The 112,543-nt window shown below is 33.5% G+C and overlaps 3 protein-coding genes and 1 long non-coding RNA gene across 11 annotated transcripts; 3 read left to right on the forward strand and 1 right to left on the reverse strand.

Annotated features, from left to right (window-relative positions):
- Window positions 1-4,439: 4,439 nt before the first annotated feature.
- On the forward strand, window positions 4,440-16,304 carry LOC143230725 (uncharacterized). Its single transcript, XM_076464781.1, has 5 exons — window positions 4,440-4,591; window positions 4,967-5,122; window positions 7,578-7,678; window positions 9,722-9,896; window positions 13,627-16,304. The coding sequence occupies exons 2-5, from the start codon at window positions 5,011-5,013 to the stop codon at window positions 15,003-15,005; spliced, it is 1,767 nt and encodes a 588-aa protein (XP_076320896.1). The 5' UTR covers window positions 4,440-4,591; window positions 4,967-5,010; the 3' UTR covers window positions 15,006-16,304.
- An 8,346-nt stretch (window positions 16,305-24,650) lies between these two features.
- Window positions 24,651-64,839, forward strand: LOC143233687 (uncharacterized). The gene is given in 17 exon segments (XM_076470190.1): window positions 24,651-24,879; window positions 25,295-25,463; window positions 27,109-27,209; window positions 30,672-30,846; window positions 32,763-32,863; window positions 35,741-35,915; window positions 40,073-41,125; window positions 41,128-41,347; window positions 45,962-46,165; window positions 47,825-47,905; window positions 48,205-48,402; window positions 50,437-50,567; window positions 52,201-52,301; window positions 54,472-54,649; window positions 56,671-56,771; window positions 57,911-58,085; window positions 61,930-64,839. Coding segments are annotated over 16 exon segments (4,551 nt in total). The 5' UTR covers window positions 24,651-24,879; window positions 25,295-25,351; the 3' UTR covers window positions 63,375-64,839.
- Window positions 64,840-71,030: 6,191 nt separating this feature from the next.
- LOC143230913 (uncharacterized) lies at window positions 71,031-106,652 on the reverse strand. Of its 3 annotated transcripts, none has more exons than XR_013016691.1 (3): window positions 106,500-106,652; window positions 89,361-89,624; window positions 71,031-71,312 (listed from the first exon to the last, which is right to left on the reverse strand). It is a non-coding gene; the product is annotated as an uncharacterized LOC143230913 (long non-coding RNA). The 3 variants fall into 3 exon arrangements; XR_013016690.1 differs by having other exon boundaries at window positions 71,031-71,229; window positions 106,500-106,651; XR_013016689.1 differs by lacking the exon at window positions 71,031-71,312 and adding an exon at window positions 74,373-74,526 and having other exon boundaries at window positions 106,500-106,651.
- On the forward strand, window positions 71,109-98,640 carry LOC143230705 (uncharacterized). 6 transcript variants are annotated; one of them, XM_076464722.1, is made up of 7 exons: window positions 71,109-71,247; window positions 73,027-73,189; window positions 74,840-74,940; window positions 88,715-88,895; window positions 90,985-91,085; window positions 92,597-92,771; window positions 96,917-98,640. In XM_076464722.1, the coding sequence occupies exons 2-7, from the start codon at window positions 73,078-73,080 to the stop codon at window positions 98,104-98,106; spliced, it is 1,860 nt and encodes a 619-aa protein (XP_076320837.1). In that variant the 5' UTR covers window positions 71,109-71,247; window positions 73,027-73,077; the 3' UTR covers window positions 98,107-98,640. The 6 variants fall into 6 exon arrangements, with proteins under 6 accessions (XP_076320837.1, XP_076320845.1, XP_076320865.1 ...); XM_076464730.1 differs by having other exon boundaries at window positions 71,189-71,321; XM_076464750.1 differs by lacking the exon at window positions 71,109-71,247 and adding an exon at window positions 71,315-71,450.
- Window positions 106,653-112,543: the final 5,891 nt, after the last annotated feature.

Here is a 112,543-nt window from a genome sequence, read left to right on the forward strand (position 1 = left end):
GTTAGATCTTGTGAATTACTATCAAGAAATGTCAAACTTTCTCTTGAAAAATTGCTTGAAAACTTGGGAAGCAAGGACTCCTTTTAGCTGAGTTTCAAATTCATTGCTACATCTTTACTATACAAACTAATAATGTTCTAGACATTACCTCTTCTAGCACCAATCACTCTAAACTGTGAAACTGTCAAGTGGTGACCTCACAGCATAGTACAATCATTACACTATGAAATACCACTAGATGGCTGAGAAATAAGAGATCGACACTTATTTTCATTCGTCACTAATGTCTCAACCAAATAATTATCCAAGTTGTTAATAATTGAATGAATGGTAGTTCATGGCTTTGTTGACTGTTCTCTCAACTCTAGGTCTTGTGCTTCTTCATCATGAACAACCTTCTGATTTTTCATCAAGCCAGTGCACAAGATATTTGTTCCAGGCATACGGAAAGAACTTCTAGACTTCTATAACTTGTACTTCAATGAAATAATATGTTGGACCATGATATAAGGTCTTATCTTTCTTGAACTGAACTGTGAGCATGTACCAAAGCTTCAACCAGTCTTCATGTTAGGAAAACTGGTTTGTCAATTAATACACACATTGCTTACTCTACACTTTAATGGACACTGTGGAATGTCTGCTTCAGGGGAAGAAGTATATTTACATAGAGGAGGACTTCTTTGCAAAACATGTACATGTTCAGTAAATAACCTGTTTATTATTTTCTAAATTGTGTGTGGTGCATCATCATGACATACAGTAAGTGTTCATCCAAATTGATTTTGTTTGGACTGTTAAATTTATTGAATAAGATGTTGATAGTTGGCACTGTACATTCTACTCTATCATGAGACTGAGGGTGATAAGTTGAAATGTGTGTCTTTACCACAACTAATACTTTACACAGTTAAAAACAACAGGCTGTTTAAATGTATACAGGTAGCGAGATCCAGTGATCTTAGGATGCTTTTGAAGCTCCATTACTGAAAAGCCTCCTGTAGGTTGGTTCGATGTTGTACAGCTTTTATTTGCAAACATGTCACATCACTGAAATTGTCTTTTTCTCTTTCAATTACAAATAACTAAATATATAGATACTGAATTTAGCATCTTGTCATATTATTATAAATGATATCTACAATTATTATTTTATTAGTTTCAAAGTTTCAAATCCTTTCCTAGTATTTATCAATTCATTATACATACAAATTGTTTCTGTATCTTCAGGTTGTAACTGAATTATACTAAAGCTATGTAGGATAGGCTCATTAGGTGACAGAAGATTCATTCAAGTTATTTATTATAAAGTAATAAATCTCACTGATTTTAGTAGCCTGGCATGACAAGGTGGTTAGAGTACTCGACTTGCAATCTTAGGGTTATATGTTTGAATCTCCATCACACCAAATATGCTTCAGCCTTTATAATCTGAAGGTCAATCCCACCATCCATTGGTTAAAGAGTAGTCCTAGAGTTGGTAGTGACTGGTGATAACTAGGTGCCTTCCAACTGCTAAATTTGGGACAACTAGCACAGATAGCCTTCATGTAGCTTTGCATTAATTAACTGAGTCAATGTGAAATGAAGCAAGGAGATTGACACAAGATTAAATACAAAATGACAATCTTTAACAATGCAGAAAATACAAATACATTGTATTTACTTGCATGAATAAGTATGATGCACAGTTACTCTGACTGAATACCTTCATCAGAAAATTGTTAAGGATCCTATTTCAGTTTAGACTGACTAAATGTAACATTCCTTAGCAGTAGCCATATTATTGGTGTGAATATGCTTTCTAGCCACTTTGAGAAAAACCTATATAGTGGATAGCTGAAATGAAGAAAAAGTGTCATTGGCTACTATTCAGTTCTTCTCATTACATACCCATATAACAAATAAACTGTTTAATTTTGAAGTCTTAAGTTCAAGGAAGGTCCAGTTCAAACTACACTTTGATAAATGTGCATTGTTGTGTATTAGTTCAGAATAACTTCTGCTAATCTTATGGTGGATAATTTTCATTACAACATAGGTGTGGGATATGATCCTTAGATACCACCTAAATAACTGTAGAATATAACTGCTGTCCACATGCACTATTGAATGATATTGTTCAAGGGTAGAACAGGAGCTATCCACTTTATGAACAATAAATAAAGGTAACTTTTAAAGCAACAATTGCATTTCCTGGTGACTTTAGAAGTACACATTAGAGCATCTCTGAAATATTTATAAGAATCTTATAAATGATTTTCATACATTTGCCATATCTTCATCTTTCATTTCTTGGGAAGGTAGAAAATAAATCCATTAATTGACTCCATATTTATTCTTTTTAAATTGCTAATAGAAAATTTTACTGAAAAAATAATGTATCTCATATATTTCCCATCAATTCTGGGAAAGGATACTGTGGTAATTTAATATTTGCATCATCCATGAACATAATCTAACCTACAATTTTTTAAATGATCTGTTAATTGAATTGAAGACCCTTTCTTAGATTATAGATGGATTGGATGCCAATTTATCTGTTGTTATCTGGTATTTGTTTTCCATAAAATTGGTATTAAATCCAGTATTAATTTCATAAGAACTAAAACTACATTATCTTTCATCTCTCGCAAACTACTGTGATAATCCAACTTTAGCATTACCCATGAGTAGAATCAAATCTATGGTCTCCTGTATGTCAGATGAGTTCTCTTATTAAACTGACACTGCTGCATTATTCCCTTTCACAAACAATTGAAACAAGGCATCTCATCAGGCCATAATGCCAGTTTATCTGTGGTTATCCAGTGTTTGCTTTTACAAAGAGTAATACTGAATTCCCTATTCCTCTTGTAAGACACTATTTAACAATTAATATCACCATAGCCTTCATCTCTTACAAGCCAGACCCATATAAGGAAGTTTTAAGTCCTGGAAAGATTGCACAGTAAGTTGTAGTTTTCTTTGGTGGTTCAGCTTTTGAATTTTCTCTAAGCAGAAAATAATCCATTACTGTTCATATAACGAGTTATCTACTGACTGATCTGAAACGTTTCCTATTATTAATTTTTTAAAAGGACTTTTTTTTTTCAAATTACCACAATACGCAATCAACACGATTAAATATTCAATTCCATATGTGTATATTAATGACCAAAAGTTACGATATTAAAACATTTCTATTTTATAAATTCTTCGGGAAGACTTTGTATACATCATAAAGATAGTTGTACCATGACTAGTTTTCACCCAAAGCTACACGAGGCCTATTTGCGTTAGCCATCCATAATTTTGGAGTTAGACTTTACCCCTTACCGCAAACTCTTGGGCTACTCCTCTACCAACGAATAGTGGAATTAACAATCACAATATAACGCCCCAGAGCTGAAATGGCGAAAATGTTTGGTTTGACGGGGATTCGAACCCCTAAACCTTCAATTTATGCGTTGACGCCCTAACTATCTGACCATGCCGAGCCGGTGATGTGTAAATATAAAGGATGGAAAGCTGGTTATGTTTGAGCAAATAATGCTTTACGATAGCGACTACTACGTGTAGTAAACAGACCGTTTCTCTTACGCTTCCAGTATACTACCTTTTTCTCCCACCAAATTTGCGTAGGGACAAAAAATGTTTTTCTGTTGTTTTTTTTAATCTGTGTATTTGGAATATGTTTCTGATTTAAAAAAAAAAGGAACTTAGCCTTCTTTCCTTAATTTTTTCTTGAATAAATTACTCAATATGATTATATAGTATACGTCCAACATGTTTTGTAATTACAAGTGGGCCCGGCATGGTCAAGTGTGTTAAGGCGATCGACTGGTAATCCGAGAGTCGCGGGTTTGAATCCTGGTCGCACCAAACATGCTCGTCCTCCCGTGCGGGCGTTATAATGTGACAGTCAATCCCACTATTAGTTGGTAAAAGAGTAGCCCAAGAGTTGGCGGTGGGTGGTGATGACTAGCTGCCTTCCCTCTTGTCTTACACTGCTAACAACACTTGCAATTTTTTGTTTAAATACACAAAATTCATTATCGTTGTTTTTACGCAACAAAGACTGTCGATAATGCATTGTTGGCAAAATTATTTGGGTTTCGATGCAATGGGTACATTTAGCTCAATGAAGCACTAAAGTTCACCAAGTAGCTGGAAGATTTGGGTCTGCTGAATGTCACCATACTTTGTTATTTAATTGAGCGCAAGAAAATGCTACTACCGAAGCGAGCGCTTTTTAAGGGTTTTCCATTTATACAATGCAGTACAATAAAGTGACGCGTGTATGTAATACCGACGTGAAAAATAAACAAAATAAGTAAATAAAACTAATAGCAACACACACACATATAATATATATGTACTTAAACACGTTCCTATCTTACTATGTTATTTATGCTTGTGCTCCTGTCTTCAAATTATGTATTCAGCCAGTCGACACAGGAAATCATGTTTTGAGATCCTATCACAAAAAGAAGCATATTTTTTTTTGTTCGTAATAAGTTTTTTTTTAACGACAGTTTAACAACATGAAAAGAGCATGTTGATATTGATATGAAATTTGAGGAACTGCGAAAGAATGAATAATTTTCTTGTAATGTATTCTTGAAAATAGTTATATATATTTATTTATATGTGTGTGTGTATTTATTTTCCACCATTGACCGTTCAGGAGATACAAAGCGTTAAACAGTTTGATTGACAGCAGCTGTTATATGTGTAGATAATTTGTAAGCAACCTGGGAAGTATTCAAATAAACTGTTAAATTTAATTAGCGTTTTTAAATAATATATACGTGTAGGTCGTGCATGTTGTAGTGAATGTTGAAGTTTCCTGAGTTCGATGAAACATCGATTTTTGAAAGATGTCACAAAATAACTAATGCTTAAATGAAACAGGATTAGGAAGTTTTATTATTTCAGATAATTGGTGTAGAAAGAAAATTATGTCTTTTGTCTTTCATGATAGAACTAATTGGAAGCCTCAGGTGAGATATAGTTTGACAAGGTAACATGGAAGTTTTGAAAACCTCGAATGTGAAAACGGAACCTATTTCTGAGGAGGAGAATGCTTTGTTGGATGTCAAGTTTTTAAAAAATGAAGCTATGAAAACGTCATTTAGTCGTAAGTTCAAGTGTACTGAATTTAAATTGTTTATCATAAGTTTATGTTATAATATTCTATTGAGCAAAATATTTCTTGCATTTTTTTACATATTACCATTTTTATTACTGTTAATAATAAGAGTAAATAATAGTTTTTGATTTATTGTTTAACACAGATTACAGTATAATGTTGTATTAGACATTTTGTAACATGTTATTTGTCTATCATGAGAAGAATTGTTTCTGGTGAGTAATAATAAACTATTTCTTTAAGTGAAGGTTTAAACATGATTAAGTAAGTGGTAGAATGTGTTGAATTAACCAAAATGGTGAAGTAAGAATGAAATAATTTTAAAAAAAGATTTGTTTGTACATGATTTACGTAAATAGATATAGTTGTGTGTTCTTCAATCTTGACGACTGTATGTACAAACCACATCACACAATATCACAGTAAGTAGTATATCACATTACATGATAAAGTATAAAATGTGAAGACAAATGTGATTCTAATTCAAAGAATGTATTTTTGGAATATTTTAGATACAGCCAATTAAATTCTGAGAGTTATGATACTTTTAATATATGGCACACTTTAAGTATTGTTGCACTTGGTTTATTTTTCAATGAAAACTAAATCATAGAAGAGGAAATATTTTAACATGTTTTAATGAAAAGAATAAAACTACTGGACTTGACATGAACAATGTGCATATTTGAAGCAAGCCTGTTGTACAAAGCTAGATATTTTAAACATAAAGAAAATATGCAGCTAGTATTGTTTTACAATTGTTTAATAATTATGGTAGACTATTAAGTAAATAACATTGTTTGATTGGTGTTTCAATCACATTCATAATAGATTAGAAGTAGAAATAACTTTAATGGTGGTAAGTAAATATTGGTCTGGCCAGGTGGATAAAGATCTTGGGGATTTGAGGATCTTGGGTTCAAATTCCCATCACACCAAACATGCTCGCTCTTTCAGCCAGGGGAGCATTATGTGACAGTCAAACCCACTGTTTGTTGGTAAAAGAGTAGCCCAAAAGTTGGCAGTGGGTAGTGATGACTAGCTGCCTTCCCTCGAGTTTTACACCGCTAAATTAGGGATGGCTAGTAGAGATAGCCCTCATTTAACAGCACAAAATTCAGAAAACAAACAAAAACAAGTAAATATTGTTTTGAAATTTAGTGTGTAAACATACACACATACACAATATAACTTACCAAAAAAGAAAGAAACAAGAAATACAGAAATATATACAAAAAACTATATGACAGTGGTGTTAAAATTTAGCAAAATTACTCTTTTTCTGTTTGCTATTTTTACTATATTTATAAGATTATTTTGTATTTCTTGTTTTTTTTTGTAAAGGATATGGTAAAGAAAATATTGTTTATTAATTTGTACTTATTATTGAAATTGTTAGCTTACACATCCATGTATGTTAGTTATGAGTCGGGTCAAGAATACAAAGCAATAGGTGAAATTTTATATAGTTCACTGCTGTTGAATTACACTATTTGATTTGATACTTTTCTTGATTAGGAATTCTTTTTAAGTATGGTTGAATTTAATACATTTACAATTCCATCTTTGTTGATGAGAGAGAAGTTTGTACTAGTGGTTAATTTCAAGATAGAAGTTTAAAAGGCCTGGCTTAGCAGGGTGGTTAGAGAACTCAACTTACAATCTGTGGGTCATAGGTTATAATGCTCATCATTCAAAGTGTTCACCTATTTCAGCCATAGGAAAAATTTAATGTGACAGGAAATCCCACTATCCATTTAATGGTGGTAGGTGGTGCTGATTAGCTTCTCTGTCTCTAGTTTATCACTGTTAAATTAGGGATAACTGGCACATACAGCCTTCCTGTAGCTTTTTACACAATTAAAAAAAAACAAACAAATATAATTTTAATTCATGTTGTTTTAAAGAATGGTAAGTTATACTGTATGTTGATAACTTTAACCTTAAACACCTTGTTTAATTAAATAGATTGAGAACTTATGGTTTGTGGTGCAATGGAGGTTAACACTCCAGTGTATGATTTGACATGGCCATCACTTGTAGCTCAAGGATGTCCTGGTGTTAATAATCACATTTGTATTGGTTATTTGTGTACTCACCAATCTCATGTTTAGTACTTTCTGGACAGTATTCTTCATGTAACCTGTATCTTTACTTGAAACTTGAAACATTATTCACCCAGATGCCACAAATGTTTAACTTAGAATAAGTTAACCACACTTGGAGGAAGAATATGCTAAAATTATTCTTTATCATTTTTCTCTAGGTTTTATAATAATTATATGACAGTATATTTATGTTATGGTTAAGTATATACACTTGGAATTGGACTGGTTTTAAACAAAAAGGTGTCATTACACAGTGAGAATGTGTTACAGTTTTATGATACATAGAAGTCATGTTCAGATTTGTGATCATAAGAATATTTATTTTACTGATATAGTGGCAAGAGAAGCTGATTATCCAGAAGAAGGATCTTCAGTAACAGTCTCAGATTTTAAAATAAAAGAAGAAAAGTATGATGAATTACAAAAAGAAACTGAGGTAATTTGTAATTCACTTAATAGGGATAAATAGAGAGAGAATTTTTAGAGAAGATTCTTGCAATATGGTTCATAATCTTAAATAAGTAATACTTAAAATATAGCTTTGACTTTTTCTGCACTTGATCACAGAACATTTTTACAGGAATGAATATTTTTTCAAAAACTGAAATTTATTGTGTACTTTTGATGATTTTTGGTGTTTTAATGTTTATGGTTTCTAGACAATATTGTTAATTTTTATTTAATATGTATTATTGGTTTTGTAAGGTTGCTGCCCAAAATAGTTTATCCTGTCCTATTTTCCACCATTTGTAATATTATAATCAGCCTTATCTTGTTCTGAAAGTTATTTTATGTTAAGACTGAAATTATACTCTTAATGATTAGAATCTCAAGGCTAAATAAAAATAACATGTATTATTTTTATTTAGTATTCATATGTCACTTTTCTCGTCTTACATTGTCACAGTTGTCTTAACACCTTTAGAAATTTATTTCCTCATTTGTCAACTCTTATTTTGTAATGTTATAATGTTTTTTGATCCTACACTGAGAAAAAAATGGAAAATTTCAGTTAACTTTGGTTCATGAAGTCTCTGTCGTTAAATGTTTCTTTACACTTGTTACAATTCAAGTTGATCTTTTACTGATTTCCTTTATTCAGTTTGAGATGATCTTTTATTAGTTTATTATTTTTGTGACATTAATTAGTCTAGGTGATTGTTTAGATCAAGAAATTGAGTTAATTGTCAGATAATAAATATGGAGAATTTGTTTCAATAAAACTTATAAAACATTGGTTGATGCTATATTGTTATTTACTAATTTATTAAACATTTCAATAATATGTTCTCCTTCTTCATGTTTTCATCACAACTTTCTCCATTATTCTTTATTCTAACATGATATTAATGTGCTTCCATCACAACTTTCTCCATTATTTTTTATTCTAACATGATATTAATGTGCTTCCATCACAACTTTCTCCATTATTATACTATTCTGACATGATATTCTCGTTCACATTGTTTTGTTTTCAAAGTAATTTTCACATTATCTTTGGTTATATATCATAGAACATATCTGAAGGTTACCCTTTGTGTATTATTTGTCTAACATTTATATTACTAATAATGATAATAACACGTTTATTTAAAACATATCACTACTGCCATTAGAAATTACAAGTAGCCAGTTTCTCTGCATGTGTTGTTTCAATAGGATAAACATAGAAGTAACACTCAGTAAAGATTCAAGTCATCAGAATATTTTGTAACTTACTAAACAACATTATACAACACAAAAGATGGTGTTACTCGTATCTTTTCTGCTCTCACAAAAAACTTTCTTGATTCATATTCATTATTTCTATCTCCACTAATTTTTGCTTGCAACTAGCCTTGACACTTCCACATTAACACATGTTAACATGAGATGTCTCTCCTGTAAGTGATTATGCATCTACTTTCTACTAATAGGAGTGTGACAGTGGCTCTCTTGTAACTAACACAGTCTCTAATTTTACAGGTGTTAACCACTATTGATTGACAGTTTTATTCAATAGTTGTGTCTTCTCTCTGTTTTGAAACTGTTTTAATTTTTTACTTAGTTAATTTGTTGTTTATCCTTTTCCTTCTTTTTGTGGAGAGTTACAATTTATTATATTTATCTTCATTTCATCCAGGTGTGTTCTATTCTGTCCTTATCTCAGGTGTGTTCTGTTCTGGCCTTATCTTAGGTGTGTTCTATTATAGACATGGCTTCTCTGATGTTAGGAGCTCTCAGTCAAGAGTTTGTGTACCTTCCACATTATTGTGTGACTTTCACATGGCACATTTTTTGCAGTGAAAATTGAATTTTCACCAGCTACTTGCACAACTTATGTTAATATTAAAGCAGTTTTTTTAGTGGAGTTATTGTTTAGTTTAGTGAGGAAATTTACCATATATGAATTCTAAACAAATATACCAGTGATACTTATGTTTTACTTGTTGTATTTGTATTGACAGGTTAGTTATTATTCATCTTCCTGTTTTTTTAGAACACAGTTGTCAAAACTGAACCAAGTGATGATTCAACAAAGGATAATATTATTTCCAAGTTCAGTGAGAGTGATGATGAAACTGTTGATTGTTCACAACATGATGTTATGAGTTTGAAAAGTGAACCAAAAGAGGAGTTTCAACAAATTAACTCTGAATTAGAAGGTTTATCAGGTGAGTGTAACATTCAATAACCATATTCATTAACCAATACTAGCTGGGGTACCTGTACCCTGGATGGAAGTTTTGTAAATTCACAATTGCACATCATGTGATAAAAAGTTTTCTGGTATCATATAAGCAAGAATTCAGTTATAGTACGAGTGTGATTTACACTAGTATAAAAAGTGGTGTTACTCCATTCTTTGAAATAATGTTAATAATTTATGTTTTTTGTAAAATATAAAGGTAGAAAAGGAAAAGGTCATGTTAATATTATGGATGAGATTTGTACTAGAAATTTATTTATGGTGTTTTTAGTGTAAATAAAATACTGATATCTAAGTTGATTTGCTGTTTGGTTCATTCTGACTTAATTATATTCACATTAGAATACTGGCTTCGACTCCATTGGTTTGAGGGAAAAAAATACTGAATAAAAACATCCAAAATAACAGGTAAATATTCTGTTCCCCATCTATCTGTGTTTTCCACTTTAGTTTCTGACCAGGAATGGTCTGTCTTGACTTTTGCTACTTTCTGGTTTTCCCATTGTGTCAGGTTTTTTGACTCCCCTGCCCTCTTTGTTTGTCTAACTTACCTGAATTGGTCCTTGATATTCAGTGATGTCGAGAAACCCACTTGCTGAGAAATATATATGCAAAAATGGCTCATTTGGGTTGAGAAAATATTTTACGTAGAAGAGCGAACAACGTTTCAACCTTCTTCGGTCATCGTCAGGTTCCCCATGCTCTTACCCTACCTTCCTTTGAATCATTAGGTTTCTTTTTCTCATACCATCTGTTCATTAAACTGTATTTCTTCCTCATTTTATCTGTGGTCTTTGGTGTTCCAAATTCCATTTCATTACTTTATATTCTTCTTTAATTGGATTTTGCTTTTCTCCAGAAAATGGCTGTGGTAAATAGTGTGAAAGTGTATTTACTTCTGTATCTCTTTCATCCATTCTCATCTTTATTCTGGTTTGGAACCCTATCAGCTCCTGTTCACTTAGTCTATTGTTATTTAGCCTACTCTTCTTCCATTCATTTTTGAAAATTCCATCCTTTCTGTCCCCAGACTCCTTTGTATACTTGCAGTCTTTCCTCTCCAACTCTTACTGGATAGTTTATCTGTTTTGTGTATTTTTTATTTGATTAAGAAGCATATCATTGTTTCCAGGTTTCCTTTCATCAAATTTGTCACCAGACATACAAACAAACTTCCATTATTCTTTGGAGAAGGATATTCTTGCCCATCCTTCATGGGTCTAGTTTAGTACCTACTGTCTACTGTTCTAGCAAGACGTGAGCAGATTTTTATGTATTGTATTTGAAGTTAATATCCCCCAGCACTGAAAATATATATTCAAAAATTACTCATTTTTGCTCAAAATTCCCACACTTTTTCCCCACTTCTGGTGCATCTAACATTCCTGTCTGAGCTGAAAATGATGATTGAATAATTGATATAGAGAGGTATGGTAGAAACCTCAAGGTTAAAGGTGAGTGAAAACGTCTGCAGGTAAAGGACATTATTGAATCAGGAAAGCTTGACGTGAGAAGGGTGAATATTTATTGGAAATAAAGTTTTGGTGAACATGTTACTTTTTTTTGTATTAATAAAATCCCAACTTTCAAAGTCACAAATAATATTAAATTTTTTACCATTTGATGAATTGTCAAAAAAATATTGTAGTAACCCTTTCAGTGAGCTTTTTTCAGGTGTGGAGCTCACACCTGTGTATCTTATTTCAAAATTTAAGTATAATGTTTATAATTCTAACAACTTTGTCTTAGAATTATCTTAAAATTGATAGTTTGTCATTTCATAACATTTATTGTAATGGAATTTGTAAAAATATACAATTTTTAAGAAAGCACAGAGGAAGTGGCTTGATATACCATGGTTTGGTGTATTTGATATGTGGTGGAAAGAAACAACACTTAAGGTTCTAGTCATTTGAATATTTCTACTTTTATAGCTGTAGAGAAAACTAAATCAAATGTTCTCATAACATTGAATTCAATGTATTAAACATTCAGAAACTATATTCATAGTTACTCCAATTATTTATAGTAGAGACAGTTGTATAAGTTCTGTTGGAATAAAAAGGCATCCAGCCAAGCATGTCTGTGTAAATAAATAGTGGCAAAATAATTTAATGTTGGACCATCTCCTTCACAACAAACAAAAAGAAAAAATTACATCTAAGTTCACCACATAAGTAATACAAAAAGATGACAATATAAATATAAATTAAACATTGTGGGTGCAACACAAACTTTCATCCTGATACAGATGAAACTATTTTATAATGGATCACAGGTCTAAAATATCAGTTAAGTGTATAAGCAGTACCTTTAAAGAAGGTATGAAAATATTTTTAAGAAAGTAAAACATTATAGATACTAAAAGAAATTCCATGCCATTACAGACAGAACTGTAACATAGTGAGACATAATCTTAAAACCAAAATACCATAAAGATTAGGAAAAGAAAGAAAAAGAAAACTATAAAAGTTATACCAACAAATTAAAAAAATATCACAACAACAACATTTACAAATAGTTGTGTTCAAATATTGACAAATATGGGTATTCCATGAATTTAAGTTGGAATATATTTCCAACTGGCAATCTACTAAACCATCCATAGTTAGTGAAGTCATATATCTTATAAATATTAGGGGAATACAATTACAGAAATTCAATTATTTGTTTTATCCTACCAGATTCTGATTTTTTTTGTGCTTTTAAATAAATAAAGAAACAATAATCCAAGATATTTCATTACAAAAAATAACAGCACTCATTTCTAGAATCAGCTCACTTTGACTGACATGTTGTGTGTGGTAGTTATATGTTAACTGATATGTTGTGTATGGTAGTTATCTGTTAACTGAGGAGGGGAAAACTTATAATCATAAAAATACAACAAAAACTTCACCCATGTTAGTCGAGTGCTGAGCCATTATTCTTTTTACGAACTGAAATGACAGCTTTTTATTTTGGGAATCAGAAGCTATTTTTCTTCTAATACTTCTATACTTAGTTACCAACTAATGAATGGCATTCTGCACAGAGCTCTCAGGAAGTAAAGTTTGTGTTTTTTCAAGCAACTCTTTGCATCCAAACTGAAGAAACTTCAAAATGTGTGCATATTAACAGAATAGAAAATATGTAGTAATATTCTGCCTGCTACATGTTTAATATATCATTGTATAAGGCAGAGTTTTATTCCCCTTTACTTCATAAAATACAATTACTTATTACAGTGTTTTGAACGTTCTCTTTGTGTGTGTGTTAAAATTGGTCACTCAACTACAAGTTTCTCTTCATTATTAATAAGAATTTATGTTTCATCTTATCGGTACTTATTTTACACGTGTTTTACTACCTCTGTTGTACTGACAACCATTTTCATGTTTCTGCCACTGTAAGAAACCTTGACAAAAGTTGTCTCTAAGTATTGTAACCATTGCTTGTTTAAGAATGTGTTACCCAGGTCATTTTATAATCTGCAATAGACATTTTTTGAAGGATAATGACATAATAACTGTATCATTAATTCTAGATTTGGTTTGGTTTATGATGTATGTATAACTTTTCAAAGATGATTTGGATATTTTTTAAAGTTAACTGTTTGTTAAACTTTAATTAAAATTATTAGTTACTGAATTGCTATATATATATAATATTGTTAGTAATTCATTTGTTTCTTTAAATTTATCTTTTAATTCTAGATACAAAGACCTACTTGAACAACTGTTGTGGAAAGCAGTTTCCTGAGCATAGTACGATAGCAGAAAAATTTTCATTTTATAAGTCCAAAAATTACAAATCTTTGAATCCAAGTGGTGTTAATATATTTGATAAAACATTGTCAAGGATAAATAATCAAACAAAGCATAATGTTTCCCTTAATGAAGGTGAACCAAACTATAATGCTGAGTTTGATAAAGAATTGGAAAGAAACAATTATGTGAAAACACACATTGATAAGAAACAACACGGTTGTGTAGTGTGTGGAAAACAGTTTGTAACACAGGGTACTTTAAAAATACATCTGAGGATACATACTGGGGAGAAACCATACAATTGTTTAGTGTGTAATAAAGGATTTCGAAGCAGTAGTCAGGTGAAACAACATGAGAGAGTACACACTGAGGAGAAACCACATACTTGTATAGTGTGTGATAAAAAATTTAGGAGAAAAAATCATCTCAAAACACATGAAAAGGTGCACACTGGAGAGAAGCCATACAACTGTTTAGTGTGTGGTAAAGAATTTGGAAGTAATAATGAACTTAGAAGGCATGAGAGGATACACACTGGGGAGAAACCATATGGTTGTGTAGAATGTGGAAAACATTTTGTATCAAGTACTTGCTTAAAAGATCATGTGAGGATACACACTGGAGAAAAACCTTACACTTGTGTAGTGTGTAATAAAGGATTTCGAAGCGGTAATCAATTAAAAAAACATGAGAGGATACACACTGGAGAGAAACCTTACAGTTGTATAGTTTGTGACAAAAAATTTAGAAGTAAAAGTCAACTTAATGGACATGAGAAGGTTCACACTGGAGAGAAACCTTTTAATTGTCTTGTGTGTGGAAGAGAATTTGGGAGTAATTATGAACTTAAAAGACATGAAAGAATACACACTGGAGAGAAACCTTACAGTTGTTTAGAGTGTGGTAAAGAATATGGAAGAAGTAGTCAACTTAAAACCCATCAAAGGACACATACTGGAGAGAAACCATATAGTTGTTTAGTGTGTGGGAAAACATTTGCAAGAAATAATTATCTAAGGGTTCACCAAAGAAAACATACTGGAGAAAAACCATATAGTTGTGTAGAATGTGGCAAGAAATTTGGAAGTAATGATAGACTTAAAGTACATAAAAGGATACACACTGGAGAAAAACCCTACAGCTGTGTAGTGTGTCACAAAGAATTTGCAAGAAATAATGATCTTAAAATACACCATAGGATACACACTGGAGAGAGACCATACAGTTGTGTTGTTTGTGGTAAAAAATGTATTAGTAATAGCCAACTTAAAATACATCAGAGGACACATACTGGTGAGAAATCTGTACTGGTTTGTAGTGTATAACAAACAATTGTCACATTTTTAAAACCTCACCAAGCAATACACACTGTTAAAAGAAACAAAACACAGTTCTGTAGTATGTGTTAAATAATTCAGTAGAAATTGTAATATTCAAAGTTATCAAAGATTACATGCAGGAGAGAAACTGTGTAGTTGTTTAGTGTGTGGTAAAGAATAATGATAAAAGAAAACCACATACATAATGTATATGTAGGTAGTGTATGATGAAAAATCTCGAACAAATAATGATATCTCCCATTGGTACGGAGGTAAGTATATGGATTTAAGATGCTCACGTCAGAGGTTTGATTCCCCACAGTGGACTCAGCAAATAGCCCTATCTGGCTTTGGAGTAAGAAAACACAAATAATGACCAAACGTTGTTTACTCTTCTACGTAAAATATTTTCTCGACCCAAATGAGCCGTTTTTGCATATATATTTCTCAACAAGTGGGTTTTCTCAACATCACTGAGAAACCAAGTCAGTGACAAATTAGAAACTTTATTGGACCATAGAGTTATTGGCTAGAGTTTGACATAAAGTAATATCTTCAAGTGATATCGTTTATAAAGTATTGTCAGATTTTATAAAAATGTACCAAGACTGTGAATATCGTTATTACCTTTGGGGCAAATATAAGATCCTGAAAAAAGTTAAATAAGTGAAAAACATTACTAGAAGTTCAATAAAGGCAAGAAATTGGTTTGATATGTAAAGAATGAGAATAAATTCTTGCATTGGATAATATTACCCAATGAGACATACCAGTTAATGAATGGAAATTGGATAAAAAATTATGTAAAAAGACTTGAAAAAATAAACAAGTGTAAAGAAAAAATATGGATAAAAAAGTGCTTGATGTAAAAACCAAACTTAAATGGTCAAGGTATTGAATGAGATGATGAACAAATTTATTGAACAAAATTGTCAACTTTCTTATGTGAAAGTTTACATCAGGTGAAGGAGTAGGTGAGAAAGGGAAAACAGTCAAAGAGAATCTTTCATTCATTCTAAGGGGGTCAAAAGTGCCTTATTTGAAAATCAAAAATTTTAAACATTTTTCTGTGTTACAATGAAAGGAGTGAATTCGTTCTAAGTATAATGAAGTAAGAAATACAGTTTAGAGGTTATTCAAATGTTTACCTGTAGGATTTATATTGTCATTGGATGTTTGTAAAATGTTGACATAAATGATGTCTTGAGTACATAAAGCAAGTCATGTTTTAGTGATCACAGTATATTATTAAAATGCATGTGAATAGTTGTGGTATTGAGATCATACATGGATGTTATAATGTTTACATAATGGCTGGTGACGTTCCTTCTTTCTGCAACAACAAAACATACATCACTTCACATGGTTGGTTTCAGGATGTTGGTATGGGCAAAAATATACATAATGTTTTTCACGTGTGTATAACTCAAAAGTAAATATCTTTAAAAAATAAAAAGACAACTAAACCCTCACAGAAAGTTGATCTCATCCATTAATAACCATGTTCAAGTGTTTGCTACATCCTTGGTTATCCCATGGAACCTATACAGTGGTTATTTAATCATACATTTGTTCCTTGTGTCTGTGTGACTTGATTGACCCAATTAGCTGTATGGTCTTGCAAATATATTGATATATGCAACTAAATTTCTCTCATAATTTATGAATCAAGATTATTTTTGACTATCAGACTCAAATGAGCAAATAACTAATTTGAGTATGGTACAACAGTTGCAACTTTAGTGTTATCATTAGGCTTGATTATTTTCACTTTCCATGCTATTGACCATCCCAGTTGAAGTATGGCAACCCACCATTCATAGCTGTAAAACAACACACTAGGACTTCATCTTTTGTGGAACAAATAACTGTCCAAGATTATGATACTTTCTCTTTGGAGAGGAAATAGTTTATTTGATGCATGAGTTTTGTAACCATGCTACATGCCATGTATACAACAGACTTTGTGTTAAACCATGGAAAGAAACCTGTTTACCTAGGAATTGTTTTAGTGTTCTTCAGAGCTTCCCATTAAGGATATACTCTTGATTACCAAGGTCAAGCCTTGTTTTACAAATTGTACACATCATCCATGCTAGTGGTGCAACTTTCTGTGGAATACTCATTTGAGGAAATGGTATGCATCTTCTTTCACTTCATTCATAAATAATTGACATCTTTCATTCATTTGAACATTTGGTAACGTTATGAACCATTTCTTTACCACCTGTTTGCTATAACCTGACTGAACATCTCTCAATATCACTGGTACAGTCTGTTACATATCCACATAGATTTTGATCCTCGAGTGAAGAGTCAATTCCTCAATCAAAGTTGTAGAGCCATAAACTTTCTTTTTGGTCAATAATTGATTAGTATACCTCCAGACTTGGAAGGGCTCACTGCTAACATGTGGTTCCCTTACTGTGCAATTTGTTATCCAAAGTTTTACCAGCTGGTTAAGTAGCCATGTTGTTAAAGTCCAGTGGCTCCTGGGGTATTTTCAGTCAGGTTGGTGAAAGTGTAGTAGTCACATACAGACCACCCTGTTGGTGTCAAGATGGAAGTTGTGGAAGTTCAGTATTTGGTAAAGGACTTTATCTCAGAGTTACAACCCTCTTTTTATAACTATTTTACTTCAGTGTTTGACTCTTCCTTTTAGTCATTAGTGTTTTGGGTTGTGAAAATTTCCATTTATGATAACATAAAGTAGGAGTGAAGGGCAGCACGTATATCAGCAGGAAACTTGCAATAATATATGTGATCATGGGTTCATTTTTTCCACTTTTTTCCATTCTGTTGTATATTAAAGGCAAGCTAATGTTCCTTAGAATGAGAGTATAGGCCCACAGAGTAACAGGAGATTGAACAAGATATTTGAACGAAAATAAAATTCTTTAGACATATGAACTTGTGTTAATGACAAAACTGTACATACTAGAACAAGTGACAAACTTCAAATAATATTATGTTAAAACATGTAGTTGGAAAGTCTATGGTATGTTTATATATCACACTTTTCAAACTACTCTATACTTTACTCTGAGAAAGCAATCATTTACTGTACACAAGGTATTCTCATGATCTAAACAGTAAAAGTTTAGACTCTCCTGGAGTGAACATAAGTTTTAACTCAGCCATTACAACCTTAACTTGCACTTTCAAGCCATTTGGAGCTCATTTCACTTGATCTTATTTATTCCAACACTTGTATTTCAAATCAATCTTTAAACTTTCTATCAATATTCTTTTTCAATTATCAGTTTAGGATCATGCTGCGTTATTGACCAAACGTCTGAAAAGGAATTGCAAGAAATCTGGAGGTATACATTTGTTCAAATCGATGATAAGTCTCCAACACTTCAACCCATGATAGTTGTGCTCAAAGTAAATACCGAAATCTTAACAACACCAACGGGTCATGGTTCGTTTTTACAAGTACCGACTACTGAGAATGCTCAGCAATACTTATGTGCCTCCATCTTTTGACTAATCACTACAACCCTACCCATAAAAGATTTTCTTTTAACTCAATTTTTTTTCAATAAAAGACCCCAAATACCTTGGGAAGTTTCTCCACAAGCATGAGGGCATCAAAAGTCCAGCCTCGTATTACTAGTACAATGGCATAAGTTATTACCATCATCAACAAGGGTGATAGTGGAGCCACTCACAGATGAGATATCTATGACAGGGAAAAGTTGAAATTCTCAACACATTCCTAGCTAAATGTGGAGGCATCTCACATTGTAGCATCATATTCTAGTTTTAAAGCATTACGAACAGGGACGGGAAGCATGGTTGCTATGTAACCGTGAATAAGATAGTCTATTAAAACTAAGAGAGGTTTAAACATTGTTGGAAGAAGAAGTGTGTTGGCTACAAAATGAGTTGGTGAAGACTAAAATTGCACTTGTGACAACCTAACAGGTTCATTGCCAGATCACTTTTATGCACCAATATGCTTAATGAATTAGTAAAATGAACCAGAAAGAAAATCACTTAAAAATATTCCCAAGTTAAACCGCTCCTCGATACAATAAACAGTGTTTAGAAATAATTAAAAGTCAAATGATACAGACACTTAATTTAAATTTAATCGATAGACACGTTAACACAATGAGTACTTGATTTCATGCAAAGATCGAAAGATATATATGTATCGCACTGGCCAAGTATTTTGGTTTTAATATCTGACGATCTCCAAAGGGGTTTGAGAGACAATCAGAAACTTGTTTTTCTTAGCTTAACTCAATAAACTGCAGTTGATATTTTTCTTGGATAGAGAGCAGTTGGATAAGCTAACTGTTTAGATTTTCATTGACTCGGTTAAGGTTTACTATTATTGGTTAAAAGCTATTTCCTGGTTATTTGTTAAGTGGTTGATTATGATTAGAGTGAGAAGTTAACAAGTTTTTGATATTTCACTTATTTACTGTTTGAATGGATTTCCTTGTTAGGTGTTAAGTAGAGTCTAGCAATACATTGTTTTAAATATGTAAACTTAATTTTAAAATTTTGGGGAATGGTTTCTTCTCAAATCTAGAGTAAAGGAATTCAAAGTTCAAGTTGAAATTTTGGTGTTTGTAAGAGAGTGTGAGATAAAAAAAACACACTTTAGAATAGGCGTAGAAAAAATGCACGTGGCCAGTGCCCTTGGGTATTCTGACAGAAAGAATTTAGTTATACATGAAATTTAGTTTAAGCCGTAACTTATAAAATACAATAAAGTTGTATGTTTTAATGATAAGTGGTTGGAAGATACATTACATGACCAAAAGTATGTGGACACCCCTTCTAATTAGTAGGTTCAACCATTTCAGCCACACGTATTGTTAACAGCATAAAATCAAGCATGCAGCCATGCATTCTCCATAGACAAACATTGGCAGTAGAATAGGTCAAACTGAATAGCTCAGTGACTTTTAATATGGCACTGTCATGGCACCTTTCCAACAAGTCAGTTCGTCAAATTTCTGCCCTGCTAGACCTGCCCCGGTTAACTTTAAGTCTTGTTACTGTGAAGTGGAAACGTCTAGAAAGAACAACAGGTCAGCCACGAAACGGCAGGCCATACAAGCTCACAGAACGGGACCATTGAATGCTGAAACGCCTAAAAATCGTCTGTCCACAGCTGCAACACTCACTACCGAATTCTAAACTGCCTCTGGAAGCTACGTCAGCACAAGAACTGTTCATTGGGAACTTCATGAAATGGGTTTTCATGGCCCAGCAGCAGGACTCTGGAGCAGTAGAAATGCATTCTATGGAGTGATGAATCACGCTTCACTATCTGGCAGTTTGACGGACAAATCTGGGTTTCATGGATGATAGGAGAACTCTTCTTCCCTGAATGCATAGTGCCAACTGTAAAGTTTTGTGGAGGAGGAACAATGGTGTGGGGCTATTTTTCATAATTTGGGCTAGGCTCTTTAGTTCCAGTGAAAGGAATCCTTAATGCTACTGTTTACAGTGAGATTCTGGAGAATTGTGTGCTTCCAACTTTGTGGCAACACTTTGGGAAAGGCCCTTAATTATTTTAGCATGATAATGCTCTCTTGCAGAAAGCGAAGTCCATAAAGACATGGTTTGCCGAGGTTGGTGTGAAAGAACTTGACTGGTCTGCACAGAGCCCTGACCTCAATTCCATCGAACACCTTTGGTATGAATTGGAACGTCAATCGCAAGCCAGGTCTTCTCGCCCGACCTCACTAGTGTTCTTATGTTAAACAGGAGCGATGCCCTGAAGACAAATTCCAAAATCTAGTGAAAGGAGAATAGAGGCTCCTATAACACCAAAGGGGGGACCAACTCCATATTAATGCCCATGATTTTGGAATGAGATGTTCAATAAACATATATGAGTGATGGTCGGTGTCCACATACTTTTGATCATGTAGTGTATGTTAGGGGAAAACTATGGATTATCCAAATTATTGATTTGGCGAAATGGAGATATTTCTGGAAACAGATATATTTTCCCCAAGCACTTTTTGTTACGGCTATTGTGTGGAATTATTCTGTTTGTTTGTTGCGTATAATCATTTTTTAAAAATATTGTTTAGCTAGCTTAATGAAACGACTTTTGACTTTCATCATTAATACTAACTAATTTTTGGAATACAGAACTGACTCCCTCTAGCTCATATCTGAAATGAAACTATTTTTGTTGTTGTTGTTAACTTAAAACTTACCCATTGGCCAATCTATGCTCTTCTATTATGGGTACAATTTTTGCGCATCTTAGAGGTTGTATTTAAGATTTTGTGTACATTTATATATTAACAGTTTCAGTTTAGTTTCGATGATGGAACAGTCAAGTTGGACTAAGATGCCGATTGTTCTCTCTAAATGTTGTGTTATATTTTACCGAGCTACTGCGGAGCATAAGGTACAGAAAATAATTCATTATTCAGTATTATGAGCGTTTTGAAAACACTCCGAAAGTGAAAGAAAAACTTATCTTTTCATTACCACAACAGCTGAATAATAACTTTAATGGTTTTTCTTGTTGCCTTCCAGTGACAAATCAACTTAAAAATTCGTTAGTTGTAAATGTTAGCATTTTGAGCTTGCTAATAAAGGTAGCGATTTATTCGTATTCTTATAAATCAAGAGAGAGCTTTGATGAAATGGAGAAATCGCTGCCATTGTCAAAACGGGAATAGACGTCCAAATATCACTGACAGATAACTGCTAACATTTCAAACAATGCCCGAGAGATGTGCTTGTTTTAATTACACAAATAAACGTAAAACGGCCTCAGGAATCTCCTTCCATAAGTAATTATTCACATGTCGGAATTTTTCTTTCAAAATGAAGGCTTTCAAGTTCGAGCAAGTCGTCTGCTTTGCGTCTGTTAAGAGCCAAACTGTATTGTAATGCGATAATTTCTACGAGATCTACTAGGTTATACATCGCAAGCCGAATTAAGATATTGGACGTCAGAATAGAGTTTGATATGGTACTGATTTAGGCTGAGGCATTAAATATACCAGTATTTAGGAATGAATAAGCGATCAAACAGCCAAATCATGAACGGCAATGGCCACTGGTGAAAATGAGATGAAGAATAAACACGTTTTTGATCCCAATGCTGTTTTTTTCTTGTCCGATTTTAAAATTTCAAAAGAAGATTTGAGATAGGTGTAACGGAGAGATTTCGAAAAGCGTATCCTCAAAATCAGTTATAGTACAATTTCATTTTTAGGTTCCCTTCTGATGAAGCGGTTCGTCAACAATGGTTGAGGAATATAAGCCGTGAAGGATTTCAGGCATAACAGGGTGTGCAGTGAACACTTTCTGGCAAAAGATTATATGAGAGGTATAAAACAACTTGGAAAGTACTGTGAACACTTATTAATATTTTTGAAAATGAAACTCGTATTTTTATTTTTGAAAAATACAATTAATAACTTTATAACGTGTGAGGTACATAATAATAACTACTTATGTTTGTTACTGTTTATAGGACATGTATGTTTAATTTGGGTCTGTTTAAAACATGAGATAACAACAAACTACCAGTGGCCTTCTTTGTGAAAGCCTGCTGCAATCATAACACATAAAAAAAAAGTTTTAATTTATTTCCAGGAGTGCATCCAAGAGACATAAAAAATATGACATCTTGAAGTATGAACTGAAACCTCTGGCAGTGCCTACAATCTTTCCAGGTCATCCTTCACAAAAGCATGTTGTACAATCACAGAGTAGACTACCTCCAAGAAAACAAGCGACTGAAATCAATGAAACACGCCCAGCACGTTCTAAGAAAAATAAAAAAGACATGAGGTATCGAACATTCTTATTGTTCAACTGTCCCTGTGGAAGATTATCTTGAAACAACTAATGACAAGCTAAAAAAAGAACAAAACAATTTGAGAGTATGCAAACAATAGTTGTGTATAATGATTTCCTTTTATGTATGACGTCCTGAGCTCATCATATGTTTACATCTCATTCTATCAATTTACGTAAAAATTGCTAAATCATGTATGTCACTCTGATATTGTTATATGTATAATACTGTACAATAATGGGACACAAGAAAAATGATTTTGTATTTAACATATACAACTTTCACACATATAGAATGTACAATGTAGTAGTAATATTTGAAACACAATAGATGCTTAATTAGCTATGCTGTTACCTTATTAACATTCAAAATTACAAAAATAATTTGTCAGTAATATATAATTATATGTACATGTACTACATGCAACTATAATGTATATATTTTTCAATTTAGCTGTGTTGTTACATAAGTGTTTCTGTTGTTCTGAAGGTCCATACTTTCACCTGTAATTCCAAATTCTTTCCTCCTATTTGCCTATTCTGCTATGTTAATAGCAAAATTTAATACATCTTTGACATTGTATACATATGATGTAATTAATGCTAATTGGCAAACCTTTCGAATAACAATGCATAATATGACTTATTTTTCAGTAACATACATGTAGGTCTGATTATGTATTCTTCCCTGTAATCTTACGAAATGCACGAGATGTAATCAATTGAATACTGGCCCGGCATGGCCTAGCGCGTAAGGCGTGCGACTCGTAATCCGAGGGTCGCGGGTTCGCGCCCGCGTCGCGCTAAACATGCTCGCCCTCCCAGCCGTGGGGGTGTATAATGTGACGGTCAATCCCACTATTCGTTGGTAAAAGAGTAGCCCAAGAGTTGGCGGTGGGTGGTGATGACTAGCTGCCTTCCCTCTAGTCTTACACTGCTAAATTAGGGAAAGCTAGCACAGATAGCCCTCGAGTAGCTTTGTGCGAAATTTCCAAACAAACAAACAATCAATTGAATATATAACTCAAAAAAGTGATTGACGATTTTAAAAGCTAGAACTATGGAATGCTAAAGATCCCGACTGACCACAAGTTAAAATTATTCCTTGCATTGTTTTACGACGTACCAGACATGGTAGGATTCCAGTCCGGGCAAGATTACTAGAAAGTATTTCCGTGTCATAACAGCAATGGCCGAAACAGCATATTAGTCTTTATCATTTTTTATCTTTTTGTCCATTTAATATCGGCTTCTACAACATTAATGGGAATTAGCGCGTAATAAACGAAAATAGTGCTCAGTTGCACATTTGGAAGCAAACGAACCATGGAACATAAATTCGCCACTAGGCTTGTAAAAGTCTGGAGATGGGAGCTTTCAATGTGGAATTTGAACATTTTTATATTCCAGACTGCCTACAATGCGGCCCGGCATGGCCTAGCGTGTTAAGGCGTGCGACTCGTAATCTGAGGGTCGCGGGTTCGCATCCCCGTCGCACTAAACATGCTCGCCCTTTCAGTCGTGGGGGCGTTATAATGTTAATATCAATCCCACTATTCGTTGGTAAAAGAGTAGCCCAAGAGTTGGCGGTGGGTGGTGATGACTAGCTGCCTTCCCTCTTGTCTTACACTACAAAATTAGGGACGGCTAGCACAAAAAGCCCTCGAGTAGCTTTGTGCGAAATTCAAAAAACAAACAAACAAACAAGACTACAATGCTTTTCAGACACAAAAGTAGGAGAAATTTATTTGTTGAAATATATATAACCTCATTGGCTAATTTAGGTACGTTATGAAGGTTAGCAGACGTTATTCGACAATTAGGCCGGCAAATAACCGCGCAAATATACTTCATGCACGCCGTTTGCTTCATAATTGCTATAATCACAAACATGTTTAGTCACTTATATAGTTTTCTCAGGAAATTTTCACCCTCTTCGAAACTCATATGTTCTAGTGTGTTGGTTTTGTTTTGTTGACATTGTTACCGTTTTGAAACCTCCATTACGTCACAGTCTGTGATTGGTCAATGTACGATAGTGCTGTTTTTCTTTATATCTCTGAATTTACTCTTTTGAAGAATGGTGGGTAATGTTATATATAACCTATTTTGACGTTTTAATTCAGGTTGTACTAAAATTGAGAAAGTAGTGATTATCGTTGTTGAAAGTTATATGTAGTCTGTTTCGAAATTGGTTAAGATGTGTGTATAAGAACGTTTGGTAACTTCCGTAAAAGTTCCAGTTGAAAAATTTAAAATTGAAAGAGAATGAAATCAGTTGCTGATATTAACAAAGTGTTACTGTTACTAGTATTAATATTAATTGGTAATGAACACCAAAGCTCCATTTGATATCTGTCGTTTCGTATTTGAAACTTGTTATAATATTGTTACTGATATATGTAACCAATGAAATGAAAGTTTGATATTGTGTTTGTTTGGATGACTTGGTTAATAACATTTTGATAAAAAAGGTTTTACTCACTTCTTTCTATCAGTACCACCAAGGAAGAAGTGCAAGTTTCAAATAAGATCGTAATAAGACTAATAAAAATATGGAAGTTTTGAAAAACTTGAATATTAAGAGTGAACCTGTATCTTATGAGGAGGATGCATTTCTGAAAGTGAAACTTCAGCAAAGCACAAAAGAAAATTGTTCATTTGTCAGTAAGTTCAATATTTTGAAATTCTGTCTACTGTAAAACGTTTTAACATGGACCAGGTATGAATAAAAACATTGTGTGTTGATTGCACTACTTTAGCTGTACTGTTATTTTATATTAACTATAATTGGTATAATTATTAGTGTTATCCAGTGGGACATATTAAATCATTAACACAAAAATAAAACTGCTGTAATTTTTAGTTTTTTTGTTTTTTACTGTAACTTTGAAGCTGTTGTGTTATATATTATATAGCACGTGTCATTAGTCTATCTTTAGAATAATTATTATAAACGGCCATAATTAATTGTTATTTAACCCCAAAGTACATAGTTAATGAACTTGTAAAATTTGTCAAACTAACCAGTGCAGCAGACAACCAAGTAAAATATAGTTTTGAGACTTCATGATGAGTTGTATAGCTGAGTATGCTATATATACATGTAATTTTGATTTGTTTTTTTATTTTCTCACAAATATACAAGTAAACCATATTATTAAGTAGAATATTTTAAATGTAGTGAACTTTATTCTAAACGGTATGATATTGTTTTTTACAAAATAGTTGTAGCTAGTGTACTTTTAAATATAAAATAAATCATAGTATACAGTATTTATATGAAATGATGTTTGAACAGTATAAGATAACTAGAATTGACAAAAGTAACATTCAGATGTGAAACGAGCCTGTTGTACAATACTAGTTGTTCTGAACATAAAGAAAGAACTTTGTGTTGCTGGTGTTGTTTATTCTAACAATCAGTTTTTGTTCAAGTGTATTTAAATAACAACCACTATTTACAAGTTTTTTCATGTTTGGCTTAGTAGAAGTGAAATAAAAATAATCTTAAAGGAGGTAAGTAAATATTACTATAAAAACTTGTCTATGAATATACATTTCTATAATTATTGCCTAAAAAGAATACGGAAATGCAAGATACAAATGAAATACTGAAAGTGAGCCAGGAATACTATCATAATAGAGCAAAATAATTTTTATTTCATTGTGTTCAGAAAGTCTTGTGGATTGTGATTACTAGTTTTGGTTCATTTTCAAAATATGTATCTATTAAAATTTTTAGGTTAAAACTGTCACACTTATATGTGTATTTCACAACTACATCTATTGTATCAAACGAATGCATAGCTCTGATGACAATTTTGTAAAAGTAAAACATCTTTATTATAGATTATGCAATAACAAATACATGATTATGCTAGAAAAAGTATAACAAAGGAACATAACACGACACCACTTAGAGAGAAGTATACTTAGTATCATTTCAAATTGAAAACGGCTTTGACCAGAGCACCCAAGGCATTTGGAAAATGTTTGCTGTCAGTCATAAAATAGAAGATTCAAAAGTATAATTCAAGCTACAGATTAAAGAAGGGATTGTGACCTGGAACTCACAGTGTTCCAGTTCCCACTACCACTTACTGTCTGTAGTTAGTAATGATATTTAACTCTACTAAATACATAAAATTAGATATCTGACATTTACAAATGCACTAAATATCAATCAAAATATATGCCCTAACCTCAGGAATGTAAAGAAAATGTCATTTCACACTTCAGAGTCATTATAATGTAGAGAAATAAATATAATGTTCACATTTATTGAAATAAAAATATTTTACTCCTCTAGGAACTAGAGAGGCTGTTTCTCCAGAAGAATCATCTTTAGTTACAGTCTTCAGTTTTGAGATAAAAGAAGAAACGTGTGATGAAGTACTGAAGGAAAATGAAGTAATTTATATCTTTAAAAAACTAATAATTATTTTGGTAGAGCAAAATGATTAATTTTTCTCAGACAACATTTTTTGCAGTATTGATGTTTTATAGTAGTCACTGAACTTATTTTCTCCATATTTATAAGTTCTGATATTTTAATGTCTGTTTGATATCTGGAAAACAGTGTTAATTTCTATTTGATATGTTGTATTGAATTTGTAAGCACACTGTCAAAAATAATTACTTCCATTACATCTTCAACCACTTGTAATCTTATAATACGCTAAATTTTGTGCTTAAAACTGTTTAATAATCAGGGTTAAATTTTACATATTGTTTTCAAATTCTCTAGCCTTGATCACAAACAGCCGTGTGATGATATGTTTACGTTACATCCATATGTTACATTTCTGACCACCACACTACAAGAGCTGTTTTTACTCTTTTAGAAATTTGTTTCTGATTTGTTCAGCTCTGATTTTGTGTGGGACACTATTTCTTGATTCTATAGTACACTCTTATATTTTCACCTGTCTGTTTTTATTTCAAGAATTCTGAATTTATTTCTCATTTTTTAGGTGAGACAAAAAAAACTTTTTAGGCTTTCATCATTGATGAAAACCAAGAGGTTTAGTTCTTTGGGTGTTTTATGTGTGATAAATTAGACTGCCACATTATAGCTACAATACCCATACTGGTGTGACTAAAGATATATATTAAACAAATAGTTGTGTGCTTAAAATGTTTGTAAATCTATTGGTGTTGGAGTTACTTTGGTTGTTCCTACCGTGTTTCTCCGATAATAAGACCTACCCATAAAATAAGACCTAGTGTGATTTTTGGGGATAGTTTTAATATAAGCCCTACCCTTAAAATAAGCCCTAGTTAAGAGTGGCAGGAAGAGGAAAGAAATAAAAAAAATTAATTTATTAATTAGTTTAATAGTTAGTTAATTAGTTTGTTTAAGTATTAATCAGTTAGTTTAATAGTTTAATAATAGTTTATTTTAAATGGTTAGTTTAATAGTTTTACTTTGTAACTTCATTTTTTAATATATCAAAATAAGAAATCCCCCGAAAATAAGCCCTAGTGTCATATTTTGGAGTGAAAATTAATATAAGCCCTGTCTTATTTTCGGAGAAACACGGCATTTCTGTGTTGATGATTTTCAGACTATGTCAGAGTTACCATTGTTTATGTGTTTTGGTAGGTAAATGAGTCATGGTAAAATCTTTTCTGATCTGTTACTTTTCATCTTGTTACTGATAAACTGGCTTCTCTTAAAATATATTAAATGTAACAACTTTTAATATAATATTTTGCAGCTGACATAGATCACATGACTAATTAAATCCATATTTTTGCTTTGTTTAAATTTTTTATTGTTCACTTGTGCATTAGAGTGCAAATAGATGTATTTAATATATCCCCTATTTGAAAACAAAATATACAAAATTATTTAGACAAGTTTACAGATCAACATTATCACCGTGTTGTGTGTTCAGAAGCAAAAGTGAAGTAAATCATTTTAGATATTCTGTTTATCCTGCTGTGTACTGTATAAATTCTAAAGTTCTAGACTTGTGTATTCACTATTTACTACATGTTTTGCTAAGACTTCATAATTTAGGTAATGTTATCCCTTCTGTTTGAAATCTGTAAACCACAGTGGGAAATATTGAAAGTCAATATTTGTCAGAGAAAGTCGACCTGCTTTTTATTCTACATGTGCACTCAGTGTTTAGTTAATTTCTCAAAATTATAAACTGGTATTTTAATACTACTATTGAGATTTTTGTAAACATGCACTTTATTAGCTCGGGTGCTTATTTAAAAAAAAAAAAGACATCTCTTTTAGAAAATGTTCATCTCATATCTTTCTTCAGAAGACATTTTTGATTATTGGGTTCTCTTTTTTAATACTTTGTCTACAACAGTGAAGGTGACTTGATTCTGTGTGGCATGTTTCACTGTGTGAGATAATGAAAATTTAATTGGTAACATAAATAGGAGAATACAGAACAATTTACCCACACATTTCTCTCTGTTATCTGATATATTTTGATGTGAGGTCATGCTTTCCTCATCACATGATTAAGTTTCACAATTACACACAACAGCTTAGTCTGTGTTGTTGAAAGATTGGACTAATACAACAGAAAATTGAGCACGATCCATTTTTATTTTTGTTGTGATTTTTGTATTTCATTTTCAATAACATATAAATTCAGTTGTAATCAGTGTAGAAGTAAAAATCGTATTGCACATTAATAATTTTGAAGTAATATGTGTCTTAAATAGACATTAATCTTTCTTATATTAGTATTACTTGTATTGTCATTCTTAAATTATGGGTAAACTATGGCCATACATTTGACTAGAATGCATGAAAGGATTTTCAAACAGTTTTAATGTTTCATGAATATTAGTAATTGGCCCAGTACAAAGAAATATCCATGTAATAATGTTCAAACAATATTTATATAAGTTAAGAAGTGAAAAGAAACAGAAGAACAGAATCAGAGGGATACAAAGAGAAAACAGCTTAAATTCTTGACAGATTCAAGAACCTTCAGTTCAATATCATAAGAGGCATCTGTTTCAATAATGTTTTACTACTAAAATAATAATTTCAGTATTTTGTTTGATTTATTTGCCAACATCTGAAATTACAGAAGAAGGGAAAAGTTAAAGCATTATGCCATTAACATTATGGTATCTTTCTTTCTGTTAAAGACAACTTTGAATATGGCCTGCTGTAGAAAAATCTCCCCCTAAGTTTTTTTTTTCACTTAAAATTGATAAAAGAGTCATCTGACTACCAGTTACAGTAATTAATGTGTAATTTTTGTTCTTAGAAAACTGTAGTTTAATTAATTATAAAAATAAAATTATTATAAATACCAAAGAATAAAGTCCAGGAATTTTGTCTTTATAAAACTAAACATATAGAAAAGTTGTTGGTGTTATATGATATTATTATTGATAAACTATTAGAAAAATAAATTGAGAATGATTATAGTGAAGCATTGTTGTTTTGATTATATTCAAAAATAATTTGTCTTACAGTTATCATAACAATATATTTGTAAAACTTTATTAAAGAAAAGTTCTGTTGTGGAAAATACCTGGCTTTAATTTCTTGATCAGTCTGTTTCAGATGTAGAAATTAATTTTTTATTTTTTGTTATGAAGTATTATGAATGCTTTCATTCTTGTGACTTAAGTACTTTACAGGATAAATCAAAATATATATTTATATTATTAATATCCAAATAGATGTATTAAAATATATATCAGTATGTATATTATGTTCTTTCTATGTGCATTGAACGTGTTCTAATTAGTTTTGCAATATATAACAATGAGAAGTACAATTGACAAAATACTAGCTACTGTTACTTGTCATGTATCATGCTTTTCATATGGTATTTCTGCTCTCTTCTTAGCGTGATCGGTTTTTTTTTTCTGTTCTAGAACACGTATGTCAAAGTTAAAACTGAACCAAGTGGTGATTCAACAAATGATAACATTATTTCCAAGTTCAGTGAGAGTGATGATGAAACTGATTGTTCACAACATGATGTTATGAGTTTGAAAAGTGAACCAAAAGAGGAGTTTCAACAAATTAACTGTCAGTTAGGTTTATCAGGTGAGTTTAAACATTAATAATGATGTTCATTAGCCATATAACATAGCATAACATTTTGGGACAATATGGAACTTATTGGTTCATCTGACTGTTCCATCCTTTAAACTAAATTAAAATAAATAAATGAGAAAACAAATCTTAAAGTCAGTCCTTATCATTTATATACTTATAACACTTTTTCTTAAACTCATTTAAATTTACTGCCTCAATGAAATCCAAAGACAACACATTCCATGAGCCAACCACTCTATTTAAAAAAAAAAAACTTTCTGCTGAAGATAACCCCCTCGGTCTGATAATTTATGTTTGTGTTCTCTCGTCCTACTATTCTCTTTGTTAAGTATTAAAAACTGGTAATACATAAACATTATCAATTCCCTTTACAATTCTAAACCTTCATGAATCCCTAACTTTTATTTTTTCAAGAGAATACAGTTTGAGAGATTTCAACCTTACCTCATATAAAATCTTTCAATAACAAGTACCATTCTAGTAACCGTGGCATATTCAGGTTGTTAAGGGACTCTACTTGTAATCTAAGGGTCGAGGGTTGGATTTCCATTCACACCAAACAAGCTCACCCTTTCTGTCATGGGGGAATTACAATGTGACTGTCAATCCAACTATATGTTGGTAAAAGAGTAGTCCAAAAGTTAGTGTTGAGTGGTGATGACTAACTGCCTTCCCTCTAGACGTACACCGCTAAATTAGGGATGGCTAGCCCTCATGTAACTGCACAGAATTAAAAAAACAAATAAAAACAAGTAAATATTGTTTTGAAATTTAGTGTGCAAACATACACTCAATATAACTTACCAAAAAAGAAAGAAACAAGAAATATAGAAATATATACAAAAAACTACATGACAGTGGTGTTAAAACTTAGCAAAATTACTCTTTTCTGTTTGCTATTTTTACTATATTTATAAGATTATTTTGTATTTCTTGTTTTTTTTTGTAAAGGATATGGTAAAGAAAATATTGTTTATTAATTTTTACTTATTATTGAAATTGTTAGCTTACACATCCGTGTATGTTAGTTATGAGTCGGGTCAAGAATACAAAGCAATAGGTGAAATTTTAAATAGTTCACTGCTGTTGAATTACACTATTTGATTTGATACTTTTCTTGATTAGGAATTCTTTTTAAGTATGGTTGAATTTAATACATTTACAATTCCATCTTTGTTGATGAGAGAGAAGTTTGTACCAGTGGTTAATTTCAAGATAGAAGTTTAAAAGGCCTGGCTTGGCAGGGTGGTTAGAGAACTCAACTTACAATCTGTGGGTCATAGGTTACAATCCTCATCATTCAAAGTGTTCACCTATTCAGCCATAGGAAAAATTTAATGTGACAGGAAATCTCACTATCCATTTAAAAAAATAGCCCAAGAATTGGTGGTAGGTGGTGCTGATTAGCTTCTCTGTCTCTAGTTTATCACTGTTAAATTAGGGATAGCTGGCACATATAGCCTTCCTGTAGCTTTTCATAAAATTAAAAAACAAACAATCAAACATAATTTTAATTCATGTTGTTTTGAAGAATGGTAAGTTATACTGTGTGTTGATAACTTTAACCCCAAACAGCCTTGTTTAATTAAACAGATTGAGAACTTGTGTAGTAGTAAAGAAACTTGAAACATTATTCACCCAGATGCTACAAATGTTTAACTTAAGAATTAGTTAACCACACTTGGAGGAAGAATATGCAAAAATTATTCTTTATCATTTTTCTCTAGGTTTTATAATAATTATATGACAGTATATTTATGTTATGGTTAAGTATATACACTTGGAATTGGACTGGTTTTAAACAAAAAGGTGTCATTACACAGTGAGAATGTGTTACAGTTTTATGATACATAGAAGTCATGTTCAGATTTGTGATCATAAGAATATTTATTTTACTGATATAGTGGCAAGAGAAGCTGTTTCTCCAGAAGAAGGATCTTCAGTAACAGTCTCAGATTTTAAAATAAAAGAAGAAAAGTATGATGAATTACAAAAAGAAACTGAGGTAATTTGTAATTCACTTAATAGGGATAAATAGAGAGAGAATTTTTAGAGAAGATTCTTGCAATATGGTTCATAATCTTAAATAAGTAATACTTCAAAATATAGCTTTGACTTTTTCTGCACTTGATCACAGAACATTTTTACATGAATGAATATTGTTTCAAAAACTTCTCATTTCATTCAGGTGTGTTCTGTTCTGTCCTTATCTCAGGTGTGTTCTGTTCTGTCCTTATCTCAGGTGTGTTCTGTTCTGTCCTTATCTCAGGTGTGTTCTGTTCTGTCCTTATCTCAGGTGTGTTCTGTTCTGTCCTTATCTCAGGTGTGTTCTGTTCTGTTCTTATCTCAGGTGTGTTCTATTCTGTCCTTATCTCAGGTGTGTTCTGTTCTGTCCTTATCTCAGGTGTGTTCTGTTTTGTCCTTATCTCAGGTGTGTTCTGTTCTGTCCTTATCTCAGGTATGTTCTGTTCTGTCCTTATCTCAGGTGTGTTCTGTTCTGTCCTTATCTCAGGTGTGTTCTGTTCTGTCCTTATCTCAGGTGTGTTCTGTTCTGGCCTTATGTTAGGTGTGTTCTGTTCTGTCCTTATCTCAGGTGTGTTCTGTTTTGTCCTTATCTCAGGTGTGTTCTGTTCTGTCCTTATCTCAGGTGTGTTCTGTTCTGGCCTTATCTTAGGTGTGTTCTGTTCTGGCCTTATCTCAGGTGTGTTCTGTTCTGTCCTTATCTCAGGTGTGTTCTGTTCTGTCCTTATCTCAGGTGTGTTCTGTTCTGTCCTTATCTCAGGTGTGTTCTGTTCTGTCCTTATCTCAGGTGTGTTCTGTTCTGTCCTTATCTCAGGTGTGTTCTGTTCTGTTCTTATCTCAGGTGTGTTCTGTTCTGTCCTTATCTCAGGTGTGTTCTGTTCTGGCCTTATCTTAGGTGTGTTCTGTTCTGTCCTTATCTCAGGTGTGTTCTGTTCTGTCCTTATCTCAGGTGTGTTCTGTTCTGGCCTTATCTTAGGTGTGTTCTGTTCTGTCCTTATCTCAGGTGTGTTCTGTTCTGTCCTTATCTCAGGTGTGTTCTGTTCTGTCCTTATCTCAGGTGTGTTCTGTTCTGTCCTTATCTCAGGTGTGTTCTGTTCTGTCCTTATCTCAGGTGTGTTCTGTTCTGTCCTTATCTCAGGTGTGTTCTGTTCTGGCCTTATCTCAGGTGTGTTCTGTTCTGTCCTTATCTCAGGTGTGTTCTGTTCTGTTCTTATCTCAGGTGTGTTCTGTTCTGTTCTTATCTCAGGTGTGTTCTGTTCTGTTCTTATCTCAGGTGTGTTCTGTTCTGTTCTTATCTCAGGTGTGTTCTGTTCTGTTCTTATCTCAGGTGTGTTCTGTTCTGTCCTTATCTCAGGTGTGTTCTGTTCTGGCCTTATCTTAGGTGTGTTCTGTTCTGTCCTTATCTCAGGTGTGTTCTGTTCTGTCCTTATCTCAGGTGTGTTCTGTTCTGTCCTTATCTCAGGTGTGTTCTGTTCTGTCCTTATCTCAGGTGTGTTCTGTTCTGTCCTTATCTCAGGTGTGTTCTGTTCTGGCCTTATCTCAGGTGTGTTCTGTTCTGTCCTTATCTCAGGTGTGTTCTGTTCTGTTCTTATCTCAGGTGTGTTCTATTCTGTCCTTATCTCAGGTGTGTTCTGTTCTGTCCTTATCTCAGGTGTGTTCTGTTCTGTCCTTATCTCAGGTGTGTTCTGTTCTGTCCTTATCTCAGGTGTGTTCTGTTCTGTCCTTATCTTAGGTGTGTTCTGTTCTGGCCTTATCTCAGGTGTGTTCTGTTCTGTCCTTATCTCAGGTGTGTTCTGTTCTGTCCTTATCTCAGGTGTGTTCTGTTCTGTTCTTATCTCAGGTGTGTTCTGTTCTGTTCTTATCTCAGGTGTGTTCTGTTCTGTCCTTATCTCAGGTGTGTTCTGTTCTGGCCTTATCTTAGGTGTGTTCTGTTCTGTCCTTATCTCAGGTGTGTTCTGTTCTGTCCTTATCTCAGGTGTGTTCTGTTCTGTCCTTATCTCAGGTGTGTTCTGTTCTGTCCTTATCTCAGGTGTGTTCTGTTCTGGCCTTATCTTAGGTGTGTTCTGTTCTGTCCTTATCTCAGGTGTGTTCTGTTCTGTCCTTATCTCAGGTGTGTTCTGTTTTGTCCTTATCTCCTCTTTCATGTAGTTACACTCCTACTCTTCTCAGAGAAGAGTCTTTGTGTCATAATTTAGTGTTTCCTCTTTCCCCAGATATTGATGTTCATTAGAATTGTTTGGAGGTGCAACACTGTTCAGGGGTTTCTATGCCTCAACCCCAACATACTGTGAATGATCACACTTTTGCTTATTATCATTCCAACTTCCCATGTTTGGATTCACAGCTTTGGTATCACTTCTTTCTTTGTGGGAATCAAAACGTGATATTTCAGTTACCTTCTCCTGACCAGAGTTTCCCACGCTTATCTTACTCTAAACATCCCTTCTCTTATCTTTCCTTCACCTTTTGCATGAGGCTGTTCATTATTCCTCCATAGAATTTTCAAATGAAGCTTGGAATCTTCTTTTTGCTGTTGTGGCACATCTTTCCACTTTGGCCTCAGCATTATAGACATGGCTTCTCTGATGTTAGGATCTCTCAGTCAAGAGTTTGTGTACCTTCCACATTATTGTGTGACTTTCACATGGCACATTTTTTGTAGTGAAAATTGAATTTTTACCAGCTACTTGCAGAACTTGTGTTAATATTAAAGCAGTTTTTTATTGGAGTTATTGTTTAGTTTAGTGAGGAAATTTACCAGGTATGAATACTAAACAAATATACCAGTGATACTTATCACGTTTTACATGTTGCATTTGTATTGACAGGTTAGTTATTACTCATCTTTTTGTTTTTTTAGAACACAGTTGTCAAAACTGAACCAAGTGATGATTCAACAAAGGATAACATTATTTCCAAGTTCAGTGAGAGTGATGATGAAACTGTTGATTGTTCACAACATGATGTTATGAGTTTGAAAAGTGAACCAAAAGAGGAGTTTCAACAAATTAACTCTGAATTAGAAGGTTTACCAGGTGAGTGTAACCTTATCCATTAACTAATACTACCCTGGATGGAAGTTTGGAAATTTGTGATCTATGAAAGGTTATCTAAGGACATGAAAGTTTGTTTCCTTTACATATAGTTAACAACAAGAACCCAAAATGCCCATAAAAACAGCAAAACACAAAATTTGAAACTATACTTGCATGTATCTCCTCACCAATCCAAGAAACCTTTATGCCAAATTTTGTGAAGATCCATCAATTGGGGAAAATAGTGGTAAAAAAATGTCTAAGAACTGCAAAATTGAAAATCTGTGTGTATTTCTCCATGGTTTTAATGAACTGAATACCAATTTTTGTGAAGATCCACCCATGTAATAAAAAGTATTTACATGGACATACACAGTACTATTATGTTTATATAGATGGCTCTAATGCACTAAATCTGCATATCATGTATTCATGACTTCTTTTCTGCAAATGGAAAGAAATAAAGTTGTCCATGATGGGAAATGGTAGCAAAGGGAGAAAATCATAATCTCTATTGTGAATATAATGCACACAGTATAAATATTTCACAAAGTTGGGGGTAGCATATTGTGTAATAAAAGTTTTTCTAGTATCGTGTAACAATAGTTACATTATAGTATGATGGTGATAGACACTAGTATAAAAAGTGGTGTTACTCCATTGTTTGAAATAATGTTAATAATTTATGTTTTTTGTAAAATATAAAGGTAGAAAAGGAAAAGGTCATGTTAATATTATGGATGAGATTTGTACTAGAAATTTATTTATGGTGTTTTTAGTGTAAATAAAATACTGATATCTAAGTTGATTTGCTGTTTGGTTCATTCTGACTTAATTATTTTCACATTAAAATACTGGCATCGACTCCATTGGTTTGTGGGGAAAAAATACTGAATAAAAACATCCAAAATAACAGATAAATATTCTGTTCCCCATCTATCTGTGTTTTCCACTTTAGTTTCTGACCAGGAATGGTCTATCTTGACTTTTGCTACTTTCTGGTTTTTTTACTTCCCAGCCCTCCTTGTTGGTCTAACCTACCTGAATTGGTCCTTGATATTGTACCCCATGCTTTTACCTGACTTTCCTTTGAACCTTTAGGTTTCTTTTTCTCATACCATCTGTTCATTAAAGTGTGTTTCTTCCCCATTTTTATTTGTGGTCTTTGGCGTTCTGATGTATGAATCATTTATTTGTTCCAAATTCCATTTCATTACTTTATATTCTTCTTTAATTGGATTTTGTTTTTCTCCAGAAAATGGCTGTGGTAAATAGTGTGAAAGTGTATTTACTTCTGTATCTCTTCCATCCATTCTCATCTTTATTCTGGTTTGGATCCCTATCAGCTCCTGTTCACTTAGTCCATTGTTATTTAGCCTACTCTTCCATTCATTTTTGAAAATCCCATCCTTTCTTTCCCCAGACTCCTTTGTATACTTGCAGTCTTTCTTCTCCAACTCTTACTAGATAGTTTATCTGTTTTGTGTATTTTTTATTTGATTAAGAAGCATATCATTGTTTCCAGGTTTCCTTTCATCATATTTGTCACCAGACATACAAACAAACTTCTATTGTCTTTTGGAGAAGGTTCTGAGGCTGGCATAGAGATGACCCTCACACTTTTGTTCCAAACTGTCTTAATTATCTGGCTGTTTCTCTGGTTAATATTCATGCAGTAGCCACACTACACATATAGCACTTCCAAAGGCCTAGTGCATGTTTTGGTCTGGTTTCGTATCTCTCACCTATCCTTGTAACACTTTCTTTCTCTTGATTTACAGGTGAAGAGTGTATCCTAATATAGGTGAGGTGTAGTTTTCCATGAGTGTGTTTGTAAACTGTTCCAAGTTCCAGGCTGTGTTGCTCTGCACTGGTTCTCATTGGGCACTTTCTGAAAGGGGCCTATTTAGTAAAACTTTTGCACCAGTCTCTCAACCACTTCAACATTGTATTCTAGCTAGACGTGAGCAGAGTTTTATGTATTGAATTTGAAGTTAATATTCCCCAGCACTGAAAATATATATTCAAAACATACTCATTTTTGCACAAAATTCCCACTCTTCCTGCCCACTTCTGTTGCATCTTACATTCCTGTCTGATCTGAAAATGATGATTGAATAATTGATATAGAGAGGTATGGTAGAAACCTCAAGGTTAAAGGTGAGTGGAAACGTCTGCATGTAAAGGACATTATTGAATCAGGAAAGCTTGACGTGAGAAGGGTGAATATTTATTGGAAATAAAGTTTTGGGGAACATGTTAATTTTTATTTCTATTAATAAAATCCCAACTTTCAAAGTCACAAATAATATAGTAATAAATTGTACTTTTATAGCTGAAGGGAAAACTAAATCAAATGTTCCCATAACATTGAATTCAATATATTAAACATTCAGAAACTATATTCATAGTTACTCCAATTATTTATAGTAGAGACAGTTGTATAAGTTCTGTTGGAATAAAAAGGTATCCAGCCAAGCATGTCTGTGTAAATAAATAGTGGCAAAATAATTTAATGTTGGACCATCTCCTTCACAACAAACAAAAAGAAAAAATTACATCTAAGTTCACCACATAAGTAATACAAAAAGATGAAAATATAAAAATAAATTAAACTTTGTGGATGCAACAAAAACTTTCATCCTGATACAGATGAAACTATAATATAATGGATCACAGGTCTAAAATATGACAGTTACGTGCATAAGCAGGACCCGTAAAGAAGGTATGAAAATATTTGTAAGAAAGTAAAACATAATAGATGCTATAAGAAATTCCATCCCATTACAGACAGAACTGTAACATAGTGAGACATAATCTTAAAACCAAAATACCATAAAGATTAGGAAAAGAAAGAAAAAGAAAACTATAAAAGTTATATGAACAAATTAAAACAATATCAGAACAACAACATTTACAAATAGTTGTGTTCAAATATTGACAAATATGGGTATTCCATGAATTTAAGTTGGAATATATTTCCAACTGGCCATCTACTAAACCATCCATAGTTAGTGAAGTCATATATCTTATAATTATTAGGGGAATACAATTACAGAAATCCAATTATTTGTTTTATTCTACCAGATTCTGATTTTTTTCTGTACATTTAAATAAATAGAGAAACAATAATCCAAGATATTTCATTACAAAAAATAACAGCACTCATTTCTAGAATCAGCTCACTTTCACTGACATGTTGTGTGTGGTAGTTATTGGTTATCTGTTATGCTGTGTATGGTAGTTATTCTTTACTGATATGTTTTGTATGAGGAGAACTTGACTTATAATTATAAAAAGTACAAAAAAACCTCACCCAGGTTTTCACGCATAGTATTTTTCTCTATGTGAACTCTGTCTATTTGTTCTCCAGTGATGGTTGGTCGAATGCTGAGCCATTATCCCTTTTACGAACTGAAATGACAGCTTTTTATTTTGGGAATCAGAAGCTATTTTTCTTCTAATGCATCTATACTTAGTTACCAACTAATGAATGGCATTCTGCACAGAGCTCGCAGGAAGTAAAAGTTTGTGTTTTTTTCAAGCAACTTTTTGCATCTAAACTAAACCAAAGAAACTTCAGAATGTGTGCATATTAACAGAGTAGAAAATATGTAGTAATATTCTGTATGCTACATATTTAATATATCATTGTATAAGGCAGAGTTTTATTCCCCTTTACTTTATAAAATACAATTACTTATTACAGTGTTTTGAACCTTCTTTGTGTATGTGTTATAGAATTGGTCACTCAACTACAAGTTTCTCTTCATTATTAATAAGAAATTATGTTTCATCTTATCAGTACTTATTCCACACGTGTTTTACTACCTCTGTTGTACTGACAACCATTTTCATGTTTCTGCCACTGTAAGAAACCTTGACAAAAGTTGTCTTTAAGTATTGTAGCCATTGCTTGTTTAAGAATGTGTTATCCAGGTAATTGTATAATCTGCAATAGACATTTTTACAAGGATTATGACATAATAACTGTATCATTAATTCTAGATTTGGTTTGTATGTATAACTTTTCAAAGTTGATTTGGATATTTTCAAAGCTGTTAGTTAATCTTTAATTAAAATTATAAGTTACAAAATTGCTATATTTTTATTGTTATTAATTCATTTGTTTCTTTAAATTTATCTTTTAATTCTAGATACAAAGACCTACTTGAATAACTATTGTGGAAAGCAATCAGTTGTAAATAACCAAAAAAGACATAATGTTTCTCTTAATGAAGTTGAATTATACAGTAGTATTGAATGTGACAAAGAAGTGGAAAGAAATCATCACATGGAAACATATACTGGAAAGAAACAACACAATTGTGTGGTGTGTGGAAAACAATTTGTAACACAGAGCAACTTAGAAATACATTTGAGGATACACAGTGGAGAGAAACCATACAGCTGTGTAGTGTGTAATAAAGGATTTCAAAGCAAGGGTCAGTTAAAACAACATGAGAGTGTACATACTGAGGAGAAACCATACAATTGTTCAGTGTGTAATAAAAGTTTTCGAAGCAATAGTCAGTTAAAACAACATGAGAGAGTACACACTGAGGAGAAACCATACAATTGTGTAGTTTGTGATAAAAAATTTAGATGCAAGAGTGCACTTAATGAACATAATAAGGTGCATACTGGAGAGAAACCATATGAGTGTTTAGTTTGTGACAAACAATTTGTAACACAGAGCAACTTAAAAAGACATCTGAGGATACACACTGGAGAGAAACCATATAGCTGTGTAGTGTGTAATAAAGGATTTCGAAGCAATAGTCAGTTAAAACAACATGAGAGAGTACACACTGAGGAGAAACCATACACTTGTTTAGTTTGTAATAAAAAATTTAGATGTAAGAGTGCACTTAATGTACATGGGAAGGTGCATACTGGAGAGAAACCATATGGGTGTTTAGTTTGTGGCAAACAATTTGTAACACAGGCCAACTTAAAAGTACATCTGAGGATACACACTGGAGAGAATCCATACAGCTGTGTAATGTGTAATAAAGGATTTCGAAGCAAGGGTCAGTTAAAACAACATGAGAGAGTACACACTGAGGAGAAACCTTACAACTGTGTGGTGTGTAATAAAGGATTTCGAAGCAATAGCCAGTTAAAACAGCATGAGAGAGTACACACTGAGGAGAAATCATACACATGTTTGGTTTGTGATAAAAATTTAGATGTAAGAGTACGTTTAATGGACATGAGAAGAAGCATACTGGAGAGTAACCATATGAGTGTTTAGTTTGTGGTAAACAATTTGTAACACAGGGTAATTTGAAAATACATCTAAGGATACACAGTGGAGAGAGGCCATACAGTTGTGTAGTATGTGGTAAAAAATATTTAACTAATAGCCAAGTTAAAACACATCAGAGGACACATACTGGTGAGAAATGTGTACTAATTTGTGGTGTATAACAAACAATTGTCATCTTTTTAAAATCTCGCCAATGAATACACACTGCTAAAAAAACAACTGTGTGTTGTTGTTATGTGGTAAATAATTCAGAAGAAATTGTGATCTTTGATACCATGTAGTTGTTTAGTGTGTGGTAAAGAATAATGATCAAAGAAAACTGGATAACACACTAATGTATGTGTAGGTAGTGTATAGTAAAGATATTGGAATAAATAATGACATTCCTCACTGGTACAGCTGAAAGTCTATCTACTTATGACACTAAAATCAGGAATTCAGTTCCTCTCGGTGGTCTCAACAGATAGCCCTACATGGCTTTGTAGTAAGAAAACACAAATAATGACCAAATAAAACATAACATTTATACTGAGGAGTGATGCTTGTTCTTTGATGTGGTTGGAATGTGTACATAGTTACAGAGGTACACTAGCACCAGAGGGTCACTTCATTCTCTGGCTGAACTGTTGTTGAAATTTGTACCTCATAAGGTGGTTAAATAATGACTTGGCAGCTTCTAACAGGTGATCCAGGCATTATTGTGGAGCAGCTATACACTGGTGGCATCACTGTCAATTGTAGATAATACATTGAATAATCTGTTACCTGGATGTTCACTGAAGAGGTCCACAGTTGGAAGAGAAACCACCTCAGTGACAAATTAGAAACTTTATTGGACCATAGAGTTATTGTCTAGAGTTTGACATAAAGTAATATCTTCAAGTGATATATTTACAAAGTATTGTCAGATTTTATAAAAATGTTCCAAGACTGTGAATACACTTATTACCTTTGGGGCAAATAAAAGACCCTGAAAAAAGTTAAATAAGTGAAAAACATTACTAGAAGTTCATTAAAGGCAAGAAATTGGTTTGATATGACAAGAAAGAGAATAAATTCTTGCATTGGATAATATTACCCAATGAGACATACCAGTTAATGAATGGAAATTGGATAAAAAAGTATGTAAAAAGACTTGAAAAAATAAACAAGTATAAAGAAAAAATATGGATAAAAAAGTGCTTGATGTAAAAACCAAACTTAAATGGTCAAGGTATTGAATGAGATGATGAACAAATTCATTGAACAAAATTTTCAACTTTCTTATGAGAAAGTTTACATCAGGTGAAGGAGTAGGTGAGAAAGGGAAAACAGTCAAAGAGAATCTTTCATTCATTCTAAGGGGGTCAAAAGTGCCTTATTTGAAAATCAAAAATTTTAAACATTTTTCTGTGTTACAATGAAAGGAGTGAATTCGTTCTAAGTATAATGAAGTAAGAAATACAGTTTAGAGGTTATTCAAATGTTTACCTGTAGGATTTATATTGTCATTGGATGTTTGTAAAATGTTGACATAAATGATGTCTTGAGTACATAAAGCAAGTCATGTTTTAGTGATCACAGTATATTATTAAAATGCATGTGAATAGTTGTGGTATTGAGATCATACATGGATGTTATAATGTTTACATAATGGCTGGTGACGTTCCTTCTTTCTGCAACAACAAAACATACATCACTTCACATGGTTGGTTTCAGGATGTTGGTATGGGCAAAAATGTACATAATGTTTTTCACGTGTGTATAACTCAAAAGTAAATATCTTTAAAAATAAAAAGACAACTAAACCCTTACAGAATGTTGATCTCATCCTTTAATATCCATGTTCAAGTGTTTGCTACATCCTTGGTTGTCCCGTGGAACCTATACAGTGGTTATTTAATCATTCATTTGTTCCTTGTGTCTGTGTGACTTGATTGACCCAATTAGCTATATGGTCTCACAAATATATTGATATATGCAACTAAATTTCTCTCATAATTTATGAATCAAGATTATTTTTGACTACCAGTATCAAATGAGTAGATAACTAATTTGAGTGTGGTACAACAGTTGCAACTTTAGTGTTATCATTAGGTTTGATTATTTTCACTTTCCATGCTGTTGACCATCCCAGTTGAAGTATGGCAACCCACCATTCATAGCTGTAAAACAACACACTAGGATTTCATCTTTTGTGGAACAAATAACTGTCCTAGATTATGATACTTTCTCTTTGGAGAGGAAATAGTTTATTTGATGCATGAGTTTTGTAACGATGCTTCATACCATGGATACAACAGACTTTGTATTAAACCATGGAAAGAAACCTGTTTACATAGGAATTGTTTTAGTGTTCTTCAGAGCTTTCCATTAAGGATATACTCTTGATTACCAAGGTCAAGCCTTGTTTTACAAATTGTGCACATCATCCATGCTAGTGGTGCAACTTTCTGTGGAATACTCATTTGAGGAAATAGTATGCATCTTCTTTCACTTCATTCGTAAATATTTGACATCTTTCATTCATTTGAACATTTGGTAACGTTATGAACCATTACCTTACCACCTATTTGCTATAACCTGACTGAACAGCTCTCAATATCACTGGTACAGTCTGTTACATGTCCACATAGATTTTGAACCTTGAGTGAAGAGTCAATTCCTCAACCAAAGTTGTAGAGCCATAAACTTTCTTTTTGGTCAATAATTGATTAGCATACCTCCAGATTTGGAAGGGCTCACTGCTAACATGTGGTTCCCTTACAGTGCAATTTTTTATCCAAAGTCTTACCAGCTGGTTAAGTAACGACGTTGTTAAAGTCCAGTGGCTCCTGGGGTATTTTCAGTCAGGTTGGTGAAAGTGTGGTAGTCACATACAGACCACCCTGTTGGTGTCAAGATGGAAGTTGTGGAAGCTCAGTATTTGGTAAAGGACTTTTTTATCTCAGAGTAACAACCCTCTTTTTATAACTATTTTACTTTAGTGTTTGACCCTTCCTTTTAGTCATTAGTCTTTTGGGTTGTGAAATTTCCATTTATGATAACATAAGGTAGGAGAGAAGGGCAGCACTTATATCAGCAGGAAACTTGCAATAAGATACGTGGTCATGGGATCATTTTTCTACTTTTTTCCATTCTGTTGTATATTAAAGGCAAACTAATGTCTCTTAGAATGAGAGTAGAGGCCCACAGAGTAATAGGAGATTGAACAAGATATTTGAACGAAAACAAAATTCTTTAGACACATGAACTTGTGTTAATGGCAAAACTGTACATACTAGAACAAGTGAGAAACTTCAAATAATATTATGTTAAAACATGTAGTTGGAAAGTCTATGGTATGTTTATATATCACACTTTTCAAACTACTCTATACTTTACTCTAAGAAAGCAATCATTTACTGTACACAAGGAATTGCCGTGATCTAAACATATGGTGAAAGTTTTCTAGAACAACTTCTGGAGTGATCACTACAGTTTTAATTTGGCCATTATAACCTTAACCGACACTTACGACTATGTTTTTCTAGCCATTCGGATCTCATTTCACTTTATCTTATTTATTACAACACTTGTATTTCAAATCAAGCTTTAAATTTTCTATCAATATTTTTTTCAATTATCAGTTGAGGATCATGCTGCATTATTGACCAAATTTTGAAAAGGAATTACAAGAAAGCTGGAGGTATACTTTTGTTCAAATCAGTTGATGATAAGTCTCCTACACTTCAACCCATGATAGTAATGCTCTAAGAAAATACCGAAATTTTAACAACACCAACTGGTCGTGGTTCGTTTCTACAAGTACTTACTACGGAGAATGCTCAGCAACACTTATGTGCCTCCATCTTTTGACTAATCACTACAACCCTACCCGTAAAGGATTTTCTTTTAACCAAATTTTTTTCAATAAAAGACCTCAAATACCTTGGAAAGTTTCTCTACAAGCATGAAGGTATCAAAAGTCCAGCAGCTTCGTATTACTAGTACAATGGCATAAGTAATTACCATCATCAACAAGGGTGAAAATGAAGCCACTCACAGATGAGATATCTATGACAGGAAAAAGTTGAAATTCTCAACACATTCCTATCTAAGTGTGGAGGCATCTCACATCGTAGCATCATATTCTAGTTTTAAAGCATTACGAACAGGAACGGGAAGCATGGTTGCTATGTAACCATGAATAAGATAGTCTATTAAAACTAAGAGAGGTTTAAACATTGTTGGAAGAAGAAGTGTGTTGGCTACAAAATGAGTTGGTGAAGACTAAAATTGCACTTGTGACAACCTAACAGGTTCATTGCCAGATCACTATAATGCACCAATATGCTTAATGAATTAGTAAAATGAACCATACAAAAAAGCACTTAAGAAAACACACCAGTTTGAAGAAATATGTGATCTATAAGAAAAGCTTAGTGAACTACGGATTAAGCAATGTCATGAATAAAGAAGTTTAAGTAAACTTGAAATTGTATTTTATATTTGACGCATTTACGATTTGAAAGGATTACCTTGTTATGTTCTAAATAGAGTTTAGCAATACATTTTTCAAATATTTAAACATAATTTTTAAATTTTTGGGGAACGGTTTCTTCTCAAATCTCAGATAAAGGAATATTTATTCAGAAATTATTTATTTCAGAATCTTATTCTGAAACGCGTAAAAATTATTTGTCCACAATTTCAACACTCGCTACCGAATTCCAAACTGCCTCTGAAAGCAACGTCAGCACAAGTACTGTTAATTGGGAACTTCATTAAATGGTTTTTCATGGTCCTGGAGCAGTAAAAATGCATTCTCTGGAATGATGAATCACGCTTCACTGTCTGGCAGTCTGACGGACAAATCAGGGTTTCAAGGATGTCAGAAAATGCGTACTGCCAACTGTGAACATTTGTGTAGGAGGAATAATGCTTTGGGGCTGTTTTTTATGGTTTGCACCAGGCTGTTTAGTTCCAGTGAAGGGAAACCTTATTGTTACATCTTACAGTGAGATTCTAGAGAATTGTATGCTTCTAACTTTGTGGCAACAGTTTGGGTATAGCCCTTTTTTATTTCAGCATTACAATGCCCCTTGCACAAAAAAGTTCATTATGACATGGTTTGCCGAGTTTGGTGTGTAAGAACTTGACCTCAACACATCGAACACTTTTGGAAAGAATTAGAACGCCGACTGCCTTGCCAGGACCTCTCGCCCAACCTCATGAATGTCTTGTGCTGAATAGGAGTGAATCTACACAGCCAAGTTCCAAAATCTAGTGAAAGGTCTTCCCAGAAGAGTGGAGGCTCTCGTCGCAGCAAAGGAACGAACAACACCATATTAATGCCATGGTTTTTGAATGAGATGTTCCTCAACAAACTTTTCTAGGTGATGGTCAGTGTCCAGATACTTTTGGTCATGTTATGGGGTAGGTATGGATTATCCACATTATTGATCAGGTAAAATGGAGTTAAATATATTTTACCCAAGAATTTGGCGTTGGAGCTATTGTATGGATTTATTCTGTTTCTTTGTTGCATATCATCATTTTTAAAGTATTGTTTAGCCAGTTAAATAAAAGTAGTTTTGACTTTCATCAATAATACTAATTTTTGTGATACAGAATTGACTCCCTTTATCGCATATCTAAAATAAAACTTTTATTGGGGTATACAACTTTTGCGCATCCCAAGGGTTGGATTTGGGATTTTATAAACATTTATTTATTAACAGTTTCAGTTTAGTTTAGACGATGGAACAGTTGGTGTTGACTAATAGGCTCCATGTTCTCTCAAAACGTTGTGTAATTTTACCGAGCTATTGCGGAGCATAAGATACAGAAAATAATTCATTTCTCAGTATTGTGAGCGTCTTCAAAACACTCGGAAAGTAAAACGAAAACTTACTTTTTCATAATTACAACAGTTGAATAATCACTTTAATGATTTTTTTGTTGGCATGCAGTGACAAATCAACTTAAAAATAAAAATTCGTTAGTTGTAAATGTAAACACTATGAGAGTGCTAATAAGGGTAGCGAATTTATTCGTATATTTATAAATATAGAGAGAGCTTTGACGACATGGAGAAATCGCCGCCATTGTCAAAACGGTATTAGACGTCGAAATATCACTGACGGATAACTGCCAACGTTTCGAACAATGCCCGAAAGATGTGCTTGTTTTAATTTCACAAATAAACGGCCTCAGGAATCTCCTTCCATAAGTTAGTATTTACATATATGAACTTTTCTTTAAAAAAAAAAAAAAAGCTTTCAAGATCGAGCAAGTGCAAACTATCGTCTGCTTTGCGCTTGTTAAGAGAAAAACTATTGTAATGCATTAATTTGTTGTAGATCTACTAGGTTATACACCGTAGGCCTAATTAAGATATTGGACGTCAGAATAAAGTTTGATATGGCACTGATTTAGGCTGAGGTATTAAATATACCAATGTTTAGGTGTGAATAAGCGACAAAGCAGCCAAAGCATAAATGGCAGTGACCGCTGGTGAAAATTAGGCACAGACTAAACACGTTTTTGTTCCCAGTGCTGTTTTTTTTTTTCTTGTCAGATTTTAAAATTTCAAAAGAAGATTTGAAGTAGATGTAACGGAGAGATTTCGGAAAGTGTATCCTCAAAATCAGTTATAGTACAATTTCATTTTTAGGTTCCCTTCTGATGAAGCAGTTCGTCAACAATGGTTGAGGAATATAAGTCGTGAAGGATTTCAGGCATCACAGGGTGTGCAGTGAACACTTTCTAGCAAAAGATTATATGAGAGGTATAAAACAACTTGGAAAGTACTGTGAACACTTATTAATATTTTTGAAAATGAAACTCGTATTTTTAATTTTGAAAAATACAATCAATAACTTTATAACGTGTGAGGTACATAATAATAACTACCTATGTTTGTTTCTGTTTACAGGACATGTATATTTAATTTGGGTCTGTTTAAAAAAACGAGATAACAACAAACTACCAGTGGCCTTCTTTGTGAAAATTTAAAGCAATCACAACACTTAAAAAAAATTAATTTATTTCCAGGAGAACACCCAAGAGACATAAAAAATATGACATCTTGAAGTATGAACTGAAACCTCTGGCAGTGCCTACAATCTTTTCTGGTCATCCTCGACATAAGCATGTTGTACAATCACAAAGTAGACTACCTCCAAGAAAACAAGCGACTGAAATCAGGGAAACACGCCCAGCACGTTCTAAGAAAAAAAAAAAAGACATCAGGTATCGAACATTCTTATTGTTCAACGGCCGCTGTGGAAGATTATTTTGAAACAACTAATGACATGCTAAAAAAAAGTACAAAACAATTTGAGAGTATGCAAGCAAAAAGGATGTGTATAATGTATTCCTTTTATGTATGACGTCCTGAGCTCATCATATGTTTACATCTCATTTTATCAATTTACGTAAAAATTGCTAAATCATGTATGTCACTCTGATATTGTTATATATATAATACTGTACAATAATGGGACACAAGAAAAATGGTTTTGTATTTAACATATACAACTTTCACACATATAGAATGTACAATGTAGTAGTAATATTTGAAACAAAATAGAGGCTTAATTAGCTATGCTGTTACCTTATTAATATTTAAAATTACAAAAATAATTTGTCATTAATATATAATTATATGTACATGTACTACATGCAACTTTAATGTATATATTTTTCAATTTAGCTGTGTTGTTACACAAGTGTTTCTGTTGTTCTGAAGGTCCATACTTTCACCTGTAATTCCAAATTCTTTCCTCCTATTTGCCTATTCTGCTATGTTAATAGCAAAATTTAATACATCTTTGACATTGTATACATATGATGTAATTATAGCTAATTGGCAAACCTTCGAATAACAATGCATATTATGACTTATTTTTCAGTAACATACATGTAGATCTGATTATTTATTCTTCACTGTAATCTTACGAAATGCACGAGATGTAATCAATTGAATATATAACTCAAAAAAGTGATTGACAATTTTAAAAGCTAGAACTATGGTATGCCAAAGATCCCGACTGGCCACAAGTTAAAATTATTCCTTGCATTGTTTTACGACGTACCAGACATGGTAGGATTCCACTACGGGCAAGATTACCAGAAAGTATTTCCGGGTCATCAGCAATGGCCAAAACAGCATATTAGTCTTTATCATTTTTTATCTTTTTGTCCATTTAATATCGGCTTCTACAACATTAATTGGAATTAGCTCGTAATAAACGAAAATAGTGCTCAGTTGCACATTTGGAAGCAAACGAACCATGGAACATAAATTTGCCACTAGGCTTATAAAAGTCTGGAGATGGGAGCTTTCAATGTGGAATTTGAACATTTTTATATTCCAGACTGCCCACAATGTGGCCCGGCATGGTCAAGCGTGTTAAGACGTGCGACTCATAATCTGAGGGACGCGGGTTTATATTCCAGACTGCCTACAATGCTTTTCAGACACAAAAGTAGGAGAAATGTATTTGATGAAATATATATAGCCTCATTGGCTATTTTAGGTACGTTATAAAGGTTACCGGACCTATTTGACAATAAGGCCGGCAATTAACTGCGCAAATATACTTCATGCACGGAGTTTGCTTCATAATTGCTATAATCACAAACATGTTTAGTCACTTATATAGTTTTCTTATGAAATTCTCACCCTCTTCGAAACTCATATGTTCTAGAGTGTTGGTTTTGTTTTGTTGACATTGTTACTGTTTTGAAACCTCCATTACGTCACAGTCTGTGATTGGTCAATGTACGATAGTGCTGTTTTTCATTATAGCCCTGAATTTACTCTTTTGAAGAATGATGGGTAATGTTATATATTACCAATTTTGACGTTTTAATTCAGGTTGTACTAAAATTGAAAAATTACTGATTTTCGTTGTTGATAGTTATATGTAGTCTGTTTCGAAATTGGTTAAGATGTGAGTGTAAGAACGTTTGGTAACTTCCGTAAAAGTTCCAGTTGAAAAATATAAAACTGAAAGAGAATGAAATCAGTTGCTGATATTAACAAAGTGTTACTGTTACTAGTATTAATATTAATTGGTAATGAACACCAAAGCTCCATTTGAAATCTGTTGTTTTTTATTTGAAACTTGTTATAATATTGTTACTGATATATGTAACCAATGAAATGAAAGTTTGATATAGTGTTTGTTTGGATGACTTGGTTAATAACATTTTGATAAACAAGTTTTCACTCACTTCTTTCTATCAGTACCACCAAGGAAGAAGTGCAAGCTTCAAATAAGATCGTAATAAGACTAATATGGAAGTTTTGAAAAACTTGAATATTAAGAGTGAACCTGTATCTTATGAGGAGGATGCATTTCTGAAAGTGAAACTTCAGCAAAGCACAAAAGAAAATTGTTCATTTGTCAGTAAGTTCAATATTTTGAAATTTTGTCTATTGTAAAACGTTTTAACATGGACCAGGTATGAATAAAAACATTGTGTGTTGATTGAACTACTTTAGCTGTGCTGTTATTTTATATTAACTATAATTGGTATAATTATTAGTGTTATTCAGTGGGACATACCAAATCATTAACACAAAAATAAAACTGCTGTAATTTTTAGTTGTTTTGTTTTTTACTGTAACTTTGAAGCTGTTGTGTTATATATTATATAGCATGTGTCATTAGTCTATCTTTAGAATAATTATTATAAACGGCCATAATTAATTGTTATTTAACCCCAAAGTACATAGTTAATGAACTTGTAAAATTTGTGAAACTAACCAGTGCAGCACACAACCAAGTAAAATATAGTTTTGAGACTTCATGATGAGTTGTATAGCTGAGTATGCTATATATACATGTAATTTTGATTTGTTCTTTATTTTCTCACAAATATACAAGTAAACCATATTAAGTAGAGTATTTTAAATGTAGTAAACTTTATTCTAAAGGGTATGATATTGTTTTTTACAAAATAGTTGTAGCTAGTGTACTTTTAAATATAAAATAAATCATAGTATACAGTATTTATATGAAATGATTGAAGATAACTAGAATTGACAAAAGTAACATTCAGATGTGAAACGAGCCTGTTGTACAATACTAGTTGTTCTGAACATAAAGAAAGAACTTTGTGTTGCTGGTGTTGTTAATTCTAACAATCAGTTTTTGTTCAAGTGTATTTAAATAACAACCACTATTTAAGAGTTTTTTTCATGTTTGGCTTAGTAGAAGTGAAATAAAAATAATCTTAAAGGAGGTAAGTAAATATTACTATAAAAACTTGTCTATGAATATACATTTCTATAATTATTGCCTAAAAAGAATACGGAAATGCAAGATACAAATGAAATACTGAAAGTGAGCCAGGAATACTATCATAATAGAGTAAAATAATTTTTATTTCATTGTGTTCAGAAAGTCTTGCTGGATTGTGATTACTAGTGTTGGTTCATTTTCAAAATATGTATATATTAAAATTTTTAGGTTAAAACTGTCACACTTATATGTGTATTTCACAACTACATCTATTGTATCAAACGAATGCATAGCTCTGATGACAATTTTGTAAAAGTAAATCATCTTTATTATAGATTATGCAATAACAAATACATGATTGTGCAAGAAAAAGTATAACAAAAGAACATAACACTACACCACTTAGACAGAAGTATACTTAGTATCATTTCAAATTGAAAATATCTTTGACCACAGCACCCAAGGCATTTGGAAAATGTTTGCTGTCAGTCATAAAATAGAAGATTCAAAAGTTGAATTCAAGCTACAGATTAAAGAAGGGATTGTGACCTGGAACTCACAGTGTTCCAGTTCCCACTACCACTTACTGTCTGTAGATAGTAATGATATTTAACTCTACTAAATACATAAAATTAGATATCTGACATTTACAAATGCACTAAATATCAATCAAAATATATCCCCTAACCTCAGGGACATAAAGAAAATGTCATTTCACACTTCAGAGTCATTATAATGTAGAGAAATAAATATAATGTTCACATTTATTGAAATAAAAAATATTTTACTCCTCTAGGAACTAGAGAGGCTGTTTCTCCAGAAGAATCATCTTTAGTTACAGTCTTCAGTTTTGAGATAAAAGAAGAAACGTGTGATGAAGTACTGAAGGAAAATGAAGTAATTTATATCTTTAAAAACTAATAATTATTTTGGTAGAGCAAAATGATTAATTTTTCTCAGACAACATTTTTTGCAGTATTGATGTTTTATAGTAGTCACTGAACTTATTTTCTCCATATTTATAAGTTCTGGTATTTTAATGCCTGTTTGATATCTGGAAAACAGTGTTAATTTCTATTTGATATGTTGTATTGAATTTGTAAGCACACTGTCAAAAATAATTACTTCCATTACATCTTCAACCACTTGTAATCTTATAATACGCTAAATTTTGTGCTTAAAACTGTTTAATAATCAGGGTTAAATTTTACATATTGTTTTCAAATTCTCTAGCCTTGATCACAAACAGCCGTGTGATGATATGTTTACGTTACATCCATATGTTACATTTCTGACCACCACACTACAAGAGCTGTTTTTACTCTTTTAGAAATTTGTTTCTGATTTGTTCAGCTCTGATTTTGTGTGGGACACTATTTCTTGATTCTACAGTACACTCTTATATTTTCACCTGTCTGTTTTTTATTTCAAGAATTCTGAATTTTTTTCTCATTTTTCAGGTGAGAAAAAAACTTTTTAGGCTTTCATCATTGATGAAAACCAAGAGGTTTAGTTCTTTGGGTGTTTTATGTGTGATAAATTGGACTGCCACATTATAGCTACAATACCTATGTGAAAATTTAATTGGTAACATAAATAGCACAAGACAGAACAATTTACCCACACATTTCTCTCTGTTATCTGATATAGTTTGATGTGAGGTCATGCTTTTCTCATCACATGATTAAGTTTCACAATTATGCACAACAGCCTAATCTGTGTTGTTGTTGGAAAATTGTACTAATGCAACAGAAAATTGAGGATGATCCATTTTTATTTTTATTATGGTTTTGAATGTCATTTTCAGTAACATATAGATTCAGTTGTAATCAGTGTAGAGGTAAAAATCATATTACAAATTAATAATTTTTGAAGTAATATGTGTCTGAAATAGACATTAATCTTTCTTTTATTAGTATTACTTGTATTGTCATTCTTAAATTATGGGTAAACTATGGCCATACATTTGACTAGAATGCATGAAAGGATTTTCAAACAGTTTTAATGTTTTATGAATATTAGTTATTGGCCCAGTACAAAGAAATATCCATATAGTAATGTTCAGACAATATTTATATAAGTTGAGAAGTGGAAAGAAACAGAAGAACAGAATCAGAGGGATACAAAGAGAAAACAGCTTAAATTCTTGACAGTTTCAAGAACCTTCAGTTCAATATCATAAGAGGCATCTGTTTCAATAATGTTTTACTACTAAAATAATAATTTCAGTATTTTGTTTGATTTATTTGCCAACATCTGAAATTACAGAAGAAGGGAAAAGTTAAAGCATTATGCCATTAACATTATGGTATCTTTCTTTCTGTTAAAGACAACTTTGAATATGGCCTGCCGTAGAAAAATTCCCCTTAGTTTTTCTCTTCACTTAAAATTTATGAAAGAGTCATCTGATTACCAGTTACAGTAATTAATGTGTAATTTTTGTTCTTAGAAAACTGTAGTTTAATTAATTATGAAAATAAAATTATTATAAATAGCAAAAAATGAAGTCCAGGAATTTTGTTTCAGTGAAACCTAAACATATAGAAAAGTTGTTGGTGTTATATGATATTATTATTGATAAACTGTCAGAAAAATAAATTGAGAATGATTATAGTGAAGCATTGTTGTTTTTATATATTCAAAAATAATTTGTCTTACAGTTATCTTAACAATATATTTGTAAAACTTTATTAAAGAAAAGATCTGTTTTGGAAAATACCTGGCTTTATTTTCTTGATCAGTCTGTTTCAGATGTAGAAATTAATTTTTTATTTTTTGTTATGAAGTATTATGAATGCTTTCATTCTTGTGACTTAAGTACTTTACAGGATAAATCAAAATATATATTTATATTATTAATATCCAAATAGCTGTATTAAAATATATATCAGTATGTATATTATGTTCTTTCTATGTGTATTGAACGTGTTCTAATTAGTTTTGCAATATATAACAATGAGAAGTACAATTGACAAAATACTAGCTACTGTTACTTGTCGTGTATCATGCTTTTCATATAGTATTTCTGCTCTGTTCTTAGCGTGATCGGTTTTTTTTTCTGTTCTAGAACACGTATGTCAAAGTTAAAACTGAACCAAGTGGTGATTCAACAAATGATAACATTATTTCCAAGTTCAGTGAGAGTGATGATGAAACTGATTGTTCACAACATGATGTTATGAGTTTGAAAAGTGAACCAAAAGAGGAGTTTCAACAAATTAACTGTCAGTTAGAAGGTTTATCAGGTGAGTGTAAACATTAATAATGATGTTCATTAGCCATATAACATAGCATAACATTTTGGGACAATATGGAACTTATTGGTCCATCTGACTGTTCCATCCTTCAAACTAAATTAAAATAAATAAATGAGAAAACAAAATCTTAAAGTCAGTCCTTATCATTTATATACTTATAACACTTTTTCTTAAACTCATTTAAATTTACTGCCTCAATGAAATCCAAAGACAACACATTCCATGAGCCAACCACTCTATTTAAAAAAAAAAAAACTTTCTGCTGAAGGTAACCCCCTCGCTTTGATAATTTATATTTGTGTTCTCTAGTCCAACTATTCTCATTGTTAAATATTAAAAAAATGTAATACTTCAATATCATCAATTCCATTTACAAGTTTAAACCTTCATAAACTCCCAACTTTTATTTTTGCAAGAGAAAACACTTTGAGAGATTTCAACCTTACCTCATATAAAAACCTTCAATAACAAGTATCATTCTAGTAGCCCCAGGATGTCCAGGTGGTTTAGGGTCGGCTCAATTTACCTTCACACCAAACATGCTTCCCCTTTCAGCCATGGGGCATTACAGTGTGACTTTCAATCCAACTATTTGTTGGTAAAGGAGTAGCCCAAAAGTTAGTGGTGAGCCGTGATGACTAGCTGACTTCCGTCTAGACATACACCAATAAATTAGGGATGGCTAGTGGAGATAGCCTTCATGTAACTGCACAAAATTAAAAAAACAAACCAAATAAAAACAAGTAAATATTGTTTTGAAATTTATTGTGTAAACATACACACATACACTCAATATAACTTACCAAAAAAGAAAGAAACAAGAAATATAGAAATTTATACAAAAAACTATATGACAGTGGTGTTAAAATTTAGAAAATTACTCTTTTCTGTTTGCTATTTTTACTATATTTATAAGATTATTTTGTATTTCTTGTTTTTTTTGTAAAGGATATGGTAAAGAAAATATTGTTTATTAATTTGTACTTATTATTGAAATTGTTAGCTTAAACATCCATGTATGTTAGTTATGAGTCGGGTCAAGAATACAAAGCAATAGGTGAAATTTTATATAGTTCACTGCTGTTGAATTACACTATTTGATTTGATACTTTTCTTGATTAGGAATTCTTTTTAAGTATGGTTGAATTTAATACATTTACAATTCCATCTTTGTTGATGAGAGAGAAGTTTGTACCAGTGGTTAATTTCAAGATAGAAGTTTAAAAGGCCTGGCTTAGCAGGGTGGTTAGAGAACTCAACTTACAATCTGTGGGTCATAGGTTATAATGCTCATCATTCAAAGTGTTCACCTATTCAGCCATAGGAAAAATTTAATGTGACAGGAAATCCCACTGTCCATTTAAAAAAAATAGCCCAAGAATTGGTGGTAGGTGGTGCTGATTAGCTTCTCTGTCTCTAGTTTATCACTGTTAAATTAGGGATAGCTGGCACATATAGCTTTCCTGTAGCTTTTCATAAAATTAAAAAACAATCAAACACAATTTTAATTCATGTTGTTTTGAAGAATGGTAAGTTATACTGTGTGTTGATAACTTTAACCCTAAACAGCCTTGTTTAATTAAATAGATTGAGAACTTATGGTTTGTGGTGCAATGTGTTAATTATCACATTTGTATTGGTTATTTGTGTACTCACCAATCTCATGTTTAGTACTTTCTGGACAGTATTCTTCATGTAACCTGTATCTTTAGTAGTAGTAAAGAAACTTGAAACATTATTCACCCAGATGCCACAAATGTTTAACTTAAGAATAAGTTAACAACACTTGGAGGAAGAATATGCTAAAATTATTCTTTATCATTTTTCTCTAGGTTTTATAATAATTATATGACAGTATATTTATGTTATGGTTAAGTATATACACTTGGAATTGGACTGGTTTTAAACAAAAAGGTGTCATTACACAGTGAGAATGTGTTACAGTTTTATGATACATAGAAGTCATGTTCAGATTTGTGATCATAAGAATATTTATTTTACTGATATAGTGGCAAGAGAAGCTGTTTCTCCAGAAGAAGGATCATCAGTAACAGTCTCAGATTTTAAAATAAAAGAAGAAAAGTATGATGAATTACAAAAAGAAACTGAGGTAATTTGTAATTCACTTAATAGGGATAAATAGAGAGAAAATTTTTAGAGAAGATTCTTGCAATATGGTTCATAATCTTAAATAAGTAATACTTAAAATATAGCTTTGACTTTTTCTGCAATTGATCACAGAACATTTTTACAGGAATGAATATTTTTTTCCAAAACTGAAATTTATTGTGTACTTTTGATGATTTTTGGTGTTTTAATGTTTCTGGTTTCTAGACAATATTGTTAATTTTTATTTAATATGTATTATTGGTTTTGTAAGGTTGCTGCCCAAAATAGTTTATCCTGTCCTATTTTCCACCATTTGTAATATTATAATCAGCCTTATCTTGTTCTGAAAGTTATTTTATGTTAAGACTGAAATTATACTCTTAATGATTAGAATCTCAAGGCTAAATAAAAATAACATATATTATTTTTATTTAGTATTCATATGTCACTTTTCTCGTCTTACATTGTCACAGTTGTCTTAACACCTTTTATAAATTTATTTCCTCATTTGTCAACTTTTATTTTGTAATGTTATAATGTTTTTTGATCCTACACTGAGAAAAGAATGGAAAATTTCAGTTAACTTTGGTTCATGAAGTCTGTCGTTAAATGTTTCTTTACACTTGTTGTTACAATACAAGTTGATCTTTTACTGATTTCCTTTATTCAGTTTGAGATGATCTTTTATTAGTTTATTATTTTTGTGACATTAATTAGTCTAGGTGATTGGTTAGATCAAGAAATTGAGTTAATTGTCAGATAATAAATATAGAGAATTTGTTTCAATAAAACTTCTAAAACATTGGTTGATGCTATATTGTTATTTACTAATTTATTAAACATTTTAATAATATGTTCTCCTTCTTCCTGTTTTCATCACAGATTTTCTCATTATTCTTTATTCTAACATGATATTAATGTGCTTCCATCACAACTTTCTCCATTATTACATTATTCTGATATGACATTCTCATTGATATTTGTTTTGTTAACATGAGATGTGTCTCATGTAAGTGATTATGCATCTACTTTCTATCAATAGAAGTGTGACAGTGGCTCTCTTGTTACTAGCACAGTCTTTAATTTTACAGCTGTTAACCACTACTAGGTTAGTTATTATTTGTCTATCTGTTTTTTTAGGACACAGTTGTCAAAACTGAACCAAGTGATGATTCAAGAAATGATGACATTATTTGCAAGTTAATTGAGAGTGATGATGAAACTGTTTATTGTTCACAACATGATGTTATGAGTTTGAAAAGTGAACCAAAAGAGGAGTTTCAACAAATTAACTGTCAGTTGGAAGGTTTTTCAGGTGAGTGTAACATTATCCATTAACTAATACTAGCTGGGGTACCTGTACCCTGGATGGAAGTTTTGTAAATTTGTGATCTATGAAAGGTTATCTAAGGACATGAAAGTTTGTTTCATTTATATATAGTTAACAACAAGAACCCAAAATGCCCATAAAAACAGCAAAACACAAAATGTAAAACTAAATTTGCATGTCTCTCCTCACCAATCCAACAAACCTTTATGCCAATTTTTGTGAAGATCCATCAACAGGGTGAAGCAGTGGTTAAAAACAATCATATAAATGGCAAATTGAAAATTTGTGTCTATTTCTCCATGGTCTTAATGAAGTGAGATACCAATTTTTGTGAAGATCCACCCACGTAATAAAAAGTATTTACATAGACATACAACAGGCAGTACTATTATGTTTATATAGATGGCTCTAATGCACTAAATCTGCATATCATGTATTCATGACTTCTTTTCTGCATCCTGCAAATGGAAAAAGATAGTTGTCCATGATGGGAAATGGTAGCAAAGGGAGAAAATCATAATCTCTATTGTGAATATAGTGCACACAGTATAAATATTTCACAAAGTTGGGGGTAGCATATTGTGTAATAAAAGTTTTTCTAGTATCGTATAACAATAGTTACATTATAGTATGATGGTGATAGACACTAGTATAAAAAGTGGTGTTACTCCATTGTTTGAAATAATGTTAATAATTTATGTTTTTTGTAAAATATGAAGGTAGAAAAGGAAAATGTCATGTTAATATTATGGATGAGATTTGTACTAGAAATTTATGGTGTTTTTAGTGTAAATAAAATACTGATATCTAAGTTGATTTGCTGTTTGGTTCATTCTGGCTTAATTATTTTCACATTAAAATACTGGCATCGACTCCATTGGTTTGAGGGAAAAAAATACTGAATAAAAACATCCAAAATAACAGGTAAATATTCTGTTCCCCATCTAGCTGTGTTTTCCACTTTAGTTTCTGACCAGGAATGGTCTATCTTGACTTTTGCTACTTTCTGGTTTTCCCATTGTGTCAGGTTTTTTTACTTCCCAGCCCTCCTTGTTGGTCTAACCTACCTGAATTGGTCCTTGATATTGTACCCCATGCTCTTACCTGACTTTCCTTTGAACCTTTAGGTTTCTTTTTCTCATACCATCTGTCCATTAAAGTGTATTTCTTCCTAATTTTCATCTGTGGTCTTTGGTGTTCTAATGTATAAATCATTTATTTGTTCCAAATTCCATTTCATTACTTTATATCCTTCTTTAATTGGATTTCGCTTTTCTCCAGAAAATGGCTGTGGTAAATAGTGTGAAAGTGTATTTACTTTTGTGTCTCTTCCATCCATTCTCATCTTTATTCTGGTTTGGATCCCTATCAGCTCCTGTTCACTTAGTCCATTGTTATTTAGCCTACTCTTCCATTCATTTTTGAAAATCCCATCTTTTCTTTCCCCAGACTCCTTTGTCTACTTGCAGTCTTTCTTCTCTAACTCTTACTGGATAGTTTATCTGTTTTATGTATTTTTCATTCAATTCAGAAGCATAACATTGTTTCCAGGTTTCCTTTCATGAAATTTGTCACCAAACATACAAACAAACTCCCATTATTTTTTGGAGAAGGTTCTGAGGCTGGCATAGAGATGACAGGTGAAGAGTGTATCCTAATGTAGGTGAGGTGTAGTTTTCCATAAGTGTGTTTGTAAACTGTTCCAAGTTCCAGGCTGTGTTGCTCTGCACTGGTTCTCATTGGGCACTTTCTGAAAGGGGCTTATATAGTAAAACTTTTGCACTAGTCTCTCAACCACTTCAACATTGTATTCTAGCTAGACGTGTGCAGAGTTTTATGTATTGTATTTGAAGTTAATATTCCTCAGCATTGAAAATACATATGTCCAAAAATTACTCATTTTTGCACAAAATTCCCACTCTTCCTGCCCACTTCTGGTGCATCTTACATTCCTGTCTGATCTGAAAATGATGATTGAATAATTGATATAGAGAGGTATGGTAGAAACCTCAAGGTTAAAGGTGAGTGAAAACGTCTGCATGTAAAGGACATTATTGAATCAGGGAAGCTTGACGTGAGAAGGGTGAATATTTATTGGAAATAAAGTTTTGGTGAACATGTTAATTTTTTTTTCTGTTGATAAAACTAAAAGAAAAAAATCCAAACTTTCAAAGTCACAAATAATATAATGATAATAATAAATCTTTTCAGTTTGTTGAATTGTCCTAAAAATATTGTAGTAACCCTTTTGAATTCAGTGAGCTTTTTTCAGGTGTGGAGCTCACACCTGTGTATCTTATTTCAAAATTTAAGTATAATGTTTATAATTCTAACAATTTTTGTCTTAGAATTATTTTAAAATTGATAGTTTGTGATTTCATAACATTTATTGTAATGGAATTTGTAAAAATATACAATTTTCAAGAAAGCACAGAGAACGTGGCTTGATATACCATGGTTTGGTGTATTTGATATGTGGTGGAAAGAAGCAACACTTGAGGTTCTAGTCATTTGAATATTTCTACTTTTATAGCTGTAGAGAAAACTAAATCAAATGTTCTCATAACATTGAATTCAGTATATTAAACATTCAGAAACTATATTCATAGTTACTCCAATTATTTATAGTAGAGACAGTTGTATAAGTTTTGTTGGAATAAAAAGGCATCCAGCCAAGCATGTCTGTGTAAATAAATAGTGGCAAAATAATTTAATGTTGGACCATCTCCTTCACAACAAACAAAAAGAAAAAATTACATCTAAGTTCACCACATAAGTAATACAAAAAGATGACAATATAAATATAAATTAAACATTGTGGGTGCAACACAAACTTTCATCCTGATACAGATGAAACTATTTTATAATGGATCACAGGTCTAAAATATTACAGTGCATAAGCAGGACCCGTAAAGAAGGTATGAAAATATTTGTAAGAAAGTAAAACATAATAGATGCTATAAGAAATTCCATACCATTACAGACAGAACTGTAACATAGTGAGACATAATCTTAAAACCAAAATACCATAAAGATTAGGAAAAGAAAGAAAAAGAAAACTACAAAAGTTATACCAACAAATTAAAACAATATCACAACAACAACATTTACAAATAGTTGTGTTCAAATATTGACAAATATGGGTACTGCATGAATTTAAGTCTGAATATATTTCCAACTGGCCATCTACTAAACCATCCATAGTTAGTGAAGTCATATATCTTATAATTATTAGTGGAATACAATTACAGAAATTCAATTATTTGTTTTCTCCTACCAGATTCAAATTTTTTTCTGTGCATTTAAATAAATAGAGAAACAATAATCCAAGATATTTTATTACAAAAAATAACAGCACTCATTTCTAGAATCAGCTCACTTTCACTGACATGTTGTGTGTGGTAGATATTGGTTAACTGAAATGTTGTGTATAATAGTTATCCATTAACTGAGGAGAGAAGAGCTTGACTTGTGTTCTGCTACCTCTCTTATACTAACAACCATTTTCATCTTACTGCCACTGTAATAATCCTTGACAAAAGTTGTCTTGAAGTATTTTAGCCATTGCTTGTTTAAGAATGTGTCATCCAGGTAATTTTTAATATTAAATAGACATTTTTTCAAGGATTATGACATAATAACTGTTCCATTAATTCTAGATTTGGTTTGATTTGAGATGTATGTATAACTTTTCAAAGTTGATTTGAATATTTTTAAAGCGAACTGTTAGTTAATCTTTAATTAAAATTATTAGTTACTAAATTGCTATATATATATAATATATTGTTATTAATTCATTTGTTTCTTTTAATTTGTCTTTTGGTTCTAGATACAAAGACCTACTTGAACAACTATTGTGGAATGCAGTCTATTGTAAATAACCAAAAAAGGCATCATGTTTCCCTCAATGAAGTTGAATTATACAGTAGTATTGAATGTGACAAAGAAGTGGAAAGAAGTCATCACGTGAAAATGTATACTGGAAAGAAAGAACACAATTGTGTGGTGTGTGGAAAACAGTTTGTAACACAGAGCAACTTAGAAATACATCTGAGGATACACAGTGGAGAGAAACCATATGGCTGTGTAGTGTGTAATAAAGGATTTCGAAGCAAAGGTCAGTTAAAACAACATGAGAGAGTACACACTGAGGAGAAAACATACACTTGTGTATTTTGTGATAAAAAATTTAGATGCAAAAGTGCACTTAATAGACATAATAAGGTGCATACTGGAGAGAAACCATATGAGTGTTTAGTTTGTGACAAACAATTTGTAACACAGAGCAACTTAGAAATACATTTGAGGATACACAGTGGAGAGAAACCATACAACTGTGTAGTGTGTAATAAAGGATTTCGAAGCAAGGGCCAGTTAAAACAACATGAGAGAGTACACACTAAGGAGAAACCATACACTTGTTTAGTTTGTAATAAAAAATTTAGATGTAAGAGTACACTTAATGGACATGAGAAGGTGCATACTGGAGAGAAACCATATGAGTGTTTAGTTTGTGGCAAACAATTTGTAACACAGGCCAACTTAAAAATACATCTGAGGATACACACTGGAGAAAAACCATACTGCTGTGTAGTATGTAATAAAAGTTTTCGAAGCAATAGTCAGTTAAAACAACATGAGAGAGTACATACTGAGGAAAAACCATACAATTGTTTAGTGTGTAATAAAGGATTTCGAAGCAATAGTCAGTTAAAACAACATGAGAGAGTACACAATGAGGAGAAACCATACAATTGTGTAGTTTGTGATAAAAAATTTAGATGTAAGAGTGCACTTAATGGACATGAGAAGGTGCATACTGGAGAGAAACCATATGAGTGTTTAGTTTGTGGCAAACTATTTGTAACACAGAGCAACTTAAAAATACATCTTAGGATACACACCGGAGAGAAACCATACAGCTGTGTAGTGTGTAAAAAAGGATTTCGAAGCAACAGTCAGTTAAAACAACATGAGAGAGTACACACTGAGGAGAAACCGTACACTTGTTTCGTTTGTGATAAAAATTTCAGATGTAAGAGTACATTTATTGGACATGAGAAGATGCATACTGGAGAGGAACCGTACAAGTGTTTAGTTTGTGGTAAACAATTTGTAACACAGGGTAATTTAAAAGTACATCTCAAAATACACACTGGAGAGAGACTGTACAGTTGTGTAGTTTGTGGTAAAAAATGTATAACTAATAGTCAAATTAAAATACATCAGAGGACACATACTGGTGTGAAATCTGTACTGACTTGTGGTGTATGACAGACAATTGTCATCTTTTTATAATCTAACCAAGGAATACACACTGGTAAAAAAATACAACACACAGTTGTGTAGTATGTGGTAAATAAGTCACAAGAAATTGTAATTTTTGAATTTATCAAAGGATACATGCAGGAGAGAAACCATGTAGTTGTTTAGTGTGTACTCAAGAATAATTATCAAAGAAAACTGGATAACACATAATGTATGTGTAGGTAACATATAATAAAGATTTTGGAATAAATAATGACATTTCTCGCTGGTACAGCTGTAAGTCTATCAACTTAAAATGCTAAAATCAGGGATTCAATTCCCCTCGGTGGACTCAACGGATAGCTTAATATGGCTTTGGAATAAGAAAACACAAATAATGACCAAGTAAAACATAACATTTTATGCAGAAGTGATGATTGTTGTTTGATGTGGTTGGAATGTGTACATAGTTACAGAGGTACACTAGCACCAGAGGGTCACTTCATTCTCTGGCTGAACTGTTGTTGAAATTTGTACCTCATAAGGTGGTTAAATAATGACTTGGCAGCTTCTAACAGGTGATCCAGGCATTATTGTGGAGCAGCTATACACTGGTGGCATCACTGTCAATTGTAGATAATACATTGAATAATCTGTTACCTGGATGTTCACTGAAGAGGTCCACAGTTGGAAGAGAAACCACCTCAGTGACAAATTAGAAACTTTATTGGACCATAGAGTTATTGGCTAGAGTTTGACATAAAGTAATATCTTCAAGTGATATAGTTTATAAAGTACTGTCAGATTTTATAAAAATGTACCAAGACTGTGAATATCGTTATTACCTTTGGGGCAAATATAAGATCTTGAAAAAAGTTAAATAAGTGAAAAACATTATTAGAAGTTCAGTAAAGGCAAGAACTTAGTTTGATATGCAAAGAATGAGAGAATAAATTCTTGCATTGGATAATATTACCCAATGAGGCATACCAGTTAATGAATGGAAATTGGATAAAAAAATTATGTAAAAAGACTTGAAAAAATAAACAAGTATAAAGAAAAAATATGGATAAAAAAGTGCTTGATGTAAAAACCAAACTTAAATGGTCAAGGTATTGAATGAGATGATGAACAAATTCATTGAACAAAATTGTCAACTTTCTTATGAGAAAGTTTACATCAGGTGTAAGAGAAGGTGAGAAAGAGAAAACAGTTAAAGGAAAGAGAATCATTCATTCTAAGGGGGTCAAAAGTGCCTTGTTTGAAAATCAAAATTTTTCAAACATTTTTCTGTGTTACAATAAAAGGAGTGAATTTGTTCTAAGTATTTAGAAGTAAGAAATACAGTTTAGAGGTTATTGAATTGTTTACCTGAAGGATGTATATTGTCATTGGATGTTTGTAAAATGTTGACATAAATGATGTCTTGAGTACATAAAGCAAGTCATGTTTTAGTGATCACAGTATATTATTAAAATGCATGTGAATAGTTGTGGTATTGAGATCATACATGGATGTTGTAATGTTGACATAATGGCAGGTGACATTCCTTCTTTCTGCAACAACAAAACATACATCACTTCACATGGTTGGTTTCAGGATGTTGGTATGGGCAAAAATATACATAATGTTTTTCACGTGTGTATAACTCAAAAGTAAATATCTTTAAAAAATAAAAAGACAACTAAACCCTCACAAAAAGTTGATCTCATCCTTTTGTAACCATGTTCAAGTGTTTGCTATAGGTTGTCCCATGGAACCTATACAGTGGTTATTTAATCATACATTTGTTGCTTGTGTCTGTGTGACTTGATTGAACCAATTAGCTATATGGTCTCACAAATATATTGATATATGCAACTAAATTTCTCCCATAATTTATGATCAAGATTATTTTTGACTATCAGACTCAAATGAGCAAATAACGAATTTGAGTGGGGTACAACAGTTGCAACTTTAGTGTTATCATTAGGCTTGATTATTTTCACTTTCCATGCTGTTGACCATCCCAGTTGAAGTATGGCAACCCACCATTCATAGCTGTAAAACAACACACTAGGACTTCATCTTTTGTGGAACAAATAACTGTCCTAGATTATGATACTTTCTCTTTGGAGAGGAAATAGTTTATTTGATGCATGAGTTTTGTAACGATGCTTCATGCCATGGATACAACAGACTTTGTATTAAACCATGGAAACAAACCTGTTTACATAGGAATTGTTTGTGTTCTTCAGAGCTTTCCATTAAGGATATACTCTTGATTACCAAGGTCAAGCCTCGTTTTACAAATTGTGCACATCATCCATGCTAGTGGTGCAACTTTCTGTGGAATACTCATTTGAGGAAATAGTATGCATCTTCTTTCACTTCATTCGTAAATATTTGACATCTTTCATTCATTTGAACATTTGGTAACGTTATGAACCATTTCTTTACCACCTGTTTGCTATAACCTGACTGAACAGCTCTCAATATCACTTGTATAGTCTGTTACACGTCCCCATAGATTTTGAACCTCGAGTGAAGAGTCAATTCCTCAATCAAAGTGGTAGAGCCATAAACTTTCTCTGTGGTCAATGATTGCCTGATTAGTATACCTCCAGACTTGGAAGGGCTCACCACTACCACATGGTTCCCTTACTGTGCAATTTGTTATCCAATGTTTTACCAGCTGGTAAAGTAGCCATGTTGTTAAAGTCCAGTGGCTCCTGGGGTATTTTCAGTCAGGTTGGTGAAAGTGTAGTAGTCACATACAGACCACCCTGTTGGTGTCAAGATGGAAGTTGTGGAAGTTCAGTATTTGGTAAAGGACGTTTTTTAGAGTAACAACCCTCTTTTTATAACTATTTTACTTCAGTGTTTGACTCTTCCTTTTAGTCGTTAATCTTTTGGTTGTGAAAAGTTCCATTTATGATAACATAAAGTAGGAGTGAAGGGCAGCACGTATATCAGCAGGAAACTTGCAATAATATATGTGATCATGGGTTCATTTTTTCCACTTCATATCCACTCTGTTGTATATTAAAGGCAAACTAATGTCCCTTAGAATGAGAGTATAGGCCCACAGAGTAACAGGAGATTGAACAAGATATTTGAACGAAAATAAAATTCTTTAGACATATGAACTTGTGTTAATGACAAAACTGTACATACTAGAACAAGTGACAAACTTCAAATAATATTATGTTAAAACATGTAGTTGGAAAGTCTATGGTATGTTTATATATCACACTTTTCAAACTACTCTATACTTTACTTTGAGAAAGCAATCATTTACTGTACACAAGGTATTCTCATGATCTAAACAGTAAAAGTTTAGACTCTCCTGGAGTGAACATAAGTTTTAACTCGGTCATTACAACCTTAACTTGCACTTTCAAGCCATTTGGAGCTCATTTCACTTTATCTTATTTATTCCAACACTTGTATTTCAAATCAATCTTTAAACTTTCTATCAATATTCTTTTTCAATTATCAGTTGAGGATCATGCTGCGTTATTGACCAAACGTTTGAAAAGGAATTGCAAGAAATCTGGAGGTATACATTTGTTCAAATCAATTGATGATAAGTCTCCAACACTTCAACCCATGATAGTAATGCTGAAAGTAAATACCGAAATCTCAACAATACCAAAAGGTCATGGTTTGTTTCTACAAGTACCTACTACGGAGAATGCTCAGCAACACTTATGTGCCTCCATCTTTTGACTAATCACTACAACCCTACCCGTAAAGGATTTTCTTTTAACCAATTTTTTTTCAATAAAAGACCTCAAATACCTTGGAAAGTTTCTCTACAAGCATGAAGGTATCAAAAGTCCAGCCTCGTATTACTAGTACAATGGCATAAGTAATTGCCATCATCAACAAGGGTGAAAATGAAGCCACTCACAGATGAGATATCTATGACAGGGAAAAGTTGAAATTCTCAACACATTCCTAGCTAAATGTGGAGGCATCTCACATTGTAGCATTATATTCTAGTTTTAAAGCATTACGAACAGGAACGGGAAGCATGGTTGCTATGTAACCATGAATAAGATAGTCTATTAAAACTAAGAGAGGTTTAAACATTGTTGGAAGAAGAAGTGTGTTGGCTACAAAATGAGTTGGTGAAGACTAAAATTGCACTTGTGACAACCTAACAGGTTCGTTGCCAGACAATATAATGCTACAATATGATTAATGAATTAGTAAAATGAACCATAAAAAATCGCTTAAAATATTCCAAAATTAAACCACTCCTTGATACAATAAACAGTGTTTAGAAATAATTAAAAGTCAAATGGTACAGACACTTAATTTAAATTTAATCGATGGAGACGTTAACACAATGAGTACTTGATTTCATGCAAAGATCGAAAGATATATATGTATCGCACTGGCCAAGTATTTTGGTTTTAATATCTGATAATCTCCAAAGGGGTTTGAGAGACAATCAGAAACTTGTTTTTCTTAGCTTAACTCAATAAACTGCAGTTGATATTTTTCTTGGATAGAGAGTAGTTGGACAAGCTAACTGTTTAGATTTTCATTGACTCGGTTAAGGTTTACTATTATTGGTTAAAAGTTATTTCCCGGTGATTTGTTAAGTGGTTGATTATGATTAGAGTGAGAAGTTAACAAGTTTTTGATATTTCACTTATTTACTATTTGAATGGATTACCTTGTTAGGTGCTAAGTAGAGTCTAGCAACACCTTGTTTTAAATATGTAAACTTAATTTTAAAATTTTGGGCAATGGTTTCTTCTCAAATCTAGGGTAAAGGAATCCAAGGTTAAAGATGAAATTTTGGTGTTTGTGGGAGAGTATGAGATAAAAAATACTTTAGAATAGGCGTAGAAAAAATGCACGTGGCCAGTGCCCTTAGGGATTCTGACAGAAAGAGTTTAGTTATACATTAAGTTTAGTTTAAGGCGTAACTAATAAAATACAATAAAGTTGTATCTTTTAATGATAGGTGGTTGGAAGATACATTACATGACCAAAAGTATGTGGACACCCCTTCTAATTAGTGGGTTCGACTATTTTAGCCACACCCATTGTTAACAGGTGCATAAACTCAAACATACAGCCTTGCAATTTCCATAGAGAAACATTGGCAGTAGAATTAGTCGTACTGAATGGCTCAGTGATTTTCAACGTGGGACTGTCATAGGATGCCACGTTACCACAAGTCAGTTCGTTAAATTTCTGCCCTACCAAAGCTGCCTTAGTCAACTGTAAGTTTTGTAATTGTGAAGTGAAAATATCTAGGAGGAACAACAGCTCAGCCATGAAGCGGCCACACATGCTCACAGAACGGGACCGCCGAATGCTGAAACGCGTAAAAATCGTTTGTCCATAATTACAACACTCCCTACCAAATTTCAAACTACCTCTGGAAGCAACGTCAGTACGAGAACTGTTCGTTGGGAACTACATGAAATGGGTTTTCATGGTCCTGGAGCAGTGGAAATGCATTCTCTAGAATGATGAATCAAGCTTCACTATCTGGCAGTCTGACGGACAAATCAGGGTTTCATGGATGCCAGAAAAATGCGTAGTGCCAACTATAAACATTTGTGTAGGAGGAATAATGCTTTGGGGCTGTTTTTATGGTTTGCACCAGGCTCTTTAGTTCCAGTGAAGGGAAACCTTATTGTTACATCTTACAGTGAGATTCTAGAGAATTGTATGCTTCTAACTTTGTGGCAACAGTTTGGGGATAGCCCTTTTTTATTTCAGTATGACAATGCCACTTGCACAAAAAAGTCCATAATGACATGGTTTGCCGTGGTTGGTGTGTAAAAACTTGACTGGACTGCACAGAGCCTTGACCTCAACACATCGAACACTTTTGGAAAGAATTAGAACGCCAACTGCTTAACCAGGCCATCTCGCCCAACCTCATGAATGTCTTGTGCTGAATAGGAGTGAATCTACACAGCCAAGTTCCAAAATCTAGTGAAAGATCTTCCCAGAAGAGTGGAGGCTCTCGTCGCAGCAAAGGAAGGACCAACACCATATTAATGCCATGGTTTTTGAATGAGATGTTCCTCAACAAACTTTTCTAGGTGATGGTCAGTATCCAGATACCTTTGGTCATGTTATGGGGTAGGTATGGATTATCTACATTATTGATCAGGTAAAATGGAGTTAAATATATTTTTCCCAATAATTTAGCGTTGGAGCTATTGTATGGATTTATTCTGTTTCTTTGTTGCATATCATCATTTTTAAAGTATTGTTTAGCCAGTTTAATGAAAGTAGTTTTGACTTTCATCATTAATACTAATTTTTGTGATACAGAATTGACTCCCTTTATCGCATATCTAAAATAAAACTTTTATTGGGGTATACAACTTTTGCGCATCCTAAAGGTTGGATTTGGGATTTTATAAACATTTATTTATTAACAGTTTCAGTTTAGTTTAGACGATGGAACAGTTGGTGTTGACTAATAGGCTCCATGTTCTCTCAAAACGTTGTGTAATTTTTACCGAGCTATTGCGGAGCATAAGATACAGAAAATAATTCATTTCTCAGTATTGTGAGCGTCTTCAAAACACTCGGAAAGTAAAACGAAAACTTACTTTTTCATAATTACAACAGTAGAATAATCACTTTAATGATTTTTTTGTTGGCATGCAGTGACAAATCAACTTAAAAATAAAAATTCGTTAGTTGTAAATGTAAACACTATGAGAGTGCTAATAAGGGTAGCGAATTTATTCGTATATTTATAAATATAGAGAGAGCTTTGACGGCATGGAGAAATCGCCGTCATTGTCAAAACGGGAATAGACGTCGAAATATCACTGACGGATAACTGCTAACGTTTCGAACAATACCCGAAAGATGTGCTTGTTTTAATTTCACAAATAAACGGCCTCAGGAATCTCCTTCCATAAGTTAGTATTTACATTTATGAACTTTTCTTTTTTTAAAAAAAAAGGCTTTCAAGATCGAGCAAGTGCAAACTATCGTCTGCTTTGCGCCTGTCAAGAGAAAAACTATTGTAATGCATTAATTTGTTGTAGATCTACTAGGTTATACACCGTAGGCCTAATTAAGATATTGGACGTCAGGATAAAGTTCGATATGGTACTGATTTAGGCTGAGGTATTAAATATACCAATGTTTAGGTGTGAATAAGCGACAAAGCAGCCAAATCATAAATGGCAGTGACCGCTGGTGAAAATTAGGCACAGACTAAACATGTTTTTGTTCCCAGTGCTGTTTTTTTTCTTTTTAGAACTTAAAAGAAGATTTGAGATAGGTGTAACGGAGAGATTTCGGAAAGTGTATCCTCAAAATCAGTTATAGTACAATTTCATTTTTAGGTTCCCTTCTGATGAAGCAGTTCATCAACAATGGTTGAGGAATATAAGCCGTGAAGGATTTCAGGCATCACAGGGTGTGCAGTGAACACTTTCTAGCAAAAGATTATATGAGAGGTATAAAACAACTTGGAAAGTACTGTGAACACTTATTAATATTTTTGAAAATGAAACTCGTATTTTTATTTTTGAAAAATATAATCAATAACTTTATAACGTGTGAGGTACATAATAATAACTACCTATGTTTGTTTCTGTTTACAGGACATGTATATTTAATTTGGGTCTGTTTAAAAAAACGAGATAACAACAAACTACCAGTGGCCCTCTTTATGAAAATTTAAAGCAATCACAACACTTAAAAAAAAATTAATTTATTTCCAGGAGAACACCCAAGAGACATAAAAGAATATGACATCTTGAAGTATGAACTGAAGCCTCTGGCAGTGCCTACAATCTTTTCTGGTCATCCTCGACATAAGCATGTTGTACAATCACAAAGTAGACTATCTCCAAAAATCAAGCTACTGAAATCAGGGAAACACGCCCAGTACGTTCTAAGAAAAAGACATCAGGTATCGAACATTCTTATCGTTCAACGGCCGCTGTGGAAGATTATCTTGAAACAACTAACGACAAGCTAAAAAAAGTACAAAACAATTTGAGAGTATGCAAGCAAAAAGGATGTGTATAATGTATTCCTTTTATGTATGACGTCCTGAGCTCATCATATGTTTACATCTCATTCTATCAATTTACGTAAAAATTGCTAAATCATGTATGTCACTCTGATATTGTTATATATATAATACTGTACAATAATGGGACACAAGAAAAATGGTTTTGTATTTAACATATACAACTTTCACACATATAGAATGTACAATGTAGTAGTAATATTTGAAACAAAATAGAGGCTTAATTAGCTATACTGTTACCTTATTAACATTCAAAATTACAAAAATAATTTGTCAGTAATATATAATTATATGTACATGTACTACATGCAACTATAATGTATATATTTTTCAATTTAGCTGTGTTGTTACATAAGTGTTTCTGTTGTTCTGAAGGTCCATACTTTCACCTGTAATTCCAAATTCTTTCCTCCTATTTGCCTATTCTGCAATGTTAATAGCAAAATTTAATACATCTTTGACATTGTATACATATGATGTAATTAATGCTAGTTGGCAAACCTTCTGAATAACAATGCATATTATGACTTATTTTTCAGTAACATACATGTAGGTCTGATTATGTAGTCTTCACTGTAATATCACGAAATTCACGAGATGTAATCAATTGAATATATAACTCAAAAAAGTGATTGACGATTTTAAAAGCTAGAACTATGGAATGCTAAAGAAACCGACTGACCACAAGTTAAAATTACCCCTTGCATTGTTTTACGATGTACCTGACATGGAAGGATTCCAGTCCGGGCAAGATTACCAGAAAGTATTTCCGGGTCATACCAGCATTGGCCGAAACAGCATATTAGTCTTTATCATTTTTTAACTTTATGTCCATTTAATATCAGCATTTACAACATTAATGGGAATTAGCGCGCAATAAACGGAAATTGTGCTCAGTTGCACATTTGGAAGCAAACGAACTGTAGAACATAAATTCGCCATTGGGCTTATAAAAGTCTGGAGATGGGAACTTTCAATGTGGAATTTGAACACTTTTGTATTCAAGACTGCCTACAATGCTTTTCAGACACAAAAGTAGGAGAAATTTATTTGTTGAAACATATATAACCTCATGGGCGAATTTACGTTATGATGGTTATGCGCAAATATTCTTCATGCACGCCGTTTGCTTCATAATTGCTATAATCACAAACATGTTTAGTCACTTATATAGTTTTCTCAGGAAATTCTCACCCCCTTCGAAACTCATATGTTCTAGTGTGTTGGTTTTGTTTTGGTGACATTGTTACCGTTTTGAAACCTCCATTACGTCACAGTCTGTGATTGGTCAATGTACGATAGTGCTGTTTTTCATTATAGCCCTGAATTTACTCTTTTGAAGAATGATAGGTAATGTTATATATTACCTATTTTGAGGTTTTAATTTAGGTTGTACTAAAATTGAAAAATATAAAACTGAAAGAGAATGAAATCAGTTGCTGATATTAACAAAGTGTTACTGTTACTAGTATTAATATTAATTGGTAATGAACACCAAAGTTCCATTTGAAATCTGTCGTTTCGTATTTGAAACTTGTTATAATATTGTTACTGATATATGTAACCAATGAAATGAAAGTTTGATATAGTGTTTGTTTGGATGACTTGGTTAATAACATTTTGATAAACAAGTTTTTACTCAGTTCTTTCTATCAGTACCACCAAGGAAGAAGTGCAAGTTTCAAATAAGATCGTAATAAGACTAATATGGAAGTTATGAAAAACTTGAATATTAAGAGTGAACTTGTATCTTATGAGGAGGATGCATTTCTGAAAGTGAAACTTCAGCAAAGCACAAAAGAAAATTGTTCATTTGTCAGTAAGTTCAATATTTTGAAATTCTGTCTATTGTAAAACGTTTTAACATGGACCAGGTATGAATAAAAACATTGTGTGTTGATTGAACTACTTTAGCTGTGCTGTTATTTTATATTAACTATAATTGGTATAATTATTAGTGTTATCCAGTGGGACATATCAAATCATTAACACAAAAATAAAACTGCTCTAATTTTTAGTTGTTTTGTTTTTTACTGTAACTTTGAAGCTGTTGTGTTATATATTATATAGCATGTGTCATTAGTCTATCTTTAGAATAATTATTATAAACGGCCATAATTAATTGTTATTTAACCCCAAAGTACATAGTTAATAAACTTGTAAAATTTGTCAAACTAACCAGTGCAGCAGGCAACCTAGTAAAATATAGTTTTGAGACTTCATGATGAGTTGTATAGCTGAGTATGCTATATATACATGTAATTTTGATTTGTTTTTTTATTTTCTCACAAATATACAAGTAAACCATATTATTAAGCAGAGTATTTTAAATGTAGTGAACTTTATTCTAAACGGTATGATATTGTTTTTTACAAAATAGTTGTAGCTAGTGTACTTTTAAATATAATATAAATCATAGTATACAGTATTTATATGAAATGATGTTTGAACAGTATAAGATAACTAGAATTGACAAAGGTAACATATAGATGTGAAATGGGCCTGTTGTACAATACTAGTTGTTCTGAACATAAAGAAAGAAGTTTGTGTTGTTGGTTTTGTTTATTCTAACAATCAGTTTTTGTTCAAGTGTATTTAAATAACAACCACTATTTAAGAGTTTTTTTTTCATGTTTGACTTAGTAGAAGTGAAATAAAAATAATCTTAAAGGAGGTAAGTAAATATTACTATGAAAAGTTGTCTCTGAATATACATTTCTATAATTATTGCCTAAAAAGAATAAGGAAATGCAAGATACAAATGAATTACTGAAAGTGAGCCAAGAATACTATCATAATAGAACAAAATAATTTTTATTTCATTGTGTTCAGAAAGTCTTGCTGGATTGTGATTACTAGTGTTGGTTCATTTTCAAAATATGTATATATTAAAATTTTTAGGTTAAAACTGTCAAACTTAGATGTGTATTTCACAACTACATCTGTTATATCAAACGAATGCACAGTTCTGATAACAATTTTGTAAAAGTAAAACATTTTTATTTTAGATGTATGCAATAACAAATACATGATTTTCCAAGAAAAAGTATAACAAAGGAACGTAACACTACACCACTTAGACAGAAGTATACTTGGTATCATTTTAAATTGAAAACGTCTTTGACCACAGCACCCAAGGCATTTGGAAAATGTTTCCTGTCAGTCATAAAATAGAAGATTCAAAAGTTGAATTCAAGCTACAGATTAAAGAAGAGATTGTGACCTGGAACCCACAGTGTTCCAGTTCCCACTACCACTTACTGTCTGTAGTTAGTAATGATATTTAACTCCATTAAATACATAAAATTAGATATCTGACATTTACAAATGCACTAAATATCAATCAAAATATATGCCCTAACCTCAGGAATGTAAAGAAAATGTCATTTCACACTTCAGAGTCATTATAATGTAGAGAAATAAATATAATGTTCACATTTATTGAAATAAAAATATTTTACTCCTCTAGAAACTAGAGAGGCTGTTTCTCCAGAAGAATCATCTTTAGTTACAGTCTTCAGTTTTGAGATAAAAGAAGAAACGTGTGATGAAGTACTGAAGGAAAATGAAGTAATTTATATCTTTAAAAACTAATAATTATTTTGGTAGAGCAAAATGATTAATTTTTCTCAGACAACATTTTTTGCAGTATTGATGTTTTGTAGTAGTCACTGAACTTATTTTCTCCATATTTATAAGTTCTGGTATATTAATGCCTGTTTGATATCTGGAAAACAGTGTTAATTTCTAGTTGATATGTTGTATTGAATTTGTAAGCACACTGTCAAAAATAATTACTTCCATTACATCTTCCACCACTTGTAATCTTATAATACACTAATTCTTTTGCTTAAAACTTTTTAATAATCAGGCTTAAATTATACATTTTGTTTTCAAATTCTTTAGCCTTGATCACAAACAGTTGAGTGACAACATGTTTATGTAACATCTATTGAAACTAACTTTTGTCAGAGAAAGTTGACCTGCTTTTTATTCTACATGTGCACTCAGTGTTTAGTTAATTTCTCAAAATTATAAACTAGTATTTTAATACACCTCCTTTAGGTCTGGATTCCTGTACGTGGTGAGGGGACCTTCCAGGGAAGGTTCTGTTCTTTTGGATTACCTCCTCTGGGATCTAAATATCCACTCCCATGTGTTTGCTGTCCGTGGCGACCCGTGAAGGGGAGTAGAGTATTCTGGTGGTTGAGGGGGTCCAACCCTAACACAAGGCCACTTTGGCCTTGAATTTCTGTAGACGTGCAGCCTTTGGGTGGCTCCCCTTGAGTCAGTCAGCTGGTCCACTTGGGCTAGGGTCAACCAAGTACCAGTGTTGGAAGTTTTCAACAGGTGTTGTGGACATTGTGTCTGATGTTGGTGTTTGGGTATAATGCTCACGAAACCCTGGTGTTGCTGCAGTATCCTTGCTTGAAATTGTTGTGTGTCCCCTCGTAGGACTCCATGGTGGGTAGGGTCAGTGGGCACTGAAATTTTATTTTTTTACTATGGATCCTCCAAACAAAAATTTGAATAAAATAGTAATAAAACAGTCAATTGGTAAACAACCATGTCTTGAAGATTCTGATCAGCAATCTTCAATATCTGTACCACCAGTTATGCCTCATTTTCTTATCCTACATTCTCTTTCAGAGAAACCTTTAGGACAAATGTCCCCCTTTTTTATTCAGAAGGGACTGGAGGGACTTGCTGGCTCTCCAAAGTCAGTGAGGAGGCTTTGATCTGGAGACATATTGGTGGAAACATCCACATCTCAACACAGTGAACTCCTCTTGAATTCAAAGGCAATTGGGGATATACCTATTGAAGTTACATGTCATGCAACTCTGAATTAATCATGAGGAGTTATTGTTGAGAGGGATTTGAAGGATGTCCACGAGTCAGAGATTCTCGCTGGTCTCTCCACTCAAGGAGTTTCTGAAGTGAGACGCATCTCCACTTGCAAAGATGGAGTTACACTGCTGACCAATATCCTTGTTTCGACATTTACCTCACAATGTGCACCTGCCACCATAAAAGCAGGTTATCTTAATTGCAATGTACGGCCATACATTCCAAACCCTCTCCGACGTTTCCAGTGTCAGAGGTTCAGTCACTCAAAGACGTCATGTGGGGTTTCCCTGACATGTGTTCATTGTGGTTACAAGGACCACGATGCCTATGAGTGTGAAGTGGACCCACATTGTGTCAATCACAAAGGCTGTCACCCATCCTACTTTTGTTCTTGTCCTAAATGGTTGGAGGAAAAAGAGGTGCAATACTTGAAAATGATTCATAATATTACTTATCCTGAGGCTTAAAAATTGCTGTCCACCACTTCATCTCAGACATTTTCTGCTGCACTTCATTCCACAACTACAGTGAAAACAAATGAAAAGTTTTTTTACCTTTATGGTTAAAAAGTTGATGAATCAACTTTTACACCCATCTCTGTCCGTCCCGTACATTCCAACAAGCTCCAAGATCCACATCCTTTGGTTCCAGATTCAGGCATTTCTTCAGATACATCCTCTCCCACCCTAAGATGCAAAACGATCATTTGTTTGCATCCTCTGTTACTGGAATCCCATTCTAGCAACAAAGACCTGCACAATTGACCCAGGACAGGATCTATAGAGGTCGATAGACTTCCCTCGAACAAGGATAGTTGGGGAAAAAGACATGGTCATAAACAGAAGGGTTCTCCACCCAGTTTGCCTACTAATAAATAAAAATGGCCACCTTGATGCAATGAAATTGTCGAGGTTTGTGTTCCAATCTGGGTGACATCAAAACACTGATTGCTTCCTACCATCCTATATGTCTTTCTTTTCAGGAAACATTTCTGAAACCTGCCGAAGCAGTCACCTTTTGGCAGTTTTCTTTGTACAGAAATGACAGGCTGTGATGGACGAGTGAATGGAGGAGTGGCACTCTTGGTTGACCAGCATGTGCCCACCTTGTCTTTCTCGCTCAACACACCCTTGGAGGCTATAGCCATCTGCGTTTCCTTGAGTCATACCATTGCTGTTTGTTCTCTCTACCTATCACCTTGATGCTCTCATAGAACAGTTGCCATCTCCCTTTCTAATCCTGGGGTAATTTAATGGACATCATCCCCTCTGGGGAAGTGCTGTTATTGATAGGAGGGGTTGCTTTGCAGAGCATATAGTCTCTGAACACAACCTTTCTCTTTTCAATACTGGTTCTTTTACTTATTTTCACATACCTAGTCAGTCCTTTACTGTTATTAATCTCTCAATTTGCTCCCCTTCATTGTTCTCCTATTTTTCATGGAGAGTTGACAATAATCCACAAGGCAGTGTTCATCTTCCTATAATTTTGAGAGAGACTGGCCATGTTCGATGCCACCCAACCCACGTGCCCAGGTGGAAGCTGGATCAGGCAGATTGGGCCACTTTCACTGCTCTTGCAGAACTTGTCCTGCCATCGTCTGTCAGCCATCAACAGACGACTGTGTGGCAGCAGTAACTGACTGTATTCCTAAAATATTGACATATTTTCCACTATATCCTCGTCCATGGTGGAATCCTGCCTGCCACATGGCACGGAAAGCTCAAAACCACGCCTGGGATACTTTCCGTAGGTGTCCCACACTTTCACACAGTGTTGCTTTCCAGCGGGCCCATGCACATGCTCGATGGGTGAGACGTCAAAGCCAGAAGGAATCTTGGATTAAGCTCACAACTGGCATATCTGATGGCCAGGAAGTAGTTGATATCTGGAACATTGTCAATACTCAAGGTGAAAGCTTTTACTGGGTATCTAGCACTTCTGCTTCTTCCTCCACCTTCTTAGCTATCAAGACTAAGGCAGAGCGATCACCTCTTTCCTTTCAAGCTGATTGTTTCTATGACAGTAATCGTCCCTTTACACTGGTGGTACTGAAACTGGCCCTTCATCAGTCTGGCAGTACACAAGTTGGAGCTGATGATGTACATTATGAAATGCTGCACCATCTATCTCCTGCTTCTCTTGATATTCTTCTAATTGGTTTTAACTGGATCTGGCAGAAGTATGTTTTTCCTGGTGCCTGGAACCAGGCTATTATCTTACCTTTCTTTAAGCCTGGGAAGGATCCCAAGATTCCTTTAAACTACTGTCCAATTGCTTTCACAAGCTGTCCCTGTTAGACCTTAGAGAGCATGGTTTATGCTCATCTTGTTTGGTTCCTCGAATCAAACAACCTCCTCTCGCCCACCCAGTTTGGGTTCCGACAACAGCACTCCACCATGGACCACCTGATTCAACTTGAAACATCAATCAGAGAAGACTTTTTCAAACAACAACATTTTGTGTCATTATTCTTTGACATTGAGAAGGCTTATGACACAACAGGGAGGTATGGGATTTTGCGAGACCTCCATATATTTGGGTTATGTGGCCATTTACCCATTTTCATTAAACATTTTTTAATTGACAGGAGATTCCAAGATCGTGTGGGTTTGACACTTTCCCATTCTTTTCTACAGGAACTTGGAGTCCCTCAGGGCTGTGTTTTGAGTGTCACACTTTTCAGTATAAAGATTAATACTATCATTGAACAACTCCCTCTCACTGTTGCAAACAGGTCTATGTCGACGACTTTCACATCTCATGTTTGTCATTGAACATGAGATATATTGAGCAGCAGCTACAAACTGTCCTCAATTGTGTACTGAAGTGAACCATGGCAAATGGCTTTACTTTCTTTCTAAAACTGTCTGCATGCACTTTTGCGGCCAACAGGGTATTCATCGCAATCTTGGACTCCATATTGGTGAAGTTTTGCTGCCTGTGGTCCCTGAGACCAAGTTCTTGGGACTTGCTTTAACTGTAACCTGACCTTTATACCACACATTAAGTAGCTATGGGTCAAATGTACAAGAGCACTGAACATCCTCTGGGTCCTCTCTACCACCACTTGGGAAACGGATCAATGTTCTATGCTAAAGATATATTGTGCTCTTATTTGATCAAAACTCATCTATGGATCACTGGTCTATGTTTCTGCCAGACCCTCGGCCTTAAATATGCTGGACCCCATTTATCATCATGGACTTCGGCTCTGCACTGGGACTTTCCACATCTTTCCAGTTCAGAGCTTATACGTAGAGTTTCATGAACCTTCTTTGCACCTTCACCATTTGCAACTGTCTTTACTATATGCTTTGAAACTTACCAAAGTATCCCACCTGAGGTTGTGTTTTCCTTACTTGGTGGGACATAATTTTTAAGAACAGTCATCCCATCCCATCATGGCTTATTACAGTCTCCAAATGTGACCTTTCTTTAAGTCATCTGAAAAAGCAGATACTCCTGATTGGAAGTACTGTCTTTTGTTTGCTGAACATCTTTCAAACAATCTTTCCATTCCTATTTATATGGATAGTTTCATATCAGGTGACTCTGTAGGCTCTGCCATGGTTGTGTGCAGAATCCCCTCTACAGCTTTTGTGTTCACTGCTGAACTGTATGCCACTTCTTTTGCCCTGGATCATATAGAAGCTCAGCAGTACTCCAACTGCACTTTTTGTACTGACTCGCTTTGTTCTCTGGCGGCCCTGGAATCACTTCACATTGGTTCACACCCTGTTCTTGCCAATATTCAAAACTGACTGGCCCATTTCTCTTTCCCCTCAGTGTGGATTCCTGTACGTGGTGAGGGGAACTTCCAGGGAAGGTTCTGTTCTTTCAGTTTACCTCATCTGGGATCTAAACATCTACCCACATGTTTGCCATGCATAGCAACCCGTGAATGGAAGGAGAGGATCCTGGTGGTTTAGGGGTCCAACCTTAACAAACCACTTTGGCCTTGAATTCCTGTAGACGGGTGGCCTTTGGGTGGCCCCCCTTGGGTCAATCGGCTGGTCTACTTGGGCTAGAGTCAACCAAGTACCAGTGTTGGAAGTTCTCAACGGGTGTTGTGGACATTGTGTCTGATGCTGGTGTTTGGGTATAGTGTTCACGAAACCCTGGCGTTGCTGCAATGTCCTTGCATGACATTGTAGTGCATCCCCTCGTATGGCTCCATGGTGGGTGGGGTCAGTGGGTACCAAAATTTTCCTTTTTTCCTATGGATACTCCAACAAAAAATTTAAATAAAATAGTGAAAAAACAGTCAATAGGTAAACAACCACGTCTTGAAGACTCTGAGCAGCAATCTTCAACATCTGTAACACCTGTACCCCATTTTTTTATATTACATTCTCTTTCAGAAAAACCTTTAGTGCAAATGCCCTCCTTTTTTATTCAGAAGGGACTAGAGGGACTTGCTGGCTCTCCAAAGTCAGTAGAGAAGCTTCGATCTGGAGACATATTGGTTGAAACATCCACATCCCAACACAGTGAACTCCTCTTGAATTCAAAGGCAATTGGGGATGTACTTATTGAGGTTACCCCTCATGCTATCTTGAATTCATCACGAGGAGTTATTGTTGAGAGGGATTTGAAGGACGTCCCTGAGTCAGAGATTCTCGCTAGTCTCTCCTCTCAAGTTGTTTCTGCAATGAGGTGCATCTCCACTTGCAAAGACGGAGTTACACTGCCAACAAATATCCTCGTTTTGACATTTACATCACCTCGTGCACCTGCCACCATCAAGGCAGGTTATCTGATTTTGCAGGGTATGGCCATACATTCCAAACCTTCTTCAATGTTTCCAATGTCAGAGGTTCGGCCACTTAAAGACGTCCTGTCGTGGTTCCTTGACACGTGCTCGTTGTGGTGGCAAGGACCACGATGCCTACGAGTGTCACATGGACCCACACTGTGTCAACTGCAATGGTTCCCACCCTTCCTACTTTCGTTCTTGCCCAAAATGGTTGGAGAAAAAAGAGGTGCAGCATTTGAAAACGACCCATAACATTAGTTATCCTGAGTCTCGGAAATTGCTGTCCACCACTCCATCTCGGACATATGCTGCTGCACTTTGTTCCACAACTACAGTGGGAGTGCAGACAGATCTCTCTGTACCTCCAAGAGAATCGTTTTCAAAACAAATGAAAAGCCTTTTGACCTCCATGGTTAAAAAGGTTGATGAATCGACTTCTACACCCATCTCTGTTCCTCCCATACAGTCCAACAAATCTCAAGATCCACATCCTTCAGTTTCAAATACAGGCATTTATTCTGATACATCTTTTTCTTCAACCCCACGATGCAAAACAATCATTTGTTTGCGTCCTCAGTCACTGGAATCCCCTTCCAACAACAAAGACCTGCCCACCCGACCCAGAGCAGGATCCATGGAGGTTGATAGACCTCCTCTGAATAAGGACTGTAAGGAAAAAAAAAATGGTTGTAAACAGAAGGGTTCTCCAATCACTTCACCTACCCGTCAATAAAAAATGGCCACCTTGATACAATGGAACTGTCGAGGTTTACGTTCTAATCTGGATGATATCAAAACACTGATTGCTTCCTACCATCCTGTATGTCTTTCCTTACAAGAAACATTTCTAAAACCTGCTGATACAGTCACCATTCGGCAGTTTTCTCTGTACAGAAATGACAGGCTGTATGATGGACAAGTACATGGAGGGGTGGCACTGTTGGTTGGTCAGCATGTGCCCACCCTGTCTTTGTCACTCAACACACCCTTGGAGGCCGTAGCCATCATGTTTTTTTGGGGCCATACCATCACTGTTTGTTCTCTCTACCTGTCCCCTGGAGAGACATATGAGCAATCAGACCTTGATGCTCTCGTTGAACAGTTGCCGTCTCCATTTCTAATCCTGGGGGACTTTAATGGGACATCATCCCCTCTGGGAAAGTGTTGTTATTGATAGGAGGGGTCGCTCTGTAGAATGTATGCTCTCTGATCACAATCTTCCTCTTTTCAATACTGGTTCTTCCACTTATTTTCATGCACCTAGTCAGTCCTTTACCGCTATTGATCTCTCGGTTTGCTCCCCTTCATTATTTTCCCATTTTTCATGAATGGTTGACAATAATCCATTAGGCAGTGATCATTTTCCTATACTTTTGAGAGAGACTGGCCGTGGTCGATGCTACTCTATGTGCGTGCCCCGGTGAAAGCTGGATCAGGCAGACTGGTCCACTTTCACTGCTCTCATAGAACTTGATCCTGCCAACGTGAATCAGCCATCAATAGACGACTGTGTGGTAGCGGTAACTAACTATTATACAAGCAGCTGCTCAGAGTATTCCTAAAACCTCGACACGTTTTCCACGATATCCTCGTCCGTGGTGGAACCCTGGTTGCCACTTGGCACGGAAGGCTCAAAAACGGGCCTGGGATACTTTTCCTAGATATCCCACACTTTCAAACCGGGTTGCTTTCCAACGGGCCCGTGCACATGATAGGTGGGTAAGATGTCAAAGCCAGAAGGAATCTTGGATTAAGTTCACAACTAGCATATCTTCTACCACCAGTGTCAAGGTCATATGGGACAGGAATAGAAAGGTCAGTTGGCACTACAATTTTGTCCCCCTCTCCATTTTACTCTCTGATGACCAAGAGGTAGCTGATGTCCGGAGCACCACCGATACTCTAGGTGAAAGCTTTTGCCAGGTATCTAACACTTCTGCTTGTTACTCCACCTTCTTGGCCATCAAGACTCGGGCAGAGCATTCACCTTTTTCCTTTTGAACTGACTGTCTTTTTTACTATAATTGTCCCTTTACACTGGTGGAACTGAAAATGGCCATTTATCAGTCTCGCAGTACATCTGTTGGATCTGATGATGTACACTATGACATGCTGCATTATATCTCTCCTGCTTCTCTTGATTTTTTTCTAATTGTTTTTAACTGGATCTGGCAGGAGAATGTTTTTCCTGATGCCTGGCACCAGGCTGTTATCTTACCTTTCTCTAAATCTGGGAAAGATCCCAAGATTCCTTCACACTACCGTCCAATTGCTTTGACGAGCTGTCTCTGTAAGACCTTAGAAAGGATGGTTAATGCTCGTCTTGTTTGGTTTCTCGAATGAAACAACCTCCTCTCGCCAACCCAGTGTGGGGTCCGACGACAGCATTCCACCACGGACCACCTAATTCGACTTGAAACATCAATCAGAGAAGCCTTTCTCAAACGCCAACATCTTGTTTCAATATTCTTTGACATTGAGAAAGCTTATGACACGACATGGAGGTATGGCATTTTGTGAGACCTTTTGTACAGGAACTTGGGGTCCCTTAGGACTGTGTTTTGAGTGTCACACTATTCAGTATAAAGATAAGTGCCATCACTGAACAACTTCCTCTCACTGTTGCAAAGGGGCTCTATGTTGACGACTTTCACATCTTGTGTCAGTCATCAAACATGAGATATATTGAGCGGCAACTACAAACTGCCCTCAGTCGTGTACTGAAGTGCACTACGGCGAATGACTTTAATTTTTATCTCTCCAAAAACTGTTTGCATGCACTTTTGTCGCCAACGAGGTATGCACCCTGATCCTGAACTCCGTATCGGTGAAGTTTTGCTGACAGTGGTCTCTGAGACCAAGTTCTTGGGGCTTATCTTTGACCGTAAGCTGATCTTTATACCACACTTAAACAGCTTCGGGTCAAGTGCACAAGAGCACTGAACATCCTCCGTGTCCTCTCTACTGCCAGTTGGGGAGCGGATTGATATTTTATGTTAAAGATATATCGTGCTCATATTCGTTCAAACCTCGACTATGAATCAATGGTTTATGGCTCTGCCAGGATTTCGGCCTTAAAGATGATGGACCCCATTCATCATCAAGGACTTCGACTTTGCACTGGGGCTTTCCGCACCTCCCCAGTTCAGAACGTATATGTGGAATCTCACAAACCTTCTCTGTACCTTCGCTGTTTGCAACAGTTTTTATTGTATTGTTCGAAACTTCATTCCTTAACAAAGCATCCCACCTGGGGATGTGTTTTCCTTCCTCAATGGGCCTTATTTTTTCAGAACAGATGATCTGCCATTGCTCCTTTTGGCCTTCGCATCCAGGTGCAATTGGATGAATTGGGTCTGTCCTTGGAAAACATTGCAGATTCCACTGGTTAGCCCATCCCCCCATGGCTTATTACAGCCCCCAAATGTGACCTTTCTTTAAGTCATCTGAAAAAGGCTGATACTCCTGATTGGAAGTACCGTCTTTTATATACTGAACATCTTTCGAACAACCTTTCTATTCCAATTTATACGAATGGTTCAAAATCAGGTGACTCTGTAGGCTCTGCCATGGTTTGTTGCGGTTCGGTGGTTGCACGCAGAATCCCCTCTACAGCTTCTGTGTTCACTTCTGAACTGTATGCCATATCTCTTGCCCTGGATCATATTGAAGCTGAGCAGTACTCTGACTGCACTGTTTATACTGACTCCCTTAGTTCTCTGCTGGCCTTGGAATCACTTCACGTTGGCACACACCCTGTTCTCGCTGATATTCAAAACCAACTGGTCCATTTTTCTTTAACATCTACTTTACACAGTTTTTCTGGATACCAGGCCACGTTAGTATTTGCGGGAATGTGCTTGCAGACATGGCAGCTAAATCTGTCTGGTCTGGCACTATCACCACTGTGCCTATTCTGTACATGGACTATGGCCTCTATTCAAGGCTTGGCTCCGTGCCAGCTGGCAGTGCATTTGGAGTGAGCAACGTGACAACAAGCTTTTTCAAATAAAACCCTATATTGGGCTTTGGCCATCTAGTTTCCGTAAGGTTCGGAAGGAGGAAGTTGTTCTTACTTGACTACGCATTGGTAACAGTTTTTTAAATCATCATTTTCTTTTATCTGGAACTGATGCACCAGTGTGTAGTTTGTGTAACACTCAAATCACTGTAAGCCACATTTTACTTTCTTGCCATCGTTACGACTCTCAACGATAGCACTATTTTAAACATGTTCTGTCCCAGGGTTTGTCTGTAACATTGGACAGTGTTATTGGTGATGGTGACACTGTCCATCTTGATAAAGTTTTTAGTTTTATAATGGCCATCAATCTTTTTAACCTCATTTTAAGTGTTTGATATTTATTAATTACACCTTTTTAACTGTGGTTCCCTTTTCAGAGTCTCAATCACTCTTGTTCAATTTGACATTGGAAAATGACCAGAACATTAAATAACTCGACACCAGGACTGGAAAGGCCAACTTCAGGTGACTAACGCTGCTGTTTGAACTACCTGTTAGTTGTCATGGCGAGTTGTTATTACACTTTTCCTGCGTGTCATTTAACACTCTTATTACTTTACCTTTTAGTGCTGGACATACTGACACATAAACTAGAACCAGGACTGGAAAGACCAACTTCAGGTGACTGTCGGTGGTTTTTGTACTTACCTGTATGTCTTCCTGTTGGGTTATGATCATCACCATTTTGCTAGAGAAAGTCCTTTACAACTTCTCTTACTCTGCTTTCTCTCCTAACATTGTAGACCAGGTGTCAACATTGATTTTATACTTTTTCTGTTTTTCAATGATGTTTTGTTTTACCTTCATTCCCTTTAATGTATTTTCCTACTTTTAATTTATTTTTACCTTTTTACTGGACGTTTGGCACAGATAGCCTAACTGCTTTGTGCCATAAAACACTAATCAATCAATCAACCCATTTCTCTTTAACATCTACTTGTATCCAGTTTTTCTGGATACTGGGCCACGTTGGTATTCGTGGGAACGAGCTTGTAAACATGGCAGCTAAATCTATCTGCTCTGGCACTGTTACCGCTGTGCCTATTCCATACATGGAATATGGTCCTGTATTAAGTGCTCGGTTCTGTGCCAGCTAGCAGTCGACTTGGAGTGAGAAACGCAAAAACAAGCTTTTCCAAATAAAACCCTCTATTGGATTTTAGCCATTTTGCTTCCATAAGGATCGGAAAGAGGAAGTTGTTCTGACTAGACTACGCATTGGTCATAGTTTTTTAAATCATCATTTTTTTTTATCTGACACTGAAGCACCAGTGTATAGTCTATGTAACACACAGATTACAATAAGCCACATTTTACTTTCTTGCCATCATTATAACTCCCAACAATGGCACCATTTTAAAAATGTTCAGCCCTAAGGTTTACCTGTGACATTAGACAGTGTTATTGGTGATGGTGATATTGTCCACCTTGACAAAGTTTTTAGTTTTTTAAAGGCCATTAATCTCTTCAATGTCATATAAGTTTTTTAATTTATGCATTACACCTTTTTTAATGTGATTCCCTTTTCAGAATCACAGTCTCTCTAGTTCGATTTGAAATTAAAAATGGCCGTAACATTAAATAACTCGACACCAGGACTGGAAAGGCCAACTTCAGGTGATTAACGCTGCTGTTTGAACTACCCATGAGTCATCCTGGCAAGATATTAAAATTTTGCTACATGTCTTTTAAAACTTTTATTACTTTACTTTTTGAAAATGGCCATAATGACACATAACTTGGAACCAGGACTGGAAAGGCCAACTTCAGGTGACTGACGGTGGTTCTTGTACTTACCTGTTAGTCTTCCTGGCAGGTTATGATAATTACCAATATCCTACAGTAAGTCCTTTACAACTTCTCTTACTGTAGTTTCTCTCATAACGTTGTAGACTAGATATCAACATTGGTTTTATGCTATTAATGTTTTTAAACTCTTTTTTTATTTCACCTTTATTTCCTTTTATGAATCTTACTACATTTACTGTACTTTTACCTTTTTACCTGATGTTTGGCACAGATAGCCTAACTGCTTTGTACCATTAAACACTGAATGAATCAACCAACCAACCAACTACTTTAATACTGCCATTGAGATTTTTGTAAACATGCACTTTATTAGCTTGGATACTCATTTTAAAAATCTGGCATCTCTTTGTTTTAGAAAATGTTCATCTCATATCTTTCTTTAGAAGAAGGTTTTGATTATTGTGTTCTCCTTTGTAATTCTTTGGCTACAACAGAGAAGGTGACTTGATTCTCTGTGGTATGTTTCACTGTGTGACATAAAAATTTAATTGGTAACATAAATAGGAGAAGATAATACAATTTATCCACACATTATCTGATATATTTTGATGTGAGGTCATGCTTTTCACATCACATGAATGACTTTCACGACTACACACAACAGCCTAGTCTGTGTTGCTGTTGGAAAATTGTACTAATGCAACAGAAAACTGAGCATGATCCATTTTTTACTTTTGTTATGGATTTTGAATTTCATTTTCAACAATGTATAAATTCAGTTGTAATCAGTGTAGAGGTAAAAATCATATTGCAAATTAATAATTTTGAAGTAACATGTGTCTGTAATAGACATTAATCTTTCTTTTATTAGTATTACTTGTATTGTCATTCTTAAATTATGGGTAAACTATGGCCATACATTTGACTAGAATGCATGAAAGGATTTTCAAACAGTTTTAATGTTTCATGAATATTAGTAATTGGCCCAGTACAAAGAAATATCCATGTAATAATGTTCAGACAATATTTATATAAGTTAAGAAGTGAAAAGAAACAGAAGAACAGAATCAGAGGGATACAAAGAGAAAACAGCTTAAATTTTTGACAGATTCAAGAACCTTCAGTTCAATATCATAAGAGGCATCTGTTTCAATAATGTTTTACTACTAAAATAATAATTTTAGGATTTTGTTTGATTTATTTGCCAACATCTGAAATTACAGAAGAAGGGAAAAGTTAAAGCATTATGCCATTAACATTATGGTATCTTTCTTTCTGTTAAAGACAACTTTGATTATGGCCTGCTGTAGAAAATTTTCCCCTAGTTTTTCTTTTCACTTAAAATTGATAAAAGAGTCATCTGATTACCAGTTACAGTAATTAATATGTAATTTTTGTTCTTGGAAAACTGTAGTTTAATTAATTATAAAAATAAAATTATTATAAATAGCAAAAAATAAAGTCCAGGAATTTTGTTTCAGTGAAACCTAAACATATAGAAAAGTTGTTGGTGTTATATGATATTATTATTGATAAACTATTAGAAAAATAAATTGAGAATGATTATAGTGAAGCATTGTTGTTTTGATTATATTAAAAAATAATTTGTCTTACAGTTATCATAACAATATATTTGTAAAACTTTATTAAAGAAAAGATCTGTTTTGGAAAATACCTGGCTTTAATTTCTTGATCAGTCTCTTTCAGATGTAGAAATTAATTTTTTATTTTTTGTTATGAAGTATTACGAATGTTATATATGTAAAGTTTATATTATTAATATCCAAATAGCTGTATTAAAATACATATCAGTATGTATCATTATGTTCTTTCTATGTGCATTGATCATATTCTAATTAGTATTGTAATATATAACACTGCCAAGTACAATTGACAAAATAGTAGCTGCTGTTACTTGTAATGTTTGTACTGACAGAATTAATTATTTTTTGTTATATTAGAACACAGTTGTCAAAGTTAAACCTGATCCAAGTGATGATTCAACAAAGGATAACATTATTTCCAAGTTCAGTGAGAGTGATGATGAAACTGTTGATTGTTCACAACATGATGTTATGAGTTTGAAAAGTGAACCAAAAGAGGAGTTTCAACAAATTAACTGTCAGTTAGAAGGTTTATCAGGTGAGTGTAAACATTAATAATGATGTTCATTAACCATATAACATAGCATAACATTTTGGGACAATATGGAACTTATTGGTCCATCTGACTGTTCCATCCTTTAAACTAAATTAAAATAAATAAATGAGAAATCAAAATCTTAAAGTCAGTTCTTATCATTTATATACTTATAACACTTTTTCTTAAACTCATTTAAATTTACTGCCTCAACAAAATCCAAAGACAACACTTTCCATGAGCCAACCACTCTATCAAAAAAAAAAAAAAAAAAACGGTTTCTGCTGAAGGTAACCCCCTCACTCTCATAATTTATATTTGTGTTCTCTAGTCCTACTATTCTCATTGTTAAATATTAAAAAAATGTAATACTTCAATATCATCAATTCCCTTTACAAGTTTAAACCTTCATAAACCCCCAACTTTTATTTTTGCAAGAGAAAACACTTTGAGAGATTTCAACCTCACCTCATATAAAAACCTTCAATAACAAGTACCGTTCTAGTAGCCCCAGGATGTCCAGGTGGTTAAGGGTCGAGAGTTCAATTTCCCTTCACACCAAACATGCTTGTCCTTTCAGCTGTGGGGGCATTACAGTGTGACTGTCAATCCAACTGTTTGTTGGTAAAGGAGTAGCTCAAAAGTTAGTGGTGAGCCGTGATGACTAGCTGCCTTCTATCTAGACTTACACTGCTAAATTAGGGATGGCTAGTGGAGATAGCCTTCATGTAACTGCCAAAATTAAAAAAACAAACCAAACAAAAACAAGTAAATACTGTTTTGAAATTTATTGTGTAAACATACACACATACACTCAATATAACTTACCAAAAAAGAAAGAAACAAGAAATACAGAAATATATACAAAAAACTACATGACAGTGGTGTTAAAATTTAGCAAAATTACTCTTTTTCTGTTTGCTATTTTTACAATATTTATAAGATTATTTTGTATTTCTTGTTTTTTTTGTAAAGGATATGGTAAAGAAAATATTGTTTATTAATTTGTACTTATTATTGAAATTGTTAGCTTACACATCCATGTATGTTAGTTATGAGTCGGGTCAAGAATACAAAGCAATAGGTGAAATTTTAAATAGTTCACTGCTGTTGAATTACACTATTTGATTTGATACTTTTCTTGATTAGGAATTCTTTTTAAGTATGGTTGAATTTAATACATTTACAATTCCATCTTTGTTGATGAGAGAGAAGTTTGTACCAGTGGTTAATTTCAAGATAGAAGTTTAAAAGGCCTGGCTTAGCAGGGTGGTTAGAGAACTCAACTTACAATCTGTGGGTCATAGGTTATAATGCTCATCATTCAAAGTGTTCACCTATTCAGCCATAGGAAAAATTTAATGTGACAGGAAATCCCACTGTCCATTTAAAAAAAATAGCCCAAGAATTGGTGGTAGGTGGTGCTGATTAGCTTGTCTGTCTCTAGTTTATCATTGTTAAATTAGGGATAGCTGGCACATATAGCCTTCCTGTAGCTTTTCATAAAATTAAAAAAACAAACAAATACACAATTTTAATTCATGTTGTTTTGAAGAATAGTAACTTTTACTGTGTGTTGATAACTTTAACCTTAAACACCTTGTTTAATTAAATAGATTGAGAACTTATGGTTTGTGGTGCAATGGAGGTTAACACTCCAGTGTATGATTTGACATGGCCATCACTTGTAGCTCAAGGATGTTCTGGTGTTAATAATCACATTTGTATTGGTTATTTGTGTACTCACCAATCTCATGTTTAGTACTTTCTGGACAGTATTCTTTACGTAACCTGTATCTTTACTTGAAACTTGAAACATTATTCACCCAGATGCCACAAATGTTTAACTTAAGAATAAGTTAACCACACTTGGAGGAAGAATATGCTAAAATTATTCTTTATCATTTTTCTCTAGGTTTTATAATAATTATATGACAGTATATTTATGTTATGGTTAAGTATATACACTTGGAATTGGACTGGTTTTAAACAAAAAGGTGTCATTACACAGTGAGAATGTGTTTCAGTTTTATGATACATAGAAGTCATGTTCAGATTTGTGATCATAAGAATATTTATTTTACTGATATAGTGGCAAGAGAAGCTGTTTCTCCAGAAGAAGGATCTTCAGTAACAGTCTCAGATTTTAAAATAAAAGAAGAAAAGTATGATGAATTACAAAAAGAAACTGAGGTAATTTGTAATTCACTTAATAGGGATAAATAGAGAGAGAATTTTTAGAGACGATTCTTGCAGTATGGTTCATAATCTTAAATAAGTAATACTTAAAATATAGCTTTGACTTTTTCTGCACTTGATCATAGAACATTTTTACAGGAATGAATATTTTTTGCAAAAACTGAAATTTATTGTGTACTTTTGATGATTTTTGGTGTTTTAATGTTTGTGGTTTCTGGACAATATTGTTAATTTTTACTTAATACATATTATTGGTTTTGTAAGGTTGCTGCCCAAAATAGTTCATCCTGTCCTATTTCCCACCACTTGTAATATTATAATTAGCCTTATCTTATTCTGAAAGTTATTTTATTTTAAGACTGAAATTATACTCTTAACGATTAGAATCTCAAGGCTAAATAATATTAAGTTGAGGAATAATTCGTGAGCATTTTTAAATAATTTCATTCAAGCATTACATGCAAGACGATACAATACTTCAATGCTTGAACACATTACACCCAAAACATTTATTATGATACTTTATTTCATGTAATACCTAGGTATATAGTATGCATTGTTGTAAACGAAATTGCAAGAAATTAAATGTGAAAAGCAGATGGTGTCGAAAATGCTCGATTTTGTCCACTTGACATTCCATTTAATGAGCTGAAAATGAAAGCAAAAATTAAAGACATTTGAAAATCAAACACACCATCTATTAGAGCAAAAAATTATCTACCAAATGACATGAAATATTTTGTGAAAGCATTTCATTCATAAATATATTTTTTTAACTTGAAAAAACGCTCACAAATTATTCCTCAACCCAATAATAAATATGAATTATCTTTATTTAGTATTCATATGTCACTTTTCTCATCTTACATTGTCACAGTTGTTTTAACACCTTTTAGAAATTTATTTCCTCATTTGTCAACTCTTATTTTGTAATGTTATAATGTTTTTTGATCCTAAACTGAGAAAAAAATGGAAAATTTCAGTTAACTTTGGTTCATGAAGTCTCTGTCGTTAAATGTTTCTTTACACTTGTTGTTACAATTCAAGTTGATCTTTTACTGATTTCCTTTATTCAGTTTGAGATGATCTTTTATTAGTTTATTATTTTTGTGACATTAATTAGTCTAGGTGATTGATTAGATCAAGAAATTGAGTTAATTGTCAGATAATAAATTTAGGGAATTTGTTTCAATAAAACTTATTAAACATTTCAATAATATGTTCTCCTTCTTCCTGTTTTCATCACAGATTTTCCCATTATTCTTTATTCTAACATGATATTAATGTGCTTCCATCACAACTTTCTCCATTATTACATTATTCTGATATGACATTCTCATTGACATTTGTTTTGTTAACATGAGATGTGTCTCATGTAAGTGATTATGCATCTACTTTCTACCTATAGGAGTGTGACAGTGGCTCTCTTGTTACTAGCACAGTCTTTAATTTTACAGCTGTTAACCACTACTATGTTAGTTATTATTTGTCTGTCTGTTTTTTAGGACACAGTTGTCAAAACTGAACAAAGTGATGATTCAACAAATGATGACTTTATTTCCAAGTTAATTGAGAGTGATGGTGAAACTGTTGATTGCTCACAACATGATGTTATGAGTTTGAAAAATGAACCAAAAGAGGAGTTTCAACAAATTAACTGTCAGTTGGAAGGTTTTTCAGGTGAGTGTAACCTTATCCATTAACTAATACTAGCTGGGGTACCTGTACCCTGGATGGAAGTTTTGTAAATTTGTGATCTATGAAAGGTTATCTAAGGACATGAAAATATGTTTTCGTTATATATAGTTAACAACAAGAACCCAAAATGCCCATAAAAACAGCAAAACAAAATGTGAAACAATCCAACAAACCTTTATGCCAATTTTTGTGAAAATCCATCAACAGGGTGAAGCAGTGGTTAAAAACAGTCATAAAAACTGCAAAATTGAAAATCTGTGTGTATTTCTCTATGGTTTTAATGAACTGAGATACCAATTTTTGTGAAGATCCACCCAGGTAAAAAATAGTATTTACATGGACATACACAGTACTATTATGTTTATATAGATGGCTCAGGTGCACTAAATTTGCATATCATGTATTCATGACTTCTTTTCTGCATCCTGCAAATGGAAAAAAATAAAGTTGTCCATGATGTGAAATGGTAGCAAAGGGAGAAAATCATAATCTCTATTGTGAATATAATGCACACAGTATAAATATTTCACAAAGTTCGGGGTTGCATATTGTGTAATAAAAGTTTTTCTAGTATCGTGTAACAATAGTTACATTATAGTATGATGGTGATAGACACTAGTATAAAAAGTGGTGTTACTCCATTCTTTGAAATAATGTTAATAATTTATGTTTTTTGTAAAATATAAAGGTAGAAAAGGAAAAGGTCATGTTAATATTATGGATGAGATTTGTACTAGAAATTTATTTATGGTGTTTTTAGTGTAAATAAAATACTGATATCTAAGTTGATTTGCTTTTTGGGTTCATTCTGACTTAATTATTTTCACATTAAAATACTGACTTTGACTCCATTGGTTTGAGGGAAAAAAATACTGAATAAAAACATCCAAAATAACAGGTAAATATTCTGTTCCCCATCTATCTGTGTTTTCCACTTTAGTTTCTGACCAGGAATGGTCTATCTTGACTTTTGCTACTTTCTGGTTTTCCCATTGTGTCAGGTTTTTTTACTTCCCAGCCCTCCTTGTTGGTCTAACCTACCTGAATTGGTCCTTGATATTGTACCCCATGCTCTTACCCTACCTTCCTTTGAATCTTTAGGTTTCTTTTTCTCATACCATCTGTTAATTAAAGTGTATTTCTTCCTCATTTTCATCTGTGGTCTTTGGTGTTCTGATGTATGAATCATTTATTTGTTCCAAATTCCATTTCATTACTTTATATCCTTCTTTAATTGAATTTTGCTTTTCTCCAGAAAATGTCTGTGGTAAATAGGGTGAAAGTGTATTTACTTTTGTGTCTCTTCCATCCATTCTCATCTTTATTCTGGTTTGGATCCCTATCAGCTCCTGTTCACTTAGTCCATTGTTATTTAGCCTACTCTTCTTCCATTCATTTTTGAAAATCCCATACTTTCTTTCCCCAGACTCCTTTGTCTACTTGCAGTCTTTCTTCTCTAACTCTAACTGGATAGTTTATCTGTTTTATGTATTTTTCATTCAATTAAGAAGCATAACATTGTTTCCAGGTTTTCTTTCATCAAATTTGTCACCAGACATACAAACAAACTTCCATTATCCTTTGGAGAAGGATATTCTTGCCCATCCTTCATGGGTCTAGTTTAGTACCTACTGTCTACTATTCTAGCAAGACGTGTGCAGAGTTTTATGTATTGTATTTGAAGTTAATATCCCCCAGCACTGAAAATATATATTCAAAAATTACTCATTTTTGCACAAAATTCCCACTCTTCCTGCCCACTTCTGGTGCATCTAACATTCCTGTCTGATCTGAAAATGATGATTGAATATTTGATATAGAGAGGTATGGTAGAAACCTCAAGGTTAAAGGTGAGTGAAAATGTCTGCATGTGAAGGACATCATTGAATCAGGAAAGCTTGACGTGAGAAGGGTGAATATTTATTGGAAATAAAGTTTTGGTGAACATGTTAATTTTTTTTCTTTTAATAAAATCCCAACTTCCAAAGTCACAAATAATATAGTGATAAATTTTTACCATTTGATGAATTGTCAAATACTAAAATACTAAAAATATTGTAGTAACCCTTTCAGTGAGCTTTTTTCAGGTGTGGAGCTCACATCTGTGTATCTTATTTCAAAATTTAAGTATAATGTTTATAATTCTAACAATTTTTGTCTTAGAATTATTTTAAAATTGATAGTTTGTCATTTCATAACATTTATTGTAATGGAATTTGTAAACATATACAATTTTCAAGAAAGCACAGAGAACGTGGCTTGATATACCATGGTTTGGTGTATTTGATATGTGGTGGAAAGAAACAACACTTAAAGTTCTAGTCATTTGAATATTTCTACTTTTATAGCTGTAGAGAAAACTAAATCAAATGTTCTCATAACATTGAATTCAGTATATTAAACATTCAGAAACTATATTCATAGTTACTCCAATTATTTATAGTAGAGACAGTTGTATAAGTTTTGTTGGAATAAAAAGGCATTCAGCCAAGCATGTCTGTATAAATAAATAGTGGCAAAATAATTTAATGTTGGACCATCTCCTTCACAACAAACAAAAAGAAAAAATTACATCTAAGTTCACCACATAAGTAATACAAAAAGATGACAATATAAATATAAATTAAACATTGTGGGTGCAACACAAGCTTTCATCCTGATACAGATGAAACTATTTTATAATGGATCACAGGTCTAAAATATTACAGTGCATAAGCAGGACCCGTAAAGAAGGTATGAAAATAGTTGTAAGAAAGTAAAACATAATAGATGCTATAAGAAATTCCATGCCATTACAGACAGAACTGTAACATAGTGAGACATAATCTTAAAACCAAAATACCATAAAGATTAGGAAAAGAAAGAAAAAGAAAACTACAAAAGTTATACCAATAAATTAAAAAAATATCACAACAGCAACATTTACAAATAGTTGTGTTCAAATATTGACAGATATGGGTATTGCATGAATTTAAGTCTGAATATATTTCCAACTGGCCATCTACTAAACCATTCATAGTTAGTGAAGTCATATATCTTATAATTATTAGAGGAATACAATTACAGAAATTCAATTATTTTCCTGCCAGATTCAAATTTTTTTCTGTACATTTAAATAAATATAGAAACAATAATCCAAGATATTTCATTACAAAAAATAACAGCACTCATATCTAGAATCAGCTCACTTTCACTGACATGTTGTGTGTGGTAGATATTGGTTAACTGAAATGTTGTGTATGGTAGTTATTTGCTAACTAATATGCAGTGTGTGGCAGTTATCCTTAACTGATATGTTGTGTATGACAGTTATCTTTTAATTGAGGAGGGGAGAACTTGATTTATAGTAATAAAAAGTACAACAAAAACCTCACCCAGGTTTTCACGCATAGTATTTTTCTCTATGTGTGCTCTGTCTATTCGTTCTCCAGTGGTGGTTGGTCGAATGCTGAGCCATTATCCCTTTTACGAACTGAAATGACAGCTTTTTATTTTGGGAATCAGAAGCTATTTTTCTTCTAATACTTCTATACTTAGTTACTAACTAATGAATGGCATTCTACATTATATGTAGAAAATATGTAGTAATATTCTGTATGCTACATATTTAATATATCATTGTATAAGGAAGAGTTTAATTCCCCTTTACTTTATAAAATACAATTACTTATTACGGTGTTTTTTATACATTCTCTTTGTGTGTGTGTTATAGAATTGGTCACTCAACTACAAGTTTCTCTTTATTATTAGTAAGAATTTACGTTTCACCTTATCAGTACTTATTCCACATGTGTTCTGCTTTCTCTCATATACTGACAACCATTTTCATGTTTCTACCACTGTAAGTTGTCTTTAAGTATTCTAGCCATTGCTTGTTTAAGAATGTTTGTCATCTTATAATCTGCAATAGACATTTTTTGAAAGATAATGACATAATAACTGTACCATTATTTCTAGATTTGGTTTGGTTTATGATGTATGTATAACTTTTCAAAGTTGATTTGGATATTTGTTTAAAGCTAACTGTTAGTTAAACTTTAATTAAAATTATTAGTTACTAAATTGCTATATATATATAATATTGTTAGTAATTCATTTGTTTCTTTAAATTTATCTTTTGATTCTAGAGACAAAGAACTACTTGAACGACTATTGTGAAAAGAACTCAATTGTAAATAACCAAAAAAGACATAATGTTTCTCTTAATGAAGTTGAATTATACAGTAGTATTGAGTGTGACAAAGTGGAAAGAAATCATCACATGGAAACATATACTGGAAAGAAAGAACACAATTGTGTAGTGTGTGGAAAACAATTTGTAACACAGAGCAACTTAGAAATACATTTGAGGATACACAGTGGAGAGAAACCATACAGTTGTGTAGTGTGTAATAAAGGATTTCGAAGCAGTAGTCAGTTAAAACAACATGAGAGAGTACACAATGAGGAGAAATCATACACATGTTTGGTTTGTGATAAAAAGTTTAGATGTAAGAGTGCACTTAATGGACATGAGAAGGTGCATACTGGAGAGAAACCATATGAGTGTTTAGTTTGTGGCAAACAATTTGTAACACAGGCCAACTTAAAAATACATCTGAGGATACACACTGGAGAGAAACCGTACAGCTGTGTTGTATGTAATAAAGGATTTCGAAGCAATAGTCAGTTAAAACAACATGAGAGAGTACACACTGAGAATAAACCATTCACTTGTGTAGTTTGTGATAAAAAATTTAGATGTAAGAGTGCACTTAATGGACATGAGAAGGTGCATACTGGAGAGAAACCATATGAGTGTTTAGTTTGTGGCAAACATTTTGTAACACAGAGCAACTTAAAAATACATATGAGGATACACACTGGAGAGAAACCATACAGCTGTGTAGTGTGTAATAAAGGATTTCGAAGCAATAGTCAGTTAAAACAACATGAGAGAGTACACACTGAGGAGAAACCGTACACTTGTTTAGTTTGTGATAAAAAATTTAGATGTAAGAGTGCATTTAATGGACATGAGAAGATGCATACTGGAGAGGAACCATATGAGTGTTTAGTTTGTGGTAAACAATTTGTAACACAGGGTAATTTAAAAATACATCTGAGGATACACACTGGAGAAAAACCCTACAGCTGTGTAGTGTGTCATAAAGGATTTACAAGAAATAATGATCTTAAAATACACCATAGGATACACACTGGAGAGAGACCATACAGTTGTGTTGTTTGTGATAAAAAATGTATAACTAATAGCCAACTTAAAATACATCAGAGGACACATACTGGTGTGAAACCTGCACTGATTTGTAGTGTATAACAAACAATTGTCACATTTTTAAAACCTCACCAAGCAATACACACTGTTAAAAGAAACAAAACACAGTTCTGTAGTATGTGTTAAATAATTCAGAAGAAATTGTAATGTTCAAAGTTATCAAAGATTACGTGCAGGAGAGAAACCATGTAGTTGTTTAGTGTGTGGTAAAGAATAATGATAAAAGAAAACACAATAACACATATACTGTATATGTAGGTAGTATATAGTAAAGATATTGGAATAAATAATGACATCCCTCACTGGTACAGCAGTAAGTCTGTGGATTTAAGATGCTAAAATCAGGAGTTCGATTCCCATCAGTGGACCCAGCAGATAGCCCTATGTAGCTTTGGAGTAAAAAAACACACAGATAATGACCAAATAAAGCAGAACATTTATACCGAGGAGTGACACTTGTTGTTTGACATGGTTGGAATGTGTTCATAGTTATCGCTTTAAAATATGTAATTGTTTGTGATCTGTTTTGTAAAACATTTCTCGGTGAAAATAATACATTAAAATTCAAGTAGTGTATATAAATTGTAAGTGTAGGTTTATATTTTTCCATTTTTTACACATTTTGATAAGTTTGCTCCGTGTGGCAAGATTTTGAAAGAAGAATTATTTAAAAAACAACGAAATATGCCATACTGTTATGTTGTGTGTTTAAAGAAATATGTGATAAAATATATTAAAGGCTACAGTGTGTAAAGAACATTGTAGACAAACCCTAATGTTGTGTTGTACAACACATCATTGACACAAACACAGAAGATACGGGTACATTAGAAATCCTATGATCAAGATGATTATACTGAGAACTTACTAAAGGAGTATCAGTAAGTTAACAATAAGAAATGATACAATATGCTTGTAATGTTTGTAGAAACTTTAGTTCAAATGAAATACGTAAATAGTGTTATGTATTTTGCAGAATATACAGTGGCCTGGACTGTGGTAACTAGAATCAGAGGAAACACCGTACGTTTGTGTTTATGATGGTGATTTACACAATGTAATGTGAAATTATTTTAAGTGATGATAATCTCACATTTAGGTAATATTTTGTAATAGGTTGGAAGAAAAAGGTAATTAAATACATTACTTGTAAGAAGTGAGTATCCTACTTTGTCTTCCATTGATTATCATGTAAATGCCCATTCTTCCAAAGAAACCATAAGTTTTTATCATAACAGTGCATAGTCAAAATAAAGGGTGAAGCTTTGTGCCATTTCTGTTGTGTAGGGTTTCCTTGAGGTGCACTCATGTAAGTATGAGATTTGGACCACCCCAATGGAAACATGTTTTGAAAAAGCCTTAATAACTTGTTTGTTGAACTATCAAATAGGATAAGCTTTCCTGTGGTTTATATAAAGATTGCCATTGGTAGGGAAAAGCAAATTAGCCAAGAGGTACACTAGCACCAGAGGGTCACTTCATTCTCTGGCTGAACTGTTGTTGAAATTTATACCTCATAAGGTGGTTAAATAATGACTTGGCAGCTTCTAACAGGTGATCCAGGCATTATTGTGGAGCAGCTATACACTGGTGGCATCACTGTCAATTGTAGATAATACATTGAATAATCTGTTACCTGGATGTTCACTGAAGAGGTCCACAGTTGGAAGAGAAACCACCTCAGTGACAAATTAGAAACTTTATTGGACCATAGAGTTATTGACTAGAGTTTGACATAAAGTAATATCTTCAAGTGATATAGTTTATAAAGTATTGTCAGATTTTGTAAAAATGTACCAAGAGTGTAAATACCCTTATTACCTTTGGGGCAAATAAAAGATCCTGAAAAAAGTTAAATAAGTGAAAAACATTATTAGAAGTTCAATAAAGGCAAGAACTTAGTTTGATATGCAAAGAATGAGAGAACAAATTCTTGCGTTGGATAATATTACCCAATGAGACATACCAGTTAATGAATGGAAATTGGATAAAAAAATTATGTAAAAAGACTTGAAAAAATAAACAAATATAAAGAAAAAATATGGATAAAAAATGCTTGATGTAAAAACCAAACTTAAATGGTCAAGGTATTGAATGAGATGATGAATAAATTCATTGAACAAAATTGTCAACTTTCTTAGGTGAGAAAGGGAAAACAGTTAAAGAGAATCTTTCATTCATTCTAAGGGAGGTAATAGTGCCTTGTTTGGAAATAAAAAAAATTTAAACATTTTTCTGTGTTACAATAAAAGGAGTGAATTTGGTTCCAAGTATATAGATGTAAGAAATACAGTTTAGAGGTTATTGAATTGTCTACCTGAAGGATTTGTAGTGTCATTGGATGTTTGTAAAATGTTGACATAAATGATGTTTTAAGTACATAAAGCATGTCATGTTTTAGTGATCACAGTATATTATTAAAATGCATGTGAATAGTTTTGGTATTGAGATCATACATGGATGTTGTAATGTTGACATAATGGCTGGTGACATTCCTTCTTTCTGCAACAACAAAACATACATCACTTCACACTGAGGGTTGGTTTCAGGATGTTGGTATGGGCAAAAATATACGTAATATTTTTATTGTATGGATAACAAAAAGTAAATGTCTTAAAAAAAAAAGACAACTAAACCCTTACAGAATGTTGATCTCATCCTTTAATATACATGCTGGTGTGTTTCCTACATCCTTGGTTGTCCAATGGAACCTATACAGTGGTTATTTAAATATATATTTGTTCCTTGTATCTGTGCGACTTGATTGACCCATTTGGCTATATGGTCTCATAAATATATTGATATATCCAAATAAATTTCTGTCATAATTTATGAATCTAGATTCTTTTTGACTACTAGTATCAAATGAGTAGATAACTAATTTGAGTGGGGTACAACAGTTGCAACTTTGGTGTTATCATTAGGCTTGATTATTTTCACTTTCCATGCTGTTGACCATCCCAGTTGAAGTATGGCAACCCACCATTCATAGCTGTAAAACAACACACTAGGACTTCATCTTTTGTGGAACAAATAATTGTCCTAGATTATGATACTTTCTCTTTGGAGAGGAAATAGTTTATTTGATGCATGAGTTTTGTAACGATGCTTCATGCCATGGATACAACAGACTTTGTGTTAAACCATGGAAACAAACCTGTTTACATAGGAATTGTTTTAGTGTTCTTCTGAGCTTTCCATTAAGGATATACTCTTGATTACCAAGGTCAAGCCTTGTTTTACAAATTGTACACATCATCCATGCTAGTGGTGCAACTTTCTGTGGAATACTCATTTGAGGAAATGGCCTGCATCTTCTTTCACTTCATTCATAAGTATTTGTCCTGTCTCATTCATTTGAACCTTTGGTCATGTTAGGGACCATTTCCTTACCACCTGACTGAACAGCTCTTAATATCACTGGTACAGTCTGTTACATATCCCCATAGATTGTGAACCTTGAGTGAATAGTTAATTCCTGAACCAAAGTGGTAGAACAATAAACTTCCACTTTCAGCTTTATCATTGGGTTTACACCACCCCAACTTTCTCTATGGCCAATGACTGCCTCTACAGTATACCTCCAGGCTTGGAAGGGCTCACCAGTACTGCATGGTTTCCGTACTGTGTAATTTGTTATCCACAGTCTTACCACCTGGTTAAGTAGCCATGTTGTTGAAGTCCAGTGTCTCTTTGGGTATTTTCAGTCAGTGTAGTTGTCACATACAGACCACCCTTTTTGTGTCAGACTTCCCACAGACATACCACTTTAATGATCTTCCCTCAGAGTGAGGTTGGTCTAAAGGGAGATTACATGAATAGCATTTTAGGTGCATCAGACATTGGTGACTCTTATCCATGAATTCTTAGCTGGAACAAGATAGAAGTTGTAGAAGCTCAGTATCCTGGAAAGGACTTTTTATCTTAGTTTAACAACCATCTCTTTATAACTATTTTACTTCAGTGTTTGACTCTTCCTTTTAGTTATAAGTCATTTAAGTTGTGAAAATTTTCATTTCCGGTAACATATTTTTTTGAAAATTAAATAACAAAAGTAGAAATATAGGGCAGCACATATCAACAGGAAACTCTGAAATAAGATATATATTCATGGAATCATTTTTTTCCTCTTCCTATCCATTCTGTTGTATATTAAAGGCAAACTAATGTCCCTTTGAATGAGGGTATAGGTGCACTGAGTAACAGAAGATTCAACAAGATATTTGAAAGAAAATGAAATTCTTTAGACATGTGAACTTGTGTTAATGTCAAAATTGTGTTTACTAGAATAACTGACAAACTTCAAATGATATTATATTAAAATATGAGGCTGGAAAATGTTTATATATCACACTTTCCAAACAACTCCATACTTTTCTCTTACAAAAGAAATCATTCACTATGCACGAGGAATTCTCATGATCTAAACAAATAATGAAAGTTTTCTAGAACGACTCCTGGAGTGATCATTACAGTTTTAACTCGGTCATTACAACCTTAACTTGCACTTTCGAGCCATTCGGAGATCATTTCACTTTATCTTATTTATTCCAACACTTGTATTTCAAATCAATCTTTAAACTTTCTATCAATATTCTTTTTCAATTATCACTTGAGGACCATGCTGTGTTATTGAACAAACGTTTGAAAAGGAATTGCAAGAAATCTGGAGCTATACATTTGTTCAAATCAGTTGATGATAAGTCTCCAACACTTCAACCCATGATAGTAATGCTGAAAGTAAATACCGAAATCTCAACAACACCAAAGGCATCAAAAGTCCAGCTTTGTATTACCAGTACAATGGGATAAATAATTACCATCATCAACAAGGGTGATAGTGGAGGCACTCACAGATGAGATAACTGACAGGAAAAGGTTTAAATTCTTTACACATTCTCAACTAAATGTGGAGGCATCTCGCATTGTAGCATTATATTCACGTTTAAAGCACTACGAACAATGTGAAAAATAATTACCAATAATTCTAACTATTTTAGAAACTAGTTTTTTTAATTAGTCGTTAGACCCATAAATTACATATCATGCAACTAGCTATTAATGTAAACCAACATAATTGTTTGATTTGAATTTCCCACGAAACTATATGAGGGCCATCAGTCTAAGCCGTCCCTAATTTAACAGTGTAAAACTAGAGGGAAGGCATTTGGTCATCATCATCCACCACAGACTTTTTTTCTTTCTTTTTTTTACCAAAGAATAGCAAAATTAACTGTAACATTATAACGCGCCCACAGTATGATAAGAAGTCAAGTGCCTTAACCACTTAACTCTGCCGAGCCACCAACATAATCTTCCACAATATTATATAATTACGTCACCGTCAATGCCGAATTAATGGTTTTATTGGCCCTAGGCTTTTCAACTTATTGAGGCCCACATGAGACAAAACCTCCACGTGCAAAAGATTCCCTGATTAGTGTGTGACTCTGGGCTTCAGCCCGTTTAGCCCATGCCTTAAGCCGAGGTTGATCATCACTTGGGGAAACTTTTTTCAGTTTCATGATACTCGAAGTCAACGTAATATAAATAGAAAGTAAGTTAACGTTTTAATTAACTAAACATTTATAGTTGAACTTAATAATGCACTTAATACACAATTTATGAAAAAAATCATTCCGTAGGTTATATAAATGTTATAATAATGTTAGTTAGCAAGTTAAGATTTTAGTAGCTGTAGATTATTAGATGTTTTATTTGTATGCTATTCATATTTGATATGTTAATAAACTCTCAAACCCTGAAGGGGCTCGTTAAAGTATAAAAAAACCATTAAAAGTTAAATGGTACATACACTTAATTTATATTTAATCGATAGACAGATTAACACAATGAGTACTTGATTTCATGCAGAGATCGAAAGATATATATATATCGCACAAGGCAAGTATTTTGGTTTTAATATCTGATAATCTCCAAAGGGGTTTGAGAGACAATCAGAAACTTGTTTTTATTCGATCAACTCAATAAATAACAGTTGATATTTTACTTGGATAAACTAACTGTTTAGATTTTCATTGACTTAGTTAAGGTTTACTACTATTATGAGCTGATGGTTTGTTAAGTGGTTGATTATGATTAGAGAGTGAACTTAACAAGTCTTATAAATAAATAACTCTAAGGGATCAGAAAAAGCTGTGAAAGTTGTGAGCAGGAAGATGCTTTGAAGAAGTGGAAAGCCCGAAGTGTTGTAATATAACGTGGCTGTAGAGGTAGAGCAGAGATAAGATTACCTAAAATGTGAAGAAAACACATCAGTTTGAAGAAATACGAGATCTATAGGAAAACTAGGTGAACCACAAATTAAACAGTGGCATAAATAAAGAAGTTTTTGTAAACTTGAAATTGTTTTTGATATTTCACGCATTTACGATTTGAATGGATTACTTTGTTAGGTGCTAAGTAGAGTCTAGCAATACATTGTTTTACATATTTAAACTTAATTTTAAAATTTCGGGGAACGGTTTCTTCTCAAATCTGTGATAAGAGAATCCAAGGTTCAAGTTGTAGTTTTAGTGTTTGTGGGAGAGTATGAGATAAAAAAAACACTTTAGAATAGGCGTAGAAAAAATCCATGTGGCCAGTGCCTTTGGGGATTCTGACAGAAAATGTATTTATATATGAAATTTAGTTTAAGGCGTAACTAATAAAATACAATAAAGTATGTTTAAACGATAGGTGGTTGGAAGATATACTACATGGCCAAACGTATGTGGACATCCCTTCTAATTAGTGGGATCAACTATTTCAGCCACACCCATTGTTAACAGGCGCATAAAATCAAGCATATAGCCATGCAATTTCCATAGACAAACATTGGCAGAAGAATAAGTCGTACTAAATAGCTCGGTGACTTTCAATGTGGCACTGTCATGGGATGCCACCTTACCAACAAATCAGTTCATCAAATTTCTGCCCTGCTAGAGCTGCCCTGCTCAACTATTAGTGCTGTTATTGTGAAGTGGAAACATCAAAGAAAACAACAACTCAGCCACGAAGCGGTAGGCCACATAAGCTTACAGAACGGGCCGCCGAGTGCTGAAGTGCATAAAAATCGTCTGCCCACATTTGCAACACTCTTTACCGAGTTACAAATTGCCTCTGGAAGCAACATCAGCACAAGAAACTGTTCGTCGGGAGGTTCATGAAATGGGTTTCCATGGCTGAGCAGCTGCACACAAGCCAAAAATTACAATGTGCAATGCCAAATGTCAGCTGGAATGGTGTAAAGCACACAGAAATTGGACTCTGGAGCAGTAAAACTGCATTCTTTGGAGTGATGAATCACGCTTTACTCTCTGGCAGGCTGACAGACAAATCTGGGTTTTGCAGATGCCAGGAGAACACGACCTGCCCGAATGCATAGTGCCAATTGTAAAGTTTTTTTGGAGGAGGGATAATGGTCTGGGGTTGTTTTCTCATGGTTTGGGCTAGGCTCTTTAGTTCCAGTGAAGAAAAATCTTAATGCTACAGCACACAGTAAGATTCTGGAGAATTGTGTGCTTCAAACTTTGTGACAACAGTTTGGGGAAGGCCCTTTTTTATTTCAGCATGACAATGTCCCTTTCACAAAGCAAAGACCATAAAGACATGGTTTGCCGAGGTTGGTGTGGAAGAACCTGACTGGCCTGCACAGAGCCCTGACCTCAATCCCATCGAACACCTTTGGTATGAATTGAAACCATTGTTCCGTTTGGAAGCAAAGTTCTAAAATTTAGTGAATGGTCTTCTCAGAAGAATGGAGGCTATTATACCAGCAAAGGAGGAAACAATTCCATATTAATGACCATGGTTTTGAAATGAGATGTTCAACAAGCTTATATACGTGTGATGGTCGGGTGTCCACATACTTTTGACCATGTAGTGCATTTTAGGGGTAGATATGGATTATCCAAATTATTGATTAGGCGAAATGGAGATATATATATATTTTTTTTTTCCAAGAACTTGGTGTTACGGCTGTTGTGTGGAATTATTCTGTTTGTTTGTTACGTATAATCATTTTTAAAATAATGTTTAGCTAGTTTAATGAAAAGAATTTTTACTTTCATCATTAATACTAACTAATTTTTGTGATACAGAACTGACTCCCTCTAGCTCTTATCTAACATAAAATGTGTTGTTGTTGTTACTTTAAAAGTTACCTATTGGTCAATGCATACTCTCATGTTATAGGTATACAAATTTTGCGCATCATAAGGGTTGGATTTAGGATTTTGTAAAAATTTATTTATTAATAGTTTCAGTTTAGTTTAGGTGATGGAATTGTAGAGTTGGAGTAAAAGGCCCGTGTTGTCTCAAAACATTGTGTTATTTTTCATCAAGCTACTGCGGAGCATAAGATACAGAAAATAATTCATCATTCGGTATTATGAGTGTTTTGAAAACATTTCGAAATAAAAAGAAAAACTTACTTTTTCATTACGACAACAGCTGAATAATCACTTCAATGGTTTTTTTCTTGTTGCCGTGCAGTGATAGATCCGCTTCTTAAATATGGAAACTTGTTAGTTATGAACGTTAGTACTTTGAGCTTACTAATAAGAGAAGAGAATTTACTCATGGAGTTATGAACAGAGCACTGGTCACATGACCAGGTGACAACATGGGGAAATCGCCCGTATTATCAAAACAGGAAATGACGATCGAATATCACTGATAGATAACTGCCAACTTCTCAAACAATGCCCGAGAGTTGTGCTTGTTTTAATTGCACAAATAAACGTAAAAAGGCCTCAGGAATTTCTTTCCATAAGTTTGTATTCACATATGTGAACTTTTCTTTTTGAAAATGAAGGCTTTGATGCTCGAGCATTTGCAAACTGTCGCCTGCTTTGCGCCTGTCAAGAGACAAAGTAGATTGTGATGTACTAATTTCTACAAGGTATACCAGGCTGTACACCGTAGGCCTATTTAAGAAGATATTGGATGTTAGAATTGAGTGTGATATGATACTGAAATAGGCTGAGATATTAAATATACCAGTATTTAGGTATGATTAACGACAAAGCAGCCAAATCATAAATGACCGCTGCAGAAAATTAGGAACAAACTAAACACGTTTTTTGTCCCAATGCTGTTTTTTTTTGTCCGATTTTAAAATTTCAAAAGAAGATTTGAGATAGGTGTAACGGAGAGATTTCGGAAAGTGTATCCTCAAAATCAGTTATAGTACAATTTCATTTTTAGGTTCCCTTCTGATGAAGCAGTTCATCAACAATGGTTGAGGAATATAAGCCGTGAAGGATTTCAGGCATCACAGGGTGTGCAGTGAACACTTTCTAGCAAAAGATTATATGAGAGGTATAAAACAACTTGGAAAGTACTGTGAACACTTATTAATATTTTTGAAAATGAAACTCGTATTTTTATTTTTGAAAAATATAATCAATAACTTTATAACGTGTGAGGTACATAATAATAACTACCTATGTTTGTTTCTGTTTACAGGACATGTATATTTAATTTGGGTCTGTTTAAAAAAACGAGATAACAACAAACTACCAGTGGCCCTCTTTATGAAAATTTAAAGCAATCACAACACTTAAAAAAAAATTAATTTATTTCCAGGAGTGCACCCAAGAGACATAAAAGAATATGACATCTTGAAGTATGAACTGAAGCCTCTGGCAGTGCCTACAATCTTTTCTGGTCATCCTCGACATAAGCATGTTGTACAATCACAAAGTAGACTATCTCCAAAAATCAAGCTACTGAAATCAGGGAAACACGCCCAGCACGTTCTAAGAAAAAAGACATCAGGTATCGAACATTCTTATCGTTCAACGGCCGCTGTGGAAGATTATCTTGAAACAACTAACGACAAGCTAAAAAAAGTACAAAACAATTTGAGAGTATGCAAGCAAAAAGGATGTGTATAATGTATTCCTTTTATGTATGACGTCCTGAGCTCATCATATGTTTACATCTCATTCTATCAATTTACGTAAAAATTGCTAAATCATGTATGTCACTCTGATATTGTTATATATATAATACTGTACAATAATGGGACACAAGAAAAATGGTTTTGTATTTAACATATACAACTTTCACACATATAGAATGTACAATGTAGTAGTAATATTTGAAACAAAATAGAGGCTTAATTAGCTATACTGTTACCTTATTAACATTCAAAATTACAAAAATAATTTGTCAGTAATATATAATTATATGTACATGTACTACATGCAACTATAATGTATATATTTTTCAATTTAGCTGTGTTGTTACATAAGTGTTTCTGTTGTTCTGAAGGTCCATACTTTCACCTGTAATTCCAAATTCTTTCCTCCTATTTGCCTATTCTGCTATGTTAATAGCAAAATTTAATACATCTTTGACATTGTATACATATGATGTAATTAATGCTAATTGGCAAACCTTCCGAATAACAATGCATATTATGACTTATTTTTCAGTAACATACATGTAGGTCTGATTATGTATTCTTCACTGTAATCTCACGAAATGCACGAGATGTAATCAATTGAATATATAACTCAAAAAAGTGATTGACGATTTTAAAAACTAGAACTATGGTACGTTAAAGATCCCGACTGACCACAAGTTAAAATCACTGGGTGTTATTCAACAATAAGGCCAGCAATTAACTGCAAATTTACTTCATGCACACAATTTGCTGTGATAGTTGCAGACATGTTTGGTCAATTATTTAGTTTTCTCAGGAAATTCTCACCACTTTCAAAACTCGCATATTCTAGTGTGTTGTTGACATTGTCTTGTTTTGGTGTCTACTTTGAATCCTCCATTATGTCACAGTCTGTGATTGGTCAATGTATGACAGTGTTTTTTTTCATTATCACTTTGTTACTAGTATCAATATTAATGAAACATTAATGCTCAATTTGAAATCTGTCATTTCATTATTTGAAACTTCTTATAGTGTTATCAGTAATAATATATGTAACCAATGGCAATACCCAATGAAGTGAAAGATTGATATAGTGTTTGTTTGGAAGACTATATAAAACTTTCATTTCATTAGGTATTGTCATTGGTTGCATATATTATTACTAATAATTACTATGTTATTACTAATATATGTTCCTATAATAATACAGTAATAATGTAATAATGAAAGTTTGATATAGTGTTTGTTTGGATGACTTGGTTAATATCATTTTGATAAAAAAAAAGTACAAGTTTTTACTCACTTCTTTCTATCAGTACCACCAAGGAAGAAGTGCAAGTTTCAAATAAGAACGTATTAAGACTAATAAAAATATGGAAGTTTTGAAAAACTTGAATATTAAGAGTGAACCTGTATCTTATGAGGAGGATGCATTTCTGAAAGTGAAACTTCAGCAAAGCACAAAAGAAAATTGTTCATTTGTCAGTAAGTTCAATATTTTGAAATTCTGTAGTTTGTAAAACATTTTAACATGGAACAAGTGTGAACGTACACTTCATAGCATGTTGATTACACTCCTTTATCTGTGTTGTTTTTTTGTATAACCTATAATATGTATAATTATTGTTGTGTTCCAGTGGGATATGTTAAATGATTAACACTAAAACAAAACAGCTATAATTTTTACTTTTTTTTTATGTAACTTGTAGGCTGTTGTGTTACACATTTTATAACATCTGTCATCAGTTCATCTTTAGATAGAATAATTGTTATGAATGGCTATAGTTAATTGACATTTAAACCCCAAGGTACATTGTTAATGAACTTGTAAAATATGTCAAATTAACCAATGCATCAGACTAACAAGTAAAATATGGTTTTAAGACATTCCTTCATGATGATTTGTATAGCTGAGTATGTTATATATACATGTAATTTTGATTTGCTCCTCGGTCTGGATTCCTGTATGTGGTGAGGGGATCTCCCAGGGAAGGTTGTGTTCTTTCAGAATATTTCCTCTAGGATCTAAACATCTTCCCAGGTTTTTGCTACACATGGTGATCCATGAAGAGGAGGAGAGAATCTTGGTGGTTAAGGGGTCCAACCCTAACACACCACTTTGGCCTTGAATTCCTGTAGATGGGCAGCCTTGAGGTGGCCTCCCTTGGGTCAGTTAGCTGGTCCACTTGGGCTAGGGTCAACCAAGTACCAGTATTATGTTCTCAATTGGTGTTGTGGATATTGTATCTGATGTTGGTGTTTGGGTATAGTGCTCACAAAACCCTGGCATTGTTGCAGTGTCCTTGTTTGGCATTGTAGTGCATCCCCTCATTGGGCTCCATGGTGGGTGGGGTCAGTGGGTACCAAAATATTCCTTTTTTATTATGGATCCTGCAAATAAAAAATTAAATAAAACAGTGAAAAAAACAGTCCATATGTAAATGATCATGTTTTGAAGATTTTGAGCACCAATCTTCAACATCTGTAACACCTGTTGTACCCCATTTTCTTATTCATTCTTCATTCTCTTTCAGACAAACCTTTAGGGCAAATGTCTCCCTTTTTCATTCAGAAGGGACTTGCTGGCTCTCCAAAGTCAGTAAAGAAGCTTCAGTCTGGTGACATATTGGTGGAAACATTCACATCTCAACACAGTGAACTCTTGCATTCAAATGCAATTGGGGATATACCTATTGAGGTTATAAATCATGCTACTTTGAATTCATCAGTGCAGCAGCATATGTCTGAGATGAAGTGATAGACAACAAATTTCACACCTCAGGTTAAGTAATGTTTTGAATCATTTTTAAATGCTGCACCTCTTTTACTTCCAACCATTTAGGGAAAAAATGAAAGTAGGATGGGCAGCATTTAAAAATGATTCAAAACATTACTTAACCTGAGGTGTGAAATTTGCTGTCTATCACTTCATCTCAGACATATGCTGCTGCACTTCATTCCACTACTACAGTAGGAGTGCAGCTAGATCTCTTTGTGCTTCCAAAATAATCATTTTCAAACCAGATGAAAAGTATTTAGACCTCCATGGTTAAAAACATTGATGATTCAACTTGAACACCCATCTTTGTCCCTAACATACATTTCAGCAAATCCCAAGATCCACTTTCTTTGGTTCTGTGTATGGGCATTTCCTCGGGTATATCTTCTCCCATCCCAAAATGCAAAATGATCATTTTTTCATGTCTTCAGTCCTTGAAATCCTCTTCCAATAGCAAAGACCTGTCCAATTGACCCAGGTCAGGATCCATATAGGTCGATAGACCTCCCTCAAATAAGGACAGTAAAGGATGTGGTCTCATAAACAGAAGGGATCTCCACCCAATTCGCCTATACATAAATAAAAATGGCCACCTAGATACAATGGAACTGTCAAGGTTTACGTTTTAATCTGGATGACGTCAAAGCACTGATTGTTTCCTACCATCCTGTATGTCTTACCTTGCATGAAACATTTCTGAAACCTGCTGATACAGTCATTTTTTGGCTGTTTTAGTTGTACAGGTGAGATAGGCTGTGTGATGGATGAGTGCATGAAGGGGTGGCATTATTGGTTGATCAACATGTGCCCACCCTATCTTTGCCACTCGACGCACACTTGAAGGCGGTATCTGTCCGTGTTTCCTTGGGTCATACCATCACTATTGCTCTCTCTTCCTGTCACCTGGACAGTCTTTTGATTAATCACTTCTTGATACTTTCATTGAACAGTTGCAGTCTCTCTTTTTCATTCCGGGGAACTTTAATGGGCATTATTCCCACTGGGGAAGTGCTGATTTTGATGGAAGGGGTTACTCCTTTCTCTTTTCAGTAGTAGTTCTTATACTTATTTTTATGCACCTAGTCAATCCCTTACTGCTGTTGATCTCTCAGTTTGCTCCCCTTCACTATTCTCCCACTTTTCAAGGAGGGTTGACTATGATCCATGAGGCAGTGATCATTTTCCTATAATTTTGAGAGAGACTGGCCGTGGTCGATGCCACCTGACTCTCATGCCCTGGTGGAAGCTGGATCAAGCAAACTTGCCCTCTCTCACTGCTTTTGCAGAACTTGATCCTGCCATTGTCTGTAAGCCATCAATAGATGACTATATAGCAGCAGTAACTGACTGTATTATACAGGCAGCTGCTCAGTGTATTCCTAAAACCTCGACATGTTTCCTTGATATCCTTGCCTGTGGTGGGATCCTACCTGCCACATGGCTTGGAAGGCTCAAAAATGGGTCTGGGATACTTTTCATAGGTACCCCACACTCTTGCACCCCATTGCTCTTCAGCAGGCCTCTGCACATGCTCGGTGAGTAAGACATCAAAGTCAGAAGGAATCTTGTTTTAAGTTCACAACAAGCATATCTTCTACCAAAAATTCCAAAGTCATATGAGATGAGATTCGAAAGGCCAATGAACAATGTAACTCTGTCTTCCTCTAGATTTTGCTCTCTGATGGCCAGGAAGTAGCTGATTCCAGAGCATCACCAACACTCTAGGTGAAAACTTTTGCTGGGTATCTAGCACTTCTGGTTCTTCCTCTAACTTCTTAGCCATCAAGACTCAGGCAGAGCAA

The sequence above is a fragment of the Tachypleus tridentatus genome, chromosome 1 (genome assembly GCF_004210375.1).
Source record: "Tachypleus tridentatus isolate NWPU-2018 chromosome 1, ASM421037v1, whole genome shotgun sequence".
Classification (NCBI taxonomy): Eukaryota; Metazoa; Arthropoda; class Merostomata; order Xiphosura; family Limulidae; genus Tachypleus; species Tachypleus tridentatus.

Bases quoted from the DNA above. Each gene is read 5' to 3' on its own strand.
- LOC143230705 (XM_076464722.1), top strand. From the start codon at position 73,078: ATGGAAGTTATGAAAAACTTGAATATTAAGAGTGAACTTGTATCTTAT. The intron at 74,941-88,714 runs GTAATTTATATC...TTGTTATATTAG, and splicing joins AAGTACTGAAGGAAAATGAA to AACACAGTTGTCAAAGTTAA. The intron at 91,086-92,596 runs GTAATTTGTAAT...TCTGTTTTTTAG, and splicing joins AATTACAAAAAGAAACTGAG to GACACAGTTGTCAAAACTGA.
- LOC143230725 (XM_076464781.1), top strand. From the start codon at position 5,011: ATGGAAGTTTTGAAAACCTCGAATGTGAAAACGGAACCTATTTCTGAG. The intron at 5,123-7,577 runs GTAAGTTCAAGT...TTACTGATATAG, and splicing joins TATGAAAACGTCATTTAGTC to TGGCAAGAGAAGCTGATTAT. The intron at 7,679-9,721 runs GTAATTTGTAAT...CTGTTTTTTTAG, and splicing joins AATTACAAAAAGAAACTGAG to AACACAGTTGTCAAAACTGA.